The sequence below is a fragment of the Melozone crissalis genome, unplaced genomic scaffold, assembly GCF_028551555.1.
Source record: "Melozone crissalis strain CALT ecotype California unplaced genomic scaffold, PUWL_Pcris_2 ptg000068l_1, whole genome shotgun sequence".
NCBI lineage: Eukaryota > Metazoa > Chordata > Aves > Passeriformes > Passerellidae > Melozone > Melozone crissalis.
This window is the reverse complement of record NW_026535846.1, coordinates 1406021-1549269: the sequence shown is the minus strand read 5'-3', so window position 1 is coordinate 1549269 and position 143249 is coordinate 1406021. Positions and strand designations below refer to the sequence as shown.

At 54.5% G+C, this 143249-nt stretch overlaps 1 pseudogene; it reads left to right on the top strand.

The window, feature by feature from the left end:
- The first annotated feature begins 22035 nt into the window (after positions 1-22035).
- On the top strand, positions 22036-134231 carry LOC128945954 (Fc receptor-like protein 4; annotated as a pseudogene).
- The last annotated feature ends 9018 nt before the right edge of the window (positions 134232-143249 follow it).

Below are 143249 nucleotides of genomic sequence, written 5' to 3'. Positions count from 1 at the left end.
AGGAGTGGAGAGGATCCCAGTGAGCAGAAGGAGACCCTGGAAGGCATGTTGGGACCTGGGGACAATGGCAAGGCCCCATGGAAAGGGGGAGAGACCCAGGCAGGGATGGGGAAACAGACAAGAGGCTGAGGAGACTCAGGGAGTGATTTGGGGTTTAGAGATGGGGAGGAGGACCCAGAGAAGAAAGGGAGAGCAGAGGGTGGAGCAGGGACATTAGAAGGGGTGGGGAATCCAGGGAGGGATGGGGACGACAAAGAGAGGGATGAGGGATCTGCAGGGGGAACTGGGCAGTCATGGGGGAAACCAAGAGGGACTTTGGAAATTTGGGGTGACCCAAGGAGGAGTAAAGGGAGGGATGAAGGATTCAGGCAGTGGTGGGGAAACCCTTGGAGGATGATGGGCTTCCCTGTCCCCATCCCTGCACTCACTGTGCACTGTCACTGTCACCCACTCAGACACCTTCCACTGTGACGCCACCCAAGCCCCCGCAGCTCTAGTGGCCGCTGTGATACAGCTGCAGAGGGGACAGGGACAGCTTGGTCGCATCCTGATGCCCCCTCAGATGCTTCTCTCCATGGTAGAGGTACACACTTGTGAGCTGTTTGTTCTGCCTGCTCTGGAAGTGCAGTGTCACCGCGTCCTCCTCAAGCAGGGCCTGTACTGGCACCTGCAGCACCAGCCAGCCTGAGGAAAAAAGGGGACCTGTCACACCAAGGCCATCAGGAGGGTCATGATGGCACCAGGAGAAACCAGGGGCCACCCTTTGTTAGAGAGAAGTCTCCTCGCTCTGGAATGCTCTGGGACATGCCCAGAGCAGGGTACGGGCTCTGGTCACACAGGAGGCGACCCATAGAGCGGAGCTCACCCAGAGCCTTTGGGGTCACTGCAGGGGCCAGGTTGAGGACACCCAAATTCCCCTCACCATCTGAGACTCTCAAGAGGAAGCTGCACCCGGTGCCAGGTCTGTTACATGTGTAGGTGCCTCTTTCGGTGACAATGATGTGGTCGCGTCCCTTCTGCCCCAAGCGTTGCTTGTTTTGGAACCAAGTGGTGGCACTGGCAGTCCCCAAGCTCTGGCAGGTCAGTGTCACATGGTCTCAAAGCACCGCCAGCCTCCAGGCGGACTCCATGAGGGTCTGGGTGGTCTGGGCACCTGTGGATGAGAGGGGACATCAGCCTGCCAGGGCCACAATGCAGCTGGGGAGAGGGGAGTGGGGCCATAGCACTCCCTGAGGACTCAGAAACGACGCCGAGGGTCTGGGCTGGAAGGGAGAAGGGACAGGGCTGGGTGAGGGTGGCAACCATGGGGACAGCAGCACCTGGACTGCAGGGTGTGGGGAGTTTCCCCAAACTGCCCCCATGGGGACAGCCGTTCTTGTGGGAAAATGTATCTGGGTGGTCAGCAAAAGACTTGGCAAGGCAAGGGGACACGTCTGTGTCACAGCCACCCGTGCACCACATCCCTGTGGCACAGATGCCTTGGGAACAGGGACACCGAGGCCACCCTGGAATGAGGCAGAACATGGGAATACTGTGGACACCCCAGGCACAAGGACACCGCCCATGCTGGCTCAGGTCACCCCCACCTACTCATGATCCCATCCCCATGGCCACATCCTCACTGTTCTTGTCCCCTTCTGTCCCTGCATCCCAATTCCCTTGTCCCTATCCACAGAGCTACCTGATCTCAAAGGTACCAGTCTCCACATTCCTGTCCCCAAATCCTCGTCCCCACATCCCCATCCCCAAATTTCTGCCCCCTGTTCCTGTCCCGAAAGCCACCCTACATCAGCCACAGTCCTTCCCAGGTCCACTGTGGGTAACATGGACTTGCTCTGCTGGAATTGGGGACCTCAGGGGACCCCACAGCCCCCCTTTGCCCCCTGCCCTCTCTATCCCAGAGATGTCAGGCCCGTGCCCAGGGCACTCACCCCACAGGAGCAGCAGTGCCACCTTCCCGGCCATCCCGGTGTCCCCAGCCTTGTGGACTGGGTGTCACTCGCTGCTGGGGGTGGCTGTCCCCTGGGTGGAGGCTCTTTGGCCAAAGGGGAAGGAAGCGAGGTCAGGTCTCATCCTCGTGTGTAGGTGGCCCTTGGTGGGGGCAGGATGGCCACAAGCTGGGGACAGGCTGCGGGGAGGGTGGGGACAGGATGGGGACAGGCTGGATGGGACACAGTGGGACATGGGGTTCCCAGGAGTGAGGGGCTCAGGGCGTTCGGGGAGCCAGGGCTGGGTGTCCAGGGCAATGGAGGATCCCAGGGATGGGGTCCATGGGGAATGGGGGTGCTGAGGAGGAGGAGCCACTGGGGATGGGGTTGGCCTTTGAATGGGGTTCCCCAGGGCTGGGGGAACTCAGGGATTTGAGTCCCAGGGGAACGTGGGGTCCAGAGATTAGGGTTTATGGGATGGAGATGCTGGGTCCTGTAAAAACATGGGTTCTGGGAGAATCAAGGTCTTGGGGAAAGAAGGATTTCAGTGGATGGAATGAACTGGGGACAGTTCCTTGGGAACGAGGAGTCCTGTGCCATGGAGTTGCTGGGGGATGTCAGTACTGGGATGGGGGCCCCAGGCAAGGTGGGACATAAGGAATGGGGCTCCCATAGTTTGATTTCCAGTGGAATTGGGGTGCCAGGAATAGGCAGTGACTGGATGGATCCATAGGTCTCAGCTCCTTCCCTCAGATTTTGGGGTGACCCAGGGCCCAGCACAGGCCCTACAAGGTGCAGCGGCCAGGATGCCCATACCAATGGCACCTGTCCTCCCAGCCCATCCCCATGCTACGTGGCCCTTGTCCCTGTCCCGGCATCCCTGTGTCCCTGTCCCCACAGCTGCCCCAGCCCCAAGGCTCCCTCTGCTACATCCTTGTCCCCACATCTCCATCCTCCTGTCCCTGTCCCATATCCCAGTTCCCACACTCCTGTCCCCAAAGCCGCATAACAACTCTGGTCGCACTGGGCTCCATGCTCTGCTGGCCTTGGGGACTTCAGGTGACCCCACACCCCCCCCTTGGGCCCCCTCCCCTCTCCATCCCCGGGGTATTCAACCCGTGCCTGGGGCACTCACCCCACAGGAGCAGCACCACCTTCCCGGCCATCCCGCTGCCCCCAGACATGTGCACTGGCTGTCACTCGCTGCTGTGGCCACCGCTCCCCTGGCTGGCGGCTCTTCGGATGAAGGGGAAGGAAGCGAGGTCACGTCCGTCCACACATGTAGGTGGCCCTTGGTTGGGGTAGGGTGGCCACAAGCTGGGGACAGGCTGGGGACATTCTGGGATATTCTGGTGACATGGTGGGGGATGGTGTTGCCAGGATTGGGGGCCTCAGGGGATGTGTAGAACCAAGGATGGGTGTCCAGGAGAATGAGGGTCCAGGGGAATTGGGGTCTCCATACCTGGGGGGATTCAGGGATAGGGGTGCTGTGGGAACAGGGTCCTCAGAGATTTGGGGTCATGGCATGTGGGTGCCAGTGTTGGGGGTGCAGGGGGAAAAGGGGACCCTCGGGAATAGGGGTTCTGGGGGAAGAAGCAGCCCATGGGATGGGATCAAGGCAATGGTGGTGCTGGGCAATGGCAGTCCTGGGATGGGGGTCCCCAGGGAGGAGAGACCAAGGCAATGGGGGTCCCATGGCTGGGTTCCCAGGGGAATGGAGGTGCCAGGGATGGATAGTGGCTGGGTGGGCACAGGGGTCTCAGCTCCTTCCCTGGGTGCCTGAGGTTTTGGGGTGACCCAGAGCCCAGCACAGCCCCCAGACTGGGGCACCCCAGGGCTGCATTGGGATGCTCTATGTCCCTGCCCCACACACCCCTGGGTCAGGTCTCCCCCAGTTTCCTAGCTCAGCCATCCCAGGCAACATTTGACTCCCAACTGGTTGAGGCCAAAGCAATAGAATAAAAGCAAAAATCTTTCCCACACTGTCGCATGTCCTGGGTAGATGGTGACAGTGGGGGGGCGACGGGCCCCCTTTCAGTGCTCCACAGGATCCCAGCTACCAGCAGAGGCACGGCACAGAACAAAAAGGCCACAGCAGCAGCATGGGCCTGGGGTGGAACTGGGTTACTTTATTTGATGTTACACTCCCGAGTCTTGGGGTCCCAGGCAATGAGCTGGGGGCAAACAACAGCTTATACAGGGGGGCAGGTCTCAAGGGAGGATACGATGTTCAGCTAATCAGGAGAACTGGGGGTGGAACACAAAGACAAAGGATACAAGGGAGGAAAACTGCTTGGGACAGGAGGGGTTAACAACTGGATTTGGAAGGAAAGGGTTTGAAACTCTGCAGAAAAGTAGCTAAGTAGCAAAGAGATAAACAGACACCTGGCTCAACTGAATAACAAAGACAAGTCGTTTTCACTCCAAAAGCAAGGGGAAAAAAGCCCAAAAAACTACCAAACTACAAATCAAACAATAGCCTGCAAAATAAAAACACACTGCAACACCACACCATTATTCTCCCAATAAAGCCCAAACTCGGCAAAAATACAACTGGCAAGGTATAAAATGCTCAGGTTGATCCATTGCTTTCCCCAAAAGCCCCTCACAATAAACCAAGAAAAAAACACCAAAGATAGGACACTTTTTGGTTCCCTTTAGGAGCCCCTTGCTGTATCCCAGAGCAGCATTTGCTTGTGGATAGCAGAGAATGTGGAATCTCCCTGAGTGTCCAACAGCTCCATGGGATTGTTCCCTGCCTGCTTGGCAGCAACCCAGCCCCTAAGGAACCCTTTTCTTGGGCCACATTTAGGAACTCTCCCTATTTTTCACAGTCCCACCCTGAAATTTGACTGACTTCCCATGGAGGAAGGGGAGAAGCTCTGTCCATCCTTGAGACAGTGCACAGGAATCTGTGGAAATGCCCATGTGTGCCTCAGGGTCTGATTCCCTGGTAAATCCACTCCAGCCTATCCTGAATTCCCCTTCCTGGGCACTCCCTGCTCCTGCTGTGACACCCCTGTTCCCCAGCCCCTCGTGTGCAGCCCCTGCTCAATATTTCCACACTTTTCCCTCTCTTCTGGTGTGCACATGCAGAACCCAAATATTTTTTCCAAGGAGTTCCAAAGGGCTGCAGGTTTTCTTGAAGAAGACAGGTCCAGGTCAGGCTGTTGAGTAGATTGTTGTTGTCTTCGCAGCACTTCTGTGTTTTTCTCAATCCCTTTGGCAAAGGGACAAAATGATCAATTGCAGCATTTTTTGGACTGGTTCCCTCACAGCTGAACCTGCAGGGGGTGATTTCAGCCATCCCTGCTCTGAAAACCACCAAAGGCCCTCACAGAGCCACTGCTTGGGCTCCCTTTGGGGTTTGTGGTTCTTGCAGGGCTGAGCAAACCACTGCCAAGCCTTTTTCCACCCACAGAATTCTCACCTCTGCAGTAGCTCTAAAGCTGACAGATGTTGTATTCATATTGTTGTTATCATATTTCTAGAGTCCCATACCTTCTGGGTGGTTTTCTCACAGCAGCGCTTCACAGCAGAGTGATTGTTGCTTCGCAGTCAGGACCCTCTCTGACTCCCCCTGGCTGCCCCCCACCCTTTTGTCTCAGCTACCTCCATGGGCTACAGCTGCCACCCAATTAAGGACATCACAGCTGCAGCCCATATACAATAACTAGAATCGAGGCAAGGTCACTTATACAATACAGAGATTTTTTACTGCAATACATATATTTACTCAAGCCCCTATAGCCAGAATCAAAGCCAAGGGGGTAGGGGGACCCTCAGGTGCTGGCTGCCACCTGGGGCTGGCCAGAGCAGGGCTGGGCAATGGCCATCCCTGTGCAGTGGGGCTGGGCCATGGCTGGGCCCCACCTTTGCATTGACAGGGGTCCCCAGGATGTGCCACCCCTGCGACCGGCACCCAGCCAGGAACGTGCAGGGACATTTCTGGAACTGCCACACCCTGGGACAGGAACCCCCATGCCAGGATGTGTCACCCCCTAGGACAGGACCCCCCCAGGAAAGGAGTCCCTGGATGTGCCACCCCAGGACAGAAACTCCCCGTTTTCCCATCTGATTCTCAGCAAAAACAGCCTCTTCCTTCTTGTCCAGGAAGAAGAAAGTGTTGAGGGGGCACAGCCCAACACCTCCATCCCCCACAGCCTTCCTATCCTTCCCTGTACCCCCCACTCCCCAATTTCCTTCTCCCCTGGGCCCCCCCAACCTGTTGTTTGCTCAGGTACTTCCCAGGATTGCTGAGTCAGGAACCAGGTGTGAGGGGACATGGCACAATAGTGAGGAAAATAAGGAAAAAATAGAAATAAAGACACAAAAAAATCAAGGGCAGGACAGGGCACAAAGGCCAAGCTACCAAGTATCCCCATGCCCAGGAAATGAGAAACCCAGGGGGGCAGTGTTGGGCCCTGGGTCACCAGAAAATTTGAGGCACTCAGGAAGGGAGCTGACACCCCCTGTGCCTGCCCAGCTACTGCCCATCCCTGGGACCTCCATTGCCCTGGAAATCAAATAATGGTACCCCCATACCTTATATCCTCTAATCCCTGGGGCCTCCATCCCACTACTGATATTCCTCAGGATCTCCATGGCCCAGGGCCCCCATTCCCAAGGAACCCTCTCCTGTTCATTTCATCTCTTGAAACCCTCCTTTCCCCAGAACCTTGATTTTCTCAGAAATCCCCATTCCCACAGAAACCCCCATTCCCCCAGCATCCCCATCCCATGACTCCAAATCCCTGGAGCCCACGCTCCCCTGGGACTCCCATCCCTGAGTCCTCTCAGCCCTGGGGAGCACCATTCCCATGGACCCCATCCCTTATATCTCTCATTTCCCTAGACAACCATCCTGGATCCCAAAACCTACTGAACCCCCCACTCTTTGGTACCCCATGTCCCACTGTGTCCCACCCAGCCTCATCCCCTTCCTGTGCCCAGCTTGTGGCCACCCTGCCCCCACCAAGGGCCACCTACACATGGGGACGGACATGACCTCGCTTCATTCCCCTTCATCCAAAGAGCCGCCAGCCAGGGGAGTGGTGGCCACAGCAGCGAGTGACAGCCAGTGCACATGTCTGGGGACACCAGGATGGCCGGGAAGGTGGCGCTGCTCCTGTGGGGTGAGTGCCCCAGGCACGGGCCGGACACCCCAGGGAGGGGGAAGGCGGGGGGAGGGGGCTGCGCGGTTCCCTGAGGTCTCCAATGCCAGCAGTGCCAGTCTGTGCTATGCACAGTGGACCTTGGTGTTACTGGGGATGAAGGGTGGCTTTGGGGACAGGAACAGGGCTCAGGAATTTGGGGATGGGGATGTGGGGACAGGATTGTGGGGACTGGCACCTTTGGGCTCAGGTAGTTCTAGGGATAGGGACAAAGGAACTCAGATGCAGGGACAGAAGGGGACAAGAACCATGAGGATGTGGCCATGGGGATGTGGCCATGGGGATGGGATCATGAGCAGGTGGGGGTGACCTGGGCCAGCATGGGCTGTGTCCATGGAGTCATTGTAGCCAGGGTGTTCACAGTGTCCCCATGTTCTGCCTCAGCCCAGGGTGGCCTCAATGTCCCTGTTCCCAAGGCGTCTGTGCCACAGGGATGTGGTGCACGGGTGGCTGTGACACAGACATGTCCCCCTGCCTCTCCAAAACTTTTGAGGACCACCCAGACACATTTTCCCACAAGAACTGCTGTCCTATGGAGACAGTTTGGGGACAGCCCCCTAACCCTGTGCACCCGTTCTGCTGTGACTGCTGTGCTATCCCCAACCAGCTCTGTCCCTTCTCCCTTCCAGCCCAGACCCTCGGCCTCGCTTCTGAGTCCTCAGGGGATGCCATGGCCCCACCCTGCTGTCCCCAGCCCCACGGTGGCCCTGGAAGGCTGGTGTCCCCTGTCACCCACAGGTACCCAGACCACCCAGCTCCTGGTGGAGCCCCCCTGGAGGCCGGCGGTGCTGTGGGACCAGGAGACACTGACCTGCCAGGGCTCGGGGACTGCCTGTGCCACCACCTGGTACAAGGATGGGGCAGCGCTGGGAGTGACAGGGACGGGGCTACTTCACTTTCAGTGAGAGTGGCTCCTACGAGTGTGACAGACACAACAGTAGGCTCAGCTCCCCCGTGAGAGTCTTAAATCATGCGGGAGGTTTGGATGTGACCAACCTGGCACCCACCAGGATCCCGAGGGTTCTGGGTGGGCTGCACTTACTGGGTCACATCCTGGTGTGACCAGCTCCCGTCCCCTGCTCTGCTCTGGGGACATCCCAGAGCATCCCAGTGTGGGGAAAACTGTGCTGGAATTGGGGATCCCTGGTGCAACCGGTGTGACCCAATGGGGGGATCCCCATCAAACGGGGATACCCTGGTGTGACAGGACCCCTCTGTCCCACAGCCCGCTTGGTGCTGCAGGTGCTGGTGCAGGAGCTGCTGGAGGGGGACACGGTGACACTGCACTGCTGGTGCTGGGGGAACGTGTCAGTCAACGGGGTGCGATTCTACCATTGGGACAAGGAAGTGGAGAGGTCCCTCAATGGGACCGAGCCATCCCTGCCCCCTCTGCGGCTGCGCCACAGCAGCAGCTACAGTTGCAGAGGCTGGGTGGACTCCGAAGTGTCACCATGAGCACATTCGGCACCAGTGACAGTGCACAGTGAGCACCCCCACAGCTGGAACTCGAATATCCTGGCACCCCCAAAGCCACTTCTCAGCAGACTCAGAGCCACTGTCCTCACCTCCCCTCTCCTTTCCAGAGCTCTTCTTGGTGCCAGTCTTGGAGGGTCCTCCCAAGCCCATCGTGGGGTCCCCTGTGACTCTCAGCTGCCTCAGCACCCCCAGCCCCCTGTGGCCCGAGCCCCCCTCCTGCACATGTTCTACCGGGACGGGCAGGTGGTGGGGGGCCCACAGGGGTCCCCGCAGCTGCTGGTGCCCACCATGGGGTGCTTCTCCTCGAGGAATTACAGCTGTAAGGTGTGCTCTGAGGGGGGGGCCGTGCGGAAGAGCAGCGCCCGGCTCCACGTTTTGGTGCACAGTGAGTGCAGGGATGGGCACGGGGAGCCCCCACAGCATACTCAGGTCCCCTGCCTGGGTACCTCCATTACTGCCCTGTTCCCCCATCCCTCACTGGGTCCCTTCACCCATCTCTGAGTCAACTCCACCCCTCTCTGCTGTTCCCCCGCAGTCCCCAAGTCCAGCCATACCCTCTCTGGATCTCCATACCCACACTAGCGTCCTCCCATCTCCCTCTCCGTGTGTCCTCTCATTAAACACCCCATCCTTCCTTGGGGTACCTATCCAAGCCCCCTCACCCAGCTCTGCACCTCCTCTCCCTCACTGGGCTCTCCCTGCCCCTCCCTGACCTCCCCCCAAGTCCCTCAATGTCCCTCGTGTCACCCCCTCCCGCAGGGGTTCTGCCCTCAGGGGTGTCCCTGTCAGTGCAGCCTTGTGCTGAGCTGCATGGTGGTCACAGGGACAGGTCGCCTGTCCATTTCCTGGTATCCAGAAGGGCTCGGGGGCACAGCTTGGCACTGGCCCCACCTGGAGCTGCGCCACACTGGGGACAAGGGCAGCAGCCACTACCAGTGATGGGGACAGCATGGCTGAGAGTGTCCCCCTGAATGTCACCGTTCTTTGTGAGCGGGACCCTCCGGCTGGGGTGATCCCACCCATGGCACCCCCATCCCACCTTGCCAGGTGCCAGCCCTGTCTGTGTCCCCACAGTGCCCGTGGCCAATGCCCCAATCACCCTCAGTCCCCTGGCACACCAGGTGCATGCAGGTGACAACGTGACCCTGTGCTGCTCGGTGCAGGTGGGCTCAGCCCCTGTCACCTTCACCTGGCTGCACAATGGGCAGGAGGTGGCCCAGGGTCCCCTCCTGGATCTCGGAGCCATCGATGTAGGACATTCGGCCACCTACCAGTGCGTGGCCACCAACTAGCTAGACGGACACAAGGCACTCAGCCCAGAGCTGGCCCTGGAGGTGACAACACATGAACAGGGCACAGGTAGGGTCACACAGGGTCACATGGGTGTGCAGGACCCCCAGGGTTCTAGGTGACCCTAATGTGTCCCCCTCTTTTTCCAGCACTGGCTGCAGGGATCTCTGGGTCCCTCCTGTTCCTACTTCTGCTCCTGGCTGTCATCGGGGGCTGGCACTGGTGGCCCCACCTGGGTGGGTGACAATGAGGGGAATGGGGGTGGTAGAGATTGGGCTGAAGCCCACCCAGAGTTCAGGGTCCAGAGGGTGGAACCAACAGCTCCTGACTTTGGTGAAGCTGAATCCCCACAGATCTCAGCTGGGGGTCCTGGGGGATTTGGGGAGGTCCTGCAGGGTTGTGCAGGGATGTTGGAGGTTCTGTCAGGGGTTTGGAGGAGTTGGGGTCTCAGTGGATTCAAGGGGTGATTCAAGGCTCTTCAGGGGCTTCAGAGATGCATAAGGCTCCTGGGGGCAGTCAGAGGTCTCAAGGGTGTTCAGGGGCCCTGAACAGTCACCCCTCCCTACTTTCCTTTGCAGCCCTCAGGAAACAGCAGGAAAGGTGAGTGGGGGGCTTGAGGCCTGAACCTCCATTTTATGTTCATTATGACCCCCCAAAACCCCACAGACACCCCCTTATCCTTGCAGGGGCCCCCCAGGGCCCTTGGCCCTTCCAGAGGAAGGGGAGGTGCTGTACAGCCAGGTCGTGTGAACCAAGAAGACAGATGGTGAGTACAGGGAGGACACAGGGGGATGTCACCCATGGGTGTCACCCTTGATCTAGGTCCCCACAACCGGTGTCTCTCAGAGGGCCCTCCCACGCCACATCACCCCAGGTGACCAATGCAGAGCTGCCAGGACCCCATGGGCAACAGCAGGACCCCAGTGACATCTGCAAGAATGTGCTTTGACACAGGGGGCACAGGGGGCACTGGGGTCCATGCCCAAGGGCACCCCCCAGCTCCCATGGGTGCCCACTGTGGCCGGGGAGTGGCCACTATTTTGGTCTCCCATGTGAGGTAACCCATGTGAGGCTCCCCATTCCAGTGCTCCCAGTGCTCCCAGTACCCCCAGGGGCTCCCCAGTGCCAGGGGGCACAGAACCCTTGTCCATCTTACTGGACCCAAAACTCAGCTTTTTGTTTAAACCAGGAGAAATGTTTTTTCTTTGTTTAGCTCTGCCCAGTTTGGCTCGGGAAGAAGGAGGGTCCCAGCCTGGTTGTTGAACAAATCCTTCTCAATTCTCAAAATTCAGAAATCAAAGGGTCTCAAATAGGAACAATTTCCAGTCAAAGCCCCCAACAAGGAACAAACCCCAGAAGCTGCACCTGGCATGTTTCCCCACCAGAAAGAACCTGGCAGGTACCAGACTTTTCTTGCTCTGATGGCCAAAGCAGCCTTCAGGAGGCTCTGGATTCTCTTGTTCCCTGTCTCAAACACCTCCTCTGCTATGTTTCCCCCACAGTGATGTCAGAAAGACCCTCTGGGGGTTCCGGAGCCTCCCCCTTTTCCAGGGCAGTCAGGATCAGGCAGTGGGATGTCAGAGAAAGGAAAAGTTTGATGTCTCAAGGCATTTTGGAACACCTGTGTGTGGCAGGGGTGGATCAGACCTTGCTTTTGCTGAGATAGGGCCCCGTCTGTCCATCCGTCTGTTAGCCATTGGACACTGGGGACAGTGTGATGCTCTGCCAAAGCCAGCGCCTGAATGGCCGGGTGACCAGAAGTGCCACCTGGAGAGAGGGCCCTTGATGACCCAACTGGCTTAAAAGGCAGAGCATGAGGTGGCCAAGTCCCTGACCCTGTCTCCTCTTGGGGTGTCTGTCGCATCCAAGCTGGAACCCAGGAGCTGGCAACTCATTTAAATGAGAAATATGTTCCAAGGAAAGTGGGAATGTTCCTGGAATGGGAAGAACGCACATGCCTAAAACTTTTTTTAATTTCAGAGATTATGGAGATACCAGGCCAAAGTGTTGGAGAATGTATAACAGGTTTTTACTTGGAAATTTATAAATGAGAACAGAACAAACAACACAAACCCAGAACTTTCCCTCCCACTCAGCCCTGTTGGGTTTTGTGGCAGTTATAACTGCGGCCAGCAGGAGGACCTGCAGGGAGAAATCCCGGCCAGCAGGGGGCGCTGCAGGGAGCACTCCCGGCCAGCAGGGGGCACTGCAGGGAGCACTCCCGGCCAGCAGGGGACGCCCCCGTCCAGCTCCATCCCCTCAGGGGCCATGGCGGCCTCCGACGGGAGGGAGGAGGGGAAATCGCTCCTTTTGCAAACTCAGGGGCACCAATCGGTCCCACACCACCATCGGCAGCGGGCAGAAGCCGCCAAGGCTGCAGGTTGGATCCCAGTGCCTACTGGAAGCGTAGCAGTGTCCCCGGGCCAGGCACACGCCCTGCACAACACCCATGAGCGTTCTCAATGATCCTGAATGGAAGGAAGGCATCACCTGACCCCAGGCAGGTCTCGGGTCCACAGTAGCACCTCTGGTGGCTTTATGCCACAATTCCGGCAAACCCTCAGCCTTTTACTCAGGTGAGGAGGGCAGAGATGGAGCAGCTTTGGGGACACCTGGAATGCAGACAGGGTCACTCCCCACAGCCCCACCAGGGCTTCAGGTTAGGGCACCTGCTTGATATTTCCACACTTTTCTCTTTTGTCTGGCAGCCATGGCCAGAATCCAACGATTCTTCTTGGACTGTTACAAAGGGCTGCAGGTTTGATACAGGATAGGGGATGGACCCGGTCAGGTTGTTGACCAGATTGTTTTTGTCTTTGAAGGGTTTTTGGGGCTCTCTCAAAACATTGGGCAAAGGGACAAAATGATCAACTGCTGCATTTCTGGCCTGGTTCTCCCACAGCTGCCCTTGCATGGGGAGTTTCCAGCCAGCCCTGCTCTGAAAACCATCAAAGGCCCTCACAGAGCCACTGCTTGGGCTCCTTTTGTGGTTTGTACTTCTTGCAGGGCTGAGCAAACCACAGGCAGGCCTTTTTCCTCCCACAGAATTCTCACCTCTGTAGCAGCTCTAAAGCTGCCAGAATCAAAGCCAAGGGGGCAGGGGGAACCCTCAGGTGCTGGTTGCCACCTGGGGCTGGCCAGGGCAGGGCTGGACAATGGCCATCACTGTGCAGTGGGGCTGGGCCATGGCTGGGCCCCACCCTTGGATGGTCACCCCAACAACATCGGCTAATCCACAATACACATCACTGTCTTAACCCTAACATCACAATATTCAATCAACAATATAATCAATAATGTCATATCAATTAATATCTCATCACGCGAAAGTCAACTTCTTTCTCACAATACATACCAGTAAAGAACTGTTATTCCTGCACCCACATCTTTGCCTAAAAGCCCCGTAATTTCAAAGTTATAATATTTCAGAGAGATTGGGGTTGTATTTTCCATTGCAAGGGAGGTTCCCACCTTGTTCAGCTTCCTTGAAAGAGCTGAACAAAGAAACACCATTTCTGCCAGTTTAACCAAAGAGTTGCATTTTTGTCCCAGGAGCAGGGAACCAGCTCCAGTGCCCCCTTGGAACTGGGGCAGGCACCAGTAAGCCACCTTAGTGGGAGCATTGGAAGGGAATTGCTGAGCCACTAAGCACATGGGGGTTAAGAGGAACAAATCTGATTTTGATTTATGTCTTAACATATGCTACACATGAGTGAAAAATGACTCTGTGGGTTGTACATGTGCTGGGAACCCTGTACCTGGTGAGGCTTCAGGCAACAGAGAATCAGGGGAGAGAAAGCATCAGTGATCAGGCTGTGAGTGACCCCCATTGGCCGGTGGGACAGATGCCTGGGAAAAATGTCTGGAAAAAATGCCTAGGAAATGGGGCTGTGGGAGGAGCCTTTGCAAAGAAAAGCAGTCAACTACAACACAATAGGAGCATTTTGCTTTGGGTTTCTTGGAGGAATCGGGGGCTTGCTTGGAGGGTCAGTTTGGCCTTCCTCCCCTGCGGGATTCACATTCTCTGAACCTTGGAGCAGCAGTGAGAGAAGCAAAGAATGATCCAAAAAATTCTTATCTCATTTTCTGCACCAGTGTTGTTCACAAATGGAATGCATTGTGGAAGATTGTTGGTAATTGGATTCTGGTGTGAGTGTTTTGATTCACTGACCAATTGAATCCAGATGTGTGTGTGTGGGGACTGTTGGCTGAGAGTCATGAGATTGTGTGCAGTGGAGTGCAGTTGAGTGCTTGGCAGATTCAGTTCAGATGTAATGTAATATAATATAGAATAATACAGTATAATAAAGTACTTAATTAGCCTTCTGATAAGATGGAGTCAGATGCAGCATTCCTCCCAGACATCGGGCAAAAATATCACCGATACTCCCCCGCCTCACCTTTTCCTGCCTCTGGTCCTTCTTCTCTGTCCGCACCCGTTCTTCCCTGCTTCACTTCTCCCCCAAGGGAGCTCATTTCTGCTCATCCTCGACATTCCTTCATTGCCCCCCAGATGGAGCAGATGCTGCCTGCACCCCCCCGCCGCCTCTGCCGCCTTTCCCATGCTGCCCACAGCACCGAGCCTGCTGCACCTGCCCACCGCGGCCCCAGCCCACAACAGCCAGCCCAGAGCCACCAGTGCCGCGGCACCAGCCCACAGCCAGCCTGCAGCAGCCAGCCTGCAGCCATTGCTCGCCCATGCCAGAGACACGCAGGTGCCATCGCTTGGAAATCACGCCCAGCCACTCACAAAAGCCATGTGGGCTCGCCCTGGTTTGCAGCACACACACTCCATCTGCCCAGCTGATGTCCACAGAGCGCCTGGGCATCTCGCGGTAACGCTGTCCCTGTCTTCTGTTTCTCTCTCTATCCTTTTCCCTTTCTACTCCCTTCTCTCCCCCTTCGGTAAGAACCCTTACCCTTCTTTATCAATAGACAGTTCTCAGATATAATATTGCTGTGTTTGTGCTTCAGTTTCATCTGAGAAACCTTTCAGCAAGAATCCTCCTCAACTCCACCTTTTACAGTGGGATGGGACAGGGGCAGTGGGAGGGTGAATGGGGAAGCCCTGGGTGCACTGCAAGCACTGTGACGAGAGAATGGGCCAGTCCCTGAGGGTACTTGGGCACTTGGATGGGGCTGGGGAGCCCCTGCAGGGACAAGCAAAGGGATGGGGGAGCCCTTGGGGCTACTGGGAGAGTAAATGGGAGCACAGGGTGCCCTGTGTAGCCTCCCCCTGAGCCATGACCACCTCCCTTGGAAGGATGGGCAACCAGAGGAGGCATGGAAGGAGCACTCCCAGTGTCACCCAGTGCTTCCCAGAGCATCACAACTTTTGGTGTAGATTGTCATAGATGTCACTGGGTTCCCATGGTTGCCTTTGCAGCTCCATGTATGTCGCCTGAGGATCCTTCACTGGGGATGCCAGCGGGTCTTGGGGGGCCCTGTGGGAATAAGGGGGTGTGTGGAAGGGGATGGGAGGTGCTGGGTGTTTGGTTAAAAGGTGTATCATGGCTGGAGCCTGCAATCACCTTTCCTGGTGATTCTTGGCATCTGCAAAGGAAAACTGGAGGGGTGACTTTGGAGACCCAGGGGCCCCCATCTACCCGTGGCAATGCTGAACCACCACCAGACACACAATTCTCCCTAGGCCTCCCCAGTATCCCTGATGCCCCCGCAGTATCCCTGAGTCACCACACTTGCACCAACACCCTGAGCCCACAGAACCCCGAGCCTGGCAGGGAGGGGGACTCCTGATAGAACCCCCAACATCCCTGCAGGACCCTCCAACAGCTCCCTGGTACTCTGAGCCATGGTCACTGGGGGCTCAGCCTTCCCAACTCAGGGGCTGTGGGTGCTGCCCTAGGGCTCCTCTTCTCTGGGGCCCTTCACACCGCTCTCCATGACCCCTGTCCCCTCATTGTCACCCACCCAGGCGGTGCCACAGGTCCCAGGCCACAATGACAGCCATGAGCAGGAACAAAAGGGCCCCACCGACCCCTGTGGCCACTGAAAGAAACAGAGGAGGACACATCAGGGCCACCCATCACCCCAGGCGTCCCGCACTCCCTGGTGACCCTGTGTGATCCCACCTGTGACCCAGGGTGAGCGAGGTTTCACCTCCACGACCAGCTCAGGGCTGAGTGCCCGGAACACGTTGGTGCCCGTCCTGTCCCAGCTGGTTGGCGGCCACGCACTGGTAGGTGCCCGAATGTCCCACATTGATGTCCCCGAGCTCCAGGAGGGGACCCTAGGCCACCTTGTGCCCGTTGTGCAGCCAGGTGAAGGTGACAGGGGCTGAGCCCAACTGCACTGAGCAGCAACAGATCACGGGGTCACCTGCATGCACCTGGTGTGACAGGGGACTGGGGGTGATGGTGGCATTGGCCATGGGCACTGCAGAGACACAGACAGGGCTGGCACAGAGCAAGGTGGGATGGGGGTGCCGTGGGTGGGGTCACCCTCAGCCGGAGGGTCCCGCTCACCCAGGACAGTGACATTCAGGGTGTCACTCTCGGCCATGCTCTCCCTGTCGCTGACCCGGCATCGGTACTGGCCGCTGTCAATGTCCCCAACGTGGTGCAGCTCCATGTGGGGGCCGATGCCCAGCAGCATCCTCGAGCCCTCCCGGTGCCAGGAGAAGGACAGGGGACCTGTCCCTGTGGCCACTGCACAGTTCAGCAGCAGGCAGTCCCCAAGTGCCACCTTTCCCCTGGGAGGCTGTGCTGACAGGGACACCCCTGAGTGTGGGACATCTGCAGGAGTGGGGGACAGATGGGACTGGGGACCCAGGAGGGGCAGGGGGATACAGGAGGGGAAAGAGGGGGATTGGAGGTGAGCAGATAGGATCCCAGTGAGCAGAAGGAGACCCTGGGAGGCATGTTGGGACCTGGAGACAATGGTGAGATCCCGTGGAAAGAGGGAGAGGCCCGGGCCGGGATGGGGAACCAGACGAGAGACTGAGGAGACTGAGGGAATGATTTGGGGTTTAGAGAGGGGCAGGAGGAGTTCAGGGTGGAAAGGGAGGTGAGAGGGTTGAGCAGGGACCCTGGAAACGGTGGGGAATCCAGGGAGGGCTTGGGAGGACACAGAGAGGGATGACAGATCTGCAAGAGGAACTGGGCAGTCATGGGGGAAACCAAGAGGGACTTGGAAAATTAGGCGTGACCCAGGGAGGAGTAAAGGGAGGGATAAAGGACTCAGGTAGTGGTGGGGAAATCCTTGGAGGATGTTGGGCTTCCCTCTCCCCATCCCTGAACTCACTGTGCACTCTCACTTTCACCCACTCTCATTCTCTCTCCTGTGATACCACCTGGCCCCCGCAGAGGTAGTGGCTGCTGTGGTTCAGCTGCAGGGGGGACAAGGACAGCTCAGTCCCTTTATGAAACCTCTCCAGTTTCTTCCCATTGTGGTAGAAAAACACAGAGGTGACCCTGCTGTTCCACCAGGCCCGGCACTGCAATGACACTGTGTCCCCCTCCAGCAGCGCCTGCACCGGCGCCTGCAGCACCAGCTAGCCTGGGGGACAGAGGGGTCCTGTCATACCTGATGGCACTGGGACCCCCCACTGGGTCACATCCAATGCACCAGGGGTCCCCAATTCCAGCACAGGGGTTCCCCTACTCTGGGAAGCACTGGGATGTCCCCAGAGGAGGAGAGAAGCTGTGGTCACACCAGGAGGTGATCCATGAACCGGAGCACAGCCAGAGGCCTTGGGGTCCATGTGAGTGCCAGGCTGGGGACACCCAAACACCCCTCACCATTTGAGACTCTCACATGGGAGCAGAGTCCAGTGTCAGGTCTGTAACACGTGTAGGCACCACTCTTGGTGACAGTGAAGTTTTCGCATCCCTCCTGCCAAAAGTGCTCCCCGTTCTTATTGTTGCACCAGGTGGTGGCACTGGTGGTCCCCAAGCTCTGACAGGTCAGTGTCACCCAGTCCCACAGAACTGCCAGCCTCAAGGGGGGCTCCACCAGGAGCTGGGTGGTCTGGGCACCCCTGTGTGGGTGACAGGGGACACCAGCCTGCCAGGGCCAGCATGGGGCTGGGGACAGCGGGATGGGGCCATGGCATCCCCCGAGGACTCACCAGAGAGGCCGAGGGTCTGGGCTGGAAGGGAGAAGGGACAAGGGTGGCTGAGGGTGGCACCACATTGACAGATGCACAGGGGACACAGGGTATGGGGGCTGTCCCCAAACTGTCCCCATGGGGACAGCAGTTCTTGTTAGAAATTTTGTGTAGGTGGTCCCCAAAAGTTTTGGAGAGCCAGGGAGGCATGTCTGTGTCACAGCCACCTGTGCACCACATCCCTGTGGCACAGACATCTTGGGAACAGGGACACCAAGGCCAGCGCGTGCTGAGGCAGAACATGGGGACACTGTGGACTCCCTGGGCATGAGGACACCACAGACACAGCACATGCTGGCCCAGGTCACCCCCACCAGCTCATGATCCCATCTCCATGGTCCCATCCCCATGGCCACAACCTCACTGTTCTTGTCCTATTCTGTCCCTGCATCCCAGTTCCCTTGTCCCTATCCCTAGAGCTACCTGAGCCCAAAGGTGCCAGTCCCCACATTCCTGTCTCCACATTTCCATCCCCAATTTCCTGCCCCCTCTTGCTGTCCCCAAAGCCACCCTGCATCCCCAGTCCTACCCAAGTCCACCTTGGGTAACATGGAATGGCACTGCTGGCCTTGGGGACTTTAGGAGACTCCGCAGACACCCTGTGCCCCCTCCCCATCCCCAGCGTGTCAGGCCCGTGCCTGGGGCACTCACCCTGCAGGAGCAGCACCACCTTCCCGGCTATCCTGGTGTCCCCAGCCATGTGCACTGGCTGTCACTCGCTGCTTTGGCCACCGCTCCCCTGGCTGGCGGCTTTTTGGATGAAGGGGAAGGAAGTGAGGTCACGTCCGTCCCCATGTGTAGGTGGCCCTTGGTGGGGGCAGGGTGGAGGAATGGTGGAGATACAGTAGGGGACAACCTGGCGACATGATGGGGGATGCTGTTGCCAGGAGTTGGGGGCTCAGGGGATGTGGGGAACCAAGGATGGGTGTTCAGGAGAATGGGGGTCCAGGGGAATTGGGGTCTCCATGCCTGGGGGGATTCAGGGATGGGGATGCTGTGGGAACATGGTCCCCAGTGATTTGGAGTCATGACATGTGGGTGCCAGGGTTGGGGTTGCAGGAGGAAAAAGGGGACCCTCGGGAATAGGGGTTCTGGGGGAAGAAGCAGCCCATGGGATGGGATCAAGGCAATGGTGGTGCTGGGCAATGGCAGTCCTGGGATGGGGGTCACCAGGAAGGAGAGACCAAGGCAATGGGGGTCCCATGGCTGGGTTGCCAGGGGAATGGGGGTGCCAGGGATGGGCAGTGGCTGGGTGACCACAGGGGTCACAGCTCCTTCCTCAGATGCCTCAGATTATGGGATAAATCAGAGCCCAGCACAGCCCCCACCCTGGGGCACCCCAGGGCTTTTCTCTGTGTCTCTGACCCACAAACCCCTGTGTCAGGTCCCCACATTTCCTGGCTCAGCCATCCCAGGCAACACTTGATGCCCAATTGCTTAGACAAAATTACACATCCATAGAATAAAGGCAAGAATCTTTCCCACACCATTAATTTCCCTTAAAATTACAAACTCAGCAAAAATCAAACTGGCATGGTATAACATGATCTGGATTATAGAATACATTGCTTTCTTAACAAGTCACTCACAGTAAAAACACAAACAAATCACAAAGACATGAGACTTTTTGGTTCCCTTTAGGAGCCCCTTGGTTCATCCCACAGCAGTGTTTGCTTGTGGATAACACAGAGTTTGGAATCTCCCTGAGTGTCCAACACCTCCATGGGATTGTTCCCTGCCTGCTTAGCAGCAATCCAACCCCTAAGGAAGCCTTTTCTTGGGCCATATTAAGGAACTCTACCAATTTTTCTCATTCCCACCCTGAAACTTGATTGCCTTCCCATTGATTCAGCTCTCAAAAGGAGAGAAGCTCTGTCCATCCTTGGGACAATGCACAGGGATCTGTGGAAATGCCCGTGTGTGCCTCAGGGTCCAATTCCCTGGTAAATCCATTCCAGCCTGCCCTGAATTCCCCTGCCTGGGCACTCCCTACCCCTGCTGCGACACCCCAGTTTACCAGTCCCTCGTGTGCAGCCTCTGCTCAATATTTCCACACTTTTCCCTCTCTTCTGGTGTGCACATGCAGAACCCAAACCTTCTTTCCATAAATTTCCAAAGGGCTGCACGTTTTGTTCAAGAAGGAGCGTCCAGGTCAAGTTGTTGGGCAGATTGTTGTGGGATTTGCAGTAGCTCTGGGGCTCTCTCAGTCCCTTGGGCAAAGGCACAAAATGATCAATTGCCACATTCCTGGACTAGTTCTCTCTCAGCTGCCCCTGCAGGCGGGGTTTGCAGCCAGCCCTGCTCTGAAAACCACCAAAGGCCCTCACAGAGCCACTGCTTGGGCTCCTTTTGTGGTTTGTACTTCTTGCAGGGCTGAGCAAACCACAGGCAGGCCTTTTTCCTCCCACAGAATTCTCACCTCTGCAGCAGCTCTAAACCTGCCAGAATCAAAGCCAAGGGGGCAGGGGGGATCCTCAGGTGCTGGCTGCCACCTGGGGCTGGCCAGAGCAGGGCTGGGCAATGGCCATTCCTGTGCAGTGGGGCTGGACCATGGCTGGGCCCCACCCTTGCATTGACAGGGGTCCCCAGGATGTGCCACCCCTGGGACAGGATTTCCCCAGGACAGAAACTCCCCCTTTGCCATCTTTGCTACTCATCACTAACGGCCTCTTCCTTTGTGTCCAGGAAAAGCAAAGTGAAAAAGTTGAGGGGGCACAGCCCGACACGTCCATCCCCTGCAGCCTCCCTACCCTTCCCTGCAGCCCTCACACCTAATTTTTCCCCTCCCCTGGCTGCCCCCAACCCTATTCCCTGCTCAGGTGCTCCCCGGGATTGCTGAGTCAGGAACAGGGGCTGAAGAGACCTGGCCAAAAATTGAGGGAAAAAAAGGAAAAACAGAAATAAAGAAAGGAAAAAGTCAAAGGAAGGGGAGGGCACAGAGGCAGAGCTACCCACGACCCCCATGTGATACCTGCAGAGCAAACAAATGCCCCAGGCTGGCTTTGCTGGGCCCTGGGTGACCCCAGAATCTGAGGCATCCCAGGAAGGAGCTGTGACCCCTGTGGTCACCCAGCCACTGCCCATCCCTGGCACCCCCATTCCCCTGGGAACCCAACCATGGGACCCCCATTGCCTTGGTCTCTCTTCCCTGGTGACCCCCATCCCAGGACTGCCATTGCCCAGGACCATCAATGCCTTGATCCCATCCCATGCACTGCTTCTTCTCCCAGAACACCTATTCCTGAGGGTCTCCTTTTCCCCTTGCACCCCCAACCCTGGTACCCACATGCCATGACCCCACATCCCTGGGGATCATGTCCCTACAGCACCCCCATCCCTGAATCCCCCCAGGCATGGAGACCCCAATTCCCCTGGACCCCCATTGTGACCATGATTACAAGGGTTTGCCAGATGAGAGAGAGATGAAAATGTTGACTCCTTGATCAGAAGGCTTGATTTATTATTTTATGATATATATATTACATTATGACTATACTAAAAGGAAATAGAAAGGAAGAGGCTTCTTCAGAAGCTGGCTAAGCTAAGAACAGAAAAGAATGACAACAAAGATCTGTGTCTCAGCAGAGAGCCAGAGCAGCTCTGCCACGAGTGGTCAGTAAATCTAAACATCCTCAGGAGACCAATCACAGATCCACCTGTTGCATTCCACAGCAGCTGGTAACCATTGTTTACACTTGTTGCTGAAACTTGGCAGCTCCAGCAGGAAAAATCCTAACAAAAGAATTTTAATGAAAAGATGTCTGTGACACCCCATTCTCCTGGACACCCATCCTTGGTTTCCCACATCCCCTGAGCCCCCCATTCCTAGCAGCACCATCCCCCACCATGTCCCCAGACTATGCAGGCTTGTCCCCAGCCTGTCCCCAGCTTGTGGCCACCCTGCCCCCACCAAGGGCCACCTACATGTGGGGACGGACGTGACCTCGCTTCCTTCCCCTTCATCCAAAGAGCCACCAGCCAGGGGAGTGGTGGCCACAGCAGTGAGTGACAGCCAGTGCACATGGCTGGGGACACCAGGATGCCTGGGAAGGTGGCGCTGCTCCTGTGGGGTGAGTGCCCCGGGCACGAGCCTGACACCCTGGGGATAGGGAGGGGAGGGGAGGGGGCACAGGGAGGTTGTGCGGTCCCCTGAGGTCCCCAATGCCAGCAGTGCCAGTCCATGTCACCAACAGTTGACCTGGGTGTTACTGGGGATGTAGGGTGGCTTTGGGGACAGGCAGAGGGGGCAGGAATTTGGGGATGGGAATCTGGGGACAGGAATGTGGGGACTGGCACCTTTGGGCTCAGGTAGCTCTGGGGATAGGACAAGGGAACTGGGATGCAGGGACAGAATAGGACAAGAACAGTGAGGTTGTGGCCATGGGGATGGGATCATGAGGATGGGATCATGAGCTGGTGGGGGTGACCTGGGCCAGCATGTGCTGTGTCCGCGGTGTCCTCGTGCCCGGGGTGTCCACAGTGTCCACAGTGTCCACAATCCATGTTCTGCCTCAGCCCAGGGTGGCCTCAGTGTCCCTGTTCCCAAGGCGTCTGTACCACAGGGATGTGTTACATGGGTGTGTGTGACACAGACATGTTCCTCTGCCTCTCCAAATCTTTTCAGAACCACTCAGAAACACTTTCTCACAAGAACTGCTGTCCCCATGGGGACAGTTTGGGGACAGCCACCACACCCTGTACCCCATGTGCCTCTGACCCCACGGTGCTACCCCCACCTAGCCCTGTCCCTTCTCCCTTCCAGCCCAGATCCTCGGCCTTGCTGGTGAGTCCTCGGCGGATGCCATGGCCCCACCCTGCTGTCCCCAGCCCCATGCTGGCCCTGGAAGGCTGGTGTCCCCTGTCACCCACAGGTGCCCAGACCACCCAGCTCCTCGTGGAGCCCCCCTGGAGGCCGGCGGTGGTGTGGGACCGGGTGACACTGACCTGCCAGGGCTCAGGGACTGCCGGTGCCACCACCTGGTACAAGGATGGGCAGCGCTGGTGGCAGGAGGGACGTGATCACTTCACTGTCCTCGAAAGAGGCACCTACATGTGTGAAAGAGCCAGCAGTGGGCGGAGTCCCCCCATGACAGTCTCAGACAGTGAGGGGGGTTTGGGTGTCCCCAGCCTGGCACTTGCGGGCACCCCGAGGGCTCCGGGTGGGCTCCACTCCATGGGTCACCTCCTGTGTGACCAGAGCCCATTTCCTGTTCTGGGGATATCCCAGAGCACCCCAGTGTGGGGGGATCCCCATGTTGGACTTGAGGACCGCTGGTGCTCTGGGTGTGACACAATTGTGGGCCCCGGTGAGATCGGGTGTGACAGGACCCCTTTGTCCCCCAGATGCGTTGGTGCTGCAGGTGCCAGCACGGGCACTGCTGGAGGGGGCACGGTGACACTGCGCTGCCGGGGCCGGTGGAATAGAATGGTCAACTCAATGTCCTTCTACCGTGAGGGGAAGAAACTGGGGCGACTCCCCGATGGGAACAAGCTGTCCCTGTCCCCTCTGCAGCTGAGCCAAAGTGGCATCTACTACTGTAGGGGCTCGGTGGACTACTGGGGGTGGACAGAGTCAGCACCAGTGACAGTGACAGTACACGGTGAGCACCCCACAGCTACCACTCCAATATCTTGACACCCTCAAGGCCACGTCCCAGTGGACTCAGAGTCACAGTGCTCAACTCCACTCTTCTTCCCAGAGCTCTTCTCGGTCCCGGTGCTGGAGGGTTCCCCTGTGCCCACCCTGGGGTCCCCCCTGACTCTCAGATGCCTCAGCACCCCCAGCTTGCTGCGGCCCCGAGCCTCCCTTCTGCACGTGTTCTACCAGGATGGGCAGGTGGTGGAGGGCCCACAGGGGTCCCCGCAGCTGCTGATGCCCGCCATGGGGGTCTCCCATTCAGGGAATTACAGCTGCCAGGTGCGGTCCGAGGAGGGGGCTGTGCAGAAGAGCAGCGCCCGGCTCCGTGTCACGGTGCACAGTGAGTGCGGGGATGGGCACAGGGAGCCCACAGAGGCACACTGGGTTTCCTGGTTGGGGACCTTCACGTCCCCCAGATACCATTCTTCGTTCCCCCTGCTGCTGCCTTGTGTCCCCTTGCCCCTCTGTGGTGTGACCCCATCCCTGACATCCCCCACCACACCCATCTTCCTCACCCCTGTCCCCCGACACTGGCTGCCAGCCCCTCCCTGTGCCCTCAGCCCTGTCTCTGTCTTCGCAGTGCCCGTGGCCAATGCCACCATCACTCCCGGTCCCCTGGCACACCAGGTGCATGCAGGTGACAACGTGACCCTGTGCTGCTCGGTGCAGGTGGGCTCAGCCCCGTCACCTTCACCTGGCTGCACAACGGGCACAAGGTGGCCCAGGGTCATCTCCTGGAGCTCAGGGACGTCAATGTGGGACATTCAGGCACCTACCAGTGCGTGGCCGCCAACCAGCTGGGACAGGATGGGCACCAGGTGTTCCGGGCACTCAGCCCTGAGCTGGTCGTGGAGGTGAAACCTCGCTCACCCTGGGTCACAGGTGAGGTCACAAGGGTTCACCAGGGAGTGCCAGACGCCCATGATTCAGGGTGATCCTGATGTGTCCCCCTCTGTTTCTTTCAGTGGCCGCAGGGGTCAGTGGGGCCCTTTTGTTCCTGCTTCTGCTCATGGGTGTCATTGTGGCCTGGCACCGGTTGCGCCGTGTGGGTGGGTGACAATGGGAGGACAGGGGCCCCAAGGAGGTGTAAATGCTCCCAGAGTTGGAGAGCAATAGGGCAACACCCACAGCCCCAGAATTGTGAAATTTACTGAGGGTCCTGTTGGATTTGGGGAGGTGCTGGACAGTCATGCAGGGATGTTGGGGGTTCTCTCAGGGTCCCTGGGGGTGTTTGGGCGTCTCTGTTCCTGCTGGGCTTTGGGTTCTTGAGGCTGAGTTCATCAGAGGCACTGAGTTCTGGGGGGGCTCCAGAGATTCTTGGGGGTCTTGAGGGGAATTGAGGGTACTGTGGGTGTTCAGCGATCCTGAGAGGGGTCAGGGCCCTGAGATCCCACAGTCACCCCTACCCTCTATCCTCTGCAGCTGCCAGGAAGCGCCAGGAAAGGTGAGTGGGGGGTGCAAACCACACTCTCCTTTTTTACCCCAACCCCCAAGACCTTCCATTCCCTTCCCCACATCCTCTCTATTCCCTCAGGGCCCTCTCAGATCCCCCCGCCCGCCCAGAGGAGGGGCAGGTGCTGTACACTCACGTCGTGGTCGCCAAGAGGGCAGGGGGTGAGTACAGGGGTGACACACACAGAGGGGCATGTCACCCACGAGTGTCACCCCACCCAGATCCCACAGCCCGCGTCTCTCGCAGTGTCCCCTTGTGCCACCACTCTTCAGGATCCCCAGGTGACCTATGCAGAGCTGCGGGGACCCCAGGGGCGACCACAAGAACCCGGTGACATCTACGGGAATGCGCTGTGACACTGGAGGGAACAGGGGGCACTGGGGGTTCCCACCCATGGGCATGTGGGGGCACAAAGATCCCAAAGGGCTGAGAGAAGAACAATTTCCTGAAGCAGCAACGAGCGAGAATAAAACCAACAGCAATAAGGTTCAGAGCAAAACTGGTCAAACATGGAACAATTTCCAGTTAAAACCACCAAAACGGAACAACTCCAGATGCTGTCCACAGCAAGTTTCTTCCACCAGAGGAACCTAGCAGAGCCCTGAACCTTCCTTGCTCTGATGTTCGAAGCAGCCTTCAGGAGGCTCTGGATTCTCATCTCCCCTGTCCCAAACGCATCTTCTGCCATGTTCCCCACACAAGGATTTCACAAAGTCCTTGAGAGGATTCCAGAACCATCCCCTTTTGCAGGGCAGTCGGGATCAGGCTATGGCAAAGGCTGGAATTTCAGAGACAGGAAAAGTTTCACGTCTGGAGACATTTTGGAACATCTGTGTGTTTGGCAGAGATGGGTCAGGCCTTGCTTTTGGTGAGATGTGTCTCTGTCTTTCCATCAGTCTGTCAGCCATGGGACACTGGGGACAGTGTGATGCTCTGCCAAAGCCAGCTCCTGAGTGGCCAAGTGATCAGAAGTGCCACCTGGGGAGAGGGCCCTTGTTGGCCCAACTGGCTTAAAAGGCAGAGCATGAGGTGACCAAATTCCTGACTCTGTCTCCTCTTGTGGTGTCTGCCCCATCCACGCTGGAACTCAGGAGCTGGCAACTCATTTAAATGAGGAATATCAACAAGGGAAAGTGGGAGCATTCCTGGAAAGGAAAGAAGAACCATGTCTAAAACTCTCTTTAATTTCAAATATGATGGGGTTTCCAGGGCAAAGTGCAGGAAAACGAATAACAGCTCTTTACTGGGAAATTTATAAACAGAACAGAACAAACAACACAAACCCAGAACTTTCCGTCCCGCTCAGCAGTGTTGGTTTTTGTGGCTGTTATAACCGCAGCCAGCAGGGGGCGCTGCAGGGAGCACTCCTGACCAGCAGGGGGCACTGCAGGGAGCACTCCCGGCCAGCAGGGGGCGCCCCCGTCCAGCTCCATCCCCTCAGGAGCCATGGCGGCCTCCGACGGGAGGGAGGAGGGGAAATCGCTCCTTTTGCAAACTCAGGGGCACCAATCAGTCCCAGCACCACCACCGGCAGCGGGCAGAAGCCGCCAAGGCTGCAGGTTGGATCCCAGTGCCCACTGGCAGTGTAGCAGTGTCCCGGGACCAGGCACATGCTCTGCACAACACCCATGAGCGTTCTCAATGATCCTGAATGGAAGGAAGGCATCACCTGACCCCAGGCAGGTCTCAGGTCCACAGCAGCACCTCTGGTTGCTTTACACCCCAATTCCTACAAACCCTCAGCCTTTCTCTCAGGTTATGAGGGCAGGGATGGAGCAGCTTTGGAGACATCTGGAATCCAGACAGGGTCACTCCCCACAGCCCCATCATTGTTGCTGGGTAGTGCCCCTTCTTGATATTTCCACGTTGTTCCCTTTTTGCTGGCAGACATGGCCAGAACCAAAAGATTCTTCTTGGAGTGTTACAAAGGGCTGCTGCTTTGAGACTGGAAGGGGGATGGAGCCGATCAGGTTGTTGAGCAAATTGTTGTTTTCTTTGCAGTAGTCCTGTGGTTTTCTCATTCCCTTGGGAATGATACAAATGACCAACTGGTGAATTCCTGGACTGGTTCTCCCACAGCCGTCCTTCCACTTTGGCCAAAGAGCCTCCACCCAGGGGACAGCCACCCCCAGCAGCGAGTGACAGTCAGTCCACAAGGCTGGGGACACCAGGATGGCCAGGAAGGTGGCGCTGCTCCTGTGGGGTGAGTGCCCTGGGCATGGGCCTCACACCCCGGGAATGGGGAAGGGAGGGGGCACAGGGGGCTGTGGGGTCCCCTGAAGTCCCAATGCCAGCAGAGCCAGTGCATGAGGAGACCGGAGCCATGGGGTGGCTGTGGGAACAGGAGAAGTGGGACAGGAATATGGGGACAATACCAGGGGGTCAGGGGTTTGGGGAGGCATCATGGGGCTGGTGGGGTGACCTGGGCCAGCATGGGGTGGCAATGGTGTCCCCAGTTAAGGGGTGTCTACAGTGTTGTCATGTTCTGTGTGAGCAAGGGGTGGCCGCACTATCCCTGTCCCCAAAGGGTCCATGTCACACAAGGACACTTTGGGCATATCTCCCACACCCCATGCCCCCGTGCCTCTGTCCCAACAGTACCACCCCCACTGAGCCCTGTCCCTTCTCCCTTCCAGCCCAGACCCTCGACCTTGCTGGTGAGTCCTCGGCGGATGCCATGGCCCCACCCTGCTGTCCCCAGCCCCTGGCCCTGGAAGGCTGGTGTCCCCTGTCACTCGCAGGTGCCCAGACCACCCAGCTGCACGTGGAACCCCCCGGAGGCCGGCAGTGCTGTGGGACCGGGTGACACTGACCTGCCAGGGCTTGCGGACCGCCGGTGCCACAGCCTGGTACAAGGACGGGCAGGGCTGGGGGCAGAAGGGATGTGACAATTTCACTGTCACCGAAAGTGGCACCTACAAGTGTGACAGACTCAGCACTGGGCGCAGCCCCACCGACAGAGTTTCATATGGGGAGGGGGTTTTGGGCGTCCCCAGCCTGGCCCCCACAGGGACCCCGACGGCTCTGGGTGGGCTCAGCTCCATGGGTCGCCTCCTGTGTGACCGGAGCCTGTTCCCTACTCTGGGGACATCCCAGAGCATCCCAGAGCAGGGAGACTTCTCTCTCACAATGGTTGGTTCCTGGTGCCTCCTGGTGCCATCATCACCCTCCTGATGGCCCTGGTGTGACAGAACTCCTTTGTCCCCCAGAATGGCTGGTGCTACAGGTGCCAGCATGGGTGCTGCTGGAGGGGGACATGGTAACACTGCGCTGCCGGAGCAGGCAAAACAAACAGCTCACAAATGTGCACTTCTACCATGGAGAGAAGCATCTGACGGGGCCCCAGGATGCGACCAAGCTGTCCCTGTCCCCCCTGCAGTTGGACCACAGCAGCCGCTACTGCTGCAAGAGCTGGGTGGTGTCACAGTGGAGAGTGTCAGAGTGGGTGACAGTGACAGTGCACAGTGAGTGCAGGGATGGGGACACGGAAGCCTGACATTCTCTGAGGGTTTCCCCACCGCTGCCTGAATTCTTCATTCTTCCCTTTACTCCTCCCTGCATCACACAAAATTTCTTAAGTCCCTCTTGGTTTGCCCCATGACTGCCCAGATCCCCCTGCAGATCCCTCATCCCTCTCTTTGTCCTCCCCAGCCCTCCCTGGATTCCTCACCGCTTCCAAGGTCCCTGCTTCATCCTCTCACCTTCCTTTGCTCCGTGAGTCCCCCCATCCATCTCTAAACCTCACTCTCCTCAGCCTCTTGTCTGTTTCCCCATCCCTGCCTGGGTCTCTCCCCCTTTCCACGGGGTCTTGCCACTCTCCCCAGGTCCCAACATGCCTCCTAGGGTCCCCATCTGCTCACTGGGATCCTATCTGCTCGCCTCCAATCCCCCTCTTTCCCCTCCTGTATCCCCCTGCCCCTCCTGGGTCCCCAGTCCCATCTGTCCCCCACTCCTGCAGATGTCCCACACTCAGGGGTGTCCCTGTCAGCACAGCCTCTCAGGGGAAAGGTGGCACTTGGGGACCGCCTGCTGCTGAACTGTGCAGTGGCCACAGGGACAGGTCCCCTGTCCTTCTCCTGGCACCGGGAGGGCTCGGGGATGCTGCTGGGCACCGGCCCCTGCATGGAGCTGCACCACGTTGGGGACATTGACAGCGGTCAGTACCGGTGCCGGGTCAGCGACGGGGAGAGCATGGCCGAGAGTGACACCCTGAATGTCCTGGGTGAGCGGGACCCTCCGGCTGAGGGTGACGCCACCCAGGGCACCCTCATCCCACCTCACTCTGTGCCAGCCCTGTCTGTGTCTCTGCAGTGCCCGTGGCCAATGCCACCATCACCCCTGGTCCCCTGTCACCCCTGGTACACGCAGGTGAGAATGTAACCTTGTGCTGCTCAATGCAGGTGGGCTCAGCCCCTGTCACCTTCACCTGGCTGCACAACGGGCACAAGGTGGCCCAGGGTCCCCTCCTGGAGCTCAGGGACATCAATGTGGGACATTCAGGCACCTACCAGTGCATGGCCACCAACCAGCTGGGACAGGACAGGCACCAGGTGTTCCGGGCAGACCCTGAGCTGGCCCTGGAGGCAACACCTGGCTCACCCTGGGTCACAGGTGGCGTCACAAAGGGTTGCCGGGGTGTTCAGGACGCCTGTATTTCAGGGTGACCCCGTTGTGTCCCCGTCTGTCCCCAACAGTGGCTGTGAATGTCGGCAGGACCCTCCTTTTCTTGCTCCTGCTCCTGGCTGTCATCAGGGGCTGTCACTGGTGGCACCACCAGGGTGGGTGACTATGGGGGGGGGGGTCCTGGAGTGATGAGGAGCCCCCAGATTGGGGGCAGAGATGAGCAGCACCCAAGGCCGGTGAGTTGGGGGAAACAGAACCTGCAGTGACCTTGGCTGGGGGTCCTGGGGCATCTGGGAGGAATTTGGAGTGTCTTGGTTGGGCTCCAGGACCATCTTTGCATCAGCTTTGAGGACCATTGTGGTGCATTGGGAGCTCCTGGAGGGTTTGGGGAGCTCCTGGAGGTCTGTGCAGGAATTTTGGGGGATCTTTCTGGGGTCCTGGGGAAGTTTGGTGGTGCCTCTCCCTGCCAGGCTTTGGGTTCCGGGGGCTCAGAGGGTTGTGGATGCTGGGGGAGTTGGGGGCCCTGCGGTGGTGCAGAAGTTCTGGGGGATTCAGGGATGCTCAGAGTTTGTGGGGAGAAACAGGGATCTGGTGGGAATTGTGGCTGCAGTGGGGATCTGGGAGTTCCGTGGGTGGTTGGAGCTGGCGAGGCCCAGCAATGTTCAGGGGTCCCGGTGTCCCCATGGCCACCCCCTCCCCTTTCCCTTGCAGAAACCAGAAAGCCCCAGGACAGGTGAGTGGGGGGCTGGGGCTTTCCCCCTCCCAGACTACTGAGATCCCCCCTTTTTTCCACAGGACCCCCCGGAGGAGGGGGCTGTGCTCAACACGCATGTCATGGGCACTGAGTATGCAGTGTGAGAATTCGGGGGGGGGGACAAGGACACATCACTCATGGATGTCACCCCCACCCAGGTCCCCAAAACCGATGTCACTCTCAGGGTCCCCACCTCGGGATCCACAAGTGACCAACATGGAGCTCTCAGGACCCCATGAGAGATAGTGGGACCCCCATGTCTACGAGAGTGTACTGTCACACTAGGGGCACTGGGAGCACTGAGGGCAGTGGGAGCACTGGGGGCTCTGGGGGTCCCTGCCGCAGGGCACTCCCTGTGTGCCCCACCCCAGATCTTGTGCTCTGGTGCCCGGGGGGGTGGCAACGAGTGTGGGGGCTCCATGTGGGACTGCCCAGAGCTCCTTGTTCCAGTGATCCCAGTATGCCCAGGGGCTCCCCATTCCCTCCCCCGGTTCCAGGAGGCACAGCACCTCTGTCCCCTGTCTTGGTCCCAAAATGCAGCTTTGTGATTAAACTGGGATAAATGGTTTTTGTTTTTTCATCTGCCTGGCCAGCTCAGGATTGAGGAGGGTCCTGGTCAGGTTGTGGAGCAGATCCTTATGGGATTTGATGGATTATTGGGGCTCCCTCAGTCTGTTGGGGACAGGAACAAAATGATCAATTGCTTCATTTCCGAACTCTGCCCCACAGACGGGAAGGAGCTGCCGCTCCCTGTTTGTCCCCTCTCGGTGACACCGACCACGGGCTTGTGGTGGTGCCACCCCGTCACCTTGGGCACCGATCTGGCAGCTGCTGAGCCCCTCGGGCCCACCCCAGCTCAGCCCATCCCCGCCCGGTGCCCAAACCCCACACCCGGCACTCCCCGAGCCCCGGAGCTGCTGCGGAGCCCCGGCCAGGGGCACCGGGAGGGTGGAGGGGACCGGGGACCCTGAGGAGGAGCCCCCGGCGCTGTGGGAGTGGAGTCCTGTCCTCGGGTCACTGTCGCTTGTCGCAGCTGCCATCGCACTGCGAGAGCTGGGACTGACCCGGGCTTCAGGGACTGACGGTGTCAGTGTGTCCCAAGGGGGTATTTTGGGGTCTCACTCCGTCCTTTCCAGGATCCCCCGATCCCCCATCCCCCCGCGGCTCCGGGGCTGTTGGGGACATTGGGGACAGCGCCGCTCGCGCCGGGGGCCGTTGGGAACATCTCCCGACCACCGCTGGTGCTGCCCATGGCCAGGCCTGGCGACAGTCGCGACATCCGCATCCGCCAATGGCGACATGCGACAGCCACCCCTGCCCGGGATCTGCCTCCCTCCATCCCGGGGACACCCCGGGGTCCCGGGTCCCCAACCCCAGCAGGTCTCGTGTCCCCCAAAATGCTCCTGGGGACATCTCGGTCCCCCCTGACCGCCCTGGTCTCTCCTGTGTCCCCCAAACTCGGCGGAGGCTCAGCAGACGCTCCGGGGCTCAGAGCCCGCCCAGAGAGCGCTGGGTGCGGGGTCGGGCACCGAGGGGGCACGGGGAGGGGAACTGGGCAGGGCTGGGGAGGGGGAATCTGGGCACCGGAGAGATTTTGGGAGGATTTGGGGAGATTTTAGGTTGATTTGGGGGATTTGGAGGGCATTTTGAGGTGACTTGGGATTATTTTGGGGGCCATTTGGGGGATTTTTTGAGGGTGGGGAAATTAAGAGGGGTTTTGGGGGGCTATTAAGGGATTTTGGGGGTGATTCAGAGGTGATTTTGGGGAAGTCTGGTGAAATTTGGGGTGATTTAGGGCAGATTTTTGAGAGTTTGGAGAGAATTGGGGTGATTTGGGGGATTTAGAGGATATTTGGATATTTTGTGCAGAATTTGGAGGATGTTGGGGTGATTTGGAGGATTTGGGGGGCTTTAGGGATGATTTGGGGGAATTTTGGGGCAATTTGGGCATAGGGATTTTGAGGAGTTTGGGACCATTTGGGGTTGATTTGGGGTTGATTTTGGTGGATTTTCTGGGTATTTTTATGGCATTTTGGGTGTGATTTTTATGGGAGTTTTTTGTGGGATTTTGGGAGAATTTGGGGGGGATTTTTGGGGCTCACTCCATTTTTTCCCACAACCCGAGAGCCGCTCCAGCCCCATCGTGCTGCTCCACGGTGTCACCAATGTCACCACCGCCCCCAAAGTGCTGCCCTCACTGCGGGACGAACCCAAAACCATCCGAATCATCATCAGGGACCTGATCTGTGAGCTCATGTGAGGCTCCCAATATCCACCCTTTTTGCCATAAAATCTGCAATTTTTCCCCCCCCAAAATCTGCTATTCTCCCTCCTCCCCCCCCCCCCCCAAATCTGGGATTTTTTGCCCCAAAATTTGTGATTCTTGCACTGAAAATTCAGGATTTTTTCACTGAAAATTCAAGATATTTTCCCCAAAAATTTAGGAGATTTTCCCCCCAAATTCAGGGTTTTTTCATAGAAAATTCAGGGTTTTTTCCTCCAAAATTCAGGGTATTTAAAACAAAAAAACCAAGATGTTTTTTCTGAAAATTTGATGGTTTTCCCCCCCCAAAGTCTGGGATATTTTCCCCAAAATTCAGGGTATTTTTCCCCAAAATTTGAAAATTTCTCCCCCAAAATCTGGGATATTTTTTCTCTGTCCCTGATCCTGGTCCCTGTCCCCCAGAATTCCCAGGGACTGTTCCCCGGCCTTGCTCATCATCGGCACTGAGGAATTTCAGCGGATCCAGGAGGAGACTCAGCCTCCACAGCAGCTCACGGATTGGCTGCAGATCCTCAAATCCCCCCAGGATGTGGCTTTTGTGGGCACCTCCTGATTCCCTGAGCCCCAGTTTCCCAATCCCAAATTTCCTGATCCCCCTTTTCCTGGTCCCAAATTTCCCAATCCCACTTTTACTGATCCTGATTTTCCTGATCCCGCTATTCCTGGTCCCAAATTTTCTGAGCCCAATTTTCCCTATCCCAAATTTCCCAATCTCAGTCTTCCCAATTCCAAATTTTCTGATCCTACTTTTCTTGATCCTGCTTTTCCTGACCGCGCTTTCCCTGACCCCACTTTCCCTGACCCCACTTTTCTGATCCCAGTTTTTTCAATCCAAATTTTTCCAATCCCACTTTTCCTGATCCTGATTTTCTGGATACTGTTGTTCCTGATCCTGATTTTACTGATCCAGGGAATGCCCTGGGATGTCCCTGGGAATGTTGCCAGGAATGGGTCTGGGAATGTCCCTGGGAATACCTCGGGATGTCCCAGGGATGTCCTCAAAATGTCTGCGGGCTGTCCCGGGGATATCCCTGGGAATGACCCCATGAAAGACGCCAGGAATGCCCTGGGCTGTCCCTGCAATGTCCCTGGGCTGTATTATCATTGTTTGCGATTCTCCTTATGTTACAGGAATCATTGAGAGAATTCAGCACTCATTCCTGAAGGAAGTCTCTAAAAAAGTTCTTTTTCTGTTATTAACCTCTCTGTACAACTTTTCCTTTCACAGATCTCAGCAATACAACCTTCTGCACTTTAGATCACACACCCCTCTGCCTGGACCTGCAGTGGAAGGTGATGTGAAGGCAGATGCCCTCACCATGACAGTCACTATACCACAAAAGTTAGGGCAGGCCAAACTTTCTCATGATGTCTACCATCAAAATGCCCAAGCACTGGGAAAATAATTCCATCTGACTTTGCCACAAGCACAGGACGTAGTGAATCCTTGCTCACAGTGTCAGCAGACTCTTTCTTTGCCACAAATGTTAGGTAAAAACTCACAAGGGTTGAAACCTAATGACATCTGGCAAACAGATGTAACACACTTTTCAAGCTTTGGGACTTTTAAATATGTCCATGTTTCTCCTGATACCTGTTCTGGATTCATAGTAGCAGCAGTACACAAGGGTGAGAAATCCATGGGAATTTGATGGGAATTTCCCATTCCAAGTAATTTGGGAGGGGAACTGATGGATTCTAAATGCCTGGAATGCTTTCATTCCTTGGGAATATTGGAGGGGAACTGCAGGATTCCAAATTCCCAACATCTGGAATGCCAGTATTCCATGGGAGTTCCATGGGGAATTTGGGAAGGGAGCTGAAGCATTCGAATTCCTGATGCCCAGAATGCAGTTATTCCATAGTTTTGGTGGGAATTTGGGAGGAGAACTGGAGCATTCGAAATTCCCAACACCCAGAATGCTCTTATTCCTTGAGAATTTGGGAGGGGAACTGAAGGATTCCAAATTCCCTATGCCCCAAATGCCATTATTTCATGGGAATTTGGGATGGGACCTGCAGGATTCAAAATTCCCAAGGTCCAGAAGGCAATTATTCCATAGCTTGGGGGGAATTTTGGATGGGAACTGGAGGATTTGAAATTTCCAATGCCTGGAATGCAATTATTTCATGGGAATTTGGGAAGGGAACTGAAGGATTCAAACTTCCTGATGCCCAGAATGCCTTTTTTCCATGTGAATTTGGGAGGGGAGCTGGAGGATTTGGAATTCCTGGTGCCCAGAATGCAGTCATTCCATTCTCCAGTTTTGGTAGGAATATGACATTGGAGCGGCCGGATTCAAACTTCCTGATTCCCAGAATGCTGTTATTCCATGGGAATTTGGGAGGGGAATGGGAGGATTTGAAATTTCCGACACCCAGAATGCTGTTATTCCATGGGAATTTGGTAGGAATTTGGGAGAGGATTTGGAGGATTTGAAATTCCCAACAGTTTGAATGCCATTATTTCATGGGCATTTGGGAGGGGAGCTGGAGCACTCAAAATTTCCAATTCCTGGAATGCCATTATTCCATAGTTTTGGGGGGAATTTTTGAGGGGAACTGGAAGGTTTGATGCCTGGAATGCCATTATTCCATGGGAATTTGGAGGGAGAGCTGGAGGATTCAAAATTCCTCATGGTTGGAAAGCCATTATTCCATGGGAATTGGGGAGAGCAGCTGGAGCATTCAAAATTCCCAATGCCTGGAATGCCATTATTCCATAAGAATTTGGAAGGTAAATGGCAAGATTGAAAATTCCTGTCGTCTGTGCCTCTCATGTGCCTTTGCAGCTGGAAAATTCCTGACGTTTGTGCCTCTTATGCGCCTTTGCAGCTGCCCGAAGGTGCAGTTTTGATCTGTGCTGATCATGCTTGTGCCAAACATTGGCACCAGTGCTTGTGCATTTTGATGGAAAAAAGCATGAGTCAGTTTTGCTTGTTCAAAATGTTTGGCAAAGTGTTTGAAAAAACCATTGTCAGTTTGTCGGCTCTTGCATTTCCTTCTGCCACAAATCCTGGAAGTGAGGAATGAGCCCTGTTATGAGAGACAAAATATTGGTTAGTTCTGAGTGTCAAAATTGTAGGAAGACATGAAAGCCAACAATATCATTTGTAACATCTGATCCTTCTATTTTTTAACAATACTAGCAACATAAGATAAATCTGTAATTAAATTCAAAAGTTCTGAAAAGAGCTGAAACGCTCTAAACAACTGCAGCCAGTTCAACAATCTGAGGAGAGCCCTCTATTGTTTGAACATCTGACTCCCATGTTTTGGTTGTTTGATTTTGCCATACTATTACTGATTTTTGTGTTTTCCCTGCTCCATCAGTGAGGAGAGTTATAGCACTTCAAGGCTCTTCACTTAGCATGGGTTTTTCTCTGAAACTTAATTTAGATTGTAACAATTTGTGGCCTGGGTAATGAATAGAACAAACACCTGAATAATTTAGCGATGTAATTTGCAAGTCTGAATTTTGCAAAGCCCAATCAACCCTTTTCACAGGTAAACAAATAATTACAAAATCTTGGCCTGCCATAGTTAGCAATCTTGTTCTGGGTCTAACTATGATTTCAGCTGTCATCTCCATGGTTGTAAAAATTGGTTTTGGAGACCTATAAGGAAGAAAAACCCACTGTGTGATTAAAAAAGGATCTTTTTCACAAGTGTTCCATTGAAAAATGAGACCATAAAGTTGCATATTTTCTCCTAACACTGCAAGAAATGCAGTGTCTATGGAATTCCACAACATTCCCTCACTTTTATTTCTAGCTTTACAAGAAAAGAGTAAGATGTGGGAGTCAACCCAACTAAGGCATAGGGTCCGCTGGACTTCACACCAAACGAACCAAGCTTGATCTTCAAGGTCTGGGAAACATTCATCTGAATCAGGGCAAGCCTCAGATCGCCTCCCAAGAGCTTCAGAGTAGTTATGTTAATTAGTCCAAGTTCTGCTCCCCTATTGGTTATATGTGTTCCATATATAGTATAGTTTCTAGAATGTTCCGCCTCCAAGACTATATACTGTTACCTCTTCCTTGTTTCTGGCCTTTGGAGCTTCTTCTTTTGTTGTGTTCTGTTCCTGACCATAGTTCCCATTTTTTTTTTTCCATTAAAAGTCGTTTCCTTGTTGGGCACTCCATTGTTCCCTCTCCTTCTCTCCTATTTTGCACCACATTCACCCTGAAGTCAGGGGACCCAAAGGTTTGTCACAGCCACCCTCACTGCAACAGTCAGTGCCTGGAGCGCTGTCAGGCAGTGCCGGGATCCCGGCTGTGGTTCTGGTCCCCACAAGTCAGGAATGGCAGCCCCAGGCTCAGACCCAGACAGAAAGCCAACCAACAGAGACTGGCACCCTTCCAGTCTCTTGGTACACGGCCGCAAAACAGCCCCTGCTGCTTCTTCCTCCACCTGTGTTTGGGCTGTGCTTGTGGTAGAGCCAGCCAAGTTGTGCTCTGTGCTCCAAAGCCTGTTGGGAGTGGGCATGAAAAGCGCTGGGTGCACAGCCCAGTGTCCTGGAAGGTGCAGGCAAGAGCATCCTGCAGGAACAGGACTCTGGTCCCTGGCCAAGAACAGCCTGATTTTGGTGCTGTGAGCGCAGGCAGGAGCTGAGGCAGGTGAAGAGGCAGCGGGCAACTTGTGTTTTTGGAGGGCCTGGGGCTGCACGTCTGAACCTGCCTGTGGAAACTCACTTGGGGGATAGGAGCTCGAGCTGGAGTGCCTGTCCTGAAAGGACCTGGAGTCATTCAGCCTTGCCAGCGTTTCTTAAGGGTGTGTTGGTGCTCCTCAGGAAAGCTGCACATTTGGGGAAACACCTTTGGAGGAAAGGGGCTTGCTTCTCAAGGAAAGTTCTTCCCAGGGAGCTCCCAGTGAGGCAGGTGCGAGTGTCCCCCTTTGGCTCTCTGTGCTCCTTTCAGTCCTTGAGGCCCATTGCACTTGGCAGAGGGGCAAGGAGAAGGCAGTGAAGAGCAGGTTTGGCATCTGCCTGGACCTGTGGAAACCAACCCAAGCACCTGCAGCAGGGTGTGTTACCCCCTTTCGACAGAGGTGTGAGCAGGAGCATCTCTGTCCAGCCATGAGCCCCAAAGCTCTCTGTGAGAGCTGTGAATTAAAAGGTTTTTACACACACACACTTTTCACATCTTCCCTGTCTGCTGTGTTTCAACTCTTGGCAATATGCATTTGCCTCCTGCTTGGTGGGAGCTGCTGTGGCCCAGGGCCAGCACAGAGCTGGGATGTGTGGGACAGGCAGCGTGGAGAGTCTTGGCTGATCTTGGTGTGTCCCTGCCCTCAGAAAAGGCCTCCCAAAGTGTCCTGCTCAAAGGGTGTCCCTGTGCATCTTGGAGAGAACAAGGTAGGCATTTCTGGCAGCTGGGCATCAGCCTGCCTTAAAATGGAGGCAAGTGGTGGAGTGAGCCCAGCTGAGATACCCTGAGAGCAGCCCAGTGCTCCTTGTTCCTCCCTGCTGACATGTAAGCGTTTGTCTGCTTTTGGGATGGCCCTGGCTGTTTCAGGGCTGCTCTGTGGACACGAGACAGCCGGTCCTGTCCTGCTGGGTCCCAGCAGTGCCTAGCAGCAGCCCTGCATCCATGTCAGGACGCTGGCCAAGAGAGCCCCTGGAAGCTGAGGCAGCTGATTTGAAGCTTTTGCAGATACACACAGGGGACAGCCAGCAGTGTTCCCTCAGGATACAGCAGTCCTGAGGGGCCTTCCCAGGGCTGCCTGATGCCACCCACTCCTTGTGGCACCAGTTGCTTTCCTGTGGCACGTTCTACCTCCCCCAAGAGTGAAGAGAGAGCTGGAGAAAGAGCTTGCCAGGCTGCTCTGGATCCTTTCCCAGTAGCCCTGGTTGAGTGGAGAAGTCCGAGCTGAGCACAGAGGTGCCAATGGAACAGCGATGCCCAGGAAGGCTCGCTGGCAAGGATGATCCAGGAACCACAGGCCTGGCAGCCTGGCTTTGCTCCAAGCCAGGAAAGGCCTTGGAGCAGATCCTCCTGAGTGCCATCCCACACACATGCAGGGAACCAGGGGCTCTGCTGGAGGCTGGGAAAGCTCTGCGGAGGGACAGGCACAGCTGGGGCTCCTGGCGGGGTGTTGAGGGCTTCTGTGGGGGTGTTTGGGGGGTGGATGTTGGGGGGCATGTTGGGGAAGGAGTTGTCTGGAAGGTGAGAGGTCTGGGCTAGTATTTGAGTCAGTTTGAAGGCAGCATCTGTGCTTTGGCACAGCTTTGATCATGGAGGGCAGAAAGAATATCTGTGACTATTTCTTTTACTGGTGCTGTTTCTCCTGCAGGGAACAAGAAGGGAGAGTTGTACTTTATTGGCCACTAGATATCTGTACTGGGGGAGGATTAGCCCTTTTGCCATCTACTCATTTGTACTGGTTACTTTTGAACACTGAGTGGTCTTTCATTCCTTGACAGCTTTTAGTCCTTAAGAGAATTAGGAGATTAAAATCCCTTCTTCAAAATCCATTTGCAAATCAAAGAATGTCCTTCTTTTTGGCTCTGTGTAGTGTTATGTTTTGTAAAGTGACTTCCAGTGGATGAGGCTAAGGCAAATGATTTGCTGCTTTGAGATGAGAACAAACTTCCAAACCATTCCCATTCTCTGGCCATGGCTATTAATTGGAGAAGTTTGCAGATTTTGGAACTACTTTAGTTGAGCAATGGGAATGAAGATTTCCTGAAGTGAAGATTCTTAAATGCCCTGAGCCCACAGAGCGGGGCAGCATTTGCTGATGTTTTGAGCAGTTCCAAGAGATTCTGTAGGGCTGCCTTAGACACCTGGGCCCAGGGATTCCTTCCAGCCTGGGCCACTTTGGCTGGTCTGGGGGTGGCCCCAGGGCAGGCGGCAGTCTGTGCAAGGGTCCTGGGTGGCATGCTGCAGTACGGTCACCGTTGCATGGAATGGAACCTGGTGTCCAAGGGACCTTTGTGACACGTGGGAAATAGAAGCTTGCCTGGGTGCTCGGAACACGCAACAGGACAGAACAGGAGAGAGTGGTGCCGTGAGGAGCCCCTTTGTGAGGTGTTCACAGGGGTCATTGGATTGGGGAAGAGATGAGGATCTGACTCTATGTTTCAGAAGGCTTGATTTATTATTTTATTATATACATTACATTAAAGCTGTACTAATAGAATAGAAGAAAAGTTTTCCTCAGAACTAGCTAAGAATAGAATAAGAAAGAATGATAACAAAGGCTTGTGGCTCAGGCTCTCTGTCCAAGCCAGCTGGGCTGCAATTGGCCATTAATTACAAACAACCACATGAGACCAATCACAGATCCACCCGTTGCATTCCACAGCAGTGGATAATCATTGTTTGCATTTTTTCCTGAGGCCTCTCAGCTTCTACAGAGAAAAAATCCTAAGGAAAGGATTTTTCATAGAAGTTTTCTGCAACATGTCACCTTTTTTAATTTTAGTTAAATTACAAAGAAAAGTGTTTGTAATTTCATCTGCTGTACCTATGCAGAGGAAAGAACAAAAACTTGACAGGTTATCTATTGCCATTCAAAACCTCAATCCAGTGCTGATGTGGAATGATCAGGGAAATTCTTCACCTGCAGAACATAAAATTCTATCATATCACTAAAACAATCTTACAATATAAGAAAATGCAAAAACAATGCAAAGAAAGTTCAAGTCCGAACAGCTGAGTTTCAGGAAAAGTCCATGGACTGAAGATGTTCCTCTTTGACATGTCTGAAAGTCCCTTTTAGGTCCTGAAACAGGCTTGCAGAATCCTGAAACAAAGAACTGCTAAAGAAAATCCATCAATAGTTATCAAAAATCCATTACAGTCATCAAACAATTTTGAGAAAATTTCTGAAATGACTTGGCCACAGCCCTTTATTGATCCGCTTGGGCTGAGGCTAATTTTTGGCTCTTCAATGCTTTTAAGCTGCTACTAGCTCTTTCAAGTCTTTTGGTTTTTTTTTGGTTTTTTTTTTTTTTTTTTAAGGAGCAGCAGCAGCAGAGGAGCCTGAGAGGAGGCCCTGGCCCTCAACCCCAGACTTGGCCCACAAAACAGTGGCCCAGGGCCTGATGGGAGAAGCAAAGCCACCAAACCTAACAGCCAGCCGGGCAGTTGCCCTGGCCCAGGGAACCAAGCCAAACAGCCCAGGCCTGGCCCGCGAGGTGGGCTCTGTGTTCTCACCACCTGACACCACACTGCCAATACAATGGCAGAACGAGTGATCAAACGCTTCATTCCACCACTGGTGAACACCGGCAGTTGGGAAACAGAAGCTTCCATGAGTATCTTCTCAAACCTGGGGATGTTTTGTCCCCACGGCAAGCGAGCGATGGTCACTTTCCGCTGTTTCCCTTGCCTCTGTAATGCAAATGCAAAAGGTGTTCCCGCTTCCAGCCCCTCGGCAACACACCAAACCCCTCTAGGCTGGGGCCCAGAGGCAGAACTCTCAGGAGCCACCTCCCCCTCGCCGCTGGGGCACACAAGGAAGGCAGGGATCTTTGCAACCACCAAGGGGGAACTAGCCCATGAAAAATGCTGAGTTTGAAAGCAGGCAGCTGAGCTGCCCCCACAATCAGCTGTCAGGCCATGCCTCCTCCATGGAAGGAGAGACTGATGCCCCCTTCCCTTGTCCCAGCTCCCCCCACAGGGGCAGCCCCAGGACAGCCCAAAAAACTCGGGAGGGAAGCCACGCTGGATGGTGGGGGTGGCGAGACCGGACTGAGTGCATCCCCTGCTGGGCCAGAGGCAGCAGCCACATCTACTACAGGTTCTGAAATCTGCAGCACAGGCGCAGACGGCCAAACTGGCGGAGCCAACACAGGAGGCCGCGGGACAGCCGGGGGGGCGGCGGGGCTGCAGGGTTGGCCCTTGGGGCATCTGGGATCGGCCACACAGATGCAGTCACTGAAACAATCAGAGCCGTGGGTGGGGCAAACCAGGGGGCGGGTTGGTGCGCCCTGCAGGGACCAGGGCCACCTGCAGAGCTGGGCAGGGCAGGGCCTGTGGCGCTGGGCAGGGCGGGGCCCACGGCGCTGGCTGGGGCGGCGCAGCCCTCTCAGATCTCCCCTGAGAGAAATGAGGTGGGGGAAAAAGCAGCTCCATTAGAGCATGCTCCACTGACGCAGAAAAATACTCTCCTTCGGCTGCGGGCAAAGCCTCGCCCTCCCCACTGCGATTCAGGGGTCCTGGAAACCAGCAGGTCCTCCAGAGGGTCTTCTCCCAGGCGTGGAGCCTGCCCCCTGCAATCAACAATCCACTGAAATGAAATTGCTTTCCATTTCAAAACTGGGAAGAGCGTTTTGTCTGACAGATAGATCCAAGGGTATCCAAAATGCTGGCACTGAGCCATAATAATAAATTCCATGCATTCCCATATGTATTCCCATACGAATCAAGGGCATAGAGCACATTCATGAAGAACCCATGGAACTTTGCCCACTGGAAAAACTCATAGAAATGTCTCTTCACCATAGGAATTCTGTCCTCATGACCCCATTTTTGCCAGAGGGCAATAAGTTTCTCCTCTGAGGGGGAGAAGGGAACCTCCGCCTCCATGGGCACCCTCACCCACATGTGCAGCCACGTTCTGCAAACGGCAGCATCATCAGGAAGGGAAAAGTTGACAGTACCTTGTGACAGTGTCCACCAGGCTCTGACAGGCTGCTTGGTGCTGCTAAGCTTTCCAGACATCTTCTCTGGAGGCTTTTCAAAAGGTTCTCTTTGTGGTCAGCCTCGGCTGTGAACTCTGTCCAAATTCAGGATCTTAAGTTCTTCATCTCCTGGCTAGAATCCACTTCTGTGGTCACTTGTGAGGTGACCATCAATGCCACACATTCGGGGCTTAACCAGTGTAGCAGTGCTCCTCTGGTGTCTCACAAAGTGATGAACTTCCTTCATCACTCGGGGTCACCATCTGTGATGGTGTTCACAGGGGTCTTAGGATGAGGGAAGAGATGTAGATCTGACTTCATGTTTCAGAAGGCTTGATTTATTATTTTATTATATACATTACATCAAAATTGTACTAAAAGAATAGAAGAAAGGATTTCATCAGAAGACTAGCTAAGAATATAATAGAAAGAATGATAACAAAGGTTTTTGGCTCGGGCTCTCTGTCCAAGCCAGCTGGGCTGTGATTGGCCATTAATTACAAACATCCAACATGGGCCAATCAAATATCCACCTGTTGCATTTCACAGCAGCAGATAATTAATGTTTACATTTTGTTCCTGACGCCTCTCAGCTTCTCAGGAGGAAAAATCCTAAGGAAATGATTTTTCATAAAAGAAGTCTGTGACACCATGGCCCTGTGCCCATGATCCCATTTCAATGGCACCTGTCCCCATGGCCCATCCACATGGTATGTGGCCCTTGTCCCTGTCTCTGCATCCCTGACCCCCTGTCCCTGTCCCCACAGCTGCCCCAGCCCCAAGGTTCCTTTTGCAGCATCCTTGTCTCCACATGTCCATCCCCCTAGCCCTGTCCTCACATCACAGTTCCCTTGTTCCTGTCCCCACGGCCACCCCACAACTCTGGTCACCCTGGGCTCCCTGCCTTGCTGGCATTGGGGACTTCAGGGGACCCCGCAACCCCCCCTATGCCCCCTCCTCACTGGTCTCTGCTTCACTGAGGTCAATCCCCAGGGTGTCAGGCCCGTGCCCAGGGCACTCACCCCACAGGAGCAGCGCCACCTTCCCGGCCATCCCAGTGTCCCCAGCCATGTGCACGGGCTGTGACTCGCTGCGGTGGCCACCGCTGCCCTGGCTGGCGGCTCTTCGGATGAAGGGGAAGGAAGCGAGGTCAGGTCTCATCCTCATACATAGGTGGCCCTTGGTGGGGGCAGGGTGGGCACAAGCTGGGGACAGGCTGTGGGAGTGTAGGGACATTGTGGGGACAAGGCTGGGTGGGACAGGGTGGGGCATGGGCTTAGCAGGAGTCAGGGGCACAGGGTGTTTGTAGAGCTAGGAGTGGGTACCAGGCGAATGGGGAGACTCTGGGAATGAGGGTCCTTAGAAGGGGGAGGCACCAGGGATGGAGATGCCATGAGAATGAGGGTACCCAGGGCTGGGAGGACTCAGGGATGGAAGTCCCATGAGAATGAGGGTACCCAGGGCTGGGAGGACTCAGGGATGGGAGTCCCATAACAATGAGGGCTCCAGGGATTTGGGGTCAGGGGATGGTTATCCTAGGGATGGGGCTACCAGGGAAATGGGGGATCCTGTGGGCATGAAGGGTCCTGGGAGAATCAAGGTTCGGGGGGAGGGGGATTTAAGGGGATGGAATGAATGGGAGAGGGTTCCTTGGGAATTGGAGTCCTGGGCCATGGAGATCCTGGGGAATGTGCGTACTGGGATGGGGTCCCTCAGACAGGGAGACCGAAGGAATGGGGGTCCCATGGCTGGGTTCCTAGGAGAATGGGGGTGCCAGGGATGGGCAGTGGCTTGGGGGGTCTGTGGGTTGAAACCCCTTCCCCGAGTGCCTCAGATTTTGGGATGACCTACAGCCAGCACAGGCCCCAAAGTGTGCCAATGGCCTAGGGGTAACCCCAGGGAGATTCTGAGGTGCTCTGAGTCTGTGTGCCCCCAGCTCCCATGGGCCTTTTTCACTCTTCATTTCCATTTCCTTCCATTGATCCCTCAATTTCACAACCCCCCAGTTTGTTCCTTGATGATTCTCGGAATCAACTGAGCAGGGAATGGGTTGGGGCAATCCCAGAGTGGGGCAAGCAAGGGTGAGGGGTGTGCAGAGAAGGCTGGGGAGGCTGTGGGGGATGGGGGTGTCTGGCTGTGCCCCCCAACACTTTCACTTTCTCCCTCTTGCAGCAGAATGAAGAGGCCGTTTGTGCTGAGTGTCACGGAGGCTGGGGGCGGGAGGGAAGGTTCTGTCCTGTGGGGATCCTGCCCCAGGTGGGACACATGCTGGACAAGGGGCTTCTGTCCTGGAGCATGGCAGCTCTGGGCAAGTCCAGACTTCTTCATTGTTGCTCATCCCCTGCAGGATCTGAGCCAGCAAGAGCAGCTCAGGAATAGAGCCCTGGGCAGGAAGGGGCTCCCAAACTCCTCCTCCTTGAAGCCAGTGGCCATCCAAGGATGGGGCCCAGCCCCACTGCACAGGGATGGCCATTGCCCAGCCCTGCTCTGGCCAGCCCCAGGTGGCAGCCAGCACCTGAGGGTCCCCCTCACCCACTTGGCTTTGATTCTGGCAGCTTTAGAGCTGCTGCAGAGGTGAGAATTCTGTGGGGGAAAAGGTCCTGCCTGTGGTTTGCTCAGCCCTGCAAGAAGCACAAAACCCAAAGGGAGCCCAAGCATTGGTCTTCAAGGACTTTTGATGCTTTTCAGAGCAGGATGGGCTGGAAATCTCCCCTACAGGGGCCGCTATGAGGGAACCAGTCCAGCAATTGAACATTTGCTCCTCTTGGGAAGGGACTGAGAGAAACACAAAACTACTGCAAAGACAACAACACTCTACTCAACAACCTGACAGGGACCCTCCTTCTTGAACAGAACCTGCAGCCTTCTGGTCTTCATGGAAAGAATGCTTGGGATCGGACTGTGGCCGCCACGTGTCGTGGTTTGACCGGAAATGGGACATCTGGGATATGTTGTTTTTGTTGTGGTTACCAATGGGTGGTTGGATTTTAAGATAAGCACCTGGTTTGACCAGTGGGACACTGGATCCGCCCCTTGAGACTACAAACCCAAGGAGTTAAAAGCAGGGCTCTTGTCCTTCAGAGTTCTCTTTGGATTTCCGGCGGTGTAGGAGTTGAGTCTCTCCCCCCGGCCCAGTTGCTGGCTGGGCAGGGGGAGGGGAAAAGCCATGCAGCCCGGCCTGGGAGAGGTAGGCCTGGCCCCCCCGCCAAGGGTGGAAGGAAGAAGTAAAGAAATTCCAGGAAGCAATGGGCAGCCTGTTCCCCCCCCTTGGAGACAGACAGAGAGAGAGAGAGAGTGCAGCCTGTGTTTGTGTGCCGTTACCTTGAAAGCAGTAAACATGTGCTGGCAGCAGGCAGCCCGGCTGAGGAGATGGGGGGTGGGGGGTGCAGCCAGGAGTCCAGCCGCTTGGAGGAGTTTTTAACCCTTTTTGGACAATGAAAACTTCACAGAACATTAACCCTTCCTAGATGAGAGATAAGAGTGGAGGAGGACTAAGGAAAATGAGCGAGTGATGAAGGTCTGGACCAGAGAGAGAGAGAGTGAGAGATGTTGGAAAGATGGAGAAGAGGGAGTGGCATTTTATGCTGGACTCTTTTGTGTAGCCATGGACAGAGCTATGTTTCCGTGTAATACAGAGACTGAGTCAAGGGGGAGAAATGTCCCAGAGCCAAAGAAGATTCAGTGTGGGTACCCCTCGGCCCCAGGGGTTGTATAAAATATGGAGGGGACAGATGTCCCAGAGGTGAAAGACTGAGCTTTTCTGGAACTGGACACAGCATCCTTAAAAAGACAATCCTGGAAGCAGCCCTGATTCTGGTTCGGTGGTGAGAGCACCGGAACGAGGACAGAAAAGGCCACCACGACACATGGAAGGACTCCCTCTCCTCTTGAGGAACTGAAAGTTGAGCATTCTAAAGGGTGGTGCTGGACCCAGAATTGATTTTGGATTGTATTGTATTAGGAATTTGGGGAGGAGGAGGAGGAGGAGAGTGTTTTTTGTGAGGTTTTCATTTTCCTTGTGGTTTTTTTTCCTTTCTTTTGTGTGTAGTTTAGTAATTGTTTTTGTAGTTTAGTTAATAAACTTTTCTTCTTTTTCAAGTGAGAGCCTGCTTTGTTTATTCTTGGTCAAAATCTCACAGATGACACCAGAGAAGGTGTATTCTCATGGGGGCATTTGGCCTTGTGCCAATGTCAAATCATGACACCACGTAAGAGAGAAATGTGTGGAAATATAGGTCATTGGCTGTGCCCATGTCCATGGTGGGGCTGTGGGGAGTGACCTTGTCTGGATTCCAGGTGTCCCCAAAGCTGCTCCAACCCTGACCTCCTCACTTGACTGAAAGGGTGAGGGTTTTCGGGAATTGTGGTTTAAAGCCACCAGAGGGGCTGCTGTGGACCCGACTTGGGGTCGGATGCTGCCTTCCCTCCATTCAGGATCATGGAGAGCGGTTGCGGGTGGTTGTGCAGGGCATGTGCCTGGCCCCGGGACACTGCTGCACTGCCAGTGGGCACTGAGATCCAACCTGCTGCCTTGGCAGCTTCTGCCAGCTGCCAGTGGTGGTGCCGGGACTGATTGGTGCCCGTGAGTTTACAAAAGGAGCAATTTCCCCTCCTCCCTCCTGTCCGAGTTTGCTATGGCCCCTGAAGGGTTGAAGCTGGACTGGGGCACCCCCTGCTGGCCGGGAATGCTCCCTGCAGTGCCCCCTGCTGCCCGCGGTTATAACAGCCACAAAAACCAACACTGCTGAGCGGGAGAGAAGGTTCTGGGTTTGTTTTGTTTGTTTTGTTCTGTTCTGTTTATAAATTTCCCAGTAAAGAGCTGTTATTCGTTTTCCTGCACTTTGCCCTGGAAACCCCATCATATTTGAAATTAAAAAGTGTTTTAGACATGGTTCTTCTTTCCATTCCGGGAATGCCCCCATTTTCCCTTGTTGATATTCCTCATTTAAATGAGTTGCCAACTCCTCGGTTCCAGTGTGGACGGGACAGACACCCTAAGAGGAGACATGATCAGGGATTTGGCCACTTCACACTCTGCCTTTTAAGCCAGTTGTGTCACAGGACTCTCTCCCCAGGTGGCACTTTTGGCCACTCGGCCAATCAAGACCTGGCTTTGGCAGAGCATAACACTGTGTGCCATGGCTGATAGACTGATGGACAGATGGGGCCCTATCTCATTAAAAGTAAGGCCTGACCCACTCCTGCCACACACAGGTTTTCCAAAATGTCTCCAGACATCAAACTTTTCCTGTCTCTGACACCCCACCCTGTGCCATGCCCTGATCCTGACTGCCCTGACAAAGTGAGAGGCTCTGGAACCCCCACAGGGCCTTTGTGGTATCCTCGTGTGGGGAACATGGCAGAGGAGGGGTTTGGGACAGGGGGCAAGACAATCCACAGCCTCCTAAAGGCCAACAGAGCAGTGAAGGTCCACGGCCCTGCAATGTTTCCCTGGTGGAGTAAATTTGTTGGGACTACTTCTGGGGTTTGTTCTTTTTTGGTGGTTTTTCATTGAAATCATTCATTCTTTGGCCATTTAGACTCTGAACCTGATTGCTGTTGCTGTTGGTTTTTATTCTCTCTGATTGCTGTTTCAGGAAATTGTTCTTCTCTCAGCCCTTTGGGATCTTTGTGCCTCCATGGGAAGGGAATGGTCAGTTTTTAATGGCAGCACATACATGTGTTGGTGCCCATGTGTAGGGACCCCCAGTGCCCCTCAGTTCCCCCAAAAGTCAGAACACATTCCCGTAGATGTCACCGCGTTCCCACAGTCACCCCTAGGGTCCCCACAGCTCTGCGTAGGTCACCTGGGGATCCTGGAGGGTGGTGGCATGGGGGGACTCTGGGAGACACATGGGCTGTGGGATCTGGGTGTGGTGACACTCGTGGGTGATGTGTCCCTCTGTGTGTGTCTCCCCTGTACTCACCCCCTGCCCTCTTGGTGACCACGACGTGGGTGTACAGCACCTTCCCCTCATCTGGGGGGGGCGGGGGATCCGGGGGAGCCCTGAGGGAATAAAGGAGATGTGAGGGAGGGAATGGGAGATCTTAGGGGTTGGGGTAAAATGGGAGAGTGTGGTTTGAGCCCCCACTCACCTTTCCTGGTGCTTCCTGGCAGCTGCAATGGAAGCAGGGGAGGAGTGACTGTGGGATCCCAGGCCCTGACCCCTCTGAGGATTCCTTAACCTCCTCGGGACCCCTAAGTATCCCTCAATTCCCCCCAAAAACCATGAACCTCCCCAGTGTCCCCAAACAACTCACACTCACGTACCCAAAACCCAGCAGGGACATAGACCCCCCCCCCCCCCCCCAAAACACCCCCAGGGCTTTGGAAAGGATTCCAAACATCCCTGCAGGACCCTCCAGCACATCCCAAAACCCTACATGACCCCCACCAAAGTCACAGTGGTGGCACTGTTGGTTGTTCCCTATGGTTTCTCCAATTCTGTGGGCCTCTACAGCTCCCTGGAACCCCCCATCCCCCCATTGTCACCCACCCATACGGTGCTGCTGTTAGCGTTCAAAAACACATAATCACGGGGACTATATGTGGTGCTTTTTATTTAAGATCTCTGGGAATCGGGGTATTACCCAAATCTGATTCCGACCATACATCCGAAATGATCATGTTTTTGTACTCTATCGTTATATAAATTTCATGTTAATTATTAAACTTATATTGTTTTATTGTATACATAGATTTAGCCCCCCTCTGAATTTCCAACATAGTTTCTCATTATTCTTCTTATGGTTATATAATAATTACATTTAATTACTTAACAATCATCACATCTAACAATTATATAATTTATCATACTGCTTACGCAGGTGCAGTTGATCTGGGAAAACACAAAGCTTAACATTTTAGATTCTATCTTTAACTTTTTCCAGGGTTCCACTATCATTCTCACCCCTTTGAAAGCATTTTCACTTCACTATAGGTGAAATGTTTTCACTTGATACAGTCCTTTATTCCTCAATTCGTACTTGGTTCTTCTAATCCAGGGTTGATGTAAATGCTGTTGTGGATGCTATTACGAACTGGAGAACCAGAAGATGGTGGGCGTGGATCTCGTGTTAGTGCCTTTATTATCCTCCGGTTCCAGGACCTTTTTTTCTGTATCTCTCCCTTTCAAATGCTGTAAACTAACAAAATTGCTAAGAATACAATTAGTAAGATTATCACACCCTCAATGATAGATTTATTCCATGAACTCACGTTCCACCCTAATCCTTTAAAGATTTTTCCTAACCAGCTTGTAGCCAAATCCTTTTGCTCTTCTTGTGCTTCATGCTCTATTTGTTTGATGTCGTATTCTATATCTGTAGTTACATTTGGGATATGAACGCAGCAATGATCAACTTGTCCCTTTAAAAATCCACATACTCCATGCTCTTTCAGGAGTAACAAATCTAGGGCCAATCGATTTTGTAAAGTCATTTTTGTGGTGGCTTGTAATTGTATATTTAGTTCTTTAAATCCTTCCCAGGTGACTTTTGCCAGTCTATCTACCTGACCTGTTAGTTTGTACATCATCTCTCTACTCTGATAGTTTGCTATAGGACAAAGCTATGACTCTAGGGCCCATCCAAATTTCACTCCACTAGAGGGTTCTTGCCAAGTGTCATCTGGATTTTCATTGTCTAGAACTTCTTGTCTTGCTCTTATCTGCAGAAGTTCATGTTTTCCATTAAATGGGGACTTTTTCCAAATTGGACATAAGGTTGGGAGGCCTAAAGTAATCTCCTTTACTTTCCCGTCTACAGGCAGATGTGTTGTCCAGGTACCATCAATTGCTGCCCGTACAAATTCTCCTGGACCTCGGATTGTAATCCTGGTACACCCTATAATTACTTTATAACTCACTCTGCCTTGTTTATGTCTGATCCCTCTGCAAGCACAACCAATTTGTAGGGCTATATCCAGGGGTGGTATCTGTTTTATCTCTTCATCATCTGAAGTGCGGTCGTAAGTTTTATTACATGCCCACCAACTTACTTTGTCTGCCCTCGTTCTGCTACTAGTGTCAGTGTTCGTTATTGCTGAATCTGTTTCATTCTCGGGGCCTTCCCACTCAATACACCAAGGGGTGTTTGCCATATATGTGGTAGATAGGGACACGCGATCAGAAGATCACTCAATGTGACGGAAAGCAGCAGGACTCCTTTTTTCCCTAATCCCTTAAGATAAGAGATCACCCTAGGAATGTAACAAGGAATGTAGCCCCCCTAACAATAGTCATGCTAGTAACTTTCCACTCCTGGTAACTTTCCACAGCTTAATAACCATAGATGGTACTGCAGACCCCCTCTGACGTAGAGAAACCCCTTAGACTATAAAACCCCATGAGATGAGATAATAAAGGCCTTTGACCATCTACCACATTGGTGTCTGCGTGCTCTTTGGCCCGAGCGACCCTGGAGAGTTTGGGTTGCCATGCTGTTCCTCGGAACCAGGTCGCCTTGCCTTATATCAGAAGGCAACAACTGGTGCCGACACCCGGAAAGAAGCTTGGGTAACGGGAATTCGCCTGGATAGAGGACAGCGGCTGCAGCGGCAGGACCGTCTGCAGTGGGGAGGGACACCACCGGACCCGCGTGGACCATGGAAGCCATAGCGAAGGTCGTAACTCAGATGCATGCGCAATAGGGTATTGAGTGTAAGCTTAAAGATTCAAGTCTTGCATTGATGAGACTGATTAAGCTTAGGGCTATAGAAAGCCCGATAGATATCCTCCATCCAGGGGCTTGGGATAATTGTACAAAAGCTCTGGCCGAGGAAGCTATGTCCTCAGGCTCAGGGAAAGCCATAAAATCGTGGGGCAAAGTTATCCAGGCTCTGCAAAAAGCTCGACAAGAGCAAGAAACCTAGAAAGCCGCGCAAACTTGTTTATTAACCACGCCGCAGCTGGGGGTGGGACGGCAACACAAACCGCGGAGAACTTTGACCCGGGCGAGCGCGCGGAGGCACGAACGCCAGAACCCCCTCAGCGAGCAGACTCACAATCGGAGAGGGGGGAACACGTGCGGGCGTTCTGGCAGGGGCTCGTGGAGGAGGCGCGGAACGCAGCCGGATTGTCGGACCTCATAGAGATCGATAAAAATGCCCCCCCACCCTATGCATTTGAAAATGGCGCCGAACCGTGTGTTCAGGGCAGAAAGGAAGATGCGGAGGGCGGAAATGCAGTCAGCCTGCTTAACAACGCATGCGCGGGCGAGTAGGGAGAAGGGGCGGTCCCCGCGGAGGAGCGAAAGACCAATCAGAGCGCTCAGTTCACATTAAGTCCTTATAGGGAAAGGACCTCCCCCAGCAGGAGGCAGGGGGACCCCAGGGGGAGGGAACGGCCCGACCCCCGCAAGAAGGGGTGGGGTCGGAGCCCGAGAAAATGGCAGAGCAGCCTGGAAATGTCCGGCCAGTCGACTTCTGGCTCGGACTCTGACTCGAGCTACAAGCTCGAGAGGGGATTGGAGGATTCCGACGCGGATTCTAATTTTAACAGAAAGAGAGCAGCGGCATGTAAGGTCACTAGTCACAGCGCTCCCGCATGGGTGAAGGGGTAATCAGAGAAAGACCGAACCCTGCTTACAGACTGGCAGAAAATAAAAATAGCGTGTGCGGAGTGGGCTCCGTCTGCCACACTGGTGTTCCCGGTCTGTGGCGGGGGGGGCAGGCAGAAACCAAAACACCTATTTCCCAGTAAATCTGAAAGACGTGCAGGCAATTTTTAAAGTGATTGCGGACAAGGGAATTAATTCTGCCATGGTTTCCACACTCATTGACGGCGTTTTTGGAGGGGACGACATGCTACCTTTTGAAATTAAGCAGACATGCAGGATGATTTTCGATGGGGCAGGGATGATCGTTTTTAAACAGGAGTGGGAGGACAACTGTATAAAGCAGCTAGCTTTGGTAACGGGAGCAGACCATCCACTGCACTGCTCCAGCATACAGAGGCTAATGGGCACAGACCCCACTATGATCACCCCCCAGGCGCAGGCTGAGGGCTTGCGGGCCCATGAGGTTATGATAACAACCCGTGCTGCCCAAGAAGCCATCCGTGTTGCTTCCAAAGTAATAGCCAAACACTCCCCATGGTCCACTATAAAACAGAGTGAGAGTGAGAGCTTCACTCAGTTTGTGGACCGTCTTCAGGCAGCATTAGATTCCTCTGCATTACCCTCAGAGGCGAAGGGTCCTGTGGTGGCAGAATGCCTACACCAGCAATGCAACTCAGCCACCAAGGACATTTTAAGATCACTGCCGCAGGGGTCTAATATAGCTGCCATGATCAGACACGTTGCAAAGGAAGAACATCTAGCTCCCATCCAAGCAGCAGTCCACACTGCAATAACCAGTGTAATGGCATGCCTTAAGTGTGGCCAGGCAGGCCACTTGGCAGTAAACTGCCCCCAGCCAAGACGCCTATCAGCAACTGCTCCACCACGCCAGGGGGGACTTATGGGACCATGCTGGGTATGTGGAAGGAAGGGGCATTTAGCTAAGGAATGCAGATCCAGGCCTTAGGGAAACGGGAGAGGGAGGGGGCAGCCGGGCCGTATCCAGCCTCCTTTCACCTGGAATATGCAGTGGCCCAGCTACAGCAACCCCCAGTGGGGCAGGGGACCCTCATACCCCATGCCCCCACAGGGAGCAGTCATCTTCGCACCCCCGCCAGCAGCACAATGGCAGAGTTGCGCAGCACCGCCAGCAGTAGTGTCGTACCCTCCACCGCCACAAGCCGCGCCGGTGCCACAGGGCCAGCAGGGGACGCCCCAGAGCGGGACACCTGGGTGGCCTTGGTCATGAAAATAGGGAAGGAACCCCTGATGGTGTGGGGGACATGCCGCCTTTACGGCAGTCAGGATCCCTACATCATAGGGTTTCAGTTTTTGGCGGACATGGGATCAGACTGCACGATTTTTCCCCAAGCGCATTGGCCGGGACATTGGCAATTCAAAGAAGTCCCTCCAGTGAACGGAGTGAGAGGGCAGTCCCGGGCATGGAAAAGCACCCAGCTGGTGGCTATAACACTTCACATGAAAAAGGGACCAGAGCAGACAGTAGCAATCTACCCCTACATTTTGCAAAATTCTCCATCCCTGATAGGAAGGGATGTTCTTTCTATGCTAGGAGTCAGGATTACAAATTTATCATGAGGGCCACTGCTGTACAACTTCCGCTCCCAATCAAATTGACTTGGAAATCATCAGACCCCGTATGGGTCGAGCAGTGGCCCCTGACAGAGCCTTGAGTGGCAGCCTTGCTGGAACTGGTCCACCATGAACTGCAAAAGGGTCACATAGAACCCTCCATCAGCCTATGGAACACCCCTGTATTTGTGATCCCCAAAAGGTCTGGAGAAGGTTATCGCCTCATCCACGACTTGAGAGAAGTGAACAAGACAATCCGACCCATGGGTCCAGTTCAGACACTGCTACCCATGAACTCAGCCATCCCCCCAGGGGAGCCATGCACAGTGCTGGACTGCAAGACTGTTTCTTTTCGATACCCCTGCACCCTGAGGACAGAGAACGATTCGCCTTTTCCGTTGTGTTCTGAAACGGCGAGCGGCCCAACCTCCGCTTCCAATGGAGAGTATTACCACAAGGCCTAGTAGACAGCCCAGCCATATACCAAATCACCATGGACAAAGCACTAACGCTAGTCCGACACTCCTACCCCACCGCGACCATCATTCAATACATGGACGACATCCTAGTCGCTGCACCATCGGCAAGCCAAGTAGATCACCTGGTGTCCACAATCACGGAAACCCTTAGGCCAACGGCTTCAAGATCATGAGCGCAAAGATCAAGAGAGGACCCTGCATGACCTTCCTGGGAGTGGGGATCACAAGCTCCTACGTGACCCCCCCCCCCAAGGTGAAGGTCCGTTGAGACATCAAGATACTCCACAATGTGCAACGCCTGGTGGAATCGCTGCAGTGGCTTCACAACATCGTCCTAATTCCTCCCGAGATCATGGACCCTTTATATGACCTCCTGAAAGGAAAGCACCCCTGGGAACCCAAGGAGCTGACATCGCAAGCAACGAGCTCCCTCGACTTCATCGAAAGCCAGATGTTCACTGGCACACTTGCCAGGTGGAACCCAGCCATGCCATTGGACCTACACGTCCACTTTATACCGAAGGGGGGAGTGGGAGCACTGGCCCAAGGACCTTGCGAAAAGTCCCGACCAATCCAATGGGTGGTCCTCGGAAGACCCACTCGTGCATTTTCCCTGGGAATCGAATGAATCCCTAACCTCATCATGAAAGGCAGGAAACTTGCCTTGAAACACCTAGGAGCAGCCAGAACGGCCACGGGTGTCTCAGCCCTAGCGACCCAACACCAAGAACTGTCCCAGCTGCAAATGACCATCGATGAGGACCTGCAAAGGATCGAGAAATCCATTTCCTTTCTAGAGAAGTCAGTCTCCTCACTCTCAGAAGTGGTCTTGCAGAACAGGCGAGGACTGAACCTCCTGTTCATGCAGCAAGGAGGCCTGTGTGCCGCCTTGAAAGAGGAGTGCTGCTTCTACACGGATCACACAGGAGTCGTAAGAGACTCCATGGCGGAACTCCGAAACAGACTGGCTCAGAGACAGAAAGACAGGGAAGCCCAACAGGGTTGGTTCGATTCCTGATTCAATCAATCACCATGGCTAACGACCCTAATTTCTACCCTAATAGGCCCATTGGCAATGCTACTTTTAGCTGTTACCTTCGGACCATGCCTGCTGAACAAGCTAGTCTCATTCGTTCAGACCCGTCTAGAACGGGCCAACATCCTGTTCATAGGCCGGAAACAAATGCTGTGAATTCAACCAGGGAACACTGCCAGTCACAAGATTTTCTAAACTTGCCTGGCAAAAACTTACTCAGGTTTACCAAACCCCCTTCCCTTGTCGAACTACAACCTTATACCTCATTTCAGTGCCTATGTATATGACTACCTCATTCATTTGTGAAAAAGGGGGGAGATGTGGTAGATAGGGACAGGCGATCAGAATATCACGCGATGTGACGGAAAGCGGCAGGACTCCTTTTCCCCTAATCCCTTAAGATAAGAGATCACCCTAGGAATGTAACAAGGAATGTAGCCCCCCTAACAATAGTCATGCTAGTAACTTTCCACTCCTGGTAACTTTCCACAGCTTAATAACCATAGATGGTACTGCAGACCCCCTCTGATGTAGAGAAACCCCTTAGACTATAAAACCCCACGAGATGAGATAATAAAGGCCTTTGACCATCTACCACATTGGTGTCTGCGTGCTCTTTGGCCAGAGCGACCCTGGAGAGTTTGGGTTGCTATGCTGTTCCTCGGAACCAGGTCGCCTTGCCTTACATAGAAGGCAACACATATATTGGAATCTTTGAGGAATACTCACAGAAAACGCACTGTCCCAAGGCTCTATCTCATCTTTCCGATCCTTGGCCTCCCATTTCCATACCAGAGTGGTTTCTGTAACATTTTCTATAATCTTTTTATAGTGTGGTAAATGGCATTGCCATTGTGTGATGCCTCCTGATTCTCCCATAGGGGTTCCTAGTATGCCATCACTTAGAATACAGTCTTTCTTGCTCATGGGTCTCATCCATGTTCCTATTTTCGCCCAAGTTTCCTTGATTACTTGCCTCGATTCAGGTACCTGTTTACATGTAATTGTTTTTTTCTTTTGTATTTCAGGTAGTTTGGCTGTTATGATTCCCCAATTTACTGGGTCTCCTGCTGCCTTTGGTATTGGCAGACAGGCAGTTATTCAGCTGGTGTTTTGCATTTTGGCAAAGTCTTTGACTAATCCAATCATTACATTCTCAGCCCGAACTGCATTAGAAACCTTTATCACCTGTGTTTCTGTTTGTACCTCTCTCTTCATTCTAGAATGAAGAGTGGTTAGTTGATCATTTTGTGTTCCACATCCCAAAGATATTACTGACCATAACGTTAGCACAATTACTGATAGCATTCTGAAAGCAATTAAACACATCTGCAGCCTGTGTTGTTTCCAGAGTTTACACAGCCTGTGATCCAGGATGGACTTTCTTCTCTTGGGTATAGTGAATCCAGGGGTCCACGCCGGCTACTTTGACTGCTGTAAAGGTGGTCAGTTATACCTGATGGGGTCCACTCCACTTTTCTTTCAGCGGTTCCTCATTCCAGTTCTTGATGTACACCTCATCTCCTGGATGTATGTTATGAACTGAGTTCTCGAGAGTCAGTGGTCTATTCCACACGAGGATACTCCGGAGCCGAGCTAAAGTTTTCCCAAGAGACAGAAATAATTATACACTTCCTGCTTTCCTGTGACATGTACATTAGGGTTAGGCTCAGGAGATTCATATGGTTTCCCATACAATATCTCATAAGGACTGACTGATATCCCACTCCTATGCTTTATCCGAATCCTCAACAGTGCTATTGGCAAAGCCTGGGGCCACTGCAATTTGGCTTCTTGGCATATTTTACTGATTTGCCTTTTTAGTGTCTGATTCATCCTCTCTACCTGTCCACTTGACTGGGGTCTCCACGGTGTGTGGAGGTCCCAAGTTATCCCCAGCAATCTACTTACCTCTCTTACTACTGTAGCTATGAAATGGGGTCCCCTATCTGATGATACCCCTAGGGGTACCCCGAATCTGGGCATAATCTCCTGTAGTAACCACTTAACTGTTTCCTTTGCTTGGTTCGTGTGACAGGGAAGGGTTTCTGGCCACCCAGAGAATGTGTCAACCCTCACTAACAGGTATTTGTATCCTCGAGTTCTTGGTAGTTCTACAAAATCTACCTGCCAATAGTCTCCTGGCTCTATTCCTATCCGAATTCTTCCTAGCTGTGCCTGTCGCCTGGCCACCGGGTTGCTTTTCAAGCAGATATCACATTTTGACATTTCTGCTTTTGCCATTGTAAACATCTGTACTGAAATTAAACTCTGCTTTAGCAATTTTACCAATGCCTCTGCTCCCCAGTGACATTTGTTATGTTTAATTTGTAGAATTTCTCTCATTATCAAGGGGGGACCACTATTTGTCCTTGTGCAGTCACCTACCATCCCTCAATTCTTTCGTGCATTTAGCAAACATGCCAGTCTCTCATCTTCTACTGAATATTTTGGTTTTGGAGGAAAATTGAATTGGGATACATTAAGCTTCAAAGCTATCAATGCCATTGTAGTTTGTACCTCTCGAGCAAACTGTCGGGCTGCCCAGTCTGCCTTCCGATTTCCCTCACAGATTTTGGAGTTTCCTGATTGGTGTGCTTTGCAGTGTATGATTGCCACTTGTTCAGATTTTTGTACTGCCTTTATCAATTGCAGGACTGCATCCTGATGTTTAATGTGCGTACCCGGAGAAGATAACAGTCCTCTTTCTTTCCACAGTGCTCCGTGTACATGCACCACTCCAAAAGCATATTTTGAGTCAGTCCAGATATTTACCTTTTTCCCTTCACTTAATTCTAGTGCCCTGGTTAAAGCAACCAGTTCTCCTTCTGGGCAGATGTATTTGGTGGTAATGCCTTTGCCTCCACTACTCTATTGACTGCTGTTACCGCATATCCAGCGTATCTGGTTCCGTTTTCCACGAAGCTGCTCCCATCTGTAAACAGCTCCCACTCCGGCTGCTCTAGTGGGACATCTTTCAGGTCTTCTCTTGCTGAATAGGTGTACTCTATTACTTCTACAAAGTCACGTTCTAATGGGCCTTCTTCAGTTGTGGTCCCTAGGAACAAAGCTGGATTCAAAAGGTTAGTTGTTTTTAATGTGACATCATCCTGCTCAGTCAGGACTACCTGGAATTTCATCATCCTGCTGGGAGATAGCCAATGGCCCCCCTTTTTTTCTAAGACAGTGGTTACCATGTGTGGTACATAGACATCTATGTGCCTTCCCATAGTAAGTTTCCTGCCTTCTTGTATGAGGATCACAGTAGCTGCAACTGCCCGCAGACATGTGGGCCACCTGGCACTTATGTTGTCGAGTTGTTTGGAAAAGTAGCCCACCGGCCTTTTCCAGCTTCCCAGACGTTGGGTCAGGACTCCTAGTGCTAGACGCAGCCTTTCATGTACAAACAGCTGAAAATCTTTAGACAGATCAGGTAACCCTAATGCTGGAGCAGTTGTCAGTGCTTCCTTTAATTTTAGGAAGGCTTCTTTCTGTGGTTTGTCCCAGGTGAATGGCTGCATCTTCTGAGCTTCATACAGGGGTTTCACAATCAGTCCATAGTCCATGATCCACGAGCGACACCATCCTGCCATCCCGAGGAAGACTCACAGCTCGTGTAAATTCTGGGGCTCTGGAATAGCACAAATAGAATGGATACAGTTAGTACCTAGTTTTCATTGCCCTTGTGAAATTTCACATCCCAGGTAAATCACAGTCTGTTGCGCAATTTGTGCCTTTCCTCTGGATACTTTATAGCCTCCCATTCCCAGTGAATTTAAAATCTCAATGGTTACCTTTATACAGGTTGCTCTTTCTTCTGTAGCTATTAGTATATTATCAACATACTGCAACAATAAGTATTGGTCTCTTGGTACTTGCCCATTTTCGGTCCAAATCTCCAGTTCCTTTGCCAGTTGGTTTCCGAATAGGGTGGGACTGTTCTTGTAGCCTTGTGGGAGTCGTGTCCAGGTGAGCTGGGTCTTTCTTTTGCTCCCTAGGTTTTCTCACTCAAAGGCAGTTTCCTACTTTCTTTGTCAAGGGGGATGCAGAAAAAGGCATCTTTTAAATCAATTACAGTAAACCATTTATATATCTCCTTTACAGATGTTATCAATGTATGAGGATTTGTTACCACTGGATAAATGTCCTTTGTTATTTTATTTATTGCTCCCAAATCCTGCACTAATCTATATTCACCATTTGGCTTCTTTACTGGAAATATTGGTGTATTAAATTCTGATTCATATTCTTCTAAAATTCGGTATTTCAAGAATTTCTCAATAATCTTTACTATTCCTTGCCGTGCTTCTGGTTTTATGGGATATTGTTTGACTTGCACAGCCCTTGCCCCTTCTTTTAACTCTACATGCACTGGTTGTGCCAATTTAGATTTCTCTGGTACATCTGTCTCCCATACAGAGAGAATCACTGCATCTTCTACCTCCCTAGGGACAGAGGGAACAGGTTTTTCTTTGATCATTAATATCTGTCCCATCTTTGATTCAGGTATTTTCATTATCAGCTCTCCATTTTCAAAGGTTATTACCGCATCAAGTTTTGCTAGCAAATCTCTCCCTAAAAGTGGAATTGGACACTCAGGTACATATAAAAATTCGTGCGTTATAACCTTGTTTCCAAAACACAAATCTAGGGGTTGCAGGAATGGCCGTTTTTCCTCTTTCCCTGTAGCGCCAACTACTGTCATTTCCTTGTCCCCAATTTGTCCTTGCAAATCATTCAATACAGAAAAAGTAGCTCCCGTATCTATTAGCAATCTGACCTCTTTATGCCCTAACTGTATATTTACAACAGGTTCCTTAACTTGTTCTACTGGTTTTACGTCTAGTCAGCTGGTACACTCCCCCAGGACTATCTCCTTGGTAACCTGCGGAACTGATTGCCCTGGTCAAACTAGTTATTCAGGCTTGGACAATTTCCCTTCCAATGCCCCTCCCACTTACAATAGGCACATTCATTCAGGTTTAACCTTTGCATGACTGGTCTCTTAACATGGATATTCCTGTTACGCCCCCTGAAATTTGGGTTCCCTTCTCCTTGTATTACTGCCAATAGATTCTGCTGCTGCCTTTTACTAGCTTCTTTTTCTAGATTGTTATATACCTTCCAAGCAACTTCAAGTAACTTATCCAAATTCCTTAGTTCTTCCCCTTCTAATTTTTGCAATTTTCTACGAATGTCGTCTTGTGATTGGCCCAAGAATATGAGAGCGAGCTGAACCTTTGCTTGCTCTGTATCCATTTGGAGGTCTGTATATTTCCTTGCTACCTCCTTAAGCCTCTCCAAAAACACAGTGGGAGATTCCTTCTTTTCCTTTTGAACCTCATATAGTTTGGACCAATTTATAGTTATGGGCACAGCGTTCTGAACTCCTATTTGGATCCACTCTTGATATTTCCGTCATTTCCTCATATCGCAAAATAAATTAGGGTCCCAATTTGGATCCTCAATTGGGAAATTCACATCTAAATTCCCTGTTACTAGCCCATTTCTAATTGCTTCTCTTGCCCTCTCTTTGGCTGCCATAAGTACCATTTCTTTTTCAGTAGAATCCATCAGAGTATCTAATATTACTTATATGTCATCCCAGTGAGGATTTTGAGTTTTTATAACCATTTTTACTACACGTGCCATTTTATCAGGATTTTTTCTATAAGTTCTGGCTGACTGTTTCCAAATAACTAAGTCTGCCGGGGAAAAAGGCACTTTTACAAATACTGGCCCTTCCACTCCTACACCTTGTCACAAGGGGGCAATCACTTTCGTTTTTGTTTGCTTATGCCTTTTCTATCCACAACTGGGGCAAGCTTTGACTGACTCTGTGTTCTGTGGGCTATTGGGGTCACTGATTCATTACCATTGCTATCTTTTTCACTTGCATACCTCTTTCTCCTTTCTATCACAGTTAGGTTTTGCTCATCTTCCGAGGAAGAGGGATCGGGTGATGATGGGAGAGGAGGATAAAGAGGGAAAGGTGTACTACATGAGATGGCTTCAGGACTAGGTGGGTGAGGAGCAGGCAGTGGGATAGGGACAGATGAAACAGGTGAAACAGGTGGGGTAGGGTTAGGTTCTTTTGTTCCTATTGGAGCTACTTGTAAATCAATATCTGTATAATTTTCCCTACTCAGCTTTCTTTTAATGCCAAGTGTTCTAAACAACGCCAAGTGTTCCCTACTCAGGCTTTCTTTTAACGCCAAGTGTTCTAAACAACGTTCCTCACAAACCCCACACTTTGCAGATATTATAACCACTTATCATCCACATTCATCCTGCCATTCTGGCTTTCCCCATAAATAGAAAAACAGATCAACATATGGTACTTCATCCCATTTTCCTTCTTCTTTACAGAATGACATTAACTGTGAAATAGTGTTATATTGCAGAGTACCATATTTTGGCCATTTTTCGCCGTTCTCCAGGGCATATTGTGGCCACCATGAATTACGATGATCAATCAACTTAGCTTTACGTAATTCTTTCCCAAAATTACGCTGTTTCCAATGTGCTAATAAGCACCCCAAAGGAGAAGTTTGGGGGATAGGGATGTTACTGCCCAAAATCCCTTTAAGTTTCTCCATTCCAAATATACCACAAATTGCCGAACCTGCAACGCTTTTGCGATTGTCTTATGGAACGGGGCCTAGGCTTGTACCACCAAGAATTCCTTTAGCCCAACCAAGCATAGCTTTCGGTGCATTTTATTTGGCTGGCATCCAAAACCAAACCAAAGTAAAAAAAAGCACCTTACCTTTCTCCTGTGGACGTTGTGAGCAGCAGGAGCGGTCGTGGCCGATGGGCTCCCCGAGAATCCCTCGGTGCCAGCTGGAGCATGATCAAGTCGCGAACTCACTCAGCAGCACTCACAAGGGCCCCATCCGGGGTCACCAAAATGTTAGCGTTCAAAAACATAAAATAACATAGGGATTATGTGCGGTGCTTTTTATTAAGAGCTCTGGGTGTCAGGGGTATATTCAACCCAAATCTGATTCCGACCATACATCCAAAATGATCAAGTTTTTATAATCTATCATTATATAACTTTCATGTTAATTATTAAACTTACATTGTTCTATTATATACATAGATTTAGCCCCCCTCTAAAATTCCAACATAGTTTCTCATTATTCTTCTTATGGTTATAAATTAGTTATATTTAATTACTAAACAATCATCACATCTAACAACTATATAACTTATCATACTGCTTACGCAGGTGCAGTTGATCTGGGAAAACACAAAGCTTAACATTTTAGATTCTATCTTTAACTTTTTCCAGGGCTCCACTATCACCGCCAGTGCCAGGCCACAATGACACCCATAAGCAGGAGCAGGAATAAAAGGGCTCCACCAACCCCTGCAGCCGCTGCAAGAAGCACAGGGGGACACATTATTGTCACCCATCCCCCAGGACTCTGCACTCCCTGGTGACCACACCTGTGTCACCCACCTGTGACCCAGGGTGTGCGAGATGTCACCTCCATGGCCAGCTCTGGGCTGAGTGCCCGGAACACCTGGTGCCCGTCCTGTCCCAGCTGGTTGGTGGCCACGCACTGGTAGGTGCCTGATTGTCCCACATCGATGTCCCTGGGCTCCAGGACGGGACCCTGGGCCACCTCCTGCCCATTGTGCAGCCAGGTGAAGGTGACAGGTGCTGAGCCCACCTGCACCGAGACGTGCAGGGTCACGGGGTCACCTGCATGCACCTGAGGGTGATAGTGGCATTGGCCATGGGCACTGCAGGGACAGAGATGCAGCTGGCACTGGCCGAGGTGGGATGGGAGTGCCGTGGGTGGGGTCACCCCCAGCCCGAGGGTCCCGCTCACCCAGGACAGTGACATTCAGGGGGTCACTCTCAGCCACGCTGTCCCCATCACTGACCTGACACCAGTACTGGCGGCTGTCATTGTCCCCAATGTGGTGCAGCTCCAGGCTGGGGCCGGTGCCCAGCAGTGCCCCCAAGACCTCCCAGGGCCAGGAGAAGGACAGGGGACCTGTCCCTTCAGCCACCACACAGCTCAGCACCAGGCAGTCCCTGAGTGCCACCTGTCCCATGGGGGGCTGCACTGACAGGGACACCCTCAAGGGTGGGACCCCTGCAAGACAGGGAGACACCAGGGGACAGTGAGGGACCTGGGGGAGTGTCAGGGAGTTGCAGGGGAGCTCCAGTGAGGAAGAGAGGGTGCAAAGATTGGGGTGGTGGGGCTTAGAAAGGAACCCCGAGGGAGGATAAGGGGGTCAGGGAGGGAACACCTGGAGAGGGAGGCGGGCAACACCAGGAAGGATACAGGGACCCAGGGAGGGGATGCTGTGACCTGGGGAATGTGTAGAGACCCGAGAGAGGGGTGAAGGGAGCCAGGGAGGGGTGAGGGGACCCGATGAGGGATGAAGGGAAACATGAGCCGGGAATGGGTGGACCTGGGGAGGGACCCGGGACAGCAATGGCAGGACACAGAAAAGATGCCAGGGAAGGTTGGGGGTACCCATGTAGGGGCTGGGGCTTCCGGGACTTCCGGGGAGGAACCCAAGAAATTATGGTGGGAGCCAGGGAAGGATCTGGGAAAGGTTGGGTACCCCAGAGCAGGTGTCAGGGAGGCCTGGGGGCCTGAGGCCGTGTGGCGGGCCTGAGGCATCTGTGGGGGCTCCCCATGCCTATCCCTGCACTCACTGCACACCATGATGCGGAGCTGGGCGCTGCTCTTCCGCACAGACCCCACCTGGGAGTGCACCTCACAGCCCTAATTCCCCAAATGGGAGACCCCCACGGCAGGCACCAGCAGCTGTGAGGACCCCTGCGGGCCCCCCACCACCTGCCTGTCCTGGTAGAACACATGCAGGAGGCAGGCTTGGGGCCACAGGAGGCTGGGGGTGCTGAGGGGGGACCCCACAGTGAGCTCGGGGGGACCCTCCAGCACTGGCACCGAGAAGAGCTCTGGGAAGGAGAGGGGAGGTGAGGACTGTGACTCTGACTGCACAGGGAAGTGGGTTTGGAGGTGTCAGGAGATTGGAGTTCCAGCTGTGGGGCTGTTCACCGTGCTCTGTCACTGTCACTGGTTCTGACCGTGACTGCCAGGACCCCACCAAGCCTTCACATCTGTAGCGACCACAGTGGTGCAGCTGCAAGTGGGACAGTGACAGCATGGTCCCTCTGAGGGACCCCCTGAGATCCTTCTCCTCCCGGTAAAATCGCACCCTGGTGAGATGGTTGTCCTGCCGGCACTGGCAGCACAGTGTCAAGATGTCCCCCTCCAGCAGTGCCTGTGCTGGCACCTGCAGCATCAGTGGGTCGCTGGGACAGGAAGGTCACATCTCACTGATGAGCCTGGTCTGAGGTGGCTGCCCATAGCACTGAGGACATCCAGGTGCTCTGGGGTGCTCTGGAGTGCACTGGGATGTTGCTGTGTACAGGGCACAGGCTCTTGCCACACGAGGGATGTGAGGCCATCCATGGAGTGGAGTCCACCCTGACCTCTCATTTAAGATCTCCCCTCACCATCTAAGACTGTCACGGGAGGGCTGCGCCCAGTTCTGTGACTGTCAAAAGTGTAGGTGCCTCTCTCAGTGACACTGAGGTGGTGGCGTCTCTCCTGCCCCCAGTGCTGCCTGTCCTTGTACCAGGTGGTGGCACCGGCAGTTCCCAAGCCCTGCCAGGTCAGTGTCATCCAGTCCCAACGCACCACCGGCCTCCAGAGGGGTTCCACCAGGAGCTGGGTGGTCTGGGCACTTGTGGGTGACAGGGGACACCAGCCTGCCAGGGCCAGTATGGGGCTGGGGACAATGGGGTGGGGGCGTGGCATCCCCTGAGGACTCACCAGGGAGGCCGAGGTTCTGGGCTGGAAGGGAGAAGAGACAATGCTTGGTGGGGGTGGCACCATGGGGACGGTGGCACAAGGGTAGAGGGTGTGGGTGCTGTCCCCAAACTGTCCCTATGGGGACAGAAGTTCTTGTAGGAAAGTGTGTTGGTGGTCCCTAAAAGGTTTTGAGGGGCGGGGGACATGTCTGTGTCACAGCCACCCATGCACCACATCCCTGTGGCACAGACATCTTGGGAACAGGGACACTGAGGCCACCCTGGGCTGAGGCAGAACATGGGGACACTGTGGACACCCTGGGCCCAAGGACACCATGGACACAGCCCATGCTGGCCCAGGTCACCCCCACCAGCTCATGATCCCATCCCCATGATCCCATCCCCACGGCCACATCCTCATGGTTCTTGTCCCTGCATCCCAGTTCCCTTGTCCCTATGCCCAGAGCTCCCTGAGCCCAAAGGTACCAGTCCCCACATTCCTGTCTCCACATGCACATCCCCAAATTCCTGCCCCCTCTGCCTGTCCCCAAAGTCAAACTACATCCCCAGTCGCACCAAGGTCCACTGTGGGTAACACAGACTGGCTCTGCTGGCATTTGGGGACCTCAGAGGACCCCATAGCCCCCCTGTGCCCCCTCCCTATCCCCGGGGTGTCAGGCCCATGCCCGGGGCACTCACCCCACAGGAGCAGCGCCACCTTCCTGGCCATCCCGCTGTCCGCAGCCATGTGCACTGGCTGTCACTTGCTGCTGTGGCCACCGCTGCCCTGGCTGGTGGCTCTTCGGATGAAGAGGAAAGAAGAGAGGTCAGGTCTCGACCTCATGCGTAGGTGGCCCTTGGTGGGGGCAGGGTGGGGACAGGCTGGGGATACGGGTGGGTCGAACATAGTGGAACATGGGGTTCCCAGGAGTGGGGGCCTTGATAGGTTTGGGGAGGCAGGAATGTGGTCACTGGGAAATGGGGGTAGTGAGGAGGGGGAATATCTGGCGATGGGGGTGCCATGGGAATGAGTGTCCCCATAGCTGGGGCGACTCAGGGATGGGAGTCCCAAAGGAATGTGGGCTCCAGGGATTTGAGTTCATGGGATGGGGGAATGGTGGTTCCTAGGAGGATATCAGGGGATGGAATGAACGAGAGAGTGTTCCTCAGGAATGGGGTGCAGTGCCATGGAGGTTCTTGGGAATGTCAGTATTAGGATGGAGGCTGCAGAGAGAGTGGGACATAAGGAATGGAGGTCTCATGTTTCGGTTCCCGGGGGAATGGGGGCTCCAGGGATGGGCAATGTCTGGGTGAGCCCATGGGTTGCAACTCCTTCCTTGGTGCTTCAGATTTTGGGGTGACCCAGAGCCCGCACAGCCCCTGCAAGGTGCCGGCAGCCAGGGGGTCACCCCAGACAGATTCTGACCTGCTCTGGGTCTGTGCCCTCCAGCCTCAAGTGATTTTTCCCTCTCTTTGTTCCTTTTCCATCATTTTATCCCTCAATTTCACAAGCCCTCAGTTTGTGCCTTGATGGTCTTCAGGCACACCTGAGCAGGGAACAGACTGGGGGAAGACAAGGGTGGGAGAAGCAGGGGTGAGGGGTCTGCAGGGAGGGCTGAGGAGGCTGTGGAGCAGTGGGGTGTCCAGCTGTGCCCCCCAATACTTTCACTTTCTCTCTCCTGCAGAAGAAGGAAAGGCCGTTTGACACATTTTTCATAAGGGGGGGAAGGGTTCTGTCCTTAGGGGACACAACGAGCAGGCTCCTGTCCTGGGGGCATCCTGTCCCAGGGGGGACAAATGCTGGACAAGGAGGTCCTGTCCTGGTGCATGGCAGCTCTGGAGGGGTCCAGATTTTTGCATTCTTTCTCATCCCCTGCAAGATCTGAGCCAGAAAGAGCAGCTGGGGAATGGAGCCCTGGGCAGGAAGGAGCTCCCAAACTCCTGCTCCTTGAAACCAGTGGCCATCCAAGGGTGGGGCCCAGCCATGGCCCAGCCCTGCTCTGCACAGGGATGGCCATTGCCCAGCCCTGCTCTGGCCAGCCCCAGGTGGCAGCCAGCACCTGAGTGTCCCTCCTGCCCCCTTGGCTTTGATTCTGGCAGCTTTAGAGCTGCTGCAGAGGGGAGAATTCTGTGAGTGGAAAAGGGCCTGCCTGTGGTTTGCTCAGCTCTGCAAGAAGCACAAAACCCAAAGGGAGCCCAAGCAGTGGTTCTGAGAGGGCTTTGATGGTTTTCAGAGCAGGGCTGGCTGGACCCTGCCCTTTGCAGGGGCATCTGTGAAGGAATCAGTCCAGAAATGCCACAATTGATCATGTTGTCCCTGTCCTCAAGGGACTGAGAGAACCACAAAACTACTGCAAATCCCACAGCAATCTGCTCCACAGCCTGTCCTGGACCCTCCTCCTCCTCCCTGCCTTGCTGTGGATGGACAGTGGCTGGATGCCCTGCACCCACCACAGCCGCTCTCTAACTGCCCTGCACACCTGGATGAGGAGAGAAAATTGAGCAAAGGTTTCCTGGGTTGAGACAAGGACCAGGAGAGATAACTCATCAAATCCTGTCACGGGTAAAACTGCCTGGGAATTAGAGATATGGATTGAATTTATTGCTGTCAAAATCAGAGCAGGATAAGAAGTCAAATAAACCCTTCCATACACCTTCTCCCTGTTATGAATAACTATGTAGTTATTGGCATTCAGTATATTGGTTTCCCCCAATTATTTTGATAAAGTACAGTTTGTAATCTATTTTTAATTGCTTTTGATACACTACTATTTGTCACCTTTTAACCCTAATCCCTGTGTAGAATATATACAGTTCAGTGTGATTATTATATTATAGTTTCGGCTCTCACAAAATATCAAGAAAGAGACAATATTCTGTGTGTTATAACATTAACTGTTGCAGAAGTAGCTAATGCCTTTATTTGTGTAACTAAGTGACAATGGTGAGAATAACTCAGATAATTTTGTTAATTAGCTAATGTTGATTTAATATACTGGTGCAGTATCTGATCTGTATGAGAAGAACACATTAAGAAGTAGCAAGTAAGTAAACATCAAAAGGAACCTCCATTCCCATGGCACCTCAATCTCCAGTGATTTCCCCCTCTTCAGGACCCCCATTCCCAGGGACCCCATCCCTGTGATCCCCCATTCCCCTGGACACCCATCCTCAGGTCCCTAAACCCCCTGAGCTCCCCACTCGTGAGAACCCCATTTCCCACCATGTGCCACCCAATCTTGTCCCCAGCCTGTGCCCAATTGCGACCACCATGCCCCCACCAAGGGCCACCTACATGTGGGGACGGACGTGATCTCGCTTCCTTCCCCTCATTCGAAGAGCCGCCAGCCAGGGGAGTGGTTGCCACAGCAGCGAGTGACAGCCAGTGCACATGGCTGCAGACAGCGGGATGGCGGGGAAGGTGGCGCTGCTCCTGTGGGGTGAGTGTCCGGGGCACGGGACTGACACCCCGGGGATGGGGAGGGGAGGGGGCACAGGGGAGCTGTGGGGTCCTCTGAAGTCCTCAGTGCCAGCAGTGCCAGTCCATGTAACCCAGAGTGGATCTCGGTGTGACTGGGGATGTAGGGTGGCTTTGGGGACCGGAACCGGGGGCAGGAATTTGGGGATGTGCATGTGGAGACAGGAATGTGGGGACTGGCACCTTTGGGCTCAGGGAGCTCTGGGCATAGGGACAAGGGAACTGGGATGCAGGGACAGAAAGAGAGAAGAACCATGAGGATGTGGCCATGGGGATGGGATCATGAGCTAGTGGGGGTGACCTGGGCCAGCATGGGCTGTGTCTGTGGTGTCCTTGGGCCCAGGGTGTCCACAGTGTCCCCATGTTCTGCCTCAGCCCAGGGTGGCCTCAGTGTCCCTGTTCCCAAGGTTTCTGTGCCACACAGATGTGGTACACAGGTGGCTTTGACACAGACATGTCCCCTGCCACTCCTGATTTTTTAGGGACCACCCAGACACATTTTCCGCAAGAACTACTGTCCCCACAGGGACAGTTTTCGGGGACAGCACCCACACCCCTTGCCCCTGTGCTGCTTTCCCTGCAGGGCACCCCCAGTGAGTCCTTTCCCCTCTCCCTTCCAGCCCAGAACCTCGGCCTCGCTGGTAAGTCGTCAGGGGATGCCATGGCCCCACCCCACTGTCTCCAGCCCCATGATGGCTCTGGCAGGCTGGTGTCCCCTGTCACCCACAGGTGCCCAGACCACCCAGATCCTCGTGGAGCCCCCCTGGAGGTCAGCAGTGTGGTGGGACAGGGTGACACTGATCTGCTAGGGCTCGGGGACAGCCAGTGCCACCACCTGGTACAAGGACGGACGGTGTTGGGGGCAGCAGGTGCCTGACAGCCTCACTGTCACCAAGAGTGGCACGTACAAGTTTGACAGACCCAGCACTGGGTATAGCCTTGCTGTGAGAGTGTTAGATGGTGAGGGGGTTTCAGTTGTCCCCAGGCTGGCACCTGCAGGGACCCCGAGGGCTCTGGGTGGGCTTCGCTCCATGGGTCACCTCCTGTGTGGCCAGAGCCTGTCCCCTGCTCTGGGGACATCCCAGAGCATCCAGTGTGGCGGAACCCTTTGTTGGAACTGGGGACAACTGGTGCACCTAATGGGAGGGTCCCGGTGCCATCAGTTATGACAGGATCCCTCTGTTCCCTAGACGGGCTGGTGCTGCAGGTGCCAGCACAGACGCTGCTGGAGGGGGACACAGTGACACTGCGCTGCCGGAGCTAGCGGAAAAACACGGTCACCTCGGTGTCATTTTACCATGATGGGAAGAAGTTGGATGAGCTCCACAATGGCACCGAACTGTTCCTGTCCCCTCTGCAGCTGCACCACAGTGGCAACTACCACTCTGAGGGCCAGGTGAGTGATGTGGTGTCAAAGTGGAGCGTGTCAAAGACGGTGACAATGACAGTGCACAGTGAGTGCAAGGATGGGGACAGGGTAGCCCGACATCCTCCAAGGATTTCCTACCACGGCCTGAATCCTTCATCCCTCCCTATACTCCCCCCTGGGTCACACAAAATTTCCCAAGTCCCTCTTGCTTTACCCCCATGACTGCCCAGTTCCCCCTCCTCATCCCTCAACCCTCTCTGTGTCCTCCCCATCCCTCCCTGGATTCCCCACCCTTTCCATGGTCCCTGTTGAACCCTCTGCTCTCCCTTCCCTCCATGGGTCCTCCGGCCTATCTTGAAACCCCATATCATTCCCTGAGTCTCCTCAGTCTCTCTTGTGGTTCCCCATCCCTGCCTGGGTCTCTCCACCTTTCCATGGGATCTCACCATTGTCCCCAGGTCCCAACATACGTCCCATGGTCCCTGCTCACTGGGATCCTCTCTGGTCTCCTCTAATCCCTTCCTTTCCCTCCAGTGTCTCCCACCCTTCCTGGGTTCCCAATCGCTTCTGTGTCCATCCACAGGAGTTCCACTCTTGGGGGCGTCCCTGTCAGTACAGCCCCCCACCGGACAGGTGGTGCTGGGGGACAGCCTGGTGTTGAGCTCCGCGGTTACCTCGGGGACAAGTCCTCTGTCCTTCTCCTGGCACCGGGAGGGATTGGGGCACTACTGGGCACTGGTCCCCACCTGGAGCTGGGAAACGTTGGGGACAATGAAAGCGGCCAGTACCAGTGCCGGGTCAGCAATAGAGAGGGCGTGGCTGAGAGTGACTCCCTGAATGTCACCGTCCTGGGTGAGCAAGACCCTCGGGCCGGGGTTGACCCCACCCACGGTACCTTCATCCCACCTCACCTGGTGCCAGCCCCATCTGTGTCCCTGCAGTGCCCGTGGCCAATGCCACCATCACCCCTGGTCCCCTGTTCACACCAGGTGCATGCAGATGATCCCGTGACCTTGCGCTGCTCAGGGCAGGGTACCTGACTACCTGCTCAGCCACTGTCACCTTCACCTGGCTGCACAATGGGCACAAGGTGGCCCAGGGTCCCCTCCTTGAGCTCAGGGACATCGATGTAGGACATTCAGGCACCTACCAGTGTATGGACACCAACCAGCTGGGACAGGACGGGCACCACGTGTTCCGGGCACTCAGCCCAGTGTTGGCCCTGTGGAAGTGACACCTGGCTCACCCTGGGTCACAGGTGGGGTCACTCAGGGTCACCAGGGAGTGCAGGACCCCTGGGTTGATTGGTGACCCTGATGTGTCACTCTCCGTTTCTTGCAGTGGCTGCAGGGGTCAGTGGGGCCCTTTTGTTCCTGCTCCTCCTCATTGGTGTTATTGTGGCCTGGGATCTGTGGCACCGTGTGGGTGGGTGACAGTGGGGGGACAGGGGACATGGAGAGAAGTGAGAAGGCCCCCAGAGAAGGAGAGCCCTAGGGCAGCACCCACAGCCCCTGAGTTGGGAAGGCTGAGCTCCCAGTGACCATGGCTCAGACCCTGGGGAGCTGTTGGAGGGTCCTGCAGGGATGTTGGGGGTTCTATCAGGGGTCCCCCTCCCAGACAGGCTTGGGGTTCTGGGGGCTCAGGGTCTTGGTGCAAGTGAGGTGGTTCAAGGAACTGGGGGGGCATAAGGGATACTGGGGGGCCCTGAGGAGAATTGTATGTCCGGTGGTGGTTCAGCATTTCCAAGGGTGGATGGGGGCCCATGGGTCTCCAAAAACACCCCTCCAGTTTTCTTTTGCAGATGCCAGAAAGCACCAGGAAAGGTGAGTGCAGCCTCAAGCCATGATACACCTTTTACCCAAATACCCAGCACCTCCCATCCCCTTCCACACACCCCCTTATTCCCACAAGGCCCCCCCAGACCCCCTGGCACCCCCAGTGAAAGATCCTCAGGCGACATACATGGAGCTGCAAAGGCACCTGTTGGAACCCAGCAACATCTATGACAATCTACACCAAAAGTTGTGATGCTCTGGGAAGCGGAAGGCACTGGGTGACACTGCGGGTGCTCCCTCCGTGGCTCCTGTGGTTGCCCATCCTTCCAAGGGAGGTGGTCATGGCTCAGGGGAAGGCTACACAGGGTACCCTGTGCTCCCCATTTTCTCTCCCAGTACCCCCAAGGGCTCCCCCATCCCTTTGCTTGTCCCTGCAGGGGCTCCCCAGCCCCATCCAAGTGCCCAAGTACCCTCACGGACTGCCCCATTCTCTCCCCACAGTGCTTTCAGTGCACCCAGGGCTTCCCCGTTCCCCCTCACACTACCCCTGTCCCATCCCGCTATAAAAGGCGGAGTCGGGAAGGATTCTTGCTGAAAGGTTTCTCAGATGAAAATGAAGCACAAACACAGCAATGTTATATCTGAGAACTGTCTATTGATAAAGAAGGGTAAGGGTTCTTACCGAAGGGGGAGAGAAGGGAGTACAAAGGGAAAAGGGTAGAGAGAGAAACAGAAGACAGGGACAGCGTTACCACAAGAAGCCCGGGCGCTCTGTGGGCATCAGCTCGGCAGAAGGAGTGTGTGTGCTGCAAGCCAGGGCGAGCCCACATGGCTTTTGTGAGTGGCTGAGCGTGATTTCCAAGGATGGCACCTGCGTGTCTCTGGCATGAGCGAGCAATGGCTGCAGGCTGGCTTCTGCGGGCTGGCTGCGGGCTGGTGCTGCGGCACTGGTGGCTCTGGGCTGGCTGCCGCGTTCTGGGGCTGCGGTGGGCAGGTGCAGCAGGCTCGGTGCTGTGGGCAGCATGGGAAAGGCGGCAGAGAGGGCGTGTGGGTGCAGGCAGCATCCGCTCCATCAGGGAGGCAATGAAGGAATGTCCAGGACAAGCAGGAATGAGCTGCTTTGAGGAAGCAGCGAAGCAGGGAAGAGTGGATGCGGACAGGGAAGAAGGACCACCGGGAGGAAAAGGTGGTGTGGGCGGAGTATCGGTGATATTTTTGCCCGACATCTGGGAGGAATGAGGCATCTCACTCCATCCTATCAGAAGGCTAATTAAGTACTTTTTTATACTATATTGTTTTATATTATATTACATTACACCTAAACTGAATCTGCCAAGCACTCAACTGCACTCCATTGCACACAATATCATGACTGTCAGCCAACAGTCCCCGCATACACACACATCTGGATTCAACTGTTCAGTGAATCAAAACACTCACACCAGAATCCAATTACCAATTCCCTTCAGGTAAACAATCTTCCACAATGCATTCCACGTGTGAACAACACTGGTGCAGAAAATGAGATAAGAATTGTTTGGATCATTCTTTGCTTCTCTCACTGTTTCTCCCAGGTTCAGAGAATGTCAATCACACAGGGGAGGAGGGCCAAGCTGACCCTCCAAGCAAGCCCCCGATTCCTCCAAGAAACCCAAAGCAAAACGTTCCTGTTGTGTCACATTTTGCTGCTTTTCTTTGCAAAGGCTCCTCCCACAGCCCCATTTCCTGGGTATTTTTTCCCAGACATTTTTCCCAGGCATCTGTCCCACCAGCCTGTGGGGGTCACTCACAGCCCGATCACTGATGCTTTCTCTCCCCTGATTCTCTGTTGTCTGGAGCCTCACCAGGGACAGGGTTCCCAGCACATGTACAACCCACAGAGTCTTTTTTCCCCACATGTGTAGCATATGTTGAGACATAAATCAAAATCAGATTTGTTCCTCTTAACCCCTCTGTGCTTAGTGGCTCTGCAGTCCCCCTCCCAGTGCTCCAACTAAGGTGGCTTACTGGTGCCCATCTCAGTTCCAAGGGGGCACTGGAGCTGGTTCCCTGCTCCTGGGACAAAAATGCAACTCTTTGGTTAAACTGGCAGAAATGTTGTTTCTTTATTCAGCTCTGTCAAGGAAGCTGAACAAGGTGGGAACCTCCCTTGGAATGGAAAATATGACCCCCTTCTCTCTGAACTATTGTAACTTTGAAATTATGTGGCTTTTAGGCAAAGATGTGGGAACAGGAATAACAGTTCTTTACTGGTATTTATTGTGAGAAAGTAGTTAATGGAAGTTGACTTTCGCGTGATAAGATATTAATTGATATGACACTATTGATTATATTGTTGATTGAATATTGTGATGTTAGGGTTAAGACAGTGATGTGTATTGTGGATTAGCCGATGTTGTTGGGGTGACCATCCAAGGGTGGGGCCCAGCCATGGCCCAGCCCCACTGCACAGGGATGGCCATTGCCCAGCCCTGCTCTGCCCAGCCCCTGGTGGCAGCCAGCACCTGAGGGTCCCCCCCGACCCCTTGGCTTTGATTCTGGCAGCTTTAGAGCTGGATGGGAAATTGAGGAGAGCCATTCGCAGCAGCATTCCAGGGGCAACTTCCTCTGCTAAGTCTCCTTTTTGGGAATGTGGAAGGGCTTCCACCCACAGCAGGAGGCTCTGACATTTCCCACTACAGGATGGAAAAGCCTCTTTTTCCTTAATTCCATGGGAAGGTTATCGTGGGAAAAGCTTTGGATTCAATGGGTGGAAGCTGGAGGTTGGATTTCTCATGGAATTCCTCTCCCAGCCCTTTTTCCAGGGAGCTGGGAAGAAGCTCCTCAGCCCAGTACAATATTCCCTGGATATAATGGAGGCAGTGTGGAAAACATCTCATCCACCAGCTGGGCCAGGATCTAGAATTCTTCTATTGGGAAAAACAGAGCTGCTGGCAAAGGCTGGGAGATCCTGGAATCTGGGAATCTTCCATTGGCAAAGCGTGAGGATGAAGCAGAATTCCCATCAGGCCAACATGGATAAGCAAGGGCCTCATGACACAGAAAACATTCCAGGGTTCCTGTTCTGACAGGGGTTGAGTCATTTTCCACCAGGATTTGGGAAAATTTCCTGACTTGGGGTCTGTCAGGGGGATTCACTGTGAGGAACTGGGCAAGGAACATCCTGGAGATGGAGACCCCTGGGAATGGATGGGGTGCATGAAGGATCCGAGAAATTCCAGAGGGAAGGGAAGGAAAGGGGAGGGAAAAGGGGAGGAAAAGGGGAAAAGGGGAAAGAAAAGAATGGGAAGAGGAATCATATTGTGATCAAAGGGATTTTATCTTCCACTTCCAAATAATTTCCTAAATTTTCCAAGTTTAAAGACTCCTCAGAGCTTCTGGACAAGGAAATTCCCACTTCCTGTTCCCGGGGTGAATTCCCACCAGTGCCTTTGGTGAGCAGAACACCAGGAATGCGCCGAGCCAGCAGCTCCCACTGCAGTACAGAGACCATTCCAGATCTTTCCAAGGCAGAGCTGGCTTCTCCCATCCCATAAAATGGGAATTGAGCCCACAGAGACAGGGACAGTCCAACCTCCTGAGGGAAAAGCCTTTGGCCTCACCCATGAATGTTGGGAAGACACCAGTTCTGGAGGTTATTCCATCAAAACCTGACACCTTCCCAGTGCTGCACCTGTTCCAGAGGTTTCCCTGCAGCAGGAATGAGTCTGGTGGGATCCAGGATGCCCCAGCCCTGCCCACCCCACCTAAATCCGGCCATTTTCCCACTCAGCGTTAGGGATAAATCCCTTTTTCCTCCATTCTGTCCTTCCTCAAACAGCTCTAGAGCTTCTCTTCCTGGTGGACTGGTGATGATCGACATTCCGGGCATTACTCAAGAGCTCAATTAGCTCCCATTGTCTGTCCCTGCAGATTCCAGAGTATTCCAGAGCCTGGAATGGCACAGGGAGGAGCTAGATGCTGGATCTGGGAGGGAAGGATGGAAAAACGACCTGGAGCATCCGTTGGTGCCAGATAAGGATGGGGAAGAGTGGGCTTTTCATGGAAAACTCACTTGGATGGGTGATCTCCAGGGTTTTCCAAAATAGGGATGAGCTATGGAGTGCCAGAGCCACAGGTGAGTGTCCACATCCCAAATATCCCCCATAAATCCCAGCAGGAATCCCTCAGGAGCAGAACAACCTCCTCGCTCAGGCTCTTCCTCCCCAAAAATTCCCCTCCTTGGGGCCAGTCTGCTGGGAATTCCAGGAGGTGGGAAAGAAATCCTGCATGGAATCAACACCCTGAACATCCCAAATCCACCCAGGCAGCTCCTCCTGGAACTCCAGGGCCTGGATTTTGGAGAGTTCCCTCTGGAGGAACCGAGATGGCCGGGAGAGCAGATTTCCCACCCCGATCCCCCTGCTCCCATGAAAAGAAGGGAAATCAGAGCTATTTTGGGACTCCTGGGTTATTGTTTCCTGTTCCAGGAATTCCAGGAATTGGGATTTTCACAGAGCTGAGGAAAATGAGGAGGCTTTCATGCTGCCAGAACTGGGATGGGACTCAGGAATTTTGGGGTGGTTTCTGCAGAAAAAGATGGGAATGCTGGGCTGTGGGAACTAGGTAATTTTGGAATATTGAAAAATAGGGATATTGGAATATGGGGACATTGAATTATGGGAATATTGGTATATTGGAATATAGGGAAATAGGAATACAGCAGTGTTGGAATAATGGGATACTAAAATAGCAAAATACTGGAATATCGAAATACTGGAATATTGAAATATTGGAAGGGAGGATTACTGAAACTGAAATATAGGAATATTAAAATATTGGAATATTGATATATTGGAACACAGGAATACTGAAATATTGAAATATAGGAATCTTGAAATATTGGTGCACAGAAATCCTGAAATATAGGTATATTGAAATACTTGGATGCAGAGCTATTGGAAAATTGGAATACTAGAATATTGAAATATTGGAAAACAGAGCTGTTGGGAAATTGAAATACTGGAATGCAGGAACACTGGATTATGGAAATATTGGGATACGGGAATACTGGTGGAATATTGAATATTAGGATACATAAATATTGGAATATTGAATCTTGGGATACATAAATACTGGAATAGGGCAAGAGCCAACCTGGCAGTCCTACAGGACAGAGGGACAAATTAAAGCCACTACTCCCAGGAAATAAATGGATAAACCAAGAGGAAATTCCCAATCCTTCCACCTCCCATAGGGATACCAGGATTGGGAGACCACAAGCAAACCCCCTTCATTAACCACCATTAACCCCAGGGCTTAATTATTTCACACACCATCCCCCAGTCCTCACCTGGGAGCAGCCACTGAACCCCAAAATTCCAGCACCAAGCTCCAAACCTCTCTCTCGTGCCAAACCCAGCTTTTTAAATGTTCCCCAAAACACTCAAAAATGAGGGAAAATTTCATCCCAGTGCCCACAAAACCCTCCCCCCGCTCAGCCTGGGAACGCTGCTCCCCCAATTGGCACATCCAGGTACAGAATTTCTCCTGCTCCAGCGCTTCTCCTGCATGGAAAAATCAAAGAATCGGGAATTCGGGTCAGCTGGGACAGAGCCAAATCCCAGCTGGGATTTCTGCAGGATTCGCCAGCCACAGGTAGGTCCTGACAGCTCCTCACACCCCTTGGACTTCCAGAGGTGGCAGCAAAACATTCCTGCATCTCGGAAATCCCTGGAATTAATCAGTAATTGGACTTAACCAACCCGGAGTGAAGTGCGATGGTGGGAGGATCCGGAGGGATCCCTGAAAACCAAACCCCACACTGGGGTTTGAGGGATTTCAGTCACAAAGTTTAAGGACTTTTTTTGGGAAAAGGAAGATGAGTTTCCACACAGCAGGAATATTCCTATGGGAATGTGTTTTCTGTGGCAAAGTTACAATTTTGGGTGTGAAAAAGCAGCAGCTGGCGAGCACTGCTGAAGAGCCAGGAATGGGAAGGAAGTGTCTGTAGGTTGGAATACAAGGGGTTTATCCCTAAAAATGCTCCTTTGCCCTCCCCAGGATGCTACTCACACTGAAATCTGAGGGGTTTATCCCTAAAAACCCCCTCTGACCTTCCTAGGAGTCTCTACATTGAAATCCAAGGGGTTTATCACTAAAAATTCCCTTCTGACCTCCCCAAGAGGGTCCCCATGTTGGAATCCAAGTGTTCCCCCTTGAAAGGCTCCTGTAAGACCCCCCCAAAACCCCCAGCAGGAGTTGTGGGGCTCAGTCTGGGCTCAGCACTTCCCTCAGGATCCCCCAAATTCCCCTCAAGGGCTGGGGGCTCATAATACCCTCAGCAAGGCACCCTCCGCCCCCTCAAGATCCCCCCTTTTGGACCCCCTAAACCTCACCAAGGGATCCTCTGCCCCATTTGTGCCTCCTCAGGATCCCCCCAAATTCCCACCAAGGGCTGGGGGTCTCAACCCCTTCTAATATCATCCTCACCAGGGAACTCTCAGCCCCCTCACGACCCCCAAATCCCCACCTAAGGTTTGGGACTTCCCCTCCTCCCCGGTCGCACCCTCATCAGGAGACCCTCAGAGCCCCCAACACCCCCAAACCTCACCAAAGGGCCCTAGGCCCCCGCAGGATTCCCCCCCAAACCCCCAGCAAGGGCCGGGGGTCCCAGTCCCTCCTCATCACATGGTCCTAAGGCCCCTCACGACCCCCCAAAACCTCCCAATGCCCAGGGGTCCCAATCCCCCTCATGATCCCCTCACCCAAGGCCCCACAGAGCCTCTCAGGACCCCAACACCACACCAAGGGCTCAGTGTCCCCTCAGCCCAGGCCCCTCAGAGCCCCCTCATGGCCCCCAGAGCCCCCTCATTGCACCCAGAGCCCCCTCAGGACCCCCATTCCCACTCCCCTGGGACTGCCCGTGTGTGTAGGGCGCGTTCCCGGGCCCGGCTGCCAGGGGGCTGTGGCTGGGCGGCCCCCCCGTACTCACACCTCCAGGATGCCAGGTCCCCCTTGCACACCCCGGCACAGTCGGCGGCCCCTCTGCCCAGCACGGCGCTGACGCTCTGCAGCGGCACGTACAGCTTGCTATTGATGCTGTGTGAAATAAACAGGGCAGGAGACTTTTTCTCCTTTTAATGCCTTTATGAAAAGTGATGAGCTCAAGGTTGGGAGGCTCGACGGGTCCGCAGCTTCTCCGTCATTGCTTCCAAGGGCACTCAGAAAAGAAGAAACGTGCATGTTGCCTTCTGATGCAAGGCAGGCGACCTGGTTCAGACGAACAGCACGGTGGCCCACTCACCAGGGCCACTCGGGCCAATGACACACGCAGACATCAATGTGATGGACGGTCAAAAGGCGTTTATTATCTCGTCTCTTGGGTTTTTATAGTCTAAGGGGTCTCTACGTCAGCATGGGTCTGTCTTTACCATCTATGGTTAGTAAGGGATGGACTGTTACTGGGTAGGGGATGGAAAGTTACTGGAATTTGGTTAAGGGAGGCTACATTCCTATGTTAGTTTCTGATCTATGGGAAGCAGATGGTCTTATCTGAGGGGATCTGAGGGTCCTGGCTTTCCATGACATCGCGAGATCTTCTGCAGCGCCTTTCCCTGTCTACCACATCTCCCCCCCCTTTTTCACAAATGAATGAGGTAGTCATGCACATAGGTACTTAAATGAGGTATAAGGTTGTAGCTTGACAAGGGAAAAGGGTCTTGGGAGTCCTGAGTAAGCTTTTGTCAGACAAGTTCTGAGGATCTTGTGACTGACGGTGTTCCCTGGTTGAATTCTCTGGCTGATTTCTCCGGTTGAATTCACAGCAATTGTCGTCGGCCTAGGAACAGGATGTTGGTCCGTTCCAGGCGGCTCTGAACGAACGAGACCAGCTTGTTCAGAAGGCATGGTCCGAAGGTGACTGTTAGAAACAGCATGGCCAATGGACCTATCAGGACAGAAATTAGAGTGGTTAGCCAAGATGATTGATTGAACCAGGACTCGTACCAGCCCTGTTGGGCCTCCCTGTCTTTCTGTCTCTGAGCCAGTCGGTTCCGGAGTTCTGCCATGGAGTCTCTCACGACTCCCGTGTGGTCTGCGTAGAAACAGCACTCCTCCTTCAAGGCGGCGCACAGGCCCCCTTGCTGCATGAACAGGAGGTCTAGGCCTCGCCTGTTCTGCAAGACCACTTCTGAGAGTGAGGAGACCGACTTCTCTAGGAAGGAGATGGATTTCTCGATCCTTTGCAGGTCCTCGTCAATTGTTGCTTGCAGTTGTGACAGTCCTTGGTGCTGGGTCGCTAGGGCTGAGACTCCTGTGGCCGTTCCGGCTGCTCCCAGACCCAGCAGCATTGCGATAGTTATACCTGTCAATATTTCTCTTTTGTGGATCCGGCTGGGTCCCTCGAGAAGATGGTACATTTCTTCGTCTGAGTGGTACAGGATCCTAGGAACAATCAGAACTTGGACACAGAAGTCGTTAGAGTCATTGAATTTGGGAAGGAACACACAAGGACTCACTCCGGATCGCTGGCAAACCCACATCCCAGATGCGGCTGGGACTGCCCATTTATTGTTATTCCTGTTAGGCTTGACGATTTTGGTGCAGACGTTGCCTTTCCGCCTAGCTAGGGTTGCATTGCCAAAGCATCTGCCTTGGCCTGTGACTTGACTCAGGGTGATTCCCTTGCGAGGGGTGTCCCATCTGCACTGGTGAGGGGCGTTGGCTGAGGAATAACTGAAGGGAGTGTTTAAGGCGACTCCTTCGAAAAAGGGAGGTTTGACATCGTAACAAAGCCAGCAGGATTCGGTTAGGTTAGGGTTGGATTCGTTCAGGGATACAAAGGTTGCTCCTGTAAACAGGTCGGTGATGCGGAGCACGAAGGATGGGGTGTTCGGTGTGGTGATTTGTCTGAGCGCTTTGCCCCTACTAAGGTGTCGCATGACCCATCTGAATGGCTGATGGGGGTAGTGGTCTGGGCTGGCTTGCCCCCTGGCAACAAGCCCCCCGGCTTGCCCCCTGGCAACAAGCCCCAACAGCAAAATCGCACAGAAACACTCTTGGTGCTTGGGTCTCACCCATGCGGGTCTCTCGGGTGCTGCCTGGCGGCTTGGTGGTCTGTCGCTTTCATCCGGAACTGGGAAGTACGCGTCACGAGGGCGTCCCACGAGCAGGTCCTGTAAACAAATACTCGCAATTCTCGTCAGTCTCATTCTGCTTGCTATGAAGGTCCGGTTTAATCGACTTAAGTGGACACCACCTGATTTTGCCGTCCTTTTTGACCGCTGCGTACCCTCGCCCTGTGAGCATCAGCCTCCAACCCCGTTCCCACTCGCCTAGCTCGTTTCTGATTACCACCTGCAGGCCCTCTTCTAGCGTTCGAGTGACCCAGTGTTTTTGAACGGGACTATTTGTTTCATCTCCCCTAGGGAATTGATTCTGTGCCAGCAAGGCGGTTGCCAGCATGCGTGCCTGATCCCCTGGGGGAATGGCATTGGCAAAGCCTTCTGCTTTTGCCAACACTTCTATCTTGGTTTTCAGGGTCTGGTTTGCTCTCTCTACTATGGCCTGTCCGGTACTGTTATATGGGATGCCATGCACTAGCGTGATGCCCCATTTCGAGGCGAATTCCTGTACTTGTTTGGATTTGAAGTTGGAGCCATTGTCCGTTTTGATCTGCTTGGGGATACCTAGCCAAGCCATGGCTGTCAGCCAGTGCAGAATTGTGGCTTTGGAGTTGGTTTTGGGGTGCTGTGTAGCTACGATCGCTCCGCTATAAGTGTCTACTGTCACTGCAAGCCATGCTCGGGGCCTCAGTATTTCGCACCAGGTGAAGTCCGACTGCCAGATTTCTGAGGGCTTGAGACCTCTCGGGTTGACTCCGTAGGACCAAAGGAGTGACTTCTGACAATGAGGGCAGGTGGCTACCATATGTTTGGCGTCCGCCGTCGAGATTCCGCATCTCTTCGCCAGTGCTTTGACTCCGATGTGGAGCGACTCGTGCAGTTGACGGGCTCTTTGCAAGGTCCAAACACCTTTTGCTGCGGCGTCCGCTTTGTTGTTGCCGATCTGGAAGTAACCTTTGACTGGGTCATGGCTGTTGATGTGGATGACTGACACGGTGCCCTGTCGCGAGGAGAGTGCTTCTTCCAGCATTAGGGCTGCTGCTGATGTTGGCACTCCTGGTCCTGCCATGGCTAGGCTGAGCCTTGCCACGAATATGGAGTCCGTTACGATGTTGAGGTGTTCGTCTTGGAAGAGTCCGCACGCCAAAACCACTGCTGCTGCCTCCAGTTGTTGCACTGACAGTGTGGGGTCCCTCGCTTTGACGCAGTGCCATTGCTCTCCTGCCTGCCACACTGCTGCTGCGGTTGAAGTCGTGGAGGAAGCGTCTGTGAAGACCGTTGGTCCCGGCTGCGGTCTTTCCTTGACCTTCGGTGGCATGTCCATGTCGACTATGGTCAGCAGCTTGGTCCAGGGTGGCTTGGAAGAGTAGGAGATTTCTCCTCCGAAGCCGGAGAGAGCAAGGGCCAGGTACTCCGATATTGCGGCTGACTCCGTGGTCGGCTGCTTGCGAAACGGAAGGTGGATGCTTGTCGGCTCTGTCCCTAGGTGTTTCAAGGCGAGTCTCCTGCCTTTCATGATGAGGTTGGCAATGCACTCGATTCCTGGGGAATATGCACGAGCGGGTCTTCCGAGGACCACCCATTGGATCGGTCGGGCCTTTTCAGCAAGTCCTTGGGCCAGTGCTCCCACTCCCCCCTTCGGTGTAAAGTGGACGTACAGGTCCAGTGGCATGGCTGGGTTCCACCTGGCAAGCGTGCCAGTGGCCATTTGGTTTTCGATGAAGTCGAGGGAGCTCTTTGCTTGCTGTGTCAGCTCCTTGGGATCCCAGGGGTGCTTTCCTTTCAGGAGGTCGTACAGAGGGTCCATGACCTCGGGAGGAATCTGGACGATGTTGCGAAGCCACTGCAGCGATCCCACCAGGCGCTGCACATCGTGGAGCGTCTCGATGTCTCGGTTGATCTTCATCTCGGGGGGCGTTACGTAGGAGCTCGTGATGCCTACTCCCAGGAAGGTCACGCAGGGTCCTCTCTTGATCTTTGCGCTCGCGATCTCGAAGCCGTTGGCTTGAAGGGTTTCCGTGACTGTGGTCACCAGGTGATCCACTTGGCTTGTCGATGGTGCTGCGACCAGGATGTCGTCCATGTACTGGATGATGGTTGCGGTGGGGTAGGAGTGTCGGACTGGCGTCAGTGCTTTGTCCACGGTGATTTGGCATATGGTGGGACTGTCGACCAGGCCTTGCGGAAGTACTCTCCATTGGAAGCGAAGGTTGGGCCACTCGCCGTTCCGAAATGTCACGGAAAAGGCGAATCGTTCTCTGTCCTCAGGGTGCAGGGGTATTGAAAAGAAGCAGTCCTTGATGTCCAGTACTGCACACGGCTGCCCTGTGGGGATGGCTGAGTTCGCGGGAAGCAGTGTCTGGACTGGACCCATGGGTCTGATCGTCTTGTTCACTTCTCTCAGGTCGTGGACGAGACGATAGCCTTGTCCGGACCTTTTGGGGACCACGAATACCGGGGTGTTCCAAGGGCTGGTGGAGGGTTCTATGTGACCCTTTTGCAGTTCTCGATCGACCAGTTCCAGCAAGGCTGCCATTCGAGGCTCTGTCAGGGGCCACTGCTCAACCCATACAGGGTCTGATGATTTCCAAGTCAATTTGATTGGCAGCGGAGGGTGTACGGCAGTGGCCCTCAGGATAAATTTGTGATCCGGAATCCTAGCAAGGAGAGAACATCCCTTCTTAACAGGGGTGGAGAATTCTGCAAAATGTAGGGGTAGATTGCTACTATCTGTTCTGGTCCCTTTTTCGTGTGAAGTGTTATAGCCACTAGCTGGGTGCTTTTCCATGCCCGGGACTGCCCCCCCACTCCGTTCACTGGGGGGACTTCTTTGAACTGCCAATGTCAGGGCCAATGCGTTTGGGGAATAATCGTGCAGTCTGATCCCGTGTCCGCCCAAAACTGAAGCCCTATGATGTGAGGATCTTGGCTGCCGTAAAGGCGGCATGTCCCCCACACCATCAAGGGTTCCTTCCCTATTTTCATGACCAAGGCCACCCAGGGATCCCGCTCTGGGGTGTCCCCTGCTGGTCCTGTGACTCCGGCGCGGGTTGTGGTGGTGGGGGGTGCGAAGGTATTGAGGGTGCTGCACAGGTCTGCCATTGTATTGCTGGGGGGGATGCAAAGGTGACTGCTCCCTGTGGGGGCATAGGGTATGAGAGTCCCCTGCCCCACTGGGGGTTGCTGTAGCTGGGCCACTGCATATTCCAGGTGGGAGGGGGCTGACCACAGCCCGGCCACCCCCTCCCTCTCCCGTTTCCCTAAGGCCTGGATCTGCATTTCTTAGCTAAGTGCCCCTTCCTTCCACAGCCCCAGCACGGTCCCCTGCCTCCCGCTTGGCGTGGTGGAGCAGCTGCTGATAGGCGCCTTGGCTGGGGGCAGTTTACTGCCAAGTGGCCTGCCTGGCCGCACTTAAGGCATGCCATTACGCTGGTTATTGCAGTTTGAACTGCTGCTTGGATGGGAGCTAGATGTTCCTCCTTTGCAACGTGTCTGATCATGGCAGCTATATTAGACCCCTGTGGCAGTGATCTTAAAATGTCCTTAGTGGCTGAGTTGCATTGCTGGCGTAAGCACTCTGCCAGCATGGGACCCTTTGCCTCTGAAGGTAACGTCGAGGAGTCTAATGCAGCCTGGAGCTTATCCACGAATTGAGTGAAGCTCTCACTCTCACCCTGTTTTATGGAAGACCATGGAGAGGGTTTGGCTACCACTTTAGAAGCATCACGGATGGCTTCTCGGGCAGCTCGGGTCGTTGTCATGACCTCATGGGCTCGCAGGCCCTCAGCCTGTTGCTGGGGGGTGATCATAGTGGGGTCTGTGCCCATAAGCCTCTGTATGCTGGAGCCGTGCAGTGGATGGTCTGCCTCTGTTACCAAGGCTAGCTGTTTCATGCATTTGTCCTCCCATTCTTGTTTGAAAACGATCATCCCTGCACCATCAAATATCATTCTACACGTCTGCTTAATATCAAAGGGAAGCATGTCGTCCCCACCAAAAAGGCCGTCAATAAGTGTGCAAACCATGGCAGAATTAATTCCCTTATCCGCAATCGCTTTAACAATTGCCTGCACATCTTTCGGATTGACTGGTGAATAAGTCCTTTGGTTTCCGCCTGCCCCCCCCACACGGACCGGGAACACTTAAGTGGCAGACGGAGCCCATTCCGCGCAAGCCATTTTTATTTTCCTCCAGTTTGTGAGCGGGGTTTGGTTTTTCTCTGGTAACCCCTTCACCCAAGCGGGAGCACTGTGGCTAGTAACCTTACATGCCGCTTCTCTCTCTCTGTTAAAGCCGTAATCCCGATCGGAATCCTCCGATCCTATCTCGGGCTCGGAGCTCGAGCCCGAGTCCGAGCCGGAAGTTGAATAAGGAGACGCTTCCGGGCTGCTCTGCCTTTTCCCCGGACTCCGACCCCGCCCCCTCCTGCGGGGGTCGGGCCGTTCCCTCTCCCTGGGGTCCCCCCGCCTCCTGCTGGGGGAGGTCCTTGCCCTATAAGGACCTAATGTGAACTGAGGGCTCTGATTGGTCTTCCGCGCCTCCGCGGGGGCCGCCCCGTCTCCCCGCTCACCCGCGCATGCGTTGTTGAGCGGGCTGACCGCGCTTCCGCCCCCCGCCTCCTCCTTTCCGCCCGGACCACGCGGTTCGGCGCCATTTTCAAACACATATGGTGGGGGGGCGTTTTTATCGGTCCCTACGGGGTCCGCTGATTCGGCCGCGTTCCGCGCCTCCTCCGCGAGCCCCCGCCAGAACGTCCGCGGGTGTTCCCCTCCCCTGATGGTGAATCCGCTCGCTGAGGGGGGTTTGGCGTCCGCGCCTCCGCGCGCCCGCCCGGGTAAGGCCCCTCCGCAGTTTGTGTCGCCGCGCCCACCCCCAACTGCGGCACGGCTAATAAACAAGTTCGCGCGGCTATCCAGGTTTCTTGCTCTTGTCGAGCCTTTTGCAGAGCCTGGACAACCCTGCCCCACGATTTTAGGGCTTTCCCTGAGCCCGAGGACATGGTGTCCTCCGCCAGGGCTTTTGTACAATTATCCCACACGTCCGAATGTAGGACGTCCACGGGGCTTTCAATAGCCCCAAGCTTAATCAGTCTCGGCAATGCGAGAGATAAATCCCTAAGTTTACATTCTATACCCCATTGTGCATGCATCTCTGTTACGACCTTCGCAATGGCTTCCATGGTCCACGCTGGTCCGGAGGCGTCCCTCCCGCTGTGGTCAGACCTGCTGCCACAGCCGCTGATATCTGGCCAAGAGAACTCCCGAACCCCGGGGGCTGCAGCAGTCCCGGGTTCGGCACCAGTTTGTTGCCTTCTGATGCAAGGCAGGCGACCTGGTTCAGACGAACAGCACGGTGGCCCACTCACCAGGGCCACTCGGGCCAATGACACACGCAGACATCAATGTGATGGACGGTCAAAAGGCGTTTATTATCTCGTCTCTTGGGTTTTTATAGTCTAAGGGGTCTCTACGTCAGCATGGGTCTGTCTTTACCATCTATGGTTAGTAAGGGATGGACTGTTACTGGGTAGGGGATGGAAAGTTACTGGAATTTGGTTAAGGGAGGCTACATTCCTATGTTAGTTTCTTATCTATGGGAAGCAGATGGTCTTATCTGAGGGGATCTGAGGGTCCTGGCTTTCCGTGACATCGCGAGATCTTCCGCAGCGCCTTTCCCTGTCTACCACACGTGCAGCTTTGTGCCCTAAGACAGCAGAGTCGGAGGCACCATCCTCACAAGAGCAGCGGGGTTATATGCCCTACTTCTCTCAACTTTCACCTTTCGCTGTCTCGGGATCTTGGCTCCAGCTGAGGTCTTTGCTCAGAGCGAGGGGCAACAAAAGTTCTCAGCATCTCTGCAAGCTCGGTACTTGGTTCCTCAGGTCCAGACATCATTTTGATCTCTTAATTCTGTGTTAGCTCGTTGTTTTGGGGGTCTATTTGGTAAGTGTGTTTAAGTGGCTTCCCATGGCATGCTGGTTCTGAAGTTATTTTGCATGCCCTCTGATGCCCCCTACCATGTCCCTTCCTCTCACTGTCTGGGGAGAAGGGCTATCAACTTAGCCACAGGCAGGGCCTTACCAATACAAAAGAAGTAATTAATGAAAACAACCGGTGATTACAATAACAAACAGGTAGAACTCCACCTTGGCAGCAACTGGTCCAACCTGTTCACTTTGCAACCTTTTTACAAAAAAAATGGGTAGCCTTTTTTTACTCGTAACACCGCGCAGCTGCTTGCCTTCGCTCACTTGCCCACGGACGTTAAAGCCGTAACCCAACTTGGACTTGACAATGAGGACGACGTGGGGCCTGCCCAGGGATCCTTTCCCAACCCTGTTCCGCACCCCCGGCCACGCTTCCCCCTCCTTGTCCGCCATCTTGGCATCCGCACACGGTGTGTGTCACGAGAGCGGGCCCGCAACGGCCACCGTAGAGACCCACCCCTCCCATCCGTGCTGCGGGGAGCGATGGGAAATGAACTCCGTGGAGCTGTCGAGCACCATTACCGCAACGCGGGCCGCAGGGGTGATGGGAAATGTAGTCAGAGAGACGGAGAGGCGGAGAGAGGGCAGCGCATGCGCTCTGGCGGGTGGGAACGGGGGTGTTGCCATGGGAACGGGGAGGGGTGGGCATGGGAATGGGGGCTACAGGTGCCATGGGCCTGGGGGGCTGTTACTGTGGGAATGGGCAGATGTAGGCATGGAAATGAGGTGCTGTTACCATGGTAATGATTGGGCTGTGGGCGTGGGAACCGGGAGGGGGTGTTGCCATGGGAACAGAAGGGTGTTGTTGCCATGGGATTGGGGGGGTCTGAATGCATGAGGATAGGGGACTGCTGACATGAGAACGGGTGACGGTTGCCATGGAGATAGGATGCTGTTGCTATGAGAACGGGGTGTGCGTTGCCATGGAAACAGAGGGTGCGGTTTCCCTGGGAGCTGGCAGGGGGCACTGTTTGTGGCAGTGCTGTGCCGTGACTCCCAAAAATCCTCCAAATCCGACAACGATCTGCTCAACAACATGACCAGGACCCTGCGTTTTGGGTCCAATAAGAGGAACAAGGGTCCTATGCCCTCTGACACCAGGGGCAGGAAGGGGGAGCTCTTGGGTGTACTAGGAGCACTGGGAACACTGGAATGGGGAGCTCTCGGCAGCCCTACATGGGATCCCCCCCACTCGTGGGCAACCCCAAAGCACGGGAGCACAGGATCCTGGTGGGAGGATGCATGGGGGGGTGCCCTGGGGCAGGGACGCCCAGTGCCCCCAGTGCCACAGCACACTCTCGTCATCATGGGGGTCCCCCTGTCCCTTGTGGGGTCCCGACAGCTCCGCGTTGGTCCCTTGTGGATCGTGAGGTGGGGCAGGGCCAGGGGACACCCATGAGGACCGTGAGGCTGACACCAATTCTGGGAACCTGGGTGGGGGTGACACCTGTGGGTGACGTATCCCAGGGTAGCCTACTCTACGCACCCCCTGCCCACTCAGTGCCCACAACGTGGGTGTTGAGAACAGTCCCCTCCTCCACGGGGGGCCCTGTGGGGGTAGGGGGGGATCTGGGTGGTTTGTGGGGAGGGGGAAGGGGGAGTCCCAGCCAGAGCCCCCAATTCACCTGTCCTGGAGCTTCCTAGTTTCTGCAAGAAAAAGGGGAGGGGGTGACTGTGGGGACCCCGGGACCCCTAAACCTTCCCGGGACCTTGGCAGCTCCAACCACCCACGGGACCCCCAAATCCCCACCGCAGCCCAAATTCCTAGAGGACTCTGGACTCCCCCAAGACAATCTGAGCACCCCTGAAGCCCCCCAGAACTTTTACACCACTGAAGGGTCCCCAATCCCCCGTGGTACCCCCCACCCTCTGAGTCCCCAGAACCACAAGCCTGGCAGGGAGGGACACCCCCCAAACACCCCCAGGATCCCAAAAACATCCCCCAACATCCTTGCACATCCTAGTGCCACCTCAATGTTCCAGCAGACCCAGCTGGGATGGCCCTGAATTCAAACCAAGACCCTCCAAATTCCACCCAGATGCCCCAGGACCCCCAGCCGAGGTCACTGCAGGCTCAGTGTTCCCCAGCTCAGGGGCCCTGGGTGCTGCTTATCTCAGCCCCCACTCTGGGGGCTCCCCATCACTCCAGGACACCCGTCCCCCCCATTGTCACCCACCCTGGCAGTGCCACCAGTGACAGCCCCCAATGACAGCCAGGAGCAGGAGCAGGAACAGGAGGGTCCTGCCGACATTCACAGCCACTGCTGGGGACAGAGTGGGACACATCGGGGTCACCCTGAACCATGGGGGTCATGAACATCCTGGTGACCATGTGTGATCCCACCTGTGACCCAGGGTGAGCCAGGTGACACCTCCAGGGCCAGCTCTGGGCTGAGTGCCCGGAACACGCAGTGCCCATCCTGTCCCAGCTGGTTGGTGGCCACGCACTGGCAGGTGCCCGAATGTCCCACGTCGATGGCCCTGGGCTCCAGGAGGGGACCCCAGGCCACCTTGTGCCCATTGTGCAGCCAGGTGAAGGTGACAGGGGCTGAGCCCACCTTCACTAAGCAGCGCAGGGTCACGTTGTCACCCGCACACACCTGGTGTGACAGGGGACCAGGGGTGATGGCATTGGCCACAGGCACTGTAGGGACAGAGACAGGGCTGGCACTGGGCAAGGTGGGATGGGGGTGATGTGGGTGAGGTCACTCCCAGCCCAAGGGTCCCGCTCACCCAGGACGGTGACATTCAGGGGGTCACTCTCGGCCCCGCTGTCCCCATCACTGACCCGGCACCGGTACTGGCTGCTGTCATTGTCCCCAAATTGGTGCACCTCCAGGCCGGGACTGGTGTCCAGCAGTGCCCCCGAGCCCTCCCGGTGCCAGGAGAAGTACATGGGACCTGTACCCGTGGCCACCGTGCAGCTCAGCACCAGGCTGTCCCTGAGTGCCACCTGTCCCCCAGGGGGCTGTGCTGACAAGGACACCCCCGAGGGCGGAACTCCTGTGGGAGGGGGACACATGAGGGATTGGGGACCCAGGACGGGCAGGGGGACACAGGAGGTGAAAGAGGGGATTGGATGGGAGCAGATAGGATCCCAGTGAGTAGAAGAGGACCCTGGGAGGCATGCTGGGACCTGGGGACAATGGCGAGATCCCATGGAAAGGTGGAGAGACCCAGGCAGGGATGGGGAACTACAAGTGAGACTGAAGAGACTCAGGGAATGATTTGAGGTTTAGAGACGGGCGGGTGGACCCAGGGAAGGAAGGAAGGCGAGAGGGTGGAGCAGGGATCTTGGAAGGTGTGGGGAATCCAGGGTGGGATGGGAAAGACAAAGAGAGGGATGAGGGATCTCCAGGGGGAACTGCGCAGTCATGGGGGAAACCAAGAGGGACTTGGGAAATTTTGTGTGATGCAGGGAGGAGTAAAGGGAGGGATGAAGGATTCAGGCAGTGGTGGGGAAACCCTTGGAGGATGATGGGCTTCCCTATCCCCATCCTTGCACTCACTGTGCACTGTCACTGTTGCCAGTTCTGACTCCTTCCACTGGAACACTAAATGGCTCACATAGCCCTTGCAGCGATAGCAGCCACTGTGGTTCAGCTGCGGCGGGGACAGGGACAGTTCAGTCCCATCATGGGGCCCCTTCAGATGCTTCTCTTCATGGTAGAAGTAAACGTCCGTGAGCGGTTTGTTCTGCCTGACCCAGCAGAGCAGTGTCTGCGTGTCCTCCTCCAGCAGCGTCTGCACCACCTCCTGCAGCACCAGCCAGCCTGAGGGACAGAGGGGGACTTCTCACACTGTAGGTCCCATTTTCATGGGGTTTTCCCCATTCGATCACACCGGGGTGAGTTTTCCCCCCTCTGAAATGCTCTGGGATGTCCCCAGAGTAGGGAACAGGCTCCGGTCGCACAGGAGGTTACCCATGGAGCTGAGCCCACCCAGAGCCATCGGGGTCCCTGTGGGGGCCAGCCTGGGGCTCAACCCAAACCCCCCTAACCATCTGAGACTGTCCTGGGGGGGCTGCGCCTCGTGCCAGGTCTGTTATACCAGTAGGTGCCTTCCATGTTGACAGAAAAGTTGTCAGGTCTCTCCTGCCCCCAGCGCTGTCCTTGTACCAGGTGGTGGCACCGGCAGTCCCTGAGCCCTGGCAGGTCAGTGTCACCCGGTCCCACAGCACCGCTGGCCTCCAGGGGGGCTCCACAAGGATCTGGGTGGTCTGGGCTCCTGTGGGTGACAGGGGACACCAGCCTGCCAGGGCCACCATGGGGCTGGGGACAGCGGGGTGTGGCCATGGCATCCCCCGAGGACTCAACAGCGAGGCTGAGGTACTGGGCCGGAAGGGAGAAGGGACAGGGCTGGGTGGGGGTGGCACCGTGGGGACAGAGGCACCTGGGGCACAGGGTAGGGGGGATGTCCCATACTGTCCCCATGGGGACAGCAGTTCTTGTGGGAAAGTGCATGGGAGTGTTCCCCAAAAGATTTGGTAAGGCAGGGGGACATATCTGTGTCACAGCCACCCATGCACCACATCCCTGTGGCACAGACATCTTGGGAACAGGGACATTGAGGCCACCGTCGAATGAGGCAGAGCACGGGGACACTGTGGACACCCCAGGCATGAGGGCACCACGGATACATTCTATGCTGGCCCAGGTCACCCCCACCAGCTCATGATCCCATCTCCATGATCCCATCGCCATGGCCTCATCCTCACAGTTCTTGTCCCCTTCTGTCCCTGCATCCCAGTTCCCTTGTCCCTATGCCCAGAGCTACCTGAGCCCAAAGGTGCCAGTCCCCACATTCCTGTCCCCTCATCCCCATTCCTCTTCCTGTTCCTAAAGCCACCCTACATCTCCAGTCCCGCCAAGGTCCACTGTGGGTAACATGGACTGGAACTGCTGGCATTGGGGACCTCAGGGGACCCTGCAGCCCCCGTGTGCCCCCTCCCCTCACTATCCCTGGGGTGTCAGACCCATTCCCTGGGCACTCACTCCACAGGAGCAGTGGCACCTTCTCGGCGATCCCGGTGTCCCCAGCCATGTGCACTGGCTGTCACTCGCTGCTGTGGCCACCGCTCCCCTGGCTGGTGGCTCTTTGGCCAAATGGGAAGGAAGAGAGGTCAGGTCAGTCCCCACATGTAGGTGGCACCTAGTGGGGGCAGGGTGGCCACAAGCTGGGCACAGGCTGTCGGCAGGATGGGCACAGGCTGAGGACAAATCTGGGTTGGACAAGGTGGGACATGGGGTTTGCAGGAGTGGTGGGCTTAGGGGTTTGGGAATGCGGGCATGGGTGTCCAGAGCAATGGGGGGGCGTCCTTTGGGAATTGGGGTTTCTGGGAATAGGGCTCTTGCTGATGGGATGCCACTGGGGATGCGGGTGCCATAGGAATGGTGCTCCCCAGGGCTGGGGGGACTCAGGGATGGGAGTCCCAGGGCAACATGGACTCCAGAGATTTGGGGTCATGGGATGGGGATGCTGGGGGAATGGGGGATCCAGTGGGAATGGGGGTCCTGAGATAATCAAGGTGCTCTGGGAAGGATCTTTTCAGGGGATGGAATGAATGGCAGAGGGTTCCTTGGGAATGCGGTGCTGGGCCATGGAGATCCAGGGGAACATCAGTATTGGGGTAGGGGTTGGAGAGAGTAGGGGGACATCAGGAATGGGGGGCCCATGTTTCAATTCCCAGGGAAATGAGGGTGCCAGGGTTGAGCAGTGGCTGGGTGGGCCCTTGGGTCAAAGCTCCTTCCCTGGGTGGCTCAGGTTTTTGGGTGACCCAGAGCCCAGCACAGTCCCCGCAATGTGCCAGCAGCTTGGGGGTCACCCCAGGTGGATTCCAATGAGCTCTGGATCAGTGTCCCCTCAGACTCCAGTGACTTTTCTCTCTCTTTTTTTCCATTTCCATCATTTCAATCCTCAACTTCACAAGTTCATGCCTTGACGATCCTGGGGGTCATCTGAGCAGGGAAGGGGCGGGGGAAGCCCAGGGTGAGGGAAGCAGGGGTGAGGGGTTGGCAGGGAGGCCCTGGGGGGGCTGTGGGGGATGTGGGCATTCAGCTTTCCCCCCCCTAACACTTTCACTTCCTCTCTCTTGGGCAGAAGGAAGAGGTCATTTGGCATGTTTGTCACGCAGTGGGGGGAAGTGGGTTCTCTCCTGGGGGGGCACATCCAGGGGGCTCCTCTCCTGGGGAGATCCGGTCCCAGCGGGGAGACACGCTGCCAAGCCACAGGTTCTATCCTACGGCTTCGCAGCTCTGTGAGGGTCCAGACTTCTCCATTCTTGCTCATCGCCTGCAAGATCTGAGCCAGAAAGAGCAGCTAAGGAATGGAGCCCTGGGCAGGAAAGAGCTCCCATACTCCGGCTCCTATAAGCCAGTGGCCATCCAAGGGTGGGGCCCAGGCATGGCCCAGCCCCACTGCACAGGAATGGCCATTGCCCAGCCCTGCTCTGGCCAGCCCCAGGTGGCAGCCAGCACCTGAGGGTGCCCCCTGCCCCCTTGGCTTTCATTCTGGCAGCTTTAGAGCTGCTGCAGAGGTGAGAATTCTGTGGGGGAAAAGGGCCTGCCTGTGGTTTGCTCAGCCCTGCAAGAAGCACAAACCCCAAAGGGAGCCCAAGCAGTGGCTCTGTAAGGGCCTTTGGTGGTTTTCAGAGCAGTGCTGGCTGGAAATGCCCCTTGCAGAGGCAGCTGAAAGGGAACCAGTCAGGAAATCCAACAATTCATTATTATGTCCTGCTCAGTAAGGGACTGAGAGAGCTCCAGAACTACTGCAAATCCCACAGCAATCTGCTGAACAACCTGACCTGGACCCTCCTCCTCCTCCCTGCCTTGCCGTGGATGGACAGTGGCCGGATGCCCCGCACCCACCACAGCCGCTCTCTCACTGCCCTGCACACCTGGATGGGGAGAGAAAATTGAGCAAAGGGTTCCTGGGTTGAGACACGGTCCAGGAGAGATCGCTCATCAAATCCTGTCAAGGATAAAACTGCCTCAGAATTAGAGATACGAATTGAATTTATTGCTGACAAAATCCGTGCAGGGTAAGTCAAATAAACCCTTCCATACACCTTCCCCCTGTTATGAACAACTATGTAGTCATTGACTTTTACTATTATATTGGTTTTTCGAAATTATTTTGATACAATACAGTTTGTAATCACTTTTTCACTACTTTTGATACATTACAATTTGTCAGCCTTTTTACCCTAATCCCTGTGTAGAACATATATTTTAGTGTGATGAATATATTACAGTTTAGGCTCTCTCAAAATATCAAGATGAGAGACAGTGTGCTGTGTACTATAACATTAACTGTTGCAGAAGTAGCTAATGCCTTTATTTGTGTCACAAAGTGACAATGGTGGGAATAAATAATTGTGTGAAGTAGCTAATGTTGATTTAATGTTCTGGTGGAGTATCTTATCTGTAGGAGAAGAACACACTGAAAAGCAGCAAGTGAAAAAACATCAAAAGAGAGAATGCAAAGAGCAATTTACCATTGACCCTTCAGGTATTAAGAACTGTCAAACCACAGAAGAAGGGGGCCTTGTGAGGACATAAGATATATGAATTTAATCTGCAGTATGGCATGTACTTGATGAAAATTAATCAAGAGTCAAACCAAGCAAAAGAATTCCCAGAACAAGTAAACTGGAAAAATTGTTTGAAGATGTATAACCCACTTGAGTATGTATTTAACCATTACAATAAAAAAGGTATGTAAGAAGAATTGCTGTAGTTAACCGTGTGCCTCTGGCAGTTGCCAAGCACCCAGAATGCTGTTTACTGTTTCTTTTATTCCTCATAAAACATTTTTAAATTTTAAAGAGCAAGCCTTGTTTCTCACACAGTTTGACCAAAAAACTGAATTTTGTGTACAATAAGAGGGAAAAACATTGTGTTCTCCCCCAGAGCTGGGAAGGGGAACGAGGAGCCCTGTGGGGTACTGTGAAGAGGGAGGTGTAAGCCCTGAGGGGAATCGATGCCCCCAGTGCCCCCAGTGTTACAGCACATCATCGTAGTCACGGGGGTTCCGCTGTCCCTCATGGGGCCCCTGACAGCTCTGTGTTGGTCACTTGTGGATCCCGAGGTGGGGCAGGGCTGGGGGACACCCGTGGGTGCCCTGAGAGTGACACTGGTGGTGCAGACCTGGGTGGAGGTGACATGCGTGAGTGATGTGTCCCTGCCCCCCTCCATACTCAGCCCTTGCCCACTCGGTGCCCATGATGTGGGTATTGAGCACAGCCCCCTCCTCCTGGGGGGTCCTGTGGGGATAATGGGGGTCTGGGTGGTATCTGGGGAGGGGGAAAGGGGAGTCCTAGCCCAAGCCCCCCACTCACCTGTCCTGGAGCTTCCTGGTGGCTGCAGGGAAAGGGGAGGGGGTGACCATGGGGACACTGGGATCCCTGAACCTTCTTGGGACCATGTCAGCTCCAATCATCCATGGGACCCCCCAAATCCCCATTGCAGTCCCGATTCACAATGAACCCCTGTTTCTTCCTGACACTCTAAGCACCCCTGAAGCCCCCAGAACTTCTGCACCATTGCAGGGCCCTAACTCCCCTGGCACCCCCAACCCTCTTTGTCCCTGGAACCCTAAGCCTGGAAGGGAGGGGCACCCTCCGAACTCCCCCAGGACCCAAAAAGATCCTCCAACATCCCTGCACAGGCCTCCAGGAGCTCACAGTGCCACCCCAATGTTCCTCAAAGCCCACCCAGAGATAACCCTGGAACACAACCAACACCCTCCAAATTCCCCCCACATGTCCAAGACCTCCAGCCGAGGTCACTGCGGGCTCATTTTAACACAGCTCAGGGGCCCTGGGTGCTGTTGATCTCTGCCCCCACTCGGGGGGCTTCCCCTCACTCCAGGACACACATCCCCTCCATTGTTACCCACCCCGGCGGTGCCACCAGTGACAGCCCCCAATGACAGTCAAGAGCAGGAGCAGGAACAGGAGGGTCCAGCCAACATTTACAGCCACTGCTGGGGACAGAGGGGGACACATCACTGAGGTGACCCTGAACCATGGGGGTCATGAACACCCCGGTGACCCTGTGTGACCCAACCTGTGACCCAGGGTGAGCCAGGTGTCACCTCCAGGGCCAGCTCAGGGCTGAATGCCCAGAACACACAACCATCCTGTCCCAGCTGGTTGGTGGCCACGCACTGGCAGGTGCCCGAATGTCCCACATCGATGGCCCTGAACTCCAGGAGGGGACCCTGGGCCACCTGCTGCCCATTGTGCAGCCAGGTGAAGGTGACAGGGGCTGAGCCCACCTTCACTAAGCAGCGCAGGGTCACGCTGTCACCTGTGTGCACCTGGTCTGCCAGGGGACCGGGGGTGATGGTGGCATTGGCCACAGGCACTGTGGGGACAGAGACAGGGCTGGCACCTGGCAAGGTGGGATGGGAGTGCCATGGGTAGGGTCACCCCCAGCCGAGTGTCCCGCTTACCCAGGACGGTGACATTCAGGGGGTCACTCTCAACCACGCTGTCCCCTTTGCTGAGCCGGCACCAGTACTGGCCGCTGTCATTGTCCCCAATGTGGTGCAGCTCCAGGCGGGGGCCAGTGCCCAGAAGTGCCCCTGAGCCCTCCCGGTGCCAGGAGAAGGACAAAGGACCTGTCCCCATGGCCATTGTGCAGCTCAGCACCAGGCGGTCCCCGAGTGCCACCTGTCCCCTGGGGGGCTGCGCCCACAGTGACACCCCCAATGGTGGGACCCCTGCAGGAGGGCGGGACAGCAGGGGACAGTGAGGGACCCGGGGCAGTCAGGGAGGGGCAGGAGGATCACAGTGAGGGAGAGGGGGCGCAGAGATGGGGGGGGATTGGAAACAGGGGGATGGGGGGTTCAGGGAGAGGATGCCTGTAGAGGGAGGGGGGCGACACCACGGAGGGAATGGGGACCAAGGGAGAGGATGGTGGCACCTGCGGAATGTGCGGGGACTTCAGAGAGGGGTGGGGGGAAGCAAGAAGGAGTGAAGTGACCCGGTGAGGGATAGGGAGACATGGATGAGGAATGGGGCACCTGGGGAGGGACCTGGGGCAGGGATGGCAGGACATGGAAATGGTGTCAGGGAAGGATGGGCGTACCCATGTAGGGCTGGGGGATCTGGGGAAAGACCCAAGAAAGGAGGAGGGGGCCAGGGACAGATCTGGGAAAGGTTGGGGCCACAGGGCAGGTGTCATGGAGGGCTGGGAGTCCCTATGCAGTGCTGGGGGCCCAAGGAGGCTCTGGGGGCTCCCTGTGCCCATCCCCGCACTCACTGCACACTGTGATGCAGAGCCGGATGCTGCTCTTCCGCACAGCATCACCCTCGGAGAGCACTTGGCAGCTGTAATTCCCCGAGTGGGAGACCCCCACGGCGGGCACCAGCAGCTGCAGGGACCCCTGTGGGCCCCCCACCACCTGACCATCCTGGTAGAACATGTGCAGGAGGGGGGCTCGGGGCTGAAGGGGGCTGGGGGTGCTGAGGCAGCTGAGAGTCAGGGGGGATGCCATGGTGGGCTCAGGGGGTCCCTCCAGATCTGGCACTGAGAAGAGCTCAGGGAAGGAGAGGGGAGGTGAGGACTGTGACTCTGAGTCTGCTGGGAAGTGGCTTTGGGGGTGTCAGGAGATTGGAGTTCCAGCCATGGGGGTGTTCACCATACACTGTCACTGCCACTGGCACCAAATGTGCCCACATTGACATTACGGTGTCCACCCAGCCCCTGCAGCTGTAGTGGCCACTGTGGTGCAGCTGCAGAGGGGACAGGGACAGCTCGGCCCCGTAGCGAGACCTCCCCACCTCCTTGTCCCCATGGTAGAATCGCACCTCTGATAGTGGCATGTCCCGCCAGAGCCAGCAGCGCAGTGTCACCGTGTCCCCCTCCAGCAGTGCCCGCATCGACACCTGCAGCACCAACCGGGCTGCGGGACACAGAGGTCTTGTCACACCAGGGTCCCGTTTTCATAAGGGGCCCCCAGTGGGTCACACCCAGGGCACGAGGGGTGCCCAATTCCAACATGGGATTCTCCACAATGGGATGCTCCGGGATGTCCACAGAGCAGGGGACAGGCTTTGGTCACATAGGAGATTACCCATGGAGCAGAGCCCACTCAGAGCCCTCGGGGTCCCCGTGAGTGCCAGGCTGGGGACACCCAAAACCCCTCACCATCTGAGACTGTCATGGCGGGGCTGAGCCCAGTGCCTGGTCTGTCACACATGTAGGTGCCTTCCACGGTGAGAGTGAAGTGGTCGTGTCCCTCCTGCCACAGGCATTGCCCATCCTTGTACCAGGTGGTGGCACCAGCTGTCCCCAAGCCCTGGCAAGTCAGTGTCACCCAGTCCCACAGCACCGCCGGCCTCCAGGGGGGCTCCACAAGGAGCAGAGTGGACTGGGCACCTGTGGGTGACAGGGGACACCAGCCTGCCAGGGCCAGTGTGGGGCTGGGGACAGCGGGGTGGGGTCATGGCATCCCCTGAGGACTCACCAGCAAGGCTGAGGGTCTGGGCTGGAAGGGAGAAGGGACAAGGCTGGATGAGGGTGGCACTGTGGGGACAGAGGCACCTGGGGCACAGGGCATGATGGCTTCCCCAAACTGTCCCCATGGGGACAGCAGTTCTTGTGGGAAAGTGTGTGATGGTGGTCCCCAAAAGATATTTGGTGAAGCCGGGAGACATGTCTGTGTCACAGCCACCCATGTACCACATCTGTGTGGCACAGACACCTTCGGACCATGTACACTGAAGCCACCCTGGGCTGAGGCAGAACATGGGGACACTGTGGACACTCTAGGCACAAGGACACCACAGACACAGCACATGCTGGCCCAGGTCACCCCCACCAGCTCATGATCCCATCCCCATGATCCCATCCCCATGGCAACATGCTCACTGTTCTTGTCCCCTTCTGTCCCCACATCCCAGTTTCCTTGTCCCTATCCCCAGAGGTACCTGAACCCAAAGGTACCAGTCCCCACATTCCTATCCCCACATCCCCATTCCCAAATTCCTACATCAGTCAGAGTCCCACCAAGGCCTGCTGTCGGTTACAAGGAGTGGCACTGCCAGCATTGGGGATCTCAAGGGACCCCACAGCCCCCGTGTGCCCCCTCCCGTCCTCTGCCCCGGGGTGTCAGGCCCATGCCCGGGGCACTCACCCCACAGGAGCAGCGCCACCTTCCCAGCCATCCCGGTGTCCCCAGCCATGTGGACTGGCTGCCACTCACTGCAGGGGGTGGCTGTCCCCTGGCTGGTGGCTCTTTGGCCAAAGTGGAAGGAAGCGAGATCATGTCTCATCCCCATGCGTAGGTGGCAGCTGGTGGGGGCAGGGTGGCCACAAGCTGGGCACAGACTGTGGGCAGGGAAGGGAGAGGGTGGGGGCAAGTCTGGACGGAACACAGTGGGACATGGGGTTCACAGGAGTGGGGGACTCAGAAAGTTTTGGGAGCCAGGGCTGGGTGTCCTGGGGAATGAAGGGTGCCAGGGATGGGGGCCCTGGGAATGGGGGTCCTGAAGAGGGGGAATCATCAGGGACAGGGGTTGCCATGGGAATGGGGGTCCCCAGGGCTGGGGGGACTCAGAGATGGGAGTCCCAGGGAATGTGGGCTCCAGGGATTTGGGGTCATGCAATTGGGATGCTGGGGGAATGGAGGGTCCCGTAGGATTTGGGGTCCTTTTAGAATCAAGGTCCTTGAGAAAGGAGGATTTCAGGGGATGAAATGAATAGGAGAGTGTGCCTTGGGAATGGGATACTGGGCCATAGAGATGCTGGGGAATGTAAATATTGGGATAGGGGTCTCAGGCAAAGTGGGACATTAGGAATGGGACTCCCATGATTTGGTTTCCAAGGGAATTGAAGTCCCAGGCATGGGCAGTGGCTGGGTGCACTCATGGGTCTCGGGGTCCTTCCCTGGATGCCTCAGATTTTTGGGTGACTCAGGGCCAAGAACAGCTTCCACAAGGTGCTGGTGATCTGGGAGTCACCCCAGACAGATTCCAAGGGGCTCTGAGTCTGTGGAGCTGCTGCAGAGGTGAGAATTCTGCGGAGAAAAAGGCCTGGCTATGGTTTGCTCAGCCCTGCAAGAAGCACAAAACCTAAAGGCAGCCCAAGCAGTGGCACTGAGAAGGCCTTTGATGGTTTTCAGAGCAGGCCTGGCTGGAAAAACCCCTGCAGGGGCAGCTGCGGGAGAACCAGCCCAGAAATGCAGCAATTTATAATTTTGTCCCTTTGCCCAAGGGTCTGAGAGAGCCCCAAATATCCTTCAAAGACAACAATAATCTGTTCAACAACCTGACCTGGTCCATCATCCTTCCTGCCTCAAACGTGCAGCCCTTTGTAACAGCGTGAGAAGAATCTTTGAGTTCTGTCCATGGCTGCCAGACACGAGGGAACAGTGTGGAAATATTGAGCAGGGGCTCACCCACAGCCATGGTGGGGCTGTGGGAAGTGACCCTGTCTGCATTCCAGGTGGTCCCAAAGCTGCTCCATCCCTGCCCTCCTCACCTGAGGGAAAGGCTGAGGGTTTGTAGGAATTGGGGTGTAAAGCCACCAGAGGTGCTGCTGTGGACCCCAGACCTGCCTGGGGGGAGGTGCTGCCTTCCTTCCATTTGGGATCATGGAGAGTGATAGCAGGTGTTGTGCAGGGTGTGTGCCTGGCCCCAGGACACTGCTACGCTGCCACTGGGCACTGGGATCCAACCTGCTGCTTTGGTGGCTTCTGCCCGCTGCCGGTGGTGGTGCCAGGACCGATTGGTGGCCGTGAGTTTGCAAAAGGAGCGATTTCCCTTCCTCCCTCCCGTCCGAGGCCGCCATGGCCCCTGAGGGGATGGAGCTGGACGGGGGCGCCCCCTGCTGGCCGGGAGTGCTCCCTGCAGCGCCCCCTGCTGGCCACGGTTATAACTGCCATAAAAATCAACAGCGCTGAGCGGGACAGAAAGTTCTGGGTTTGTGTTGTTTGTTCTGTTCTGGTTTATAAATTTCGTAGTAAAGAGCTGGTAATCCTGTTTCTACACTTTAGCCTGGAAGCCCCATCATTTTTGAAATTAATAAAAGTTTTAGCATGGGTCCTCTTTCCATCCCAGGAACATTCCCACTTTCCTTGGGAGATATTTCTCATTTAAATGAGTTGCCAACTCCCAGGTTCCAGTGTGGATGAGACAGACATCCCAAGAAAGACAGGGTTTAGGATTTGGCCACCTCATGCTCTGCCTTTAAAGCCAGTTTGGCTACCAAGGGCCCTCTCTCAAGGTGACACTTCTGGTCACCCAGCCATTCAGGCGCTGGCTTTGGCAGAGCACCACACTGTCTCCAGTGTGCCATGGCTGGCAGACTGATGGACAGACGAGGCACTGTCTCAGGAAAAGCAAAGTCTGACCCATCCCTTCCACCACACACAGGTGTTCCAAAATGTCTCCAGACATCAAACTTTTCTTGTCTCTGACATCCCACCCTTACCATGGCCTGATCCTGCCCTGCTCTGAAGAAGAGGAAGGCTCTGGAACACCCACAGGGCATTTGTGACATCCTGGTATGGGGAAAAGGGCAGAAGAATAGCTTGGGACAGGGCACAAGAGAATCCAGAGCCTCCTGAAGGCCGCTTTGGCCATCAGAGCAAGGAAGTTCCAAGGCTTTGACAGGTTCCTCTGGTGGAGAAATTGTGTAGGAGAGTGTGTCCAGGGTTTGTTCCTTTTGGGGTCTTTCCCAGGAAATTGATCTTTTTGTGAAAATTTGGATTCTGAACCTTGTTGCTGTTGCTTTTGGTTTTATTCTCTCTTGTTGCTGTTTCAGGAAATTGTTCTTCTCTCAGCTTTTTGGGATCTTTGTGCCTCCACAGGGAGGGGCAGTTTTTGGTTGCAGCACACACATGAGTGGGTGCCCATGGGTGGGGACACCCAGTGCACCCCAGTTGCCCCCAGTGTCACAGCACAACCTCATTGATTGCACTGGGATTTCTTGGTTGCCCGTAGGGTCCCCGCAGCTCCACGTAGGCCACCCAGGGTTACTGGTGGTCGGTGATGCCTGGAGGCCCTGCAGGACACAATGGCTGGGGGGACCAAGGGGTGGGGGGTGACACCAGTGGGTGACGTGTCACTGTCCCCCCAATCCACAGTACTCACGCTGTGCACGTTTGGTGCTCACAACGTGGGTGTACAGAACCTCCCCCTCCTCTGGGGAGGCCGGGGGATCGGGGGGGGCCTTTGGGGATAAAGACAATGTGTGGGAGGTGATGGAGACTTGTGTCATGTGGGAAAAAGGGGACTCATGGTTGAAGACCCCCACTCACCTTTCCTGCTGCTTCCTGGCAGCTGCAAAGGTAAGAGGGGAAGGGTGATTGTTCAGTCCCAAGGCCCTGACCCTTCTCAGGATTCCTGAACCCCCATGGGACCCTCAATTCCTCTCAGGACCCCCAAGCATCCCTGAAGCCCCCAAAATTTTTGAGCCTCCCCAGTGCTCTTGGCCAATTCAGCCTCAAGAACTCAAAGCCCAGCAGGGACAGAGATGCTCCAAACACCCCCAGGGCCCCTGAAAGAACCCCCAACATCCCTGCAGGACACTCCAGCACCTCCCCAAACCCTACAGGACCCCCAGACAAGGTGACAGTTCTGGGACTGTGAGTGCTGCCCTATCATGCCCACACTCTGGGGGCCTCTACAGCTCCCTGGGACCCTCTGTTCCCCATTGTCACCCACCCACACGGTGCCACTCGTGCCAGGCCACAATGACACCCATGAGCAGGAGCAGGAACAAAATGGCCCCACCGACCCCTGTGGCCACTGCAAGAAACAGAGGGGGACACATCAGGGTCACCCATCACCCCAGGGGTCCTTCAACTCTGAATGACCCTGTGTGACCTCACCTTTGTCCCTGTGTCCCCATGGTGTCACCAACAGGGCCAACTCGAGGCTGAGTGCCTGGAACACACAGTGCCCGTCCTGTCCCAGCTGGTTGGTGGCCACGCACTGGTAGGTGCCCGAATGTCCCACATCGATGGCCCTGAGCTCCACAAGGGGACCCTGGGCCACTTCCTGCCCGTTGTGCAGCCAGGTGAAGGTGACAGGGGCTGAGCTCACCTGCACCTAGCAGTGCAGGGTCATGTTGTCTCCTGCATGCTTCCTGTGCCCATCCCCGCACTCACTGCGCACCGTGACACGGAGCTGGGTGCTGCTCTTCCTCAAGGCCCACCCCTCAGAGTGCACCTGGCAGCTGTAATTCCCCGAGTGGGAGAACCCCAGGGTGGGCACCAGCAGCTGCAGGGACACCTGTAGGCCCCCCAACACCTGCCAATCCCGGAAACACATGCAGGCGGAGGGCTTGGGCCTGCAGGGGGCTAGGGGTGCTGAGGCAGCTGAGAGTCAGGGGGGACCCCAGGGTGGGTTTGGGGGGACCCTCCAACACTGGTATCTGGACAAGCTCAGCAAAGGAGATGGGGGGCTTTGGGAACTGTGACCCCGAGTCCCTGGCGAGGCGCTATGAGGCTGTCGGGGTAGTGGCTGTGAGGTGCTCACCATTCACTGTTACTGGCACTGGCACTGACTCCTCCCATCCCCATGATACACTGTTGTTCACCCAGGTCTTACAGCGGTGGCTGTGGTTCAGCTGCAGAGGGAACAGGGACAGCTTGGTCCCATTGTGGAGCCCTCTCAGTTCCATCTCCTCACGGTAGAAGAACACTGAAGTGGCTGACTTGTCCTGCCTGTATACTGGCAGCGCAGTGTCAGAGTTTCCCCCTCCAGCAGTGCCCACACCAGCACCTGCAGAACCAGCTGCTCTGTAGGGCAGAGGGGTGCTGTCACATCACAGGGGTCTGGAGGGTTCTGATTTCGCCTGGACCCCCATACTGGGTCACAGCCAGCACACCAGGCTTCCCCAATTTCAGCACAAGGGTCCCACCACACTGGGATGCTCTGGTATGTCCCTGTGTGTAGGGAATGGGCTCTGGTCACACCAAAGGGTGACCCATGGAGTGGAGCCCACCGGGGTCCTCGGGGTTTCCGTGGGTGCCAGGCTGGGAACACAAACCACCCTCACTGTCTGAGACATTCACGGGGTGGCTGAGCCCACTGCCGGGTCTTTTACACCTGTAGATGCCACTCTCGGTGACAGTGAAGTTGTGGCCTCCCTCCTGCCCCTAGCGCTGCCCATCCTTGTACCAGGTGGTGGCACCAGCAGCCCCTGAGCCCTGTAAGGTCAGTGTCACCTGGTCCCACAGAACTGCCGGCCTCCAGGGGGGCTCCACCAGGAGCTGGGTGGTCTGGGCACCTGTGGGTGACAGGGGACACCAGCCTGCCAGGGCCAGCATGGGGCTGGGGAGAGCGGGGTGGGGCCATGGCATCCCCCAAGGACTCACCAGTGAGGCCGAGGGTCTGGGCTGGAAGGGAGAAGGGACAGGGCTGGGTGGGGGTGGCACCATGGGGACAGAGGCACAGGGGTATGGGGGTTGGGGGCTGTCCCTAACTGTCCTTGTATGACATGGACTCCTTGTTGACAGGGACACTGCGGCCACCCCTTGCTCAGGCAGGACATGGGGACACTTTGGAGACCTCTGAACTGAGGATGCCACGGCCACCCTGTGCTGGCACAGGTTACCCCCACCAGGCCCCATGATGCCTCACCAAACCCTTGTCCCATCATTTTTGTCCCCATGTTCCTGTCCCCCTTCTCCAACCCTCATGCCCACTCCACGACCCCAGCAGACCCCATGCTTTGGCGATTCTGGCATTGGGGACATCAGGGGACTCTGCAGCCCCCCTGAGCCCCCTCCCCTCCCCATCCCCAGGGTGTCAGGCCCATGCCCGGGGCCTCACCCCAGAGGAGCAGCGCCACCTTCTCGGCCATCCCAGTGTCCCCAGCCATGTGGACTGGCTGTCACTCGCTGCTGGGGGTGGCTGTCCCCTGGCTGGTGGCTCTTCAGCCAAAGGGGAAGGAAGCGAGGTCAGGTCTCACCCTCATGCATAGGTGGCCCTTGGTGGGGGCAGGGTGGCCATAAGCTGGGCACAGACTGTGAGCAGGGCAGGGACAGGATGGGGACAAGCTTGGGTGGGAAAAGTTGGGACATGGGGTTCCCAGGAGTGGGGGATGCAGGGGCTTTGGGGGACACGGACGTGGCTATCCAGGGGAACGAGGTGTCCCTGGGAATGGGGGTGCTGATGAGGGAGAATCACTGGGGATGGGGGGGTCCATGGGAACTTGGGCTCCAAGGATTTGGGGTCATGAGATGGGGATGCTGGGGTAATGGGGGTTCCTGTGGGAATACGGGTTCCTGAGAGAATCAAGGTCCTTGGGGAAGGGGCATTTCAGGGGATGGGATTAACAGGAGAGGGTTTTTTGAGAATGGGGTGCTTGGCCATGGAGGTCCTGGGGAATGGGAGTACAAGGATGGGGGTCCCAGGGGAGGGAGGATGGAAAGAATGGGAGTCCCATGATTCGGATTCCTGCGGAATGAGGGTGCCAGGAATGGGCAGTGGCTCGGTAAGCCTGTGGGTCAAAGCTCCTTCCCTGGCTGGATCAGATTTTTGGGGTGACCCAGGGCTCAGCAAAGTCCCCCCAGGGTGGTGTGGTTTTGGAGGGTCTGGGAGGGTTAGGGAGATTCTGACAGGGTTTGGGTCTTTCTCCCCCCAGCCCCCAAGGGCTTTTTCCCCTCTTTATTTCCATTTCCATTATTTTGCCTCTCAATTTCACAAGACCACAGTTCATCCCTTGGTGGTCCTGGGAGGATCCTGAGCAAGGAACTACTTGGGGGAAGCCCAGGGTGGGGGAAGCAGGGGTGAGGGGTCTGCAGGGAGGGCTGAGGAGGCTGTGGGGGATGGAGGTGTCTGACAGTGCCCCCCCCAACACTTTCAGTTTCTCTTTCCTGCAGAAGGAGGAGGCCGTTTGTGCTGAGTGTCACATTGGGGGAGGGGAGTGTCACATGGGGCAGGTTCTGTCCTGGGGGGCACATCCAGAGGGCTCCTGTCCTGGGGGGATCCTGTCCCAGGGGGGACACATGCTGGACAAGGGGCTCCTGTCCTGGGGTATGGCAGCTCCAGGGGGCTCCAGACTTCTCCATTCTTGCTCGTCCCCAGCTGGATCTGAGTGAGCAAGAGCAGCTGGGGAATGGAGCCCTGAGCAGGAAGGAGCTCCCAAACTCCGGCTCCTTGAAGCCAGTGGCCATCCAAGGGTGGGGCCCAGCCATGGCCCAGCCCCACTGCACAGGGATGGCCATTGCCCAGCCCTGCCCTGGCCAGCCCCAGGTGGCAGCCAGCACCTGAGTGTCCCTCCTGCCCCCTAAGCTTTGATTCTGGCAGCTTTAGAGCTGCTGCAGAGGTGAGAATTCTGTGGGGGAAAAGGGCCTGCCTGTGGTTTGCTCAGCCCTGCAAGAAGCACAAAACCCCAAAGGGAGCCCAAGCAGTGGCTCTGTGAAGGCCGTTGATGGTTTTCAGAGCAGGGCTGGCTGGAAACCACCCCTGCAGGGGCAGCTGTGGGGGAAATGCAGCAATTGATCATTTTGTCCCTGTCCCAGATGGACTGAAAGAGCCCCACAACTTCTTCAAATCCCACACCAATCTGCTCAACAACCTGACCTGGACCCTCCTCCTCCTCCCTGCCTTGCTGTGGATGGACAGTGGCCGGATGCCCCGCACCCACCACAGCCGCTCTCTCACTGCCCTGCACACCTGGATGGGGAGAGAAAATTGAACAAAGGGTTCCTGGGTTGAGACAAGGACCAGGAGAGATCACTCATCAAATCCTGTCACGGGCAAAACTGCTTATGATTTAGAGATCTGAATTGAATTTATTGCTGACAAAATCAGAGCAGGATAAGGAGAAGTCAAATACACCCTTCCATACAACTTCTCCCTGTTATGAAGGACTATGTAGTCATCGGCTTTCAGTATTATATTGGTTTTGCAAATTATTTTGATATAATACACTTTCTAGTCACTTTTTAACTGTTTTTGATACACTAAAAATTGTCAGCCTTTTAATCCTAACCTATGTGTAGAAAATATATTGTAATGTGATAAATATGTTCTAGTTCAGTGTAGGAATAAAATTCTGTGCTGTTCTTGTGAGCCAGCAAAGGCTTCCTGATTATAAGGAAAGCCCTGTATCTCTCCTGAGGAAGACACAATGGTTGTCATCATGGAGACATGATGAAGGAGAGAAAGACAAGAGATACAGACTCTAGCTGGCTCACAGAATGATGTGGCTCCTTGGTCACCCACTGAGAACTTTGTTTCTCTATTATGACCACTGGGCAGTGAATGTGTCTCTTAAGTAAATGTAAATATCTTGAAAAACTATAAAAGCAACATGTTGCTACAATAAATCTCTTTTACACCCTTCTGATGGAGTTGTGGTGTTTTTATAGTGACATCTGGCACCTGCCCACCGTGATTGCAACTGGACTGTAAAAAAGGGAAAGAAAAAAGAGAGAAAAAAGTTGAAGGGTACCCTAAAAATGAGTGAAGGCAGCAAGGGTGCTGCAGAGGTCCAGACCTAATTCAGATGTCTGATTTGAGGTGAGCAATTGAGAAAAATAATGGGACATAATTTATCAAACAAGGAAAGGACTGTTTTGTCCATGTGGAAAACTTTATTTAAAAGGAAAAATGTTCGAGCTTCTGATTATGCTCTTCTTAGCTTACTGATATGGTGTAAATCACCATATTGAAGCTGATGCCGACAATGCCTAAAGTGTCTGGGCATGGAAAAAGGTTGGGAAGAGACTATGGGAAGTGATATCTAAGGGGGATAAGATGGTTGTCGATTTGGCTACTACCTGGAGACTGTTGTATGAGGCATTGAAGGAATGGAAAGCAGAACAAGATAGCGGGGAGGAATTGGAGGAGTAGGAATTAGAGCAAGAAAGTGAAGTAGAGGAACAGGAGGAAGATGAGGCTGAGCCTTTCGATGTATCTCCCCCTGAGGAGGCTGCTGCTGTGGACCTTCCCCCAGGGTTTGCTATTGTGTGAATCAAACAGCGGGCTAAGACTGTTCCTCGGTATTTATCTCCAAAAGACCACATTAAACCTGTGTATACTTCGCCTGCTCAGCAGTTAGTTGAACTGAGTACAAAACCAAAGTATCTTACGCCTGCACAGCAGTTAGCAGAAATGAAGTTACAGAAGTGAAGTGAAAAGCAGGCTGGGTCATTGGCCCTTTTGTCTCTCCCTGGGCCATCTGCTCCCCCCTCACCCTCATCTCGGTCGGCTGCTCCACCCCCTCCCATCCCTGCTTTCGCTTGAGCCATCCACCCCTTCTCTGCCCCCCTTCGAGTCGCCTGCCTCTGCTCAATCCCCTGTTGAGCCGTCTGCCCCACTCCTCCCTCCTGAACTGGTTGAACAAATGCAGTCCTTAACATTGTGTCCTTCTTTGTCTAGTGATAGTTCTGACAATGAACTGCCAGTTATAAGTACACCTAAAAAGATGCAGGAATCTGTTAGACCTCGTAGCAGATCCAGGCCAGCTGTTTCTTGGACTCTGCCTCCCTGCAGGGTGGCTGTGACTCCTCGACACCCTTTGCAATTTTGGGAGCATGTGAGAATGAAAGCAGCTGAAGCGAGAGATTGGAATTTGTTAGAGAAAACAGGTCCCCCTAAAAGGATGGAGATGGCTGCTGCTGCTGCTGCTTCTGGTGGGCCTGTGGCTTTTCCTGTTTTCAAAGCTGCTCCTAATTCAGGACAACAAGATAGTCATCAGGTTTTTGCATGGAGGGTTGTACAGGACCTTCAGTCAAAAGTAGATCAGTATGGTGTTAATTCTTCACAGGTGATGCAAGTGATTCATGTTCTAAATGCTGATGTACTTGCCCCTTATGATATTGTTCACCTTGCTAGGATTCTGTTTCAGCCAGTGCAGTATGGTGTGTCTCAAGCTACCTGGAAACACATAGTTGAAAGAGTAGCATTGGACAATATGCAGTTACCTCAGCACAATCCATGTCACGCTGTGGGAGTTGATGCCTTGCTGGGCAATGGACCATTCTCTAATCTGGATTTGCAGGCAAGATGGGACCCCCTGGTTCTGGCACATGCCCAGCAGCTGGGTATGAGTGCCTTACTTAAAACAATGGAGATGGCAGCTCCTAAACCGAGGTATATTACCATCCAGCAAGGGGTGAAGGAACTTCTTCTGCAGTTTTTGGAGAGGGTTGCTGCAGCCCTTGGAAGCAAGTAGGGGATGATAAGTTGAGGTAAGTTTTATACAGACAGCTAGCATGGGAAAATGCGAACGATGATTGCAGGGGAATTATTGATTCTTTACCAGGAGATTCCTTGCTGTCTGATCTTGTAGTTGCTTGCTCAAAGGTTTGTTCGGTTGTGCAAAAAAAGGCTTCTTTGGCAAAAGTCATGAAGTCCTCACCCAGATGTTCTGCTTGTGAAGAATCAGGGCATGTGAAGACCCAATGCCCTCAAACTGCTGGACAATGTGTACACTCTAGTTGGTTTGGTTATCGCCCCAGAGAAAGTTCAAAGACAGATGCCTTGGAAATATTTGGGGTTGATAATCGCCAATACACAAATTGTGCCTGTAAAATTGGACATTGAAATTAAAACTACTGCTGATGTACAGAAATTGGTTTGTGCAATAGGTTGGCTTAGGCCATACCTGGGGATAACTAATCACCAACTGCAACCTTTGTATGACTTACTGTCAGGGATAACTTCCTCTACCGATGAGAGACATTTGACCACTGTGGCAAAAAAGGCTGTAGAAGAAGTTGAATTAGCCTTGACATCTGGATTTGTTACCAGGATAGATTTTTCTGTTGGTGTGCAATGCTTTATTTTGAGAGATGATGAAATATCATGCGGATAGTTATGTCAACAGAATGATAAATGGGAAGATAAATTGCATATTTTGGAGTGGATATTTTGGTCTTTCAGGTCCCGAAAAACAGCTCCAGGCCTTCATGAGATTTTTGCAGACATAATTTTTAAAGGTCACAGACACTGCCATGAAACCTTAGGTTGTGATCCTGTAACTATTGTCATACTGGTACAACAGTGGTATTTTGAGTGGCGTTTTCAAAACAATCATGAGCTACAATCTGCTTTATCTCCCTTTACAGGTCAAATAGCATATCATTTACCTCCTCATCCTATTTTGAATTTCACTAAGAGAATTCCTTTTCAGGGGAAACAACTTTGCTCTTCTATGCCAGTGGAAGGTGCGACAGTTTTTACAGATGGATCAGGAAGAACTGGAAAAGCTGCTGTAGCCTGGAAGAAAGATGACTGCTAGGAATAGGAAGTAATGGTTCAACAAGGGTCTCCTCAGTTATTTGAACTTTGTGCCATACTCTTAGCCTTTACCTGATTTCTTAGTTCCGTAAATATAGTTACTGATTCTGTTCATGTTGCTAATTTAGTAATACAGTTGGATCAAGCTGTGTTGTATAATGTAAAGGAGAAACCATTCTTTGTTATGTTGTTGAAATTGTGGACTGTTATTCATAATCAAAAGCATTCTTATTTTATTATGCATATTCATAGCCATACATCGCTACCTGGATTCTTTGTTGAAGGTAACGCCTATGTGGATTCCCTTGTGGCTGCCTCAGCAGTAAAAATGGTGCCTAATGTGTTACAGCCAGCTGTTCTATCTCATCATTTTTTTCATCAGGGTGCTCAGGCACTATGGCAGCAATTTAAATTATCACATAGTGAAGCAAAGTCAATTATTTCTTCTTGCCCTCATCGTCGTACGTCTCATGTTTTACAATATTACGGTACTAATCCTAGAGGCTTACTCACTTTGCAAGAATAGCAAACAGATGTTACAAAAATGCCTGAATTGGGCCATCTAAAATATGTTCACGTTACAATTGACACCTTTTCTCATGCCATGGTTGCCTCATCATTGGCAGGTGAAACAGCTCAGGATGTCATTCATCATTTTTGCCACGCCTTTTCCATTTTAGGCATTCCATCATGTGTAAAGACAGATAACGGCCCAGCGTACGTTTCAAAGAAATTGCAGGTGGTTTTTTGTGCCTGGGATGTTGATCATTGCACTGGTATTCCTTGTGCCTCAACAGGACAAGCAATTATTGGACGTGATCATGGTGTGTTGAAGCGCTAGGTACAAAAACTAAAAGGGGGAATGCAAAGGGAATCACCTCAAGTGAGATTAGACAAAGCCATTTATGTCTTAAACTTTCTGCGTCCTTTACCTGACTTACAAGTGTCTCCTATATTCTATCATTTTTCGTCTTTGAATTCAAAAGAGCCAGACTTTAAGAAAAGTATTAAGGTATGGGTAGAAGACTTAATCACAGAAAGGTGGACTGGCGAGTGGAATTAGTAACATGGGGAAGAGGATATGCATGCATTTTAACAGAAAATGGACCTCGTTGTGTCTCTGTCCATTTCGTTAAACCTTATTTGGAGCACAAATAAAAGGACAGGATGGGTGGTTCTAGAGAGGAAGCAAAATGAGTAGGTAATTGCATTATTATTCGGTGGATGGAAGCATGGACCCTCAATGGATGTGTGGTAAAGATGGTAATTCAAGACAGAGTAAAGGGAGTTATAGGCTGAGCTGGGGGACATGGAGTGAGGGAAAAATCCAAAATTTAAGTTAGTGGGTGTTACTTTTGTTTCTTTTCTTTGAATTCTCCTATAGCAAGGTTGGTAGTACTGACAAATGTGTCTTGTACCATTTCTTTTTGCAGTGCACCGACAGTCCCAAAAATAGGGGAATTTGATACACCTAAGGGAGAAGTGTTGCCTTTGCATAGGGGTTGAATTAGTAGCTGAAGTCCACACTTGGAGCAACTAGGTTGGTCGCCCATTATGATAGCAGCAACCAGTTGTAAAGTTAAGTGCATGCTACTTGGTTCTAAGTAGTGACTAGGCAGATGACTTGGTCTCTGATTCTGTGTGGGAAAAAGTTATTTGATTAGAGGTGAAGGTGTCATTCTGCTACAAATGTGTCATCTGCAAATTGTGAGGTCTGTAACAGCATTTGAAGATCTGTTTTTATGGGCCTTGTTTGTATATGAATGTTAGGATTGTGAGAGTGTGTGTTGTGGAGTTGGTAGAAGTGAATGAAGGATGGATCCTCTGTCTGCTTGGATTTTTGCAAGGACCCTGCAAAAGTCTTCAGCAGTTTTGTTTGTGGGTCAAATACAAAAAGGGAGAATTGTGGGAAAGGCATTTTGAGCTGTTCTTGTGAGTCAGTAAAGGCTTCCTAAAGATAAGGAAAGCCCCGTATCTCTCCCGAGGAAGACACCAAGGCTGTCACCATGGAGACGTGATGAAGGAGAAAGTTAAAAGATACGGACTCTAGCTGGCTCACAGAATTGACGTGGCTCCTTGTTCACCTATGGAGAACTTTGTTTCTCTCTTATGACCAAAGGGCAGTGAATGTGTCTCTTAAGTAAATGTAAATGTCATGACAAACTATAAAAGCAACATGTTGCTATAATAAATCTCTCTTTTACACCCTTCTGATGGAGTTGTGGTGTTTTGTGCTGTGTTGTGCTCTATAGCGACACCCCCACAGTACCCCAAACCAACCCCTTCCTGAGGTCTCCCCTCTTCCTCTCCAAGTGTCCTCTCCCTGAACCCCCCATCCTTCCTCAGGGTTCCTTTCCATACCCTTCATCTCTGCACCCCATCACCCTCACTGGGGTTCCCCTGCCCCTCCCTGACAACCTCCCAGGTCCCTCACTGTCCCCTGGTGTCCCGCCCTCCTGCAGAGGTCTCACACTCAGGGGTCCCCCCGTGGGTGCAGCCCCCCAGGGGACAGGTGGCACTTGAGGACCGCCTGGTGCTGAGCTGTGTGGTGGCTGCTGGGACAGTTCCTCTGTCCTTCTACTGGCACCAGAAGGGCTCAGGGGCACTGCCGGGCACCGGCCCCCAGCTGGAGTTCTGGCACATTGGGGACAATGGCAGCAGCCACTACCAGTTCCAGGACAGCGTGGCTGAGTGTGCTCCTGAATGTCACCATCCTGGGTAAGTGTAACCCACGGGCTGGGGGTGAACCCACCCACAGCACTCCTATCCCTCCTCGCCATGTGCCAGCCTTATCTCTGTCCGCGCAGCGCCCGTGGCCAATGCCACCATCACCCCCGGTCCCCTGGCACAGCAGGTGTGTGCAGGTGACAATGAGAACCTGCACTGCTCAGTGCAGGTGGGCTCAGCACCTGTCACCTTCACCTGGCTGCACAACAGGCAGGAGGTGGCCCGGGGTCCCCTCCTGGACCTCAGGGACATCGATGTGGGACATACAGGCACATACCAGTGTTTTGCCACCAACCAGCTGGGACAGGACAGGCACCGCGTGATCTGAGCATTCAGCCCAGAGCTGGCCCTTGAGGTGTCACCTGGCTCACCCTCGGTCACAGGTGGGGTCACGCGGGGTCACCGGGGTGTTCAGGACTCCTGCAGTTCAGGATGACCCCAAAGTGTCCCCTCTGTCCCCAGCAGTGGCTGTGAATGTCGGCAGGACCCTCCTGTTCCTGCTCCTGCTCCTGGCTGTCATCGGGGACTGTCACTGGTGGCACCACCAGGGTGGGCGACAATAGAGGGGATGGGGGTCCTGGGGTGAGAGGGAGCCCCCAGAGTGGGGGCAGAGATGAGCAGCACCCAGGTCCCGTGAGCTGGGGGAAAATGAGCCCGCAGTGACCTCGGCTGGACGCCCTGGGAGAATCTGGAGGGTGTGGGTTCTGGTCCAGAGCCATTCCCGGCTGGGCTTTCAGGAAAATTACGAGGGCACTGGGAGGTCCCGGAGGGTTTGGGGAGGTCTCAGAGGGCTGTAAAGGGATTTTTGGGGTCCTGGGGGAGTTTTGGGATCCCTGCCAGAGGGGTGCCTGGAGATGGTCACAAGCCCCTGTGCTGGGCAGGAACGGCCATCCATGTCCTCCTGCCCATGTGCTGCTGGCTGCATTGCTGAGGGCTCCCAGGTGCCACTGGATGGGGCTGCTCTGGAGCTGCTGTGAGGCTGTGGTGCTGCTGCTGGGAAGCTTGGCCAGGCTGGGGGAGACACTGAGGGGCTGAGGCACTGCTAAGCCTTGAGCTATTCGCTGTCAGAGGCCACAAGCAGCCCCCTGGCAGCCGCCTTGATCCTGACAGCCGGCTGCTCTGGCGCTTCCAGGTCGGTGGCCTGTTGGAGGGACCCCCTGGAATCAGGCGTGGAACCCTGGTCCTGGCCTTTCAGGGCTGTGAGGCGAGCTGTTGTGGGGCTGGAGGGGTGCCCTCCCTGTGCTCCAGACTGGAGCCCCCCGCCCCTCAGCCTTAGGCATTGAGCTCCACTGCCTGCTTGTCGAGTCTTGTTCCTGTTGCTGTGGGGGAGGCCGAGCTCTGTGGCTTTAGGCCCCATTGAGCCAGAAGAGCAGCAGCTTTGAGCCCACGGGCTAATGAAAGGCCCTCTTGGACCATGGGCATTCCTGTCGTTCCCAGGCCAGGTACACATGAGAGTGCAGCGGGCACCTTCAGAGTGCCACGCTGGCTTTGCACTGGGCCACCTCCCTGTGCTGCGCATGGCTGGCTCTGTGCTTTGCTGCTCTTGGCCTTGTGTTGTCGTACTCCTTTGGCTGCCTGCAGCCAGGGGCAGACATATGAAAGGATGAAAGGCCCCATCTCCAACACCTCAAGGGGGAAATGGAGCTCTCCCGGCCCTCAGCCCACACTGTAAGCAGAGCAGAGCCTTTTCCTAACCCCAATGGCTTTCTGCCTGCTTCTGGCCCCTGGCCACCATGACCCACTGCACTCGCTCTGATTCACCTACAGCATGCCTGGTGCCTCTTGATTTGCTGACCCTGGTACGTGAGGCTCACTGAGGGAAAGGTGGCTGTCCCAATGCTGAGGGCACGCGGGGCTCACTGAGCAGACCTGAGGCTTCCCCAGCAGCTTGCAGGTGCCTTATGCATCATGTTACAGTGCTTGGGCTCTTGCCTCTTCCTGTCCCTCTTCTCACCCTCACCCAACCTGCACCCTCTGACCTACCTTCAATAAACCCTGTTGGATCAGACACAGTGTCAAGAGCCCTCCTTCGGCTGCCGGTCGAGCGCACGTTACAACCTCCGGGCCTGAGAGCAGGGTGGGCTGGGGGAGCTGGTCTCTCAGATCAAGAGGGAACGGCTCTCAACAGCACCTGCCCATGGACCTTCCCCGCACCAAATAAAATCATCTCCAAGCTTAGCTAGTAAGCTAGTAAGGTATAAACCATTAATTGCCTGGAAATCTGGCACTAGTCTCTAAGTTCCATTAGGTTTCTTTATTGCTAATCTATGAGTATCCAATTTTGACTCCCATTCTTTCAATAACCCTGATGTCAGGAATTTATTGATTGTTGGTTCTATTCCTTTACTAGCTTCTAATCTTCAAGGGTATTGCTTTCTGACTACTGGCCTAACTCTTGTCTGTACCTCAATTTTCATAGGGTCTGCTCGTTTGGATTTTCCTGGGCTATGAGTATCCCACACTCTTGGGTACACCTGATTCAATACTTGCTCTAAATAGTTGTTCTTGTTTGTTGGTCTTGTGTCAGTTGTCAGTCCTACAGCTAAAACCGCTTATTTGTCTTCAGGTAACTATCATTGAAGTTTTCTTTTTCTAAATGGAACTGTTGCCTCAAAATTTTCAAGCAATTCCATACCTAGGACAAATTTGAGTGAGTTTGGTAAATAAAGAAACTGATGTATTCCCATTTTCTTCTTGATTTTACATTGATGTGGTTGCAGGAAGAATGCATTTTCTGGCTCCTATTGCTTGAAGATAGTTTTCACTTTTGGGTATCAGCGCTTGATTCAAGAGTGAAAATGTGTGTCTACAAGTAGTTAAAAATTCAACTTCTTGATCATTCTTTAGCTGTATTTTAACCGGTGGCCTGCTAGGGTAAGAATTGCCAGTCTCGGTCATTTCTTATCATCTAGAATGGCTGCAAGAGTTTTGTGTACTTTGTCTGATAACTCTGGGCACTGGAGTTATTTCCAGTGTCCTGATTTCTTACAAGATGCACATTGATTTGGCCCCAGCTTGGTCTGTGGCTGCTTTGAACCTCCTCTGCCTCTGATATTGTTGCCCCTGCCACTGCTTCATCCAGAGGCATCCCACGTCCTCTCCCTGGTGCTGATCCAGAGCTGCCACCATGGCTGCAGGGAGCTCTTTTTCTTTTTCTCTCTCTTGATTATCATCCACTTTCTATGCTTTTCTCATTCATGCCTTTAAGTCTCTCTTTCCAGGCTCTTTCAGCTTCCGAAATTTCTGCCTGACATCTGGGCTAGATTGCCCTAACATCAGGGAAACCCACTGCTGCTTTCCCATATCCGACCAGGGATGCAGGGCTGCGCATTTACATGGAGCTGCTCACAGCCTGTCCACAAAGTCAGTGGGAGACTCGTGCTGTCCCTGTGTAACGTTATCTATTATTGACCAAGTTATTGCTTTTGGAATGGCATTTTTTAATTCCAATGTGACTATGTCCTGGTATCTGGTTAACATTGCACAGCTGCCTGCATCGTTCGCGTCCCATAAAGGGCTTACAATAGGACACAGCTGGTCCACTGTACCTTGCAAGGCTCCACTAGCAATTTGTCCATGCACACGTGCTCTGGCTACCTTGATCACCAACTTTTTTGCTGCTTTGGTTAGCTCAGTCAACATGAAATCAGTATCACCTCAGTCAGACTCTTGATTCTTGACTATGAACTCCAGTCTTTTTGCTGCTTTGCTAGGGTTTTCTCTATCCATTGTAACTTTTTCCCACCAACTGTTCAGGTCACTAGTAGAAAAGCAGATGTTCACCCCCATGGCTTCTCCTGGGGGACTCAAGACTTGCCTTAAGGGGGTGACTAAAGGCAAAGCTTTCTTGGTTTTATTCCTTGGGTTGCTTGTCACTGGGGGTCTCTGAAATTGTCCCCTCACCTGGGGACAATTATTCATCTCATCCTCACTGCCATTTGGCTTTCATTCAGGGGGCGGAGTGGTTGCCTGAGGGGGAGTGTACCTGAGCTGGCCTGGACTAACTTGGCTCTAAGTCTTGGACACCTAGAACACAATCTTCCTGGTGCATTTGAGCCAATTTCAAACATCTCTGCCTTATGCTGAATGCTGAAAAACATCTCTTTCTTTTCTGCTTCTTATCTCTTTCCAAAGTTAGGACTAAAGGTCCTATGGAGCCAAATCAAAGCCACATTCTTTTTGCCACTCAGGTTTATTCTTGAGGGTAAAAAACATGTCTGCATATATCACAGGATCTCATTTTTCTTCTTCTCTTAAAAATAACATCAACTGTAACAATGGATCATGAAGTTCCATTAGGGGGTCACTCTTCACCACTTTCTAATTGATACCAAGCCTACCATTGGTTAAGAGTACATCCGATTACCTTTCCTTGAAAAATTACCCCCTGGGATTCCTCCCAAATCTTTCTCATCTGCTAAATTACACTCTAGTGGACTCTTTTTCAGACCATCTTTACTTCTTGTGTTATTCATTCTTCATGCTATCTAAATTTCCAAACTTATCAGGATGTATTAGTACTTCTCTTTTCCTTTTCTTTATCCCCTGTAGACTACACCTAACACACACGGGCTGTCTCTGAGTCATCCAGCACCAATGTTTTCTTCATAGTCTTAAAAATCAATGAAAACAAAAGCATTCCATGTGTGGTAAATAGGTATGATTCATGCTGATAAAATTTTAAAAGTAATCAATATTGATACAGCAATTTATATTTGGAAGTAATAGAATATTTAAAAGTTGTTATGCCAAAAAAGAAAGAGATAGGAGGGGTTCCACCCCCACTCCTTGGAGATGTTCAAGGAGAAGTGATAAAAGCAAGAGATAACAGTTACTAAAAATTAACAAAAAGAAGGGAAAATCTGATTGGGTCCCAGGAAAATGCCAGCTATAAGAGATTTATTGCTTTGATGATTAAATGCAGTAATATGTTAGTTTTGGCTTACATTGTACTGGCTTGGTGCTCTTGTGTAACCCAAAGGTGAATTAAAGTGCATAGAGGAATAGAAGAGGCCTTCATCAGTGATGACCTCCAAGGACTTGTGTGACCACCAAAACAAGCGGTGGAGCATGCACGGTAAAGGTGGTGATGAGGGCGGATGTAGAGGTGTGATGAAACGAAAATGGGAGGAGTTGACATCGATACATGGCATATAAGGGGAGAATCTTCACTTGGCAAGCTCGTACGTAAGGTGGCAAGGGTCCAAGAGCCCTGCACTCTGAACCCCGTGGTTATCTTTTTCTTAGGGGCTATTATTGGAATGAAATTATCTCTTATTTTTAGTCCAATTTGATTGTTAATATTTCAAGTGTATCAAATTTTATATATTTTCTGAACTATTCAATTAAAATTGCTGCTACCTCTAATATTGTTTGGTTTTTTGATGATGGGATAATTGGGCAAATATAACAATATGGAAAAACAGGCCTGGGAGCCTCCCTCATGGCTGCTTACCACACAGCTCATCTTTGAGACAGGTGCTTCACATTTTATACCTCTGGGGGTTGCATCAGCCAACCCTGGCCCCTCCCAAAGTCTGTCAGTCAACTCTTCTTCATCGTTTATTGGTGGAGATTGCTTTCCTGCAACTTGATTGGTGGGTCAGGTGGTGCCATGCTGTGCCCTCCAGTAGCAATGAGCTTTTCCATTCTCAACTGCCCTGTAGGAGGGGCACACGTACACACCTTCCTTTTACCTCTCCTAAACAACCCAGGCTTTCCGGTGGCGACAATACAGAGGATGGGGAAAGGGGACTGTGAGGAGAACAGAGGACATCTAAACAATAAACTACAATAACATAACTATACATCAATAAAGCTTCTCTTAATATTCACACAATATTCATTCCTTAATTGTTAGAGCAAATCATCTCATTATTCATCTATAACAATTTTTATTTTTATTTTTACATTTTCCTATTCCTACTCCCATATCTTTACCTGAGAGCCCCTTAATTCCAAAATTTTAAGAATTCAGAGGGAAGGGGTTTATATTTTCCATTTCCAGAGAAGCTCCTTCCTTCCTTAACAGACACCTGTCTTTCAAACCAAGATAGAGCCCCAAAAATCTTGCAAATCCCACAAAGATCTGCACAAAAACCTGACCGGATTCCTCCTTCCTGAGCCAAACAGGGCAAACCTAAACAAACAAAAACCATTTCTCCTGGTTTAATGAAAAAGCTGCATTTTGGGTCCCATAAGAGGGACAAGGGTCCTGTGCCCCCTGGTACTGGGGGAAGGAATGGGGAGCTCCTGGGCGTACTGGGAGCACTGGAACGGGGAGCTCTGGGCAGCCCTATATGGGACCCCCACACTCGTGGCCACCTCCCCCATGGCACGGTGGGCATCCATGGGAGCTGGGGGGCGGACACACAGTGGGAGGTGCCCTCAGGCAGGAATCTCCAGTGCCCCCTGTGCCCCCAGTGTCACAGCATGTTCTCGTAGATGTCACTGGAGTCCTGCTGTTGCCCATGGGGTCCTGGCAGCTCTGCATTGGTCACCTGGGAGGATGTGACACAGGGGGGCACTGCAAGAGACACCGGTTGGGGGAACCTGGATGGGAGGTGACACCCCTAGGGTGACATGTCCCTGTCCCCCCACCTGTACTCACCCCCTGTCTTCTTCTTTCGCACGACCTGGCTGTACAGCAGCTCCCCTGCCTCTGGAGGGGATGAGGGCACTGGGGGGCCCCTGCAAGGATAAGGGGGTGTCTGTGGGGGTGTAGGGGATCATAATGAACATAAAATGGGGGTTCAGGCCTGGAGCCCGTCACTCACCTTTCCTGCTGTTTCCTGAGGGCTGCAAAAGAAAGGGGGGAGGGGTGACTGTGGAGTCCTCAGGGCCCCTGACACCCCTGAGACCTCTGACTGCCCCTGGGAGCCTTGTGCATCTCTGAAGCCCCTAATGAGCCTTGAATCATCTACTGAATCCACTGAGACCCGAAACTCCTCCAAACCCCTGACAGAACCCCCAATGTCCCTGCACGACCCTGCAGGACCTCCCCAAATCCCCCAGGACACCCAGGTGAGATCACTAGGGATTCAGCTTCACCCAAGTCAGGAGCTGTTGGTGCTGCCCTCTGGACCTCAAACTCTGTGGGGGTTTCACCCCAATCCCTGGGACCCCCATTCCCCCTTATTGTCACCCACCCAGGGAGTGCCACCAGTGCCAGCCCCTGATGACAGCCAGGAGAAGAAGTAGGAACAGGAGGGACCCGCAGACCCCTGCGGCCACTGCTGGGGACAGAGAGAGACACATCAGGGTCACCCAGAACCCCGAGAGTCCTGCACCCCCCATGTGACCCCAAGTGACCCTACCTGTGCCCTGTTCCTGTGTTGTCACCTCCAGGGCCAGCTCTAAACTGAGTGCCTGGTGCCCGTCCTGTCCCAGCTGGTTGGTGGCCATGCACTGGTAGGTGCCTGATTGTCCCACATCGACAGCCCTGAGCTCCAGGAGGGGACCTTGGACCACCTCCTGCCCATTGTGCAGCCAGGTGATGGTGACAGGGGCTGAGCCCACCTACACTGAGCAGCGCAGGGTCACGGGGTCACCTGCACACACCCGGTGTGACAGGGGACTGAGGGTGATGGTGGCATTGGCCACGGGCACTGTGGGGAGACAAACAGGGCTGGCACCTGGTGAGGTGGATGGGGGTGCCATGGTGGAGTCACCCCCAGCCTGATGGTCCCGCTCACAAAGGACAGTGACATTCAGGGGGACACTCTCAGCCATGCTGTCCCCGCACTGGCCACTGCCCTTGTCCCCAGTGTGGCGCAGCTCCAGGCAGGGCCAGTGCCAAGCGGTGCCCTCGAGCCCTTCCGGGTACCAGGAAATGGACAGACGACCTGTCCCTGTGGCCACTGTGCAGCTCAGCACAAGGCTGACAGAGACACCCTCAAGGGCAGAACTCCTGCAGGAGGGGGAGACACCAGGGGACCTTGAGGGACTTGGGCAGAGGTCAGGGAGGGGCAGGGAGAGACCAGTGAGGGAAAGGAGGTGCAGAGTTGGGGCGGGGGAGGCTTGGATGGTACCCCAAGGAAGGATGGGGGATTTAATGAGGGGACACATGGAGCGGGAGATGGGAGGACCCCAGTGCGGATATGGAGACCCAGAGAGGATATGGTGGGACTTGGAGACTGCGGGGAAACAGCAGAGAGGGGTGGGGTTGACTCAGAGATGGGTGAATGGACCCAGTGAGGGATGGGGGGAACGGGGCAGTAATGGAGGTACCCAGGCAGGGGACCCAAGGCATCTGTGGGGGCTCCCCGTGCCCATCCCCGCACTCACTGCGCACCGTGACCCGGAGCCGGTCACTGCTCTTCTGCACGGCCCCCCCCTCGGAATGCACCTGGCAGCTGTAATTCCCTGAGTGGGAGACCCCCATGGTGGGCACCAGCAGTTGTGGGGACCCCTGCCGGCCCCCCACCATCTGCCCATCCCATTAGAACACGTGCAGGAGGGGGGCTCGGGGTCCCAGGGGCTGGGGGTGCTGAGGCAGCTGAGAGTCAGGGGGGACCCGTCGGTGGGCTCAGAGGGACCGTCCAGCACTGGCACCGTGAAAAGCTCTGGAAAGGAGAGGGGAGGGAGATTTGTGAGCCCTAGTCACTAGGGAGGGGCTGTGGGGGGGTTGGAGTGGCAGCTGTGGGGTGCTCACCATGCACTGTCACTGTCACTGATTCCGACTTCTCCCATCCCCATGATACCCTGGATTTCACCATGCTACCACAGCTGTAGCGGCCGTTGTGTTGCAGATGCGGAGGGGACAGGGACAGCTCGGTCCCATCAGAGAGCTCCTGCAGTTTCTTCTCTTAATGGTGGAAGGACACTGAGCTGACCGGGTTGTCCTGCCAGCACCGGCAGCGCAGTGTCACCGTGTCCCCCTCCAGCAGTGCCTGCGCTGGCACCTGTAGCACCAATGGGGCTGTGGGACACAGGGGTCCTGTTACACCTGGCAGGTCCCAATGCCACCACGAACCCCGTATTGGCTCACACACAGCACACCAGGGATCTCCAATTCCACAAACAGGGTCTGCCAGCACTGGGATGCTCTGGGATGTCCCCAGAGCAGGGGACAGGCTCTGGTCACACAGGAGGTGACCCATGGAGCTGAGCCCACCCAGAGCCTCAGGGTCACTGCGGGTGCCAGGATGGGGACACCCAAACCCCTCTCACCATCTAAGACTGTCATGGCAGGGCTGAGCCAGTGCTGAGTCTCTCATACATGTAGTTGCCTCTCTCAGTGACAGTGAGGTGGTTGTGTCCCCCCTGCCTCCAGCGCCACCCGTTCTTGTACCAGGTGGTGACACCAGTGTTCCCCGAGCCCTGGCAGGTCAGTGTCACCCGGTCCCACAGCACCGCCGGCCTCCAGGGGGGCTCCACCAGGAGCTGGGTGGTCTGGGCCCCTGTGGGTGACAGGGGACACCAGCCTGCCAGGGCCAGCGTGAGGCTGGGGAGAGCAAGGTGGGGCCATGGCATCCCCTAAGGAATCACCAGTGACGCCGTAGGTCTGGGCTGGAAGGGAGAAGGGACAGGGCTGGGCTGGGGTGGCACAATGGGTGTGGGATCTCAGCCTCTCAGGACTGAGGTGCAGGGTGACCAAGACCACCCCTGGGGGGCTCGGGAGTCCTGGAATGTTGCCAGAAATGTCTGGTGGCTAGACTTTGATCCCACACAAGAGACGACATCAGTATGAGGATAGGAGGATTTCACTGGGGTGAATGATGAAGGGATAAGTTAATTGGAGTGTGAGATACAGGGTTTAAGATTTCTGTACAGGGGAGTCTAGAGAAGTAAGATGGAGGAATTGGGGCATGCCCTTCTCCTTCTTCTTCTTCCTCTTGGCCTCCATCTTCTGTGGTGATGTTGGCACTTTGAGATTGGTCCTTTCCAAAAGTGCACTAGTTAATAAAAGTAGAAGGTATTGGAAGAAAATGATAAATATTGTATACGTAGCTCCGAGTATAAAGATAAGTGACCGCCCCAGGGGCTCTCAGTGTGTGCCCATGGCTGACTGCTGAGCAGAACTCTGTCAGGCCCAGAGAAAATCTTTTAGATAAGCATTTAATAAACACTGAGATCGAGAAAAGATCTGAAGTCCCTTCTCGTCCTTTGGAGCGCGGGCTGCCCAAGGCCATCTCGGGCCTTCCCGAACCATCTAAACAGCCGAAAATCCGGCAAATGGGGACAGTTGTGCACGGGGGAATGGGTCATAGAGGCTGCCCCTGAACTATCCCCATGGTGACATTGGTGTGGCACAGATGTCTGGATGGGGACCCTGTGCTAGCACAGGTCTCCCCTGCCAGCCCCATGGCCTCTGTCTCCATGGCCCATCCGCATTGTGCTTGTCTTCTTTTCCCTGTCCCTGCATCCCTGCAGGCCTGCATCCCTGTGTCCCTGTCCCCACAGCTGCCCCAGCCCCAGGATGCCTCTCCCCACATTCCTATCCGTCCAGCCCTGTTCACCCTCTCTTGGCCCCACGGCCACCCCATGACCCCGGTCACTTCAAGCTCTGGCTCTTCTGGCATTGGGAACCTCAGGGAACCCTACAGCCCCCCTCTGCCCCCTCCCCACCACTCTCTGCCTCACCAGAGCCCATCCCTGGGGTGCTACCAGCCCGGCCTGTGCCCAGGGCACTCACCCCACAGGAGCAGCGCCACCTTCCCGGCCATCCCGCTGCCCCCAGACATGTGCACTGGCTGTCACTCGCTGCTGTGGCCACCGCTCCCCTGGCTGGCAGCTCTTCAGATGAAGGGGAAGGAAGCGAGGTCACGTCCATCCCCATGTGTAGGTGGCACCTGGTGGGGGCAGGGTGGCCACAAGCTGGGGACAGGCTGTGGGCAGAGTGGGGACATGCTGGGGACAAGGCGGTCGCTAGGTCAGTGGGACATGGGCTTCCCAGGAGCAGGGGGGCTCAGGGGGTTTGGGGAGCCAGGGATGGGTGTCCAGGAGAATGCGGGGTCCAGGGAATGGGGGTCCAGGTAATGGGTCCATGGGGAATTGGGGTCCTGAGGACGGGGAGCCCTGCTGTGAGAGTATTAGATGGTGAGGGGGGTTTGGGTCCCCAGCCTGGCAATCACAGGGACCCCGAGGGCTCTGAGTGTGCTCCGCTCAAGGGGTCACCTCCTGTGTGACCAGAGCCTGTCCCTTGCTCTGGGGACATCCCAGAGCATCCCAGTGTGGGGGGGGATCCCCATGTTGGATCTGGGGATCCCTGGTGCTCTGGGTGTGACCCAATGGGGGGTCCTGGTGCCATCAGTTGTGACAGGACCCCTCTGTCCCCCAGACTCGCTGGTGCTGCAGGTGCCGTTGGAGGCGCTGCTGGAGGGGGACACGGTGACACTGCGCTACCGGTGCTGGCAGGACATGTCGGTCACTGGAGTGCGATTCTAGTGTGGGAACAAGGAGGTGGAGAGGTCCCTCAACGGGACTGAGGTGTTGCTATCCCCTCTGCAGCTGAACCACAGCAGCCACTACAGCTGCAGGGGCTTGGTGGATTCTGAAATGTCACCATGTGCACAGTCGGCACCAGTGACAGTGACAGTGCAGGGTGAGCACCCCCATGGCTAGAACTCCAATCTCCTGACACTCCCAAAAGCCACTTCCCAATGCACTAAGAGTCACAGTCCTCACCTCCCTTCTCCTTCCCAGAGCTCTTCTAAGTGCTGGTGCTGGAGGGTCCCCACGAGCCCACCGAGGGGTCCCCCCTGACTCTCAGCTGCCTCAGCACCCCCAGACCCCTGCGGCCCCGAGCCCCCCTCCTGAACATGTTCCACCGGGACTTGCAGGTGGTGGGGGGCCTGCAGGGGTCCCTGCAGCTGCTGGTGCCTGCCGTGGGGGTCTCCCACTCAGGGAATTACAGCTGCCAGGTGCAATTTGAGGGCGGGGCCGTGCAGAAGAGCAGTGCCTGGCTCTGGGTCACGGTGCGCAGTGAGTGCGGGGATGGGCACGGGGAGCCCCCACAGATGCCTTGGGTCCCCTGCCTGGGGATCCCCACATCCCCCAGAAACCTTTCCTGTTTCCCCCCACCTCTGCCCTGTGTCTCCTCCCCCTTACCTGATACGACCCCATCCCAAACATTCCCCATCACACCCATCCCCCCTGCCCCTATCCCCCCACACTGGCTGCCAGGCCCTCCCTGTGGCCTCAGCCCTTTCTGTGTCCCCACAGTGCCTGTGGCCAATGCCACCATCACCCCCGGTCCCCTGGCACACCAGGTGCCTGCGGGTGACAGCGTGACCTGGCACTGCTTGGTGCAGGTGGGCTCAGCCCCTGTCACCTTCACCTGGCTGCACAACGGGCAGGAGGTGGCCCGGGGTCCCCTCCTGGACCTCAGGGACATGGATGTGGGACATTCTGGCACCTACAAGTCCGTGGCCACCAACCAGCTGGACGGGCACCGCGTGTTCCGGGCACTCAGCCCAGAGCTGGCCCTGGAGGTGTCACCTGGCTCACCCTGGGTCGCAGGTGGGGTCACACAGGGTTTCTGGGGTGTTCAGGACCCCCATGGTTTAGGGTGACCCAAATGTTTTCCCCTCTGTCCCCAGCAGTGGCTGTGAATGTCGGCAGGACCCTCCTGTTCCTTCTCCCATCCCTGCCAGGCTTGGGGTTCTGGGGACCCAGAGGGTTCGGGGCACCGGGAGGTTGGGGACCCTGCATTGGTGCAGAAGTTCTGGGGGGGTCAGGGGAGATCAGAGTGTCTGGGGAGAGTCAGGGGTCCATTGGGAATTGGGGCTGCAGTGGGGATTTGGGGGTCCCGTGTGTGATGGGAGCTGCCGAGGTCCCAGGAAGGTTCAGGGGTCCCAGTGTCCCCATGGTCACCCCCTCCCCTTTCCCTTGCAGCTGCCAGGAAGCTCCAGAACAGGTGAGTGGGGGGCTCTGGCTGGGACTCCCCTTTCCCACCTCCCCAGACACCATCAGCACCCCCCTTATCCCCCACAGGACCCCCCCAGAGGAGGGGGCTGCGCTCAGTGCCCACATCAGGGGCACTGAGTGCTCAAGGACTGAGTATGAGGGGGGCAGGGACACATCACCCACTGGTGTCACCTCCACCCAGATCTGCACCACCAGTGTGTCTCTCAGGGCCGTCATGGGTGTCCCACACTCATGCCCCACCTCGGGATCCACAAGTGACTAACACGAAGCTCTCGGGATCCCTGGAGGGACAGCAGGACCGCTGTGACTACAATGAGGATGACCTGCTGTGACACGGGGGTCACTGGGGGGCATTGATTCCCCTCAGGGGTCTCTTCTCCTTCTTCACAGCACATCATGGGGCTCCTCATTCCCCCTCTCAGTTCTGGGGAAGCACACAATGTTTTTCCCTCTTATTGTACCCAAAATTCTGTTTTCTGGTCAAACTGTGTGAGAAAAAAAGCTCGCTCTTTAAAATTTAAAAATGTTTATTAAGGAATAAAAGGGATGATAAACAGCATGCTGGGTGCTTGGAAACTGCCAGAGGCACATGGTTAACTAAAGCAATTCTCCCTACATACCTTTTCATTGTATTGGTGAAATACATACTCAAGTGGGTTATACATATGAAAACATTCTTTCCAGTTTACATGTTCTGGGAATTCTTTTGCTTGGTTTGACCCTTCATTCATTTTCATCAAGTACATGCCATACTGCAGATTAAATTTATATATTTTATGTCCTCACAAGGCCCCCCTGTTCTGTGGTTTGACAGTTCTTGATAACTGAAGGGTAAGTGGTAAATTCCTCTTTGCATTTTTCTTTTGATGTTTTTTCACTTGCTACTTTTCAATGTGTTCTTCTCCTACAGATGAGACACTCCACCAGAATATTAAATCAACATTAGCTATTTCACACAATTATCTGAGTTATTTTCACCTTTGTCACTTAGTTACACAAATAAAGGCATTAGCTACTTCTGCAACAGTTAATGTTATAGCACATAGCACATTGTCTCTATCTTTATATTTTGAGAGAGCATAAATTATAATATATTTCTCAAACTAAAATATATATTCTACACAGGGATTAGAGTAAAAAGGCGGAAAAACTGTAGTGTATCAAAAGCAGTTAAAAAGTGATTACAAACTGTATTATATCAAAATAATTTGGAAAAACCAATATAATAGTGAAAGCCAATGACTACAAAGTTATTCATAACACGGGGAAGGTATAATGAAGTGTTTATTTGACTTATCCTTATTTTGTCAGCAATAAATTCAATTCGGATCTCTAAACCATAAGCAGTTTTGCCCGTGACAGTATTTGATGAGTGATCTCTCCCGGTCCTTGTCTCAACCCAGGAACCCTCTGCTCAATTTTCTCTCCCCATCCAGGTGTGCAGGGCAGTGAGAGAGCGGCTGTGGTGGGTGCGGGGCATCCGGCCACTGTCCATCCACGGCAAGGCAGGGAGGAGGAGGAGGGTCCAGGTCAGGTTGTTCAGCAGATTGCTGTGGGATTTGCAGTAGTTCTGGAGCTCTCTCAGTCCCTTACTGAGCAGGACATAATAATGAATTGTTGGATTTCCTGACTGGTTCCCTTTCAGCTGCCTCTGCAAGGGGCATTTCCAGCCAGCACTGCTCTGAAAACCACCAAAGGCCCTCATAGAACCACTGCTTGGACTCCCTTTGGGGTTTGTGCTTCTTGCAGGGCTGAGCAAACCACAGGCAGCCCTTTTTCCACCCACAGAATTCTCACCTCTGCAGCAGCTCTAAAGCTGCCAGAATCAAAGCCAAGGGGGCAGGAGGGACACTCAGGTGCTGGCTGCCACCTGGGGCTGGCCAGAGCAGGGCTGGGCAATGGCCATCCCTGTGCAGTGGGGCTGGGCCATGGCTGGGCCCCACCCTTGGATGGCCACTGGCTTCAAGGAGCAGGAGTTTGGGAGCTCCTTCCTGCCCAGGGCTCCATTCCCCAGCTGCTCTTTCTGGCTCAGATCTTGCAGGGGATGAGCAAGAACGGAGAAATCTGGACCTCTCTGGAGCTTCCATGCCACAGGACAGGACCCTCTTGGCCATCACGTGTCCCCCCTGGGACAGGATCCCCCCAGGAGAGGAGCCCTCTGGATGTGCCCCCCCAGGAGAGAACCCACTTCCTCCCACTGCATGACAAACGTGTCAAATGGCCTCTTCCTTCTGCCCAAGAGAGAGGAAGTGAAAGTGTTGGGGGGGGGAAAGCTGAATGCCCACATCCCCCACAGCCTCCACAGCCCTCCCTGCCAACCCCTCACCCCTGCTTCCCTCACCCTGGGCTTCCCCCGCCCCTTCCCTGCTCAGATGACCCCCAGGATCGTCAAGGCATGAACTTGTGAAGTTGAGGATTGAAATGATGGAAATGGAAAAAAAGAGAGAGAAAAGTCACTGGAGTCTGAGGGGACACTGATCCAGAGCTCATTGGAATCCACCTGGGGTGACCCCCAAGCTGCTGGCACATTGTGGCGACTGTGCTGGGCTCTGGGTCACCCAAAAACCTGAGCCACCCAGGGAAGGAGCTTTGACCCAAGGGCCCACCCAGCCACTGCTCAACCCTGGCACCCTCATTTCCCTGGGAATTGAAACATGGGCCCCCCATTCCTGATGTCCCCCTACTCTCTCCAACCCCTACCCCAATACTGATGTTCCCCTGGATCTCCATGGCCCAGCACCCCATTCCCAAGAAACCCTCTGCCATTCATTCCATCCCCTGAAAAGATCCTTCCCAGAGCACCTTGATTATCTCAGGACCCCCATTCCCACTGGATCCCCCATTCCCCCAGCATCCCCATCCCATGACCCCAAATCCCTGGGGTTCACGTTGCCCTGGGACTCCCATCCCTGAGTCCCCCCAGTCCTGGGGAGCACCATTCCTATGGCACCCGCATCCCCAGTGACATCCCCTCAGCAAGAGCCCTATTCCCAGAAACCCCAATTCCCAAAGGACGCCCCCCCATTGCTCTGGACACCCATGCCCGCATTCCCAAACCCCTAAGCCCACCACTCCTGCAAACCCCATGTCCCACCTTGTCCAACCCAGATTTGTCCTCAGCCTGTGCCCATCCTGCTGACAGCCTGTGCCCAGCTTGTGGCCACCCTGCCCCCACTAGGTGCCACCTACACATGGGGATGGACGTGACCTCACTTCCTTCCCCTTCATCTGAAAAGCCGCCAGCCAGGGGAGAGGTGGCCACAGCAGCGAGTGACAGCCAGTGCACATGGCTGGGGACACCGGGATGGCCGGGAAGGTGGCGCTGCTCCTGTGGGGTGAGTGCCCTGCACACAGGCCTGACACCCCAGGGATGGGGAGGGGGAACAGGGGGGCTATGGGGTCCCCTTGGGTGCCCAATGCCAGCAGTGCCAGTCCATGTTACCCACAGTGGACCTTAGTGGGAGTGGGGATGTACTGTGGCTTTGGGGACAGGAAGCGGAATGGGGATGAGGTGATAGGAATGTGGGCAGTGGCACTTTTGGGCTCAGGTAGCTCTGGGCATAGGGACAAGGGAATTGGGATGAAGGGACAGAAGGGGACAAGAACAGTGAGGATGTGGCCATGGGGATGGGATCATGGGGATGGGATCATGAGCTGGTGAGGGCGACCTGGGCCAGCATGGGCTGTGTCTGTGGTGTCCTCGGGCCTGGGATGTCCACAGTGTCCCCATGTTCTGCCTCAGCCCACGGTGGCCTCAGTGTCCCTGTTCCCAAGGTGTCTGTGCCACAGGGATGTGGTGCATGGGTGGCTGTGACACAGACATGTCCCCCTGCCCCTCCAAATCTTTTGGGGACCACTCCCATGCACTTTCCCACAAGAACTGCTGTCCCCATGGGACAGTTTGGGGACATCCCCCACGCCCTGTGTCTTAGGTGACTCTGTCCCCATGATGCACCCCCACTGAGCCCGGTCCCTTCTCCCTTCCAGCCCAGACCCTCGGCCTCGCTGGTGAGTCCTCGGGGGATGCCATGGCCCCGCTCCACTGTCCCCAGCCCCATGGTGGCCCTGGCAGGCTGGTGTCCCCTGTCACCGACAGGTGCCCAGACCACCCAGCTCCTCGTGGTGCCCTCCTGATGGCCGGCAGTGCTGTGGGACCGGGTGACACTGACCTGCCAGGGTGTGGGGATGGCTGATGCCACCACCTGGTACAAGGATGGACAGCGCTGGAGGCAGGAGGGATGTGACAACCTCAGTGTCACCGAGAGATACCTACACCTGTGACAGACCTGGCACCGGGCGCAGCCCCCCCATGACCATCTCAGACAGTGAGGTGGGGTTTGGGTGTCCCCAGGCTGGCAATCACAGGGAACCTGAGGGCTCTGGGTGGGCTTTGCTCCATGAGTCGCCTCCTGTGTGCCCAGAGCCTGTCCCCTTCTCTGGGGACATCAGAGAACATGTCAGAGTGGGGGAAACTCATGTTGGAATTGGGTGTGATACAATGGGGAAATCCCTATAAAAATGGTGAAAATGGGACCTATGGTGTGACAGTTCCCCTCTGTCCCTCAGGCTGGCTGGTGCTGCAGGTGCCAACACCGGTGCTGCTGGAGGGGGACAAGGTGACACTGCGCTGCTGGGTCAGGCAGAACAAACCGCTCACGGACGTTTACTTCTACCATGAAGAGAAGCATCTGAAAGGACCCCAGGATGGGACCGAGCTGTCCCCGCTGCAGCTGAACCACAGTGGCCACTACCACTGCAAGGGCTATGTGAGCCATTTAGTGTTCCAGTGGAAGGAGTCAGAACTGGCAACAGTGACAGTGCACAGTGAGTGCAAGGATGGGGATAGGGAAGCCCATCATCCTCCAAGGGTTTCCCCACCACTGCCTGAATCCTTCATCCCTCCCTTTACTCCTCCCTGCATCAAACAAAATTTCCCAAGACCCTCTTGGTTTCCACCATGACTGCGCAGTTCCCCCTGGAGACCCCTCATCCCTCTCTTTGTCTTTCCCATCCCACCCTGGATTCCCCACACCTTCCAAGGTCCCTGCTCCACCCTCTCACCTTCCTTCCTTCCCTGGGTCCACCCGCCCGTCTCTAAACCTCAAATCATTCCCTGAGTCTCTTCAGTCTCACTTGTAGTTCCCCATCCCTGCCTGGGTCTCTACGCCTTTCCACAGGGTCTCACCATTGTCCCCAGATCCCAGCATGCCTCCCAGGGTCCTCTTCTACTCACTGGGATCCTCTCTGCTCCCGTCCAATCCCCCTCTTTCCCCTCCTTTGTCCCCCTGCCCATCCTGGGTCCGCAATCCCTCATGTGTCCCCCACTCCTGCAGGGGTCCCACCCTCGGACATGTCCCTGACATCACAGTCCCCCAGGGGACAGGTGGCACTCAGGGACAGCCTGGTGCTGAGCTGCACAGTGGCCATGGGGACAGGTCCCTTGTCCTTCTCCTGGCACCGGGAGGGCTCAGGGGCACTGCTGGGAACTGGCCCCCACCTGGACCTGCGCCACTTTGGGGACAATGACAGCGGCCAGTACCAGTGCCGGGTCAGTGATGGGGACAGCGGGGCCAAGAGTGACCCCCTGAATGTCACCGTCCTGGGTGAGTGCGACCCTCGGGCTGGGGGTCATCCCACCCACCGAACCCTAACCCTCCTCGCCCAGTGGCAGTCCTGTCTCTGTCCCCGCAGCGCCCGTGGCCAATGCCACCATCACCCCTGGTCCCCTGTCACACCAGGTGCATGCAGGTGACAACGTGACCCTGTGCTGCTCGGTGCAGGTGGGGTCAGCCCCTGTCACCTTCACCTGGCTGCACAACGGGCAGGAGGTGACCCGGGGTCCCCTCGTGGAGCTCAGGGACATCGATGTGAGACATTCAGGCACCTATCAGTGCATGGCCACCAACCAGCTGGGACAGGAAGGGCACCGCATGTTCCAGGCACTCAGCCCTGAGCTGGCCCTGGAGATGACACCTGGCTCACCCTGGGTCACAGGTGGGGGTCACACAGCGTTCCGGGAAGGTTCAGGATGCCTGCAGTTCGTCCCTATGTATCCCCTCTGTCCCCAGCAGTGACTGTGAATGTTGGCAGGACCCTCCTGTTCCTGCTCCTACTCCTGGTTGTCATTGGGGGCTGTCACTGGTGGCACCACCAGGGTGAGTGACAATGGAGGGGACGGGGGTCCTGGAGTGAGGGGAAGCCCCCAGAGTGGGGTCAGAGATCAGCAGCACCCGAGGCCCCTGTGCTGCGGGACAGAGCCCGCAGTGACCGCAGCTGGGTGTCCTGGGGAATTTGGGGGTAATTTGGAGAATCTTCATTGCGCTCCAAGGCCTTCGCTGGGTGGGCTTTGAGGAACATTGGGGTGGCACAGGGAGCTCCTGGAGGGTTTTGTGAGGTCCTTGAGGGCAGTGCAGGGACGTTGGGGGATCTTTCTGGGGTCCTGGGGGAGTTTCGGGGTGCCCCTCCCTTCCAGGCTTGGGGTACGGGGGACACAGAGGGTTGGGGGCACCAGGGGGAGTTGGCGACCCTGCATTGGTGCAGAAGTTCTGGGGATTTCAGTGGTGCTCAGAGTGTCCAGGGGGAGTCAGGGGTCCAGTGGGAATTGGGGTCCAGTTGGGATTTGGGGGTCCCATGGGGGGTTGGAGCTGCCAAGGTCCCAGCAAGGTTCAGGGGTCCTGGTGTCCTCACTGAAGTAAACAGGGCCAGGAGACTTCTTCTCCTTTTTAATGCCTTTATTAAAAGTGATCAGCTCAGGATTGGGCAGCTCGGCAGGGCTGCAGTCTCCCTTCGTCTCTCCCAGGACGACGCAGAGATGGAGGATATGCGCAGCTTTGTCCACTAGGGGCAGAGCTGGGAAACATGGTCCTTGTGGGAGCCTTTGGGGCGTGGTGGTCCCTTCCGTTGTTACCCCTCCCGGCCCAGTCGGCTCGGTCTCACCGCCGGGGACGACTCCCACTGTCAGGGTGAGAGGGACTCCGAAGGTGTTCCGCATGTCTGCAGGCTCAGCACTCGGCTCCTCACGTCCAGACATCACTCCAGTCTCTCAACTCTTAGGTGGCTCGTTGTTTTTGGGGTTCCTGCATGTTCGGAGTAGGGGTCCCACGGCATGCTGGTCCTTGGAGTCACTTTGCATAGCCCCCCCCACCCTCTCAGGTCTCTTCACTATTCTGGGGAAAAGTACACTTTAGCTTCAGGCAAGGCTCTGCTAATACAAAAGGAGAGATTAGCTACAATGACTCGTGATTACAATAACAAAACACGCAGAACTTTGGCAGCGACAGTGATCTGGCTGCCTTTTTGTAACTTTTTCTCACAAAAAAAATTACCAGAACTTTTGTTCATAACACTCACGGTCACCCCCTCCCCTTTTCCTTGCAGCTGCCAGGAAGCTCCAGAACAGGTGAGTGAGGGGCTCGGATCAGGACTCCCCTTTCCCACCTCCCCAGACACTCCTAGACCCCCCTTATCCCCACAGGACCCCCATCCCCTGGAGGAGGGAGCTGTGCTCAACACCCACATTAGGGGCACTGAGTGGGCAGGGGGTGAGTACAGGGGGAGAACAGGGACACGTCACCCACGAGTGTCACCCCCATCCAGGTCTCCGGTGTCATTCTCCGTGCCCCCATGGGTGTCCCTGTGAGAGTCTGTCCCAATTTTCCCTCATCTGCCTCACAATCGTCCTTGAGAGACCACTGAAGAGAAGACCCCCCCCCCCGTCTATATCTGGCTCTGAAGGAGAAAAGTCACACGCCACGGGCCCTGAGACCTGAAAGCTCAGTGTTAAGCTATTGTTTACACAAGTGTGTTTGCTGTATGCTAAGAAGAGGGCATCGTGCCCCGTTTGCAACAATAGCAGCTTTGGAAGCTGTCCCAGCTCTCGGCCTGGCTGGACTTCTCCTGAGTTTCAGGTGGTCTCCCACAGAAGACCCTCACCTGTTTTACAACCACCGTGACAGACAGACTGAGATGGAAGAAGCTTTTCCATCAAGGACTGAGACATGAAACTCCTAAGAGGCCCCTCTGCTCCTTCCAAGGACTAGGACTGAAACCCCCAACCCAGGGAAGGTGTGTGGGGAGGCAAGCTGACCGAAACGAGATGTTTGCCTGCAGGTTGTGACCACTGAACCAAGAAAACAATGGCTCTCATTTACTGCTGAGAACACAGACTACCTGTTACATCTATCAAGCTCATTTACTGCTAAGAACTTGGACTACCTGTTACATCTGTTCCCTATTGTATCTGTTTCCCCCCCCCTCACAATTTCCAGTAATAAAAACCTCTGAGTTAGCTAGAGCCTTTGAGATCTCCCCAGCGTCGAAGGCGGACCCTCGGCTGGACTGCAGCAAAGGACTTCGTCTCTGCATTGGTAGCTATATCCCCTCTCTCTCTCTCTCTCTCTCTTTCTCTCTCTTTTTTCTTTCCCTTAATCCCTCTATCGCATTTTTGCTGTGATTATTTTAATAAAATTGCATTTGATCTGATTATCACTGCAAACCCCCTTGTACCGTGTTGGTGTTTTGCACTCTGAGATCATTCCTACGAACCATCAGGTCATCTGTCCATTATGACAGACCCTGACAGTCCCTCAGCCCTGCCCCACCTCAGAATCCACAAGTGACCAACGCGGAGCTGTCGGGACCCTACGAGGGACAGCAGGAACCCCGTGACTACAATGATGTGCTGTGACACTGGGGTGCACTGGGAGGTGCTGGGTTTATCGATTCACCTCAGGGGTCTCTTTTTCCTCTTCACAGCACCCCGCAGGGCTCCTCATTCCCCCCACCCAGTGCTGGGGAAGCACATGACGTTTTTCCCTCTTATTGTACCCAAAATGCAGTTTTTGGTCAAACGGCATGAGAAACAAGGTTCACTCTTTAAATTTTGTAAAAGTTTAATAAGGAATAAAAGGGACAGTAAACAGCATGGTGGGTACTTGGCAACTGCCAGAGGCACATGGATAACTACAGCAATTCTCCTTACATACCCTTTCATTGTAATGGTTAAATATATACTAAGGAGGGCTATACATATTCAAACAATCGTTCCAGTTTATGTATTCTGGGAATTCTTTTGCTTGGTTTGACCTTTCATTCATTTTGATCAAGTACATGCCATACTGCAGATTAAATTTACATATTTTATGTCCTCACAAGGCCCCCCTGTTCTGTGGTTTGAAAGTTCTTGATAACTGAAGGGTCAGTGGTAAATTCCTCTTTGCATTCTCTCTTTTGATGTTTATTTATTTGCTACTTTTCAATGTGTTCTTCTCATACAGATGAGATACTCCACCAGTGCATTAAATGAACATTGTCTATTTCACACAATTATCTGAGTTATTCTCACCATTGTCACTTAGTTACACAAATAAAGGCATTAGCTACTTCTGCAACAGATAATGTTGTAATACACAGAACATTGTCACTATCTTGATCTTTTGGGAGAGCCTAAACTACAATGTATTTATCACACTAAAATATATATTCTACACAGGGGTTAGAGTAAAAAGGCGGAAAAATTGAAGTGTATCAAAAGCAGTTAAAAAGTGATTACAAACTGTATTATATCAAAATAATTTGGAAAAACCAATATAATAGTTAAAGCCAATGACTACAAAGTTATTCATAACACGGGGAAGGTATATTGAAGTGTTTATTTGACTTATCCTTTTCCTGCTCTGATTTTGACAGCAATAAATTCAATTCATATCTCTAATTCCAAGGCAGTTTTACTCATGACAGGATTTGATGAGTGATCTCTCCCGGTCCTTGTCTCAACCCAGGAACCCTTTGCTCAATTTTCTCTCCCCATCCAGGTGCGGAGGGCAGTAAGGGAGAGGCTGTGGTGGGTGCGGGGCATCCAGCCACTGTCCATCCACGGCAAGGCAGGGAGGAGGAGGAGGGTCCCGGTCAGGTTGTTCAGCAGATTGCTGTGGGATTTGCAGTAGTTTTGTGGTTCTCTCAGTCCCTTACCAAGAGGAACAAACAAACAATTGCTGCATTTCCAGACTGATTCCCCCACAGCTGCCCCTGCGGGGTGGTTTCCAGCCAGCCCTGCTCTGAAAACCATCAAAGGCCCTCACAGAGCCACTGCTTGGGCTCCCTTTGGGTTTTGTTCTTCTTGCAGGGCTGAGCAAACCACAGGCAGTTCTTTTTCCCCCACAGAATTCTCACCTCTGCAGCAGCTCCACACACCCAGAGCCTCTCAGAATCTGTCTGTGGTGACCCCCAGGCCATCAGCACCTGGTGGGGGCTGTGTTAGGCTCTGGGTCACCCCAAAATCTGAGGCACTCAGGGAAGGAGCTGGGACCTATGGGTCCGCCCAGCCACTGCCTGTCCCTGGCACTCCCTTTCCGCTGGAAATCAAATCATGAGTACCCCATTTCTTATCTCCCCACCCTCCCAGGGACCCACATCCCAGTACTGACATTCCCCAAGATATCTATGTCCCAGGACCCCTCCTTCCCAAGGAACCCTCTCCTACTCATTCCATCCCCTGAAATCCTCCTTTCCCCAGGACCTTGATTTTCCCAGGACCTCCCATTCCCACGGGAACTCCCAATCCCCCAGCATCCCCATTCCATGACCCCACATCCCTGGAGCCCACCTTCCTCTGGGACTCCCATCCCTGAGCCCCCGAGGCATGGGACCCCCATTCCCATGGCAACACCATCCCCAGTGACTCCTCCTCCTCAGCACCTCCATTCCCAGGGACCCCAATTCCCCAGGGACCTTCCATCCCTCTAGACACTCATTCCTGGAACCCCAAACCCTCTGAGCCCCACATTCCTGGGAACCCCATGTCCCACTGTGTCACACCCAGCATTGTCCTCATCCTGTCCCCACCCTGCCCACAGCCTGTGCTCAGCTTGTGGCCACCCTGCCCCACCAAGGGCCACCTACACATAACGTGACCTCGCTTCCTTCCCCTTTGGCCAAAGAGCCACCACCCAGGAGACAGCCACCACTGGCAGTTGTGACAGCCAGTCCACATGGCTGGGGACACTGGGATGGCCAGGAAGGTGGCGCTGCTCCTCTGAGGTGAGTGCCCTGAGCACGGGCCTGAAGTGCCAGGGATGGGGAGGGAGGGGGCACAGGAAGCCTGCCGGGTCCCCTGAGGTCCCCAATGCCAGCAGAGGCAGTTCATGTTACCCACAGTGGACCTGAGTGGGAACGGGTATGGAAGGTGGCTTTGGGGACAGGAACAGGGGGCATGAATTTGGGAATGGGGATGTGGGGACAGAAATGTGGGCACTGGCACATTTGGGCTCAGGTAACTCTGGGCACAGGGACAAGGGAACTGGGATGCAGGGACTGGAGGGGACAAGAACAGTGAGGATGGGGCCATGGGGATGGGATCATGAGCTGGTGGGGGTGACCTGGGCCAGCATGGGCTGTGTCTGTGGTGTCCTCATGCCAAGGGTGTCCAAACTGTCCCCATGTTCTGCCTCAGCCCAGAGTGGCCTCGGTGTCCCTGTTCCCAAGGTGTCTGTGCCACAGGGATGTGATGCATGGGTGCCTGTGACACAGACATGTCCCCCTGCCTCTCCAAATCTTTTGGGGGCCACACCCATGCACTTACCCACAAGAACTGCTCTTCCCACGGGGACAGTTTGGGGACAATCCTCACACCCTGTACCCCTGTGTCTCTGTTCCCACACTGCCACCCTGTCCCCTCTCCCTTCCAGCCCAGACCCTCGGCCTCGCTGGTGAGTCCTCAGGGGATGCCATGACCCCACCCTGCTGTCCCCAGCCCCACACTGGCCCTGGCAGGCTGGTGTCCCCTGTCACCGACAGGTGCCCAGACCACCCAGCTCCTGGTGGAGCCCCCCAGAGGCCGGCGGTGCTGTGGGACCGGGTGGCACTGACCTGCCAGGGCTCGGGGACCTCCAGTGCCGCCACGAGGTACAAGGACAGGCAGCACTGTTGGCAGGGACACAACACTGTCCGTGTCACCAAGAGTGGCATCTACACGTTTGACAGACCTGGCAGTGGGCTCAGCCCCCCCGTGAGACTCCTAGACGGTGAGGAGGGTTTGGGTGTCCCCAGCCTGGCAGCTGCAGGGACTTCGAGGGCTCTGGGTGGGCTTTGCTCCATGGGTCACCTCCTGTGTTACCAGAGCCTGTCCTCTGCTCTGGGGACATTCCAAAGTACCCAGTGTGGGTGGAACTTGTGTTGGAATCGGGGAGCCCTGTGCACAGGGTGTGACCAGATGGGGGTGTGCCAGTGCTCTCCCCCAGACTGGCTGGTGCTGCAGGTGCTGGCACAGGTACTACTGGAGGGGGACACGGTGACACTGCACTGCCGGGGCTGGCGGGACAGCACGGTCACCTTGGTGTCCTTCTACCAAGAGGAGACAGAACTGGGGGGGCTCTGTGGTAGACCAAGCTGTCCCTGTCCCCTCTGCAGCTGCACCAAAGTGGCCACTACTGGTGCAGGGGCTGAGTGGGATCCTGGGCGTGGCAGGAGTCAGTGCCAGTGCCAGTGACAGTGCACAGGGAGCACCCCACAGCTCCCCCCCCCCCCAACACCCCCAAAGGCCCTCCCCAATGATTTGGGCTCTCAAATCCCCCTCCCCTCTCCTTCCCAGAGCTCTTCTTGGTGCTGGTGCTGGAGGGTCCCCTAGAGCCCACCGTGGGGTCCCCCCTGACTCTCAGGTGCCTCAGCATCCCCAGCCCCCTGCGGCCCCGAGCCCCTCTCCTGCACGTGTTCAACCGGGACGGGCAGGTGGTGGGGGGCCCGCAGGGGTCCCCGCAGCTGCTGGTGCCCGCTATGGGGGGCTTATCCTCGAGGAATTACAGTTGTGAGGTGCGCCCCGAGGGCGGGACCATGAGGAACAGCAGCGCCCGGCTCTGCATCACGGTGCCCAGTGAGTACGGGGATGGGCACAAGGAGCCCCCAGAGACCCCCCCCGATCCCCTGGTTGGGCACCTCCATGTCCCCCAGACACCTTTCTTGGGTCCCTCCACCTCTGCCCTGGGTTCTCTCACTCCTCCGTGATGTGACCCCATCTCCAACGTCCCCCTCAACACCCACCCCCCGTCCCTATCCCTCCCACACATGCTGCCCTCCCTGTGCCCTCAGCCCTGTCTGTGTCCCCGCAGTGCCTGTGGACAATGCCACCATCACCCCCAGTGTCCTGGAGGTGACACCACCGGAGACAGAGACACACAGGGACACAGGTGGGGTCACACAGGGTCACCAGGGAGTGCAGGACCCTTGGGGTGATGGGTGACCCTGATGTGTCCCCCTCTGTTTGTTGCAGTGGCCGCAGGTGTCAGTGGCGCCCTTTTGTTCCTGCTGCTGCTTGTGGGTGTCATTGGGGCCTGGCACTGGTGGCACCGTGTGGGTGGGTGACAATGAGAGGACAGGGGTCGTGGAGAGGGGTGGGAAGGCCTCCAGAGAAGGGGGGCCCTGGGGCAGCACCCACAGCCCCTGACTTGGGCAGGGCTCAGCCCCCAGTGACCATGGCTCAGAGGCCTGGGGAGATGTTGGAGGGTCCTGCAGGGATGTTGGGGGTTCTATCAGGGGTCCCCCTCCCTGCCAGGCTCGGGGTTCTGGGGCCTCAGGGTGTTGGTGCAAGTGTGGTGGTTCAGGGATACTGGGGGAGCCTGGAGAGAATTGTGTGTCTGGTGGTGGTTCAGCATTTCCAAGGGTGGATGGGGTACCCTGGGTCTCCAAAGTCACCTGTCCAGTTTTCCTTTGCAGATGCCAGGAAACTCCAGGAAAGGTGAGTGCAGGCTCCAGTCATGATACACCTTTTACCCAAACACCCAGCACCTCCCATTCCCTTCCACACACCCCCTTGTTCCCACAGGGCGCCCCCAGACCCCCTGGCACCCCCAGTGGAGGATCCTCAGGTGATGTACATGGAGCTGCAAAGGCAACCATGGGAACACAGAGATATCTATGACAATCTACACCAAAAGTTGTGATGCTCTGGGAAGCGGGAGGCACTGGGTGACTCGGGAGGAGCTCCCTCCATGGCTCCTGTGGTCGCCCATCCTTCCAAGGGAGGTTGTCATGGCTCAGGGGAAGGCTACACAGGGCACCCTGTGCTCCCCATTTCCTCTCCCTGTACCCCCAAGGGCTCCCCCATCCCTTTGCTTGTCCCTGCAGGGGCTCCCCAGCCCCTCCAAGTGCCCAAGTACCCTCAGGGACTGCCCCATTCTCTCCCCACAGTGCTTGCAGTACACCCAGGGCTTCCCCATTCCCCCTCCCACTACCCCTGTCCCATCCCGCTATAAAAGGCGGAGTCGGGGAGGATTCTTGCTGAAAGGTTTCTCAGATGAAAATGAAGCACAGACACAGCAATATTATATCTGAGAACTGTCTTTTGATAAAGGAGGATAAGCATTCGTACCGAAGGGGGAGAGAAGGGAGTAGAAAGGGAAAAGGATAGAGAGAGAAACAGAAGACAGGGACAGCGTTACCACAAGAAGCCCGGGTGCTCTGTGGGCATCAGCTGGGCAGATGGAGTGTGTGTGCTGCAAGCCAGGGTGAGCCCACATGGCTTTTGTGAATGGCTGGGCGTGATTTCCAAGGATGGCACCTGCGTGTCTCTGGCATGGGCGAGCAATGGCTGCAGGCTGGCTGCTGCGGGCTGGCTGCAGGCTGGGGCTGCGGCACTGGTGGCTCTGGGCTGGCTGTTGTGGGTTGGGGCTGCGGTGGGCAGGTGCAGCAGGCTCGGTGCTGTGGGCAGCATGGGAAAGGCGGCAGAGGCAGCGGGGGGCTGCAGGCAGCATCCGCTCCATCAGGGAAAGCAATGAAGGAACGTCCAGGATGAGCAGGAGTGAGCTGCCTCAGGGAAGCAGCGAAGCAGGGAAGAACGGGTGCGGAGAGGGAAGAAGGACCAGGGAGGAAAAGGCAGCGGGGAAGTATCGGTGATATTTTTTTCCAATGTCTGGGAGAGATGATGCATCTGACTCCATCCTATCAGAAGGCTAATAAATTACTTTATTGTACTATATTAATCTATATTATATTACATTACATCTAAACTGAATCTGCCAAGCACTTAACTTCACTCCACTGCACACAATCTGATGACTTTCAGCCGACAGTCCCCACAAACACACACACATCTGGATTCAACTGTTCAGTGAATCAAAACACTCACACCAGAATCCAATGACAAATTCCCTTCAGGTAAACAATCTTCCACAGTGCATTCCATTTGTGAACAACACAGGAGCAGTAAATGAGATAAGAATTGTTTGGATCATTCTTTGCTTCTCCGGGGTTCAGAGAATGTGAATCCCATGGGGGAGGAGGGCGAATCTGACCCTCCGAGCGAGCCCCTGATCCCTCCAAGAAACCCAAAGCAAAACGCTCCTGTTGTGTCACAGTTTGATGCTTTTATTTGCAAAGAGTCCTTCCAGAGCCCGATTTTCCCGGGCATTTTTTCCCAGGCATCTGTCCCACCAGCCAGTAGGGGTCACTCACAGCCCGATCACTGCAGCTTTCTGTCCCAATTCTCTGTTGTTCGAAGCCTCGCCAGGGACAGGGTTCCCAGCACATGTACAACCCACAGAGTCATTTTTCACCTCATGTGTAACATATGTTGAGACATAAATGCAAATCAGATTTTTTCCTCTTAACCCCCATGTGCTTAGTAGCTCTGCAATCCCCCTCCCGGTGCACCCATGAAAGTGGCTCACTGGTGCCTGTCCCAGTTCCAAGGGGGCACAGGAGCTGTGAAGCTCCAGGAGCTGGTTCCCTGCTCCTGGGACAAAAATGCAACTCTTTGGTTAAACTGGCAGAAATGCTGTTTCTTTGTTCAGCTCTTTCAAGGAAGCTGAACAAGGTGGGAACCTCCCTTGCAATGGAAAATACGACCCCCTTCTCTCTGACCTGTTATAGCTTTGAAATTATGTGGCTTTTAGGTAAAGATGTGGGAACAGGAATAACAGTTCTTTACTGGTATGTATTGTGAGAAACAAGTTAATAGAAGTTGACTTTCACTGGACATTATATGAATTGATATAACATTATTGATTATATTGTTGATTAAATATTGTGATGTTGTTGGGACACTGATGTGTATTGTGGAGTGGCTGATGTTGTTGGGGTGGCCATCCAAGGGTGGGGCCCAGCCATGGCCCAGCCCCACTGCACAGTGATGGCCATTGCCCAGCCCTGCTCTGCCCAGCCCCAGGGGGCAGCCAGCACCTGAGGGTCCCCCCTGCCCCCTTGCCTTTGATTCTGGCAGCTTTAGAGCTGGATGGGAAATTGAAGAGAGCCATTCCCAGCAGCATTCCACAAGCAACTTCCTCTGATAAATCCCTTTTTTTGGGAATGTGGAAGGGGCTCTACCCAGAGCAGGAGGTTCTGGTATTTCCCACTACAGGATGGAAGAGCCTCTTGTTCCTTTATTCCATGGGAAGGTTATCATGGGAAAAGCTTTGGATTCAATGGGTGGAAGCTGGAGGTTGGATTTCTCATGGAATTCCTCTCCCACCCCTTTTCCAGGGAGCTGGGAAGAAGCTCCCCAGCCCAGTGTCTGGCAAGGAGAAACTGTGCCAGCACAGAAAATATCTCCCATCGTGTTCTAGAAGTTGCACAGAGGTCTGCATAGTGTTTTGCAAGAAGAGAAAGAAAGTCATCCAAAACAGCTTCCAATCGAATGCTCATGTGATTCGAAAAGGCAGGAGAGTAGTAAGGTACTGTTTTCTATCCGTTGGCAAGCTGCGCACACAATCCCAGTGTTGAACAGCTTCCTTCTTCACCTTTGCGAAGCTGCCGCTCTCTCCGGCTCCCGGAGGCGAAGAAGCAGCTTCTTCACGCAAAGATGATTGTGCCGCTCACAGTGCTCTCTGGAGCGCGGCTTCTGCCGAAAGACGCACAGGAGCGGCTCTTAGCTCCGGAGAGCATCGTACCTTCGTCTTTAGCGTGTCTTCTCGTCTACATCTTGGCAAAAAGCTTTTCCACTATGTCTGGCAAGGAGAAATTGTGCCAGCACAGAAGACATCTCCCATCGTGTTCTAGAAGTTGCACGGAGGTCTGCCGAATGTTTTACAAGAAGAGAAAGAAAGTTGTCCAAAACAGCTTCCATTCGACTACTCATGTGTTTGGAAGAGGCAGGAGAGTGGTAAGGTGCTGTTTTATATCAGTTTGCAAGCTGCGCACACAATCCCAGTGTTGAACAGCTTCCTTCTTCACCTTTCCGAAGCTGTCGCTCTCTCCGGCTCCCAGAGGCAAAGAAGCGGCTTCTTCGGGCAAAGACGATTGTGCCGCTCACAGTGCTCTGCGGAGTGTGGCTTCTGCCGAAAGGCACCCGGGAGCGGCGCTTAGCTCCGGGGAGCTCCGTACCTTCCAATTCAATATTCAGGCTCAACAAACCAAATGGCATACCTGTAGCAGTAGGGCGGGACATTGAACTGGACTTTCTCCTTTTAGAGAGAAGCTAATGAAAAAGTTTCACCGGAATCAGAGCAGGCTGTAAAACTAGAAAAGAGTCATGAAAAGTAGCCAGCCTTATCCTCTTAGTCTTGCTTGTTGTGATTGGCCAAGAACGAAATGTGTCAACTCGGTGTTCCTGGGTATCACATCAGTAACAGGTACTTCAGCTGCTGTACTTCTCTCCTAAAGTTCAGAACAGAATCCAAGGAATTGTGATTCCATGGTCACAATTCACCCTATGGTGCCAAAAGGTGCCGAAAAAGGAGTGGAAAGTGCACGGGTCAATTAACTTGAGTGGCCTATGTAAATCAGCAGCCACTGATTTCCTGAAGGCTTCAACAGGTCAGTTGCCTATGTTTTTCTTGGAATTGTTTTAACCTTTGGTCATGTTTTTCTTGGGATTCTTTTACCCTTTCCCCATTAGTTCAGCCTTTGCTCTCAAGCCTTTGCTGACATTTCCAATATCTCGGTAGCCTTG